The 131,787-nt window shown below is 40.5% G+C and overlaps 4 protein-coding genes across 6 annotated transcripts; 1 reads left to right on the top strand and 3 right to left on the bottom strand.

The window, feature by feature from the left end:
- Positions 1–20,399: 20,399 nt before the first annotated feature.
- CASP3 (caspase 3) lies at positions 20,400–31,436 on the bottom strand. Its single transcript, XM_062493584.1, has 8 exons — positions 31,402–31,436; positions 27,225–27,354; positions 26,102–26,194; positions 25,134–25,258; positions 24,507–24,635; positions 22,437–22,612; positions 21,836–21,953; positions 20,400–20,847 (listed from the first exon to the last, which is right to left on the bottom strand). The coding sequence occupies exons 3-8, from the start codon at positions 26,176–26,178 to the stop codon at positions 20,621–20,623; spliced, it is 852 nt and encodes a 283-aa protein (XP_062349568.1). The 5' UTR covers positions 26,179–26,194; positions 27,225–27,354; positions 31,402–31,436; the 3' UTR covers positions 20,400–20,620.
- A 2,635-nt stretch (positions 31,437–34,071) lies between these two features.
- Positions 34,072–47,350, top strand: PRIMPOL (primase and DNA directed polymerase). Its single transcript, XM_062493581.1, has 13 exons — positions 34,072–34,118; positions 35,299–35,483; positions 36,562–36,653; positions 37,582–37,723; positions 39,169–39,316; positions 40,601–40,885; positions 42,564–42,726; positions 43,921–44,018; positions 44,425–44,511; positions 44,594–44,702; positions 45,867–45,949; positions 46,027–46,073; positions 47,045–47,350. The coding sequence occupies exons 1-13, from the start codon at positions 34,100–34,102 to the stop codon at positions 47,348–47,350; spliced, it is 1,764 nt and encodes a 587-aa protein (XP_062349565.1). The 5' UTR covers positions 34,072–34,099.
- On the bottom strand, positions 47,305–59,904 carry CENPU (centromere protein U). 2 transcript variants are annotated; one of them, XM_062493582.1, is made up of 12 exons: positions 58,482–59,904; positions 58,288–58,356; positions 56,815–56,932; positions 55,553–55,682; positions 55,157–55,247; positions 54,065–54,110; positions 53,115–53,232; positions 52,659–52,737; positions 51,584–51,631; positions 50,186–50,247; positions 48,808–48,964; positions 47,305–47,440 (listed from the first exon to the last, which is right to left on the bottom strand). In XM_062493582.1, the coding sequence occupies exons 2-12, from the start codon at positions 58,336–58,338 to the stop codon at positions 47,312–47,314; spliced, it is 1,029 nt and encodes a 342-aa protein (XP_062349566.1). In that variant the 5' UTR covers positions 58,339–58,356; positions 58,482–59,904; the 3' UTR covers positions 47,305–47,311. The 2 variants fall into 2 exon arrangements, with proteins under 2 accessions (XP_062349566.1, XP_062349567.1); XM_062493583.1 differs by lacking the exon at positions 47,305–47,440 and adding an exon at positions 47,744–48,149 and having other exon boundaries at positions 54,065–54,137; positions 55,577–55,682.
- Positions 59,905–61,631: 1,727 nt separating this feature from the next.
- ACSL1 (acyl-CoA synthetase long chain family member 1) lies at positions 61,632–89,497 on the bottom strand. Of its 2 annotated transcripts, XM_062493579.1 has the most exons (20): positions 89,284–89,497; positions 83,105–83,219; positions 82,674–82,738; positions 81,356–81,457; positions 77,584–77,683; positions 77,240–77,418; positions 74,356–74,388; positions 74,137–74,188; positions 73,271–73,344; positions 72,418–72,495; positions 70,065–70,199; positions 68,360–68,494; positions 67,522–67,617; positions 66,443–66,515; positions 65,698–65,786; positions 63,265–63,381; positions 62,766–62,909; positions 62,138–62,239; positions 61,970–62,041; positions 61,632–61,772 (listed from the first exon to the last, which is right to left on the bottom strand). In XM_062493579.1, exons 1-20 carry the CDS (start codon positions 89,476–89,478, stop codon positions 61,632–61,634), a joined length of 2,097 nt encoding a protein of 698 aa, XP_062349563.1. In that variant the 5' UTR covers positions 89,479–89,497. The 2 variants fall into 2 exon arrangements, with proteins under 2 accessions (XP_062349563.1, XP_062349564.1); XM_062493580.1 differs by lacking the exon at positions 81,356–81,457.
- Positions 89,498–131,787: the final 42,290 nt, after the last annotated feature.

Genomic DNA, 131,787 nt, shown 5'->3' with positions numbered 1-131,787 from the left:
AGCGAAGGTCAAGCGGCGGGCTTACTTCAAGAGAGAATTCTTGGATTTCAACAGATTTTACAAACTGCCGTTAGTTATGGAGTCAATGTAGAGACCAAAGATTTCTACAAGATTTTGATAATCCCGATTAAAACTACAGCAAATAAAATTGACTGGGTTTGCAATGCACCATTCCTAGCCCTAGCCATAAACGATAAAGGAAAAGAGCACTTGGAGATTGGAGGAGATAAGAAATGTAGTCATTTCAAAAGGCTGTATATGGAGACAGACAAGTGTATGCATCTGTCTCACATGCACGTATATCTATACATGCGCTGTATGCACATACATGCGATGTGTTCAGGTAGCCAAGCGGTGCAGCTTCCTGTGTGGACACATGATGCACGGCCAGCAGTGGTGGGAAAGTGCCAGGACACCGAGGGTAGTGCAGGTAGTGGCACCGGGCTGTGGTTAAGGAGCTGTGTGCTCTCCAGCTGTACAGCAAGTGGAGAGGGACCTGTTCTCCAAGTGCTGTGTGCTCTGAGAATCCTTTGTGGCAGTATCCCTGGATGTGCAGAGGACACAGAGCTAGCAAAGAGATAGTCCACTCTTATGGGTGACAAGACCTCCTGTTGTGAAAAGGCTTTCCTTTCACTGAGAACATAATCACAAAACAATTTTGGTTGGCAGAGACCATGGATGTCAGCCATCTACCAACTCCCAAACCCCACTAAGTCCTTGAAGGTGGCTGTGGTCCACATGTGCACCAGTGAAATAGGAAAGGTCAAGGAAGAGGTTTGGGAAGCAAGGCATAGGGTGCCAGGTAGGACAGTAAAATCAAGCATCTCCTTCTAAACTTCTCTAAAAACATTCCCAGCAGTAAGTGGAGGTCCATACTCATGTGGAGGGACACAGGTTCCCAGAGCAGCTGCACAAGAGAAGTAAGGAAGGTCCTACTCACTTAGCTGATACTCCCAGATACTTCCAGAAGATACTGATTTCCATTAAGCCACAGCAGAATGAGAATGATTGATATGGGACACCTGGCTTCAAGTTAGCATGTTGACTGAAATGTGCAGGGAAAGGCAATAATCAGCAAGACATGGTAGTGATAGACCACAGCTTATGTAGGGAGGTCAGACTAGGCTGTGGCTGTAGCAAAAAGGGCTATGAATTCCATGACAAAAGAAGCAGCAAAATCAACAAACTCCAATAGCTAAAGCCAAATTTTCACAAACTTAAAGTCTAACTAGGATAACAGTAGTGTATTAGTGCCCTCTAACCAGTCTGGAGATGGTTACTATGGCCGGGTTGGATTAGAGAGGAGTAAACTGATTGAAAGTGAGAAATTTCTAACCAACTTGTTCCCACTCAGAAATAAGATCTAACACTTGCAAAAACTCATGGTAAAATTGGTTCAGCACTCAAAAACTGTCCCAAAGCTGGTGGAAGATGGCAGGATGAAATGCAAAGAACAGAATGGGGAGGGCTGCAACATGCCTCCTGACAATCACTCTGGCCCATGTGTAATAGAAACAGCAAAGATCCAGAGAAGAACAGCTAACATAAAGAAAAATATGGAGCCACCCTGATGTTAGATTGATTCAAGGATTTAATAGACCAGGATTATACAAAGCAGAGAAGTGATAAACAACAGAAAACAGTCAGACCAGAGAGAATAATGAGTAGAGAGGAGTAGGGGTGGATTATTTGCTTTCTATTTGGATACAAGAACTAGAGAGCATTGAGTGAAACTAGCAGGTGGCCTAGCAATTTAAAGCAAACAGAAGGAGGTGGATCTTCATGCCACAGGTAATTAAACAGTAGGACATCCTCCTTTGAGGTGCCAGTAGTTCACAGGGTATCCTAAAAACACACCTATACGCATTCACAGAAGGAAAAAACTCCATGAGGTCTATTAAATGTAAAGACACCAATTCTGCCTCAAGCAGCCCCCAAAGCCATAAATTTCTAGGGGCTAGAAGTTCTTTGGTACCCTTCAAAAAGTACTGAATAGAAACACATTCAAATGTTTCAGGGCAGGAATTCTACTCCAACACCTCCCTCCAAGCAAAGAGTAGAGTGATTTGCTCTGGCTTTTGTAATGCTCAGCAGCTGCTATTTTTTCTAGTATGTGCTTTTCATTTGTTTGCAGAATTATCCAGCTTCAAAAAATACTGTAGTTTATGCATCAGTAAATATTGTGTAGAAAAAATACCATCATTTTAATAATTTAATGTCTCATTCAGAAGACACTACTCACAAAGTGGCATTGCTATGAACTACGTTAGCTGGTTTTGGTCAAAGGAAACAGCTTCCCTGAGAAACATTAGCCAAGCTATTGGGCAGAATTTGCAGCTCACTCTTGCCATTTCCTCCTACCACCTTCACCTGATCTCAGTGGAGCATATTCAGGGATCTTCATGCACTCTGTGCATTGACAAAGGCCTTTCCCTCCATGTCTCCTAGCACCACAAAATCAGAAGTTATACCAGAAGTTAAATCTTCTGTTGTGATTCCTTTTTTTAATGCTGAAAGGTAATGGGAATGCACAGTTTTGTTTTCTAAACTTAACTTTTAGCAATGACTCATTCCCTTCAAAAAGAGACATTAAACTCTTGTGATTTTGCTGTTTCAGTAAGATGTGGCAGCTTTAAAATCAGAGAATTTAACCCAGAAGCATCACATATCTGCTGCCTTTCCTCTGCAGGACTGACAAAATTTGTGACTTAATCTTTTAACCACCTTCTTTAGGGATCACTGGTTACTGGAATCAGTTGCTTCCATTAGCATCCTGCCTTTCCTTCACAAATGAGTCTCTTTTCTATCCTGGAGTTAATTTCAATGAGAAAAAAACTTCAAACTGGAAATCCCTTAAGTTCCAGAAAGTAAATAAATACACAATATGCTAGTCATCTTTGTGGGTTTTTGTTGCTTTTTGTGGGGTTTTCTGGGAGGGGTTTGTTTGTTTGTTTGTTTGTTTGTTTGTTTAGGGGTTTTTTTGGGGGGTGGGATTTTTTTTTGTATTGTAAGTTTAATAATATTTTTGAAAAGTTAAATAACATTTATAACATCTTCCCTTCTTCCTGTTGTTGTTGTGGGTTTTTACCCTGTCTTAGTGTGGAGCTGATTATACCATCATTTTGGTTCTTAAAATCACTGTCACAGGCATTGGGACTATTCATACATAGAATTGGAGAAGGTGAATTTTCTCATGGAGCTAGGACTCAAACTTCCCTACTTACCTGCTATTGACAATAAAAGAGAGATGGGAACACTGAATGGTGATCAGAATCCGACTTTACTGAGCACTACATATGCTTATATACCATTTACAGGAAAGATGGTAATATTTTACTACAATCGTCTGGTTAAACATCACATAGACAAACTTTACATTTCTACTTAGTAAAATCTTTTTTCCCATAAGCCACACTTGATTCAATCCTCTTGCAGTCAGAGCTGTGTTTCCTCTTGCCATGGTACCCTTGTTATCAAGCTGCATATGCTGATTAAATCTACAGTACTATCAGTCTCATTTACCTTAACCTACAACTGACCTGTTTATTTTTCTGATACATTGAAGTAGGAAAGCTAATTTATGTTACAGGCCAATATCAAGAAAATAAATCAATTGCAAGAGTCTCAGAATTCTTACTTTAATAGTATTACCCACATCTTCCTAAGTGCCTGCGCCCACTTTTAAACATGACGCACAGTTAAATTTATTTTCGGTTTTAATTTGTTCTGTGGAAAACATTCTGATGCTGATGTAATCTTTTGCACTGATATTTTTAGATACTAGATACTAATGACACCTTTCTTATTAAAAAAGCAAAAAGAACCAAACAAAAAACCCAAGAGATTTTTAGGCTAAGAGTTTAAAGTATTTGCATATTATTGTAACGCAAATAATCACCTGAAGTAAAATGCAAAAGTGTTGACTAACCTTTTAAAAAGTTATAATTAATTTGTCCTCTGAAATCAGTTCCATTTGCTGGAGGGTTTTTATGTTTCATTTACTTTGCGTTTATACTGTTGTAACTAAAAGGAATGTCTGGGCTTTGGCGTTTCTGCAGTGTTCTAAAAGTATTTATGCTCATGTTAAAACTCATGGAAACACAAGCTTGTTGCTAGAACCCTGGAGATACAGCTGGCTCTCTTCTTCCTTACCCACCCTCTGGAGGGGAAAAAAAACAAAACCTCACTTAAGTCCCAGTTGAGAAAATAAGCCCTTAAATAAAAGGACATGAGCAGCTCCTCTAGCATAAGGGAGAGCCTCCATGCATCTGAAGTTAGTGGGCACACAGGAATGTGGATGGGGAGAGCCTCCCACCTCCTTTCTTTGCCTTGATTTAGTCCAGGTTCCTTAAATCAAACTTTTTGTGGTCTTTCCCCCCTTTTTTCTCCACTCTAATGTCTGCAGGGAAGTGTGTCAGTTGCTCTGGCTGCTCCTATGAGATGCATAAGAGTCTCTTGGGCCTTGCAGCAAAATTTAGGGAGGAAAGAAATCCTTTAAAAACACGTACAGCATCTTGACATTTCAGGGCTGGAGTGGAGTTTGGCAGAGAAAGCCTGGATGGGAGCCAGGCTACTTCAACAGATCACACCTGAAAGTGATCCTGCTTAGCCCTGCTTCAATAGACTATTTCACTGAAGTGGAAGCTTTTATGGTAATTTTCCCAGTGAAACTGAGGTAGAATATAAAGATAAGTGATATATTGCCTATTGACTTGACAAAGCAGAATGAATATGTTTCTTCAGGATATTAATCAGATATTAAGAGCTTTGCTTCAAATAATGTATAAACACATAATTTGATTTATTAATTCAAAACTTATTTAATGTTAAAAACAGCTCCATTCTCTTTGTAGAGGGAAAAGACACTTTTCCCACCTTCCTGTTTGTAGTGGATTTTCACATAAAAAGGAGACTTTCCAGGGATATCTGTTTCAGAAATATTCACCAGGCACATTGCCCCATCAGTCACTCTCCGAAGCAGATGATATTCTTCCTTAAATCCTGCCATGGTCCCATGGCTTTGAGGGGAGAAAAGTTCCACCTCATGATAGGGGTGTTTTCCTCTCATCCAAAAATGGAGGACAGAGGGGGCCCACCATGGCAAGAGGTGCTGGGATGTGGCCACCTCACTGACCTCTCGATGGTGAAGGAGGCATAGGAGTTCCAATACCGGGGGTCCTCCTCGGAGGTCTCCTGCTGACAAAACAGGAAATTCTCTGTGGCCCCCAGCTTGTCTGACCCTGCAGCAGCCTCTTATGTTACAACTTTGGGAGGCTATTTAAACACAGCTCCAACCTGTTTTCCTTGGTGCACTCTCCAGCTCATACTGCATCACCATCCAACGTCACCACAAAAAGAGAGAAAAAAAAGAGGGACAGAATTATAAATTTAAGGGTTTTCTATCTGAAGTTAAAATGGTCACTACAAGTTAAAAATCCATTTCCAACTCACCACTCTCTTTAAAGCTTTAGCTCTTTCACCTTTCCTAATCAGTGTTTAATTATTAACAAAAGAGTAATTCTTGGATAACAAGTCCTGTCTTCTGACTGCCTTCATGTATGTGGCCTGGCAACACTGATCTCCAGAGTGCTTCTCCATAACCTCTGTGTATCCAATTGACCATCCAATTGACCATCTTCTCAAAGCCAAAGCAGATTGTTCATCTTCTGGATTCACTGGACTAGCTGAAGCTGAACATCTCTGCTGCACCTTCAGTGCTAGCTTGTTGAGTCCAGCAAGTTAATTTTCTGAAAGGCAGCAGCTGGCCCTGCTGAGCTGTTTCTGGAGTGCAGCTCATCCATGACTCATGTCTCCTGCAGCCCATCTCACTGCGCTTCTTTTTTGACAAGTCATTTCTGTCACTCTGGCCGTTGCCCTGCTCTCAAGTTTGCTAAGCCCACATAACTGAGGCTTTCAGAAGTGAGTGGATAATCAGTGTCAGGGTCTGAACAAGAAACTTTTCATGGCACAGTAAAAGCTGTTGATTCTAAGTCATATATTTTAAGTCATCTATATTCCCAGAATCTTCCATTGCTACAGGTATCTTGATAGGATTACAGGGGTGTTATGTGGTATATTTTTAAGGAAACTGCCTTGAGTTCTCCAGAGAACTTCTGTAATGCAGCTGGCAAAATGTTGAGTTGATATCCGAGCATGGAGAGGGATGCTTTATCACTTTAAAAGAAGGAGGTTGTGGGAGGGTAGGGTGAAGAAAAACTCCTGGCTATTAATAGAGAACATGAGTAGGAGCTTTATTTTGAATGGCTTCTATAATTAGTGACATGCAATGCAGAAGCAAGGCTCGTGATGCACTCTACCTGCTGACTTACCAAGCACAGATCAGAGAGAGGCAGATGGATAAAAGACCATTGCTGTTCAGGGGAGTTTTGAATAGGCTGAGCTAAAATGCCCAAATTAAAAAAAGGAAATCAATCAACCTTGATCTTCAGAGTGACTGTCTCTTAAGGCAGGCTAGTGGAGTAAGTGCCAGCTCAGACTCAGGAAATTTAAGTTACCTTTCCAGTCTTACCTGCCTGCTGTGAGTTTTCCTCATTACTTTTATTTCTCTCAGACTATATGGATGTTAAGTTCCCAGAGATAGCAGCTGTCTCTTCTTACTCAGTATTGCAGTGTCTGGTACAAAAGTGTCTCCCTGCCTCAGGAACCCTGCACTTGTACAGTGCTTCAAGAAATATTGCTTTGTTTGGTGGTTCTTCAGTAGCGCAATTAATTTGTGCTTGTGTTTTTAGTATTTCAAATAAATCAACAACAATTAGAAGCAATAATTTAGGCAATTTAAAGCTAGGAGAAGGCTCGCTTCCTTAGCTCTGTAAGTCATGGCATGACACCTGGACCCATGAACCCAATTGGACTTCAGTAGTACATTACAATAGTGGGACTATTTTGAAAAACATTACTCAGGCCCCTGTCATCACTATTTGCACCTTGCTTTCAGTAATTACATGTGGGATGGCAAATCCTCCTTCTAATGAAAGGAGTACTCCACAGGTATGCATGTTATGATGTTTATAAGCGGTAACCAACCCTGCAGGAAAATTTTAGTATGCAGATACCAAAAGCAGAGGAAAGAGTAAACAGCTACCAGGCTGAGGCAGAGTTCCTTCTTTCCCAGTAAAATAGTTCCATGGGAATGCTGACTCACCCGCTCCCAGTGTAAGAGAGGTGGAGAAAAAACAATTATGTTTTATTTCACTATGTTTATTTTCCTCCCGTGCTGCCATTTCACTTGTGGAGTGGATCTGGCTGAAGAGTCAAGAGTTCTCTATATGGGAAAGCCTTGGTCTTGATACATAAAAGTCTGATAAGCAGGTGTTAATAGTTCCCAATCAGCTTCAAAGAAAGGGTAGTGTTTCACTGCTTGGCAAGCCAAATCTTAATGCACATAAATCTGTTGTAAATAGTTTGTGGAGCAGTTGCAGGGAACATTTACACAAAGGCTGCTAGCAGATCTGCTGGTAGTGTTTGTGCAGGTTTTCCCACTCTTTTCCAAATGAACTGTGTATTTAATATTTTCATCACATTCTCTCCCCTTTCTTCCCAAGCTGGGGAGTTTTCTTCTTCTTGAAAGAAGAACATTTCAGCTCATCTGCAAGTACTTGCTCATCCACTGGTGGGGGTCCATGACCAGTTGTCCAAAGCAATGTGACTGTTAGCAGCATTTCACTTCACCAGTTGAGAAGACACAGCCTGTCCAGTCAATGACTTCTCTCCCTTGGCCAGAGCCAAATACCAGTTCATTAAATGGTTTCATGTGCAAAAGGAAGCAGACATGGAAGATAGCTCTGAGAAGAGCTTTACTGCACGGCCTATCGTCACATCTGATTACTCATGTCAAGAACTTCAGCTATATTGTTGCTTTCCTGTCCCTCAACTTGACAGCACAGCTAAACTATAGTACCAACCAGAACTGATCAAGGTATACATTATTGTTTTTTCTGCTTAAGTCACAAAGTCTGGATTCATAGAATCAATAGAATGGCTTGGGGTGGAAGGGACCTTAAAGATTATCTAGTTCCAACACCCTTGCCATGGGCTGGGACACATTCTGCTAGACCAGATTGCTCAGAGCTCCATCCAGTCTGGCCTTGAACACTTCCAGGGATGGAGCATCCACAACTGCACAGAGCAACCTCTTCCAGTGCCTTACCACCCTCACTGTGAAGAATTTCTTCATACCATCTAGTCTAAACCTGCCTTCTTTCAGTTTGAAGCCATTCCCTCTTGTCCTGTCAGGACATGTTCTCGTAAAAAGTCCCTCTCCATCTGTCCTGTAGGTACCCTTCAGGAACTGGAAAGCCTCAGGTTACCCCAAAGCCTTCTTTTCTCCATGTTGAATAACCTAAATTCACTCAGCTTTTCCTCGCAGGAGAAGTGTTCCATCCCTCTAAACATCCTGGTGGCTCTCCTATAGATTCACTCTAACAGGTACTTGTCCCTCCTGTGCTGAGGACTCCAGAGCTGGACTCAATATGCCATGTGGAGTCTCACCAGAGTGGAATAGAGGGGCAGAGTGACTTCCCCTGTCCTGCTGGCCACACTGCTTTTGCTGCAGTAGTTGTGGTAGTCCTGATAATCTGAAGACATGAGGAAGGTGAAAAAAGACAAGTTGCTTAAAATGCCCCTTTGTCCCACTTCATTCATGGTTCTGGTGAAAACATGACCTCTCTCTAAAAGCCCAGTGCTCTTCAGATCTTCATCTCCCACTTTGTGCCACAACTTCAGTGTTGTTGCTTGCACACTAAGGGTGGGACAAGGCCAAGAGGGCTCATTGAGTGTCCATTATCATAGGACTGCTGTTCACCTGCCTTTGTTATTCCATGATTGTGGAGAACTGAGAATAGTGGATGCACGGCCCCCAGCCCACCTGATCTGATATGGCTGGGTTTTACCAGGCCAAAGACAGCTAATCCCTGCTGGAAGTTAAACTTCTGTAAGACAGCAGTGCTTGATGCACTGCCAGGTACCACAGCAGTCAGGGGGAGCAGGCAGGTAAGACCTCAGCTAAGGCCTCTCCTCAGTATGCCAATGAAGCTGGCAGGGCTGCCTGTGCCTTAAAATGCCTTTTCTCCCATCCCCCTCTTCCCCTCCCAGCTCCCACTCAGGATCTCACTTTATCTCATTAGATCTGAATTTCAGTTTCCCAATTCCCAACCAAAATCCCTGTGAGACCTCTGAGCTGAGCGGTGGGGTTTGGCTGTGGCTGTGCTACTGCCTCCCATATACGCCTCCAAGATGTGGAGTAAAATCAACCTGGAAATGGGCGGCGCCTGCAATGCTGTTGACTTATGCCTGCAATCAGTGTTTGGAGTGTTTTGCAATATTTTCAAGATGGCAAAACAAATGATCCTCTGTTTTATAAAGGAGGTAAATGGTGAACTCCACTACAGATACCTTATCTCTTACGGTTATGGAGTTATCAGGACACAGTTGAAAAAAGAAGCCTGAAGTAGAAGAAGCTTTCCTCTGTATTTTTGCACTTTTCCAGCTCTTATCATTGGGTTGCAGAGGTTCATGGCATTTACTCCAATATTTTGTGGTGCCCTTGACCAGATATATCTCGTTGCTCAATGCCACATCTATGTGTACATCCATGCTGGAATCTTGTTTCCCAGCTTAAGTATGATGCCGTTTTTTTTCCTCGCTATCACGATTCAACTGTATGTGTGATTCCAAGGGACATGGCTTAGAGCTGAAATCCAGAGTAAGGCCAATGAGTGAACTGGATACTAGCGAATCTCACCAGAGCTTCATACTTGTAACCTAAATGCAAGATAGTGGCTAGTTTAGTGGGGTAATTATCAGTCCTGTGATATATAGATTCTTTTAAAATCGATGTAAAGATGTGCCCAAAAATATGTATTCTATCACCATCTGTTGAAATCAGGTGGGGGAGTGATCCTTATCTCCGTGGGAGATATCTCTGCTAATGGGCCACCTGTTAGAAACCAGGCGGGGCATTGTTCTTTATCTTTTCCATGACCCATCCATCCTTCATCCAGGGGGGATATCTTCTGTTAATGGGCCATTGAGTCCCGCTGCATGATTGATAAAATTACATCATCCCACTGGGAGGTGCTCCATCCAGGAAGAGAAGCCAAACATTTCCTCCCTGGATAAAAAATGAGATTTGAAACAGCAAGGCAGCCCTTACCCACTGATTTCTTAGAGGACAAGATCTACTGGACCTCTCTACAAGATTACTACTATGACAAAACCACTTCATCTGGACTACTACCACCACCCTAACTAGCAGGGTGTCAGGTTATATTCTGACTCTGTCAGTGGTGTCCTTTTGTACTACTGCATGCATTTTATTTTCTTTCTTTTTTTCCCTATTAAACTGTATTTCTGACTTGGAGTCTGTCACTGGTTTGCTTTCAAACCGGTACACTGTAGAAGGTCACAGTGTCTTTGCATTGCTTTCATTCTGCTCAGCTGCACACAGGTTTCACACAGGTTAGTCTCTGGGCTGCTGTAGCAGCCTGTGATGCTCAGTGCAAGAACAAATCAGCCTCAGCAGCTGTCACTCACCATATCCCTGGTGAAGAAACATGCACACAAGTCACTTGACACAGCCACTGGCACCCAAAAACCCTGATGAGAGCTCACACCTTTGTATGTGTGGCATGAAAGTAACATAATCAGGAAGCATAAAGCCACAGGAAATTTGACAACCAAAGTTTCTCTGTTCATAGAATTTGGGGATTTTTTTCTTGTTCTATTGCTATGTCTTATGTCAGGAAAGAGTGTTTGCTTTCTCATTCTGTTTAGACCTTGAGTAAGAAACATATCCAAGGTATTATCCCTTGAGATTATGGATTGCTTTTTGTTCTGCCTACTGTAGTGTTACAACCCGGCAATACCAAGGTCTAATGAGTCACACCAGGGGATGCTGAAACTCAGCCATAGGGACACAGCTTAAGCCAGAACTTGGGAAGACTGTATCAATTGGAACAATGTATTGATTTTAATGGGTTTGTAGAGCTTGGTACCAGTGAATGTTGCTGCTGTCACTTGTGCAGGCACTCAGGGTTGGGAATATGACAGCCTTCAGTTGCAGTATGTGTTTCAGTTACTAGGACAAGGCTGATAACTATTATTATATTTTGAAATAAGGGGAAAAAATATATGTGCTTTGGTAGCGTCTCTCAAAGCACTCTTTTTAATCCTTCACAACACTTCTCTTTCTGCTTCTTTCAGCAAAATTGTCCAGTCTATGGATTTCACAGATTTTACTGTTTTATTCCCAAATACTCCAGCTTTCAGCAGTGGATGAGGAACACTCCATACTTTCCTCCTCCTTTTGTCTGGACTCACGTCTCCTCAAGGATCTCTTCATTCACAGACACAAACTCCATTCCATCCTGTGTACTGCTGATCCATTATCTTGTCGAACTGAAAAACAGGTTGTACTCACAGGCAGGACAGAGTGAAATCTGAAGCTTCCATGTCAGCTTCCATCCTGAATAACCTCTGTCGGTCCACCTGCACTGCGAGCTTGCAGGGGAACAGCACGGGGAGACCCCAGCACCTTTCCAAACGTGGAAGCAGCCTGTGATGGACACCAGCAGATCTCACCTTCCCTACACACTTGCCTGCAGAGGATCTGTGACTGGTGTTTGCCAGGCATCCTCACATCTACAACTCTTGCTCAAGAGCTCCACATCTTGGCTGCCGCCAGTGCCTTGCTGGGTTTCCCACAGGTGGTTTTCCCATGGACAGCTTCCTGGAGGTGGCTGTGCTGGTGGTTTTCCCAGCCCACCACTGATCATTGCTCTATTCCTCTTGCATCTCTCTGCTGCTTCACTGTTCTCTTCCAAACGTGTTTTTTTGACACAGCTTCCTTGTCTGTTTTCAAGACTTTTCCTAGATCCCATGCCCACCATAGCCATCCTTGCCCCACTGCCTGGCAAGTGCTCCTCCACTTTCTTCTCAGCTGTCACCCCCATTTGAAGGATCCTCTAGAGCAGAATCCTGCAAAGCTCCTGGCATCTCTCCACTTACTCCTTAAAATTCTTCTATACTAACTTTAGTAAAACCCACAGCAGGTCTCTTTCTACACTGCGTGGCATAATTTCCTTGCCTCCTTTTCTGTCCCACTGGTCCTGCCTGCTGTTTCTTTTGCTTGTGAAGTCACAGAATCACATGATCATTTAGGGTGGCACAGATTTTAAGACCATCAAGTCCAATTCTTGACTGATTACCATCTTGTCAACTAGATCATAGTACTAAACACCATGTTCAATCTTTTCTTGAACATCTCCAGGGATGATGACTGCAAAGTTGAGGAGTTTGAGCTGGATGACCCCAAAGTTTGAGGCTGCAAAGTTTGGGCCTTTCTGGGGAGCTTTCCTGGAGCTTTCCTCAGCTCTCTGAAACAGCACAGGTCTGGCAGCAGCTGCTGCTCAAACTGGTGGCTAACAGAATCAGCTGCTCCTGGGTACATTTTGTGCCCATCTCACAGGGCTAGGCACGACTCTCAGCTAAAGCAGGTGCCTCAAGCTGCTGGGTCAGTCACAGCTTGCACTTCTCCTTCTCTACCTCCTTTTCCCTCTGTTTCTGCCAGGCTTCATTAAATGCTGCCACCTGAACACAATTAGCACTGATGGTTTGCCTGAAGGTTTTTACTTTTGATATTTAGGGCTTTCCCTTACTTTTGGGCTTTGCTGATTTAGTCTTTTTTTTATTACAGGTTATTGTTCTGTTTTAACTCTGAGGTAAGCCTGGCCCATGCCTGGACTGGGATCCCTCACAGTGACTGTCCTCCCTCCTTCTTAATTTTCTCTGTTCCCTGGCCTTGTCCCTCACCCCCAGTTTTGTAAGCCAGGCTGCTTCCTCTTTTCCCTCATCCCTGAGACCATTTTTTGAGTATTTTTTTAGCACTTCCCTTTTTCAGACTTGCTGTGTAGCCGTAGATGACGGAGGTACAGCATCTTTAGTGGACACCAGAGTAACCCTCTGATTCCAAATGCCTGCAGCAGCACATTTAGTCTCATCAACAACTGCACAAACTATATATAATCAGCTCTCTGATTACATTCCTTAGGTCAACATCCAAGTCAAAAGACTCAGAGTAGCTGATGCACTGCTGCAAAACCTCCTCCCTCCCAGAGGTTTCCAGATTTGCTGGACAGTAGTTCAAGGCTGCAGTCAGAGGTACCACCTTCTGACTTTCTGCTCGAATCTCCCACTTCACTGCTGCCCTTCTTGCTTCCCCTGCCCTCCCACAATGGTATCTTTGGGAAAAGCTGATCAAATGTGCCTGTGTTGACATGGACCAGCAGGTAAAGCCTGCATTCCATATTCCCCAGCAGGGTCTCCCCAGCTCACCCAGCCTGTGTCTGGCCCTCAGGGAATGCAGCCCCTGCAGCACCCAGCTGGTGACACAGATTCCATTGCTTGCCCTGCTGCTGTCCCTCCCTGCTGTGCAGGCTGTTGTTCTGTCATCATCACGGAGCCAGGTCACTTTGAGGAGCTAAGGCGCCTGTTGTTTTTGAACTGATTTCAGTATGGCCCAAACCCCCATTCTTCTTTTGTGACTTAGTTACAAAGGTGAGTGCCACCCTTTGGGCTTCCCTAAAGATACCTGGAGTCCTGCAGGTCACCAAGCCCTGTACAGCAATGGCCCTTGGAGGTGGTCTAGGAGAAAGTCCCACAAGAGCAGGGTGCTGGCCGGGGATGCTTATACATCACACACAGGCATAAATTATGGGAACTAGTGAAAGGGGTGGAAGAATCTGGTTTTCATTTTTCCTTTGGATGTGGATTGGTCACCTCGGTGAAAGGAAGGCTGTGGGATGGCCTTACTGCAGCCATTTAATACCTGAGGGGTTCTAAAAAAGCTGAAGAGGGGCTTTTTACAAGGGCATGTAGTGATAGGATGAGGGAAAATAGCTTCAAACTGAAAGAGGATAAATTTAGATTAGATAAAAGGAAGAGATTCTGTAATGCCCAGAGAAGTTGTGAATGTGCCATCCCTGGAAGTATTCAAGGCCAGGTTGAATGGGGCTTTGAACAAAGGGTGAAAGCTGCTCAGGCCTGTGGCAGGGAGTGTTGAAACTAGATGGTCTCTAAGGTCCCTTCCAACCCAAAATATTCTGTGAGTCTATCCTTTTACCCAGCAGCAAGCAGAAGCTGCCAAACATAAGGCTGAACTCGTGTTGTGCTGCTGGAATTTAGTAAAGCTGGATTCTTCTGGTGCTTCTCCCATCTTCTATAGATCTCAGGAGACAATTTCATCATAATACTGCATGCATTCTTACATAGATCCCATCCAAGGAAAGAAATGGTTAATCAAGAATTATGGACTCTTGGCTTTAAATGTCAAACCTGAAGGGCAGAGAGATCAAAGCCTACTTGGGGTTATTTATTGGCTTCATGAGGTCTGAATAATGGGCAGGCTGAATGAAGAAAGCTACACCTGTGGGGTCACCAGTCTTACCAGCAGTCTAGGCAATGGGACCACATGTCAGGTGGGGAAGCCACAGTCTCCTGAGTGCATATCCAGGCACAGGACCTCCTGCAGTCACAGCATCCCTATCATCTAAAGGTCATACCTCATCCAGAAAGCTCACAGCCTCAACTGAGACAAGGTGGGTGGGAGTGTGCTGAGCACGAGGAACCAGATGAGGAAGAGGAGGCAAAGAAAAGTGAAGAGGCTCAGAAGTACAAGCACTCTATGCAGAGAAAGTTAGTCCTGCAATGCAAAAACCAGCCTTGCTGGGGGCTGTGCATTTGAGGAAGTGGCTTTTAGCTGAATGGAATAAAAGGGAACACAAAATGTTCTGTGCTCAGTATCAGAAGTAGACAGAAAGAGGAAATGCTTGTGTCTGTTAAGAAGGATCTTGCAAATTTAAATCACCCTGTTAGTGTTTACTATCTATCATGTTTTTATGCAGATGATGGTAAATCGCACAGTAATGGCTGTTTTCACTACTCTTTGTAAAGGTCTTGTGGTTGAATAACATTTTTAAATGGTCATGGAGTACTGTGGTTGGTACACCTTTGCATCAGATGCTCTCAGAGTACTCTGACAATTTTACTACTGCTTTATGCATATTCTGGAAAACTTGTTTCTGGTCATCTTTCAGAGGTAATGAGATCGATTTGCGTGGCACCTTTCTGAATACAATTTGAAACCAAGAGGACCTATTAGATCATCTAGGTTGGTCTTGTACACACCCCATCCTATGGAATTCATTAGGCAACTCCCTGTAAAGCTCGCCATGTTCAACTAGCCAGAAATATTCCAGTCTTGTGTTCAGCAGGCAAAGACAGAGCACCATGCAAGTCCTTTGACATTGGGGGCAGCAGCAGAGAGCTATTTAACCTGATGCCAAATCTTGCCTGCAAACACTAAGCAAAATCACTTTTGGAAAATGACTACTGTGCATCTTGTTTTCTTTTGAGACACTTTAATTGTGCAACTGTCTTCATGACAGAACATCCTGGTCTCTAGGAAGAAAATAACATAGTCATTTGTTAGGAGAAGACAGGTCCTAATTTTTTGATTGGTAATTATGCAGGAGAATCCAAACTTCAGAATTTGATTTGAAGACATAAAATTAAAATTAGGATCTTACAAGGCTTTTTTTCTCCGTGTTTCCACTAACTGACTGTCATGATGCAGGCAAAGCAAGCTATTGCACCAGTGTTTTGTTTGAAGGCCATCACCACAGATACGGCAGAAACCTGTTTTTGAGGGTGCTGTGGATTTTTTTTTATTAAACGTAACAGGACTATCAGCAGTATGACAAGAATCTGCTCCATAGTTGGAAGTATTCTCTGTGTAAGTCTAGGGTAGCAAAGACATCCCTTTTTGCTTCAAAATCAGCTGATTCGTGTTTACTTTGGTATGCAGGAAGACAGTGCTTTCCTAGGAAGCAGCAATACGACTTTCTCGCATATTTTGGGATGCAAGTCCCAGGATGTAATAAACACATGAGCTGACAGCAAACAACCACTGTCAGCTGTGAAAGCGTTGATTCATGTCAGCAGGCTTTTGTATTACATTTTGCAAGACTCATTTATGTGAGCTTTGGAGATTATTGTGCTATCTGCAGTGACACCCGGTGGTGATGAAGTGGTAATTTACCTCTGATCCTAGTCCCTCAGAAAGCGAGTTCCATTGCGACTGTTGTGCTGTCTGCAATCAAGAACAGGAGGAAATACACAGCTGAAAGGTAGTTTTTCCTGGCAACGAGCACCACTCCTTACAGAATATGATGTGGCCAGTCTTAATTTAGCTGTTATTATTCATGCTGCTAATATTTCTAATCACTAGATGTGATTTCATATGCATACTGCCTGGCTTTAGCAAAAAAATAACTGATATTATAACTGATATTAAAAATGTGAATTGTATGTGATTGTATAGTAACCCAGTGAATGTAGAGTAATGCAGTTTAAAATTTAAGGAGAAGCCACATAAACTTCCAAGAGCAATGCATCATGTATAGAGAGACCCAGTACCTGTTAACAACCATATCAACATAGAAGCAAAGAATGATTTGTGTTGGAAGTGACCTTTAAAAGCCATCTAGTCCACCCCTCCTGCAGCAAGCAGGGATACCTTCCACTAGACCAGGCTGCTCAGATCCTGTCCAATCTGACCTTCAGTATTTCCGGGGACAGGACATTTACCACCTCTCTGGGTAACTTGTTCTGGGTTTCCACCACCCTCATAACAAAATAACTCCTTTCTCAAATGGAGTTTGCATCTACCCTCTTCTAGTTTAAAACCATAATCCCTTGTCCTATTGCAACAGGCCCTGCTAAAAACTCTGTCACCAGCCCCCTTTAGATACTGATATGCTGCTCTAAGGTCTCCCTGGAGCCATCTCTTCCGCAGACTAAGGAACCCAAATTTGTATTTTGAGTAGGTTCCATGGGTTTTCTTATGGAGCAGAGTACTAAAAGTGTGGATTTTGTTCTCAAGGAAAGACTGTTGCCATGGTCCTTACCAGCATTAGTTTCTGACTTGCCTTTTTCTCTTCTAAAAAGCTCATTGTAAATGGATATTGTCACAGGCTGTTATAGGAAGAAGGCAGACTGACTGCATTCAAAATAAGGATTTGCTTAGCCAGAAGGGAGTATTCGACCTGCTGTAAACCAGACAGCATGAGGTGCCTCCCCAGTTTCAGCTTGGGTCTTTTATTTTCTTCCTCCTTCCATTGCTTAACATTAAATGTGGTTATTCAAAAAAGAAATTTGTGTTGGTTTTATTGGTTTGGTGGTTTTTTTTTGTTTTTGTTGTTGTTTTGTTTTACTAGAAAAGAGTAAAAATTGTTATGTATCTCATATGCCATCTTTTTTAACTTCCTAATTGATTTTTTAAAAGTTTGTGGTTCTGTCAGCTTTTCAAGTCAGCAAAATACTAATGTCAGACTTCTTAAAAACCTTCTGGACACGATTTAACTGATGATCGAGGTAGTCATAGAGCTTCAGGTGAAAACAGGTGCTTTCCAGCTCACCTTGGAAACTGCAGCCATACTTGGCATGAAAGGTCTCCCTTGTGGAAGTGATGAACTGCTCCCACCAGGGTATTCACTTTCACCTGACTTGGTTTGGAAAGGAGGTCTGGTGAGCTAGTGAGCTCATGGAGAATTAGGAAAATGTGATCCAGTAAAAAGGTTGAATTTGGGTAAGAGGCAGTAGGATGAAAGATTATTACAAATAAAGCGTTTAGGAAAGACCTGAGAAAAATAGGAGAGACAAGTAAGACATGAGGAAAAAAAGAGGATGCCATCACCTCTCCCTCTGCTTCCTCCAACAGGCTCTGTCTCTACAAGCATGTCCTACAGACTCTAACAACATCCCTCAGTTAGAACTATCTAGACACTTCCTTGGCATTGTGAAAGAATCTACTGACTTGGAGTGAAATGTGGCTCTTGTCCTGAAAGGACTTGATGGGAATACCTCATTTCCTAAGCCCTACCTCTACTAAATGATTGGTGCTTAGAGTATAGAAATTAAACAGAAAATAAATTTCCTTCCTTTCCAACTAGTCCTCAGAGATCAGAGGGACTAGTGGGGGCTGGGTATAATTTCTGATTATAACCAATTCAGCACTGTAAGTCTGGATGTGTTCAGTAAGATCTGATGCACAATGTGGGCTACACTCCAAGTCTAGTCTCATTCATGACCACACGTTAACAAATAGAGTAGTTTATTGGAGCAACAGGCAATCAAACGGATTCTTGTTAGATTGCCAGTGCTAAATTCTCTAGACCTACGTAATCTATGAGAGAGTACAGCTCTATGTATAAGTGTTTCCAAATATGCCCTGGTGCAGGTGGAAATCTCACTGGAGATGTTCGTGCTTTAGGGAGGAGAGAGGAACAAGCTTGTCAACTTGTCTGCATGGTGGTCACATTCTCATCCTCTGCCATCGAGGATTTCAAATACTTTTGGGAGAAGTGAAGGTGAGATCACAGTTAAGTATCTTGTTACTGTCATTATGAACAGTGTTGTGGTGCAGTCACTTTATACAGAAAATAAGGATCTGGAGAGAGTTACAGAGAGAGACTACAAAGGCTGTGGGTCATGCCCAGGGTGGAACACGTAGTATCACTCCCTCTTCCATCTGGCCAGTTGCAGAGCTAAGGTAAGATTAATGATTACCCTTTACCCTCATCACCAGGACATCATGCCTACTGTAATCCCTCCAGCAGGAAATCCCTTCACCCCACTTACCACAGTGTACTTCATGGCTGCAGGCCTCATTCATCCAACTGGCTACTCACTGTAGCCTAGCTTTGGTTTTGTTTAGTTCTATTTTAAGGACCATTGGAAAAGCTGTACAGTAATTTTCCTTTCAAGGACCAAGATGAAGTAAGACCAGAACTTATTAAATCTAAGGGAAGAGCAAACCCTGTGACAGGAGTTTTTCACAGCAAAATAACTAAGCGCTCAAGGAACATCCCTGTGCCCCATTACTCTGAAGCAGATTAAGAGAAGTCCTGTCAGTCATTTACAACATATAACCTTGCAAATGCTTGTAATTCACAACTTACAAGAAGAGGCCTACTTAATTTTTCAACAGGAGCATGGGCAAGAATCTGCCCAGAACTGAAATTTCAATGAGTTAAAACAGACCAACCCTCTTTCACAGAACATTTCTATAAGAGAGACAGGATTGCTCCTATCCAGCAGGCAGTCATTAGGAAACTCACCTACAATGTTTAAAACTGCCTCCTCTGCATCCCTTTTGAACCTGCATTTCCCAGCTCTCAGTCACTACCCTACCTACTACCTGGCTAAACAATGGCACACAATGCTTTAAAGTGGATTCTTTTCTATTTCAGGTGGTAAGCTCGACTGGGGAGAAAAATTGTAATTTCAGGTATATAATTAAAGTTAAAATTAATCTGTAAAAGTGATCAGATCCTAAACAAATAACACACAGAGAAAAGCATAATCCAATCTTGGAAACAGTATTTAATTAAAAAAAAAAAACAAGTACAAAACACCCCTGGAAGTGAACATCAATTTGCCAACACTGCTTTTGCTACACAATTTTAAGAGTTTCAAGTCTTGTTTCACAAGCACCTATAGTAATTTCATATTCTGTCTTCCACTCATCTTAAAAAGACTGCTGGAAGTTGAAATGTCAGCAAAAATGTTTTGCAATTTTGTAGAAGTCTGTTTCACAAAACTCAGACTCAAAGAGATATAAATGTACTATTTGTTAAAATATTTTAGCTGAAGTTTGTAATTAACTCGGTGGAATTAGCATTACAAAGTCAAAATTTCTCCAGTACCAATCTAGGTTGTCACACAGATCACATGTGGTATGCACAGAGCCAACCCATTCTTATTTAAGGCTAAAAAGAAGAAAGCAGACTTCCTTTTGCACTGGTTCTTATAGCCCCAAATATGCCCTAACAGCTCCACCCTTAGGAACCTGCAGAAAAACACATTTTGGAAGACTGGTCCCTTGGGCACTCATCTTCAAGGTCAGAATACAAAATTTATTTTGAAACAGCTACCATGTTGATATAAATTGTTTTATCTACTATTCCATACACAAAGTTATTAAATTATCAGGAATTACCTGGAAAAACTGACTGTTCTCTAAACATGCTTTATAATTGTATGCAAAAACATGAAATGGCTGTTTTCCACAGTTTATGCCCAGAAGTGTAGAAATAATTTAGGTTAGTTTATAACCTAAACTTTAAGAACTTGAGTTAACAAGAAATGTATGAAGACACTACTATCATATTACCATCACTGATATTCTGAATCTTCTTCGTAAGATATAAAACCAAATTTTACAAGAACTGTTTATTTTCTTTGCCCCTTCAGCAAAATGAAATGTAGCACCAAGCAGTTCCAAATAAACAAATCTGATTTTTTTCCAGGTCTCCCTAATTTTTTGCAATATACTCAAAGCATTACTTTCAAATCTGCTTCAGCTACTCAGTTTTGCATTTCTACACAGCCATACTATGTTCTAATTCTAACTAGAGGCACACATCTAACTTTGAGACACTTCATTGTGCCACACACAGCAGTGAACAGTTATTCAGATTTAAGTTATGTTTTGTACTTATGTTGCATATAAAATGCAGATAAAAACATGAACTGAAAAAATATTTTAGGAAGGGAAATAAAATTCTTTTGTGAGCATAGAGACAATACATGGAATCTGTTTCTTTGCATTAAAATCTTGTCGAGTTGAGCAGGACTCATACTCTGCAACTCTGCGATTCACACGAGTTAAAATCCGCATCAGTTCAAGATTCTTTGCATGTTCCTTCAGCATTTTACACAGTGACTGAATAAACCATGAGCCTTCAGCTGAATTCCTCCAGGAGTAATAGCCTGTGGAAGAGAGTAATGTCCAAGTGATCAGCCTTTGATACAAGACAGGTCAGCAGTTAGGAGAACAATGCATTGTTTCCAATAGCAATCAATGTTTTAAAATAAAAACTCAAAACCAGCAAGCAACAACATCTAGATTTTATAATCTCTACAAGTTCAAACTCAAAATTTTTTTCTAACCTGGACATCTTTTATAATCTAAGAAAACCCTAAGTAGGAAAAAAATCAAAAGGCAGAAAAATTACCTACTGCAGCTACCTTAGTCATTAATCACTTATTACTTTTCATGGGGTACATTAATAAAAAGGTGACAGAACTACTTCTGCTAAGTGTAAATGTAAAGGACATATGAAGGGCTCTGCCACTACCAATTTTGCTTAAGGATGCAATGTTAATGCATTATTTGTCAACAGACAAATAATATGCTTGTACTTACCATCCACTTCTGCATATCTGATTGTTTTGTATCTGAGAATAAAATCTTTTTCTCCTGCTGTAAATTATTTGCACAACTCCAATTAATCGAATTTCCAGCAGATGAACATTTGAGGGTTTGCTAGTGTGAAGGATATATTCAAGGTTTGGTAGGGCTTTTGTAGGAACTGAGAATAGCAACTACCTCAAAACGAAACCAAGTCAAAATTTAAGAAGTGATTGAGGGAAGTAAATATATATTTCCATGAAAGAAGATATCAGGTCTGGTTGAGCAGGAGTTCATTTTCCTACAACAGCCCTCACAGTGCTGTGCTCTGCATTGGCAGCTGGAAAGGTGTTGACAACGCCCCAGTGCTTGGCTACCTCCTCCCCAGCATTCCCCCCACCCAGGGGCTGGGACTGAGCAAGATCCTGTGAGGGGACACAACTAGGACAGCTGACCCAAACTGACCAAAGGGACATTCCATACAAAAGAAGTCACCCCCTGACTGGGTCCAACTCCAAGTTGTAATTTATAGCATGAGTAAAGGCTGACATGGATACAGTCCCTCACCTGGAGCTGTAGAGTAGGCATACAGGAAATCTGCCTCTACAGGTATTTTCTGACACATCGTTTCTTCTGGTCCACTGTCTGTCTCAATACCAGAATCTAATTCTGTCCCTCTACAAGCCTATTTGGTAGAAAGAAGAATGGAAAATAATATTAAAATAGAAAAATAAAGGCAGTGATCATTATAAAAATATTGTGCTCAAAATTATAATGTCATTATTAAAAAACTGCAAAAATAACAAGAATTTATGTGTCACATTTCCGTTAGACAGATTCAGAAGAAAAGTAGTAACTTCTATTTAAATCAATGACACAGTTTGGGTAAGATAGATATTCATTCAAAAGTGCACTCAGAAACACATTAAAATATTATCTAAGATGTTATTTAATACATAGAATTAATGCAATGTCAGCTGTTATAAATACAGCCTACCTAACAGGGAAAATTGTGCTACTTCAGACCTAAAGAGAATCTTACTTTGAAAATAATTACATTCAAATCTATTTTAGAAAGGATTAACTTTTTGCACCAGTAATTAGTGGGAAATGGTATTTTTTTAAACTATCTGGCTGATTTGATGATCATTGTTCAACTGTACATCACCTGAATGAAAAAGAGCTTGGGTTTTCCTGCTAAACTTCTGCACCTGTCACCTCTGAAAAGGCCTGTTAGTGTTTTCAGCTCAAGAGGCCCATCTGTACCATAGATCAATCCTTCGTCGCCATGGCTTAGCAACACACAAACAAAACTGCTTCGCTTGCTGTGATCTTCTTCAGAAACTTGAAAGGAAAAAGAGAATTAACTTACTGTACTCTCTAAAACTTTGGAACATTTGATCCTTCCTGTGTCACAGAAGTTCTTTAAGAACTAATTTGCATGTTTAGAAACCTCCAAAGAGTTTGCACTTCTGAACAGAAGAAGCCTGTCTACTTTGCTTCAGGACGTTGGGCACCAGAAACCCCAAATTAAGGGCCAACCCTTAACTGGACCCATTGCAAGACACGGTCACAGAGCTAGGCCAGGAATGCTCTAAGGAGACCAAAAGGGTATTCCCACAATGTCTCAAAGTCTGAATGATACACCTCATTCATGCAATAATGGTCAGTCTTATGATCTGGGATTGTACTGATGGAATATCCTGAGATTTGGGAAAGGATGGAGAAGTCCTACCTCTCTTTCCAATTGGGGTTGCTTCAACTACTTGGATTACATGGGAACTAAATGTAGCATGACAGTTGCTGCTGCTCCTGCAGGGACTTAGGCACTAGCAGTACACTTCTGTCTCTCACTTTTTACCTGTAGTGAGGTCTAGAAAGATTTCTGAATCCTCTAAATTTTGTACTTACAGTTACTTAAGCTTGATATAAAGTGTTTGTAGTTTTATACATTTTTTTTCATCTTGTGGTATACAAACAGCATGGAATTTATATTCTCCAACATCTTTTGTTGCCTGACACTGTGGGAAATGTACTTGAGGACCAAGATGATTTTTTCAAATTTATGAAAAGATACAAATAAGGTTAGAAAAAGGAATCGAAAAGAAATTGTGAGTGGTAACACAAAAAGATGCAAGAGTTTGTAGATGAAAAGTGAAAACAGTCCCTAAATCTGAAGTCTTACTGTTTAATGCTTACCAAAACACTAAATTCCTGTTCTGGAAAAAATTGTTTCAACTTTACTCAGGTGATGTACACTGAGGCATTTCTACAATTTATGGACAAGCACTGCATTTAGAAGAGTCACATTTTCAGCTACTGTCAACAGATCAGCTGCCACAATACTAATGAGTTAACCATGTCTGGGAATATTTTCTGGCATAAACATTAACTGGCACTAAGGAACCTACAGTGTTAGCAAATACTTTAGTTTAAAAAAAAACAACAAAAAAACAACCAAAAAACAATAAACCCAAACAAAATCAAACACAAAAACCAAAACCAGGATTGCTGCAGGCTAACTGCTGTTGGGAATAATCACTAATAAACACTTTCACTGTTTAAGTATGACCTGGAACAGTCTGGGAGAACACTAGTGGGGAAGAGCCCCTTCATGGCAGAGAACCTTCCAATAGTTGACTAGAATGGCCTGTGCTCCAGGGCTACTGAAATCTCCAGGCACCATTTAACGTACAGGTCTAGATGGAGCCAAGTCCAAACAAAGCAGGACTAACACAGTAGTATAAAGCTCTCACTTGAGAGAAGGGTGTTTTGTTTCAAAAGTTAAACAAAACCTGAGTTGTTTATCCAAAAGAAAATTCAGTCCACACACCAGCAGTTCTGGTCCCTCAGTGAGAACCCATCTTTGGGCCACACCATTAAGCATTAAGCAACAGAACCCCTCTACCCAATCTGGCAGTTTCTTTCCAACTCACAGAGCTTCAGTGATCCCAGGGTGAGAATATAAATCAGTCTGCATTTAAGTTTCAGCCTTTTTTCCATCCTTCTTTAGAAGATGAGAAAGGATACGGAGACAACAGTCATGGCACAAAAGATGGAGAGACAGCTAAGATGAATAAACATAGAAACTATGATGTACATGTCATCCTTAGCAATAAATCACCAGAAAGTGTGAAATATTATCTAAAAGAACCCAGAAAGAAGAGATGTGAGGGCCAGAGATGTATTTGGAAACAGTGGTTGACTTAATGCACACACTAAACATATAATAACTTACCATTCCTCAATAGTTCAAAAATGTCCTGACATGAAAGATCATTGTTGATCTTTATTTTATATCCCAACTTCATAAAAACTTCTCTGACACTTGCAGCATCTGCATCTGTACCTGAACGAGGTGACATCCCTAAACATAAGAGAAATGTGTTATTTTTCATATTATAAAGATGACATGGTCTGATTGAGCCAAATTATTTTCTTGTTTATAGCTGCATCAGTCTGAAATATTCCACTATTCCCAATCCACTCTAGCAGAGAGAACATTGCACTGTTACATGGGCACACCATCTCCCACGCTCTGTACCTGTATTGTAGATTAATCTGTATCTTATTTTTATATCTACTTGTCTATTTCAGGACATAAGAAGAATTTCATTTCCAAAATAGAAATCATGACTAAAAGGTAAGACAGACTTGTACTGCTGATCTATTTTCCTCCTCATTACTGCTATACCCTAATGTGTTCCCTCTATGTGTATTTGGAGGAATGGACTGCAATGAATCACATCCATGACTTAATTTTAGAGTGCAATAAAAACTGGTCTACATTTTTAATTTTGAAAAATAACACACAGCACTAATTTATCTAAATTAAAGAAAAAAGTAAAAAACTTGTGAGTGGTACCAGTATGTCTGTGGAAGTTCTTATTATTTATTATTACACATTCCCCCATCTCTGGATAATCCATTCTGTAACTGTAGTCTGGCAGAATTCCAGAGTCCATAGACTTGCTGGCAGGTAGGTTCTTTCTGTATAGAAACCAGATAAAATGTAAGTGTTAATTTCTGATCTCTCTTTTCAAAATAATGACAATAACAGGTTATTTTAGCAAACCCAACGAAACTGGTGAAGTTGCATTTGTAGTAACCTTCTGTGGAACTTGCAACAAGCTCGAAATTAGAAGAATCAAGGAAGAACTGTTTTTAAAATTGCAATGTCTCTGCACAGGAGAATACGCAAACTATGAAAACTTAGTTTAAGAATGCCAATTACTGTATCAACAAGAAATCAGTTGGGCTTTTTTTCTATAATCTTTTGAAATCTAGGTACCTGGATGAAAAGTTAGCTCTGAGAAAGCAAATCTCTTCTGAATTCTAACCAGAAGTTATTACAGTTGAATTTTCACAAGAAAACATTCAAAACTTAAAAAGATGTGGCAGATGTGTGCTCCTTTTTTGCTTAAGCAATAGGCACCAGCGTGATGGCTACATCTGGATGAAGCTGAACTTTGGGGAGACAGCTAACACAATAGCTAAGAGCCATAAATCTTCTTCAACATCTAAGGGCTAGCTGAGCATGCACCATCCCAAAATATGGCTTATATGCAAATATGACTGTAAGTCACTTGTCTTACTCACATGCAGCAAGCTGCACACCAGGATCTCCCCTGGAGCAGGGATGCCTCTCTCAGTTACTTCTCAAGGCTGAGAGATCCCTTGGCCACAGCTTCTTGGTAAGAAATTGACAGCATGCTAAACTTTAAAATCTGAGCTGAGTGATATTAAAGAATGATTGTGCACAGAGAAGCCTTTAGACATAAAGCTGTTGACCAGACTTAAATTGAAGACTTAAACCAAAAGTACTTCACTTACCCCTTAAAACCTGGAATAGATTTTGCATCTGTCAGATCCTGCCCCAAATGTGGTCCATCTCCTATGTCTGTCATCATTGCTTTCAACTATCAGCTTGAAAATGCAAGAAAATAGAAGTATTATGACAGTTCACAGAATAACTTTAGCCTAGGATACTAGTAGGAAAAAAAAGCATTTCTGAATAATCCCTACACATATTATATTTGAAAGAAGAACATTAAATCTTTTTCTAAATTATTGCCTTCTCTGGGAAAAAATCTACGGAGCCCTGTGAACAAATAATTGAAAAGACCTACAAAAAGCAAGATAAGAGACAAATAAATAGAAAACAATCAAACAAATAAAAAACAATTAAAATTTTGCAATGTCCTCACATGCATTAGAAATTAAGAACCAAAATCAAGCAACTCAAGTTATTAGATATGTGCAAAGACTAATACAATTAGAATTTGGGTCATAGTTAGAGAAATGAGTTATTTCTCCGCATTCCATTCCAACTGGTGTATGTGAAGGCAACTGCAATAGCAATAAAACTACAACAATGTAACTTTAAACAGTTGATGAAATGAACCCTATCTTGGAGCATTTTATGAGAACACAGGACAACAAATTATAATGGATACCAAATCAGAAATAAATTTAAAAGCATTAAACCTCCCCCACAGCTACTCTGTGCATACTCATGGAACATACTACCAAAAGTTACTTTGAATTCAAGTTTCAGAAAACAATTACGCATCATAAATTTAAATCACCAGATAGGACAAAGTAATAAATGCTTAGAAGTGCTGAGACCTCAAGAAGGTCAAACAAGGCAAGAATTTTACAAAAACTTACTTTAGTAGATATATTTATGATAAATAAGAAGGTATTAGTAACCAGACCAAATAGTAAGATTTGCTGGTCAGATATGATGAAGATTCAATTTAAGGCTTAAGTTCTCTGGGCAAACTATATTTGCCATCTTGCATCATGATATTATTAAGTCTCAACTTCGTATCTATACTCTTGTTAGTAGAACACAAAAACCCATTTTTGTGGCAACAATTACTGTTGCATCAGAAACGCTAATTTCTGATAAAACCTTATTTCTTAACTTGTCTCTAGGAAGACATTTACTTACATTTTAGTGACTTCAAAAGATCTTCACTGTTATTCTGAATATTATTTTAGAGCACTGATGTAATTAAATCTTCACCAAATTATTCCAGACTTGACAACTGTGTTACGTAATGCAGCAAACAGGAAATTTCCTGAAAACCAAATTACCAAAGTATTAAATAAGCTTGAAATAAAATGCCTAAAATACATTTTATCGTTATACTTTAGAAATTTACTTTAAAGCAGTATCATGGGGTAGGAACTAAATCTAAGGTGCTGAACTTGACTGCTTAGCATCTTGATCTGGATTCCTTCACCCAAACTTCGAAGTCTAATTCGTTAAAAGTACCCTGGGGGAAGAAAAAAAGCAAGCAACTCCAAAGGGCAATTCAGATATCTATGACCTGTGGCATGACAGTGATCCAACCCTATGCCCCAGGGAGCAAGGAACATTAGCACTGCCAGCAAAGTAAAGTCTACAGTGACAACTGGTTTGTGCACCCAGCTCTGACTGAGGAGCAGAGCTTCTGATCCCCAGCAATTAGAAAGAATGGCTTTCATTGACAAGGATGCTGTAAGTTCTCCTGCTCCAGCACAGCCCAGCTTCAGGAATTTCTATGGCTTTTTCAACCATCCCAACTACAACCATCCTTGGCTTTGGTTCTCAGCTTTTCTGATGTCTCAGCCTGAGCAAAATTTGTAGGAAAGCATCCAAGCAGACCAACCCACCATTCTGATGCAACTCATACTGTTCTTTCTCCTGGGGAAAAATTATGCACAAGAACACAAACAGCCTTCAGCACAAGAGCCTTCAGTGTGGCCGGGATTAATAAGAGAGACAGGGAAATGCTTAACTTCTTTCATCTGTTCTTTGTCTGACAACAGTAATAAAACAGCCACACCATATAAAAAAAAAGCACAGCATCATGTGCCAACTCTATTATCAAAACCAGCTAGCAGGTGTACTGACAGAAGTGCAGCCATGTCAGCACAGAAATCAACTTCTGCTAAATCCCAGGTGTTTATCCCAGCTGCTTGGCACTGTGAAGCTCTGCAGTGCTAGTGCTGCAAATCCATGGAGGAGAGAGTGTAAACTAGTAAATATGTACCTACACAAACTGTGGCCAGCTCCTGTCTACCAGATGAGCCATCTACCAACAGCTACCTGGAGAAAGACTCAGCCAAAGTGCAGGGAAAGCTAACGCTCTGGCCAACAGATGAGCCCTTGCAACCACGAGGGAGGGTAAGTGGCTCATTAGGGTGTTCTGGGTTCACATCAAACTGCTGAACAGCAGCAGGCTTAACTAAGCAAACTGCAAACCCAATTGGCTGCCAGCCCCGAATGCTTCTTACAACTCAAACGTTAAGGCAGGATGCAAACACTAGGAGAGATCTTCAATATTTAGGTGACCTTAAAGTAAGACTTATCTCCTTGACCCTTTTGCAACCTTAAAATTTAAAGCTCTAAAACTGCTGTCCTTGATCCAGGGCCAAAGAAACAATGAAATTGGAAGAAGTATCTAGCAAAACCTAAAATTACAGCAAACTGTATTAACTTCTTTCTGAAAAACATAAAACACAACTTTGTAATACCATATCATAAAAATATTTCTTACTAAGGCCTCTGCAAGGCTAGTTTCACAGCCCATAGTTTCAATTGTTCAATGAAGAGCTTCCTGAACTCTACTTCATCACAACTGCAGCTTGTCTGAAAGACTTGACAGAAGCTATAGGGATTGTCTAGAAAAACTGGTTACAACACGTTAAATTTGCATGGTTTACCTTCAGAACACAATCTGTAACTCACTTCTAATATCCATCAGTTCCTGAGCACCCTCAGGCACCAAGTCACCTGCACTTTTTTAAAGAACAAAAGACACCCAGGAAGAGATCCTTCTTTTGTTGCTAGGCACTCAAATACACATTTGAACCAGTAGGGTATTTTGTGCTCTAAAGCACCGATCAGGGTAACAGCAATGCTCTCCAGAGGATGCTACTGATTCTAATAGGCCACTAAGAACTGCCTCATCTTGCTTTAGGTCATGCAATGATGCCATGCATTTCCCTGTGGAGAATGATCTCATCCTGGTGGGGGGAAGGGAAGAAATCATGGCAGTGCTTTAAAAAATTATTACAAATCTTTATTCTGCTCTTTGATATTATTTTCTCCGAAAGCTGAGGTAAAATGAGGTTTCAACTGTAAAAAAAAATATAAAAAACAAGTTCCTGAAAAGAGCAACAGAATTTTTTTTAATCTAGCAAAAGACATTCTGTAGATTTTAGGAAGCTTATTTTATAACACTGTATCTGAAAAAATACAATTAAAAAAATATGAGACTAAGACAGCAAATATAAATATGATGGTACAACGATCTTTACATACACTTAGTAAGAAATAAAGTGGCTCAAAAAGATCCTCTGCAAGCTACCAAAAAATGACCAATGTCTCTCTGTACAGCAATAAAAGCAAAAATATTTTCCCGCCTGCATAAATGCAGCTGTTTTCCAATGCTTTCCTTTTGCTAAGAAAATAATAAATAAACCAATTTTTTACTCCATTCCAGCCTGGATTTACTTATTCTACGTGGATCTAATGAAAATAAATTCACATTATCACGTGTCACCACTGCCATAAGAACCACTAGGATTCTTTTTAAAGCAATATTTATTTGAAATGAGAACCAACAAAAGAAATGAATGGTATGGTGATAAAAATAATACCAAAGCTTCTCAGACAGGAGAAAGCAAGTAACTAAACTGTCTTTAGTTACCAACTGGATCCTGAAATATGCAAGCTACAGGAGACAACATGTCCAGTACATATCTGCTGCTACAAAGCAATGAGTGTAGCACTACTCAAACACATGTACAAAACAGACATCAGTATTGTAAAACATCTCCTTAAAGATTAGAAAAGGGCAGTTTTCCACCTCACATGACTTCAAGAGAAAATGTCAAGCATTCAAAGAAGGTATTTTCTGTACACGAACATATATACATGACATATCATGATACTAATGGAGACATGCAAATTAAAAATTTTCCACTCTACAACGTATAATGCTAAATAATAATTATCTGACTAATAACATAAGGAAAATATAGAAGCTGACTACATGAAAAAAAGAAAAACATTTGAAATATACCACTACATTTTTTGTGTGACACTATCTCCCTACTAAATACTGATGAGAGCAGGAATACTGAGACAGTTCTTCCCATCACTTCTGGTCTGGATGTAGCTGCTGGAAAGCCCTGACAGTGGGCCAGCATTCTGATTTTCCAAAAGCAAACAGACTGTCTGGTACTCAGCGTGAAGCAGTAAAATCAGCTGAAATTACTCCAAGGGTAGATGGGACCCCTGAGTTATTAATTCACCTGTAGTTATTGATCACCACTGCTACAAGCAACAGCCACATCAGGTTCCTTAACATTAAGGGCACGGTGTGTTAGTCTGAAACCTACCCCATGACCAGCAGATACCTGAAGGAGAGAACGATGAGTTCCAGGGTAAAAGACCACAGATGGCCAGCCCTATCCTTCAGCCCAGCAGGGAACAGACAGGACACAACACACCTCGCGCACGGCTTTTTTTACATGCTATCAAAAGTTAAATACAGTGCCTGCCAGGACTCCAAGCATGCTTTTCATCAGCACAGACGAGGTTTAACACTCTTTGTTTCAGAAGACTCAAATGCAGATTCTGACCCCGTGTTTCCGCTTCGTTAATTGCCTACGGAGAGGATCACCATAGAGCAGCTCAGAATTAAAGCGCACTTTTTTTTTTTTTTTTATCTTCTTTCTTTCTTTTTGCCCTCTGTTTCGGCACCTTCTCCACAAAGACAGGCTGAAAGGGCACAGACTAGCTACCATAAGCTTCTGGAAAGCTGATACCTGAGGCCCCGCGCTCTGGCCCCCGGGCAAGGCCGGGGCTCATCCGCGCCCACCCCGGACCGACGGCCGGGCCTGCGGGGCCGCGAGCACCGCGGGCAGCCGGGGCAGCGGCGTTCTCGGCAGGGCCCGCCCCGGGCGAAACGCGGCTCCCCTCCCGCTCCCCGCAGCCGCCTTCCTCCGGGAGAGATGCGGGCGACCACGCGGACCTGGAGAGCCACAGCTGGCCCACCCAAACCCCCCGCTTTGTTCGGCCCCGCCGCGCCCGCATCCCGGCACCGCCGCATCCCGGTACCACCGGCACCCACCGGCTCCGCCGCCTGCTCCTTCCGCCACCGCCGCGCCCGACTTGCGTTCACCGAGGCTGGCTCGGCTGAGCACCGCCCGGCGCGGAGAGAGCCCCGCCGCTGCCCGGCCCGGCCCGCCCGGCGCCCCGCTGGCCCCTCCCCGCTCGGGGCGGGCGTCTCGCCCCAATGGCGGCGGAGAGCGGGCGCGGGCGGTGAGTCGGTGCCGGCGGGAGTGGCGCGGGGAAGGCGGGCCCGGCCGTGAGGGCCGCTCCTGGCGCGGAGGGAGCCGAGTGAGGCCGGCCTGTGGAGGCTCGGGGTGGCTGCTGTCCTCTCCCTTTCCCTCGCCCTCTCCCTCGCCCTCTCCCTCTCCTCTCCTCTCCGGGCCCTATGGCGCCACACTGAACCGCCGTGCCCGGTGGGCTCTGAGCGCTGAGCCGGGTACGGCTGTCCTTGCTGCGCTTGGGTGTGAATGGTGTAACCCAGACTTTGTCAGTTTTGCGCCGTTGCTTGAGTTCCCCTGCCTGCTGAAATATATGTGCCATTCTGGTACGTTTACACTATGTTGGTGTGGCCTCATATTAAATGCTGTGTGCAGTTTTGGGAACCACAGTGTAAGAATTAGAGTGTGTCCAAAGAAGGGCCATAAGGATAATGAAGGGCCTTGAAGGCAATACCTATGAGGACCATCTGAAGTCACTTGGTCTGTTCAGCCTGGAGGAGACAGGGGACACCTCATTGTGGTCTCAACTTCCTCATGAGGGGAAGAGGAGGGGCAGGCACTGATCTCGTCCCTGTGGTGACAGTGACGGGGCCCAAGGGAAGCTGTGTCAGGGGAGGTTTAGGTTGGATGCTAGGAAAAGGTTCTTCACCTAGAGGGTGTTGGGTACAGGAACAGGCTCCCCACGGAAGAGGTCACAGCACCAAACCTGAAAGAGCTCAAGAAGTGTTTGGACAACATTCTCAGGTACACGGTGTGACTCTTGGAGATCAGGGCAGGGCTGGGAGTTGGATTAGATGATCTTTCCAACTCAGAATATTCTGTGATTCTGACACAATGATGGTTTGTAAAGGACCAGCTAGAGTAATCTGTGAAGACAATTACTGAACGAGCAGCCCCCCTCCTGACCTCAGCGAGTGAGATCCCCATGGGTGAGCTGGCCTGCACTGTGGCAAGACCTTCCCTTGGGCAGGGTTTTCAGCCACCTGCATGGTGACAGACAGACCTGCCTTGTGTAACAGCACTCTGATGCTGAGGGCTGATTTTGACTTCCTCATGGACTTTCAGGTCAGTTAGTTTATATTTGTACATTGACCTTCAGTAGCAGAAGTCAGATAACACTGGAAACTATGTATTCCAGCTTCTCATAACAGGCACTGACCTAGTTTTTGAGGTCTTATCACCAGGTGTGATGTAGTGAGTTTTGCAGTTGCAATCTTGAGGAACAGATTGCATACTGGAACAGGTTGTCCAGAGGGGTTGTGGTGTCCCCCCCACTGGAGATACTCAGGAAACGACTGGACACAATCCTGTGCCAAGTGCTCTAGGATGACTCTGCTTGAGCGGGGAGGTTGGACCAGGTGACCCACTGTGGTCCCTTCCAACCTGAGCCATTCTGTGATCCTGTAATTGTGGAGGCCACTTCCTCTACTAAGAGAGCAAGATGGAAATTTGTTGTGGTTGAGGGAAGATGAGTAGTGTTTGTTAATATGCCGCTCATCAGCTCAACGTAAGGATAGCTAAGCTAATTTTCACTAACGTTAAGGAATTTAATGTGTTCTTCTAAGGCTCACTTGGTAGCTGGGAGAAAGTCTCATGGATTTATTTGTGTCAAAGACCATGAATTGTGCCATAGAACTATGTTGCATGATACACACCAGCCAGGAAATAAGTGTAATGTTATTTTGAGTAGCAGTTAATTTGCATGTTTCAGCTTCAGTTATCAGCAGGTGAGGGTAATATGTTTTGTCGTTATCATGAGATGTAAATGGAGAAGTAGTCTTCCATAAAATAGAGAAAATGAAATAACCAGTTTTTTAAGTCATTGCTCAGGAGACATTTTTCCAGGCTCTCCATGCAATCATCCTGCTGAGTCAATAACACTGAAGTCTAAACATGTTGGTGACAAAATTTCTTTCAGTCAAGTCAAACAAAAACAAGTACTGTCCTTACTTCTGGTGGATCATAAGAGAGGAAGATAAAGTGAGAATTTCCCAGTGAACTCAGAAGGCTGGTCTGTAAGTGTTAATTACTCTATGTGTGTGGGCTCTAAATAGATGTGTTGTGTTATAGTTCACACAGGAATTGAAGTTGCCTTGAAAAAACTTGAGATGTTGGACTCCTGAGAGACTGAGTGTTTGGACTGCAAGATCCACGATACAGTTTAAAGTAAGGGTCATCAACCTTCTCCCAGGTTCAGATATCCTCCCAGCTGCGTTTCTGCAGAAATATGGCCTGATATAAGTAGAAAGTTTAAAATTAATAGAGAATTGAGGGCCTTCTCCTTTGCTTTTGTTTTTTAATGGTCACCTTGTGGAAAAGTGCTGGTGTAGGGATGTTTTTTTCACCCAGTTAATTTACAGCCAACAGCACCAAAATGAAACTGAATGTTTTGTTAGCACTTCTGAGAAATGCTGATTGCTCTCTATAATCAAACTTTTCATTCCCAGGGAAGTAACTAAGACCATAAAAAGGGAGTGAAGAAAATGCACAGGTCAGAAAATGGACAAGGTGGATAAAGGTAATATGTTTGACACCTGTTAGAGAAAAAACATTCTTTTACTTAGATTTGACATAGGCACTGACTAGCAAGACATTGGCAGGCTTAGAACAGTGGGCAGAAATGTAAGTGTCCAGGAACATTTACTGTGGAAAACTTGGAGGGGGAAATGAGACTATCTAAAATTTGGGCTTCAGGACCCCACAAGAATATTTAAATACTTAAATTTTCCTTGTGTATCCAGCTTGTTAAACGTTTGAATACTTTTGAGTACACTCAGTTTCATTTTTATCTTTCATTGCAACCCAGGGGCTGTTAGGAGAACCAAGTGGTTATGCTGGGCTGAACAAGAAGGTTCCCCCTTCATGTTTGTTACTTCTTGCCTCTCTTCCTCTGTTTCACAGCTTTTTTGCATTGCTTTTTACTGATTTGCAGGTGTTCCACTTGCAGATAACTGTACATATGTGTGTTTATGCTTTATTACATTACAAGATTTGGACTACTTTATGGAACTAGAAGCTTAAAGGTTGCAAGACAGCAAAAGTTACTGCATGGTTCTAGTTCTTGAAAAGAGATAAGATTGCTATTTTAAGGTTGTGAAAAGTACACGAGCTTTTAAAGCAGGTGAAAGTATTAGTGGTCAGTAGCAAAGGTTGGTAGTGGAGAACAAAGCCCTCAGTTTGGATTTCAGTTCTTTTACTTTGAGATACTCAGAGCTAAAGTCACTGAAGTCTTAAGTGCTCCTATGAATTCAAGTATTGTACTACCCATACAAATTAATTATCTCATTTGTCTCCCCAGCCATAAAGCAAAAATATACTTTTACTCTTAGTGGTTTTTTTACTCCTTACTAATGTTATGTGCCTAGTCAACAATTTGTATACTTTCTGAGGAGTGTAATACCATTCTGTAGACAAAATTGAAAATTCCTAGGCCCTCTTTAATTGTCTTTATTCTGTTGTGTTTATCTTTGATAGTGTTTATATGAAGCTCTTGTACTTCCAAAACAGTATAGTGACATTTCATATTAAAATGAGTATCATAGCAAGGTTGGGTGTTGATTTGGAATTTTGGCTACTCCCACTTAATTAATAAATTACATTCCACAAAACCAGAATCAAAACCAGTGAGGAATAAAGGATAAATTAAAATTGCCTTGCAAACAGATTGATACTGATTTGACTATTTGTAATTGCTTTAGGAGAAATGAAGAGAAAATGGCAAGAAAGAATGAAGAAAGTGGAAGAACTAGCATGTCACTATGAAAAAAATCCTCTTCCTCCAGTTTATAGACCAAGACTGTCCAAACCCTCTATGCCATCCTCTGTTTGGAAAATATTTTCTCGACAGGCTGAAGCTTTTAATTATGTAAAAACCTGCCAAGAGGTACAGTATGTGTTAGGCAAATGTCTCTACTCTTTATATACTTTCAAGATTGAACATCATTTAAAATTGCTGTTGGCAGTGAAGTCTTTATCAGTTTGCAAGATCTTTTTCTTCCCAGTCCTGAACCAGCAAGTTGTTGGGGTTTTTTGTCTTTGTAGGTCATGTTGCACTGGAGGTATCTCTAAGAAGTACTAATTCTGTTCTAACGTACAAGTTGGTATGTGGTGTTAACTTCAAACAGTAGAAGTGATTTTTGGGAACATTGTAGTGATAAATTTGTTCCTTCTCAAGATGGACAAACTGTCAAGGTGGGCAGGAGAATGGGAAGGTAGTGAGAATTGAGTAGGAAGAAAGAGGAGGAAAAGAAATGAGAAAGAAAAAGAGATAAAGAAGAGGCGGAGACTAAATAAAAACAGTACAACTCTCCAGTGACATCAGAGTAGCAAGTTCACATGATTAGAAGTGATTAGCCAAATTAATATTGTGTGAAAGATATCCTGTTTTCAGTTTAATACTTTTCAAATTGATTGCTATTTTTAAAGAAAGTATTGTGTTTTTCTCCACACTGTTTCAGGTACTTAAATAATACTGACAGCCTGTCTTCCAGAATGGGTTCTCATTGGCTTGGCAGTAGTTTGTTTCTGTTTTCTTCTCATATTTCCATTTTTGGATCTCAACAACATAAAGTCTGAAGAGTATTTGCCCATAAAGTTTATACTGCCATCATGTCCATGAGGTTGCTCCTTTCAGACATTGCTCCTCCTCCCTTTAGGGTATCCGTATGCCCTTGATACTGATCAGAAAAAACCAAGAGTTTGCAGAGAAAACAGTAGAAAACAGTTTACATTACTGCACAGCAAAGAAAAGCTTCAAAGTTTTACCCATGTAACTGAAATCAGAATGATGTTCTAAATTAAAACTAGATGCTACTGAGCGTGAAAAAGCATAAGTGATCTGTTTATAGTTCTGTAGCATTTACTAACCTTTAACTAATGCCAAGTAAGAACTTATGAAGATTTAAACTGGCTTTTTGAATAAAACTAACCAAAAAAAAAAATCAATGTTTTTATTTAAAAAGGATGTTCACGTGTTTGCTTTGGAAAAGAACACACAGAGTGGACGGAGGTTTTACCTTGTAACAACATATAAAGAGCTTTGGTTTTATTACACGTGAGTATTTGAGAAGGTACCCTGTATGTTACTAAAAGTTAGTGGTATACTAGATATCCTACCTAGTAAGAGGTATCACTGGATAGGTATTCCCAGGAGCCATCTGCTGCTCTGAGTAGCACAGAGCTGCCATAAGTTACCTGAGGTTTCATCTTGGCAATGGGAAAAATTTTCATGAAGACAGCACAATATATTCTGTAGTGGGTTTAAACTTTCTTCTGAGTAGCAGGTTGCCATTATTCCTAACAATAGATTTGCTTTGGCTGTCAGTTTTCCTCAGGGGATCATACCAATACATGACAAAAACATACTTCTCTGACTAGTCATAAAGCAGTTTCAGTGGGCGTTAATGCAGATGTCTGGAAGCTGATTTATGGGTTTGCATTTGCATGATGCAGTTCCAAGTATTGACAATTTGATCACGTGCTGAACTTTTCCTCCTGTTTGTTTCTTTTACAATAAAACATTTGGCTATGAAGTGAAAGAAATATGAGTCAATTTTTACACGTAAAGCCTGATTTTTTTCTCAAACTGACGATGAAATTATTTTTTAATTTAGTCAGAAAAAAACTGTATAATCTCTTTGTGCTAAAGACATATGAGTGGTAGGTTTTTTACTGTAGTTTTCATAGTTCCTTGAATTCTCAACATTTCTGTATGTGTTGTAAGACTGGGGGGGCATGGAGAGGAGAATACTTCACAAAATTAAATTCTAGGCCAGACAAATAACCTTTGTTGATATTTAATGCTGATGTTAGTTACAAATTTTCAAAGCGCTATAGGGCCACAACATTTTTTTTTAATATAGGTGGTTGATTGCAGAATAGAATATGTGGGATCCTGGTTTGCAGCGGATAAGCATGCTTATCATGCTTATAATGTTTATCATGAGAGGTTGTGATTTGTTTTTGTTTCTGTTTTTCCTTAGCAAAGGTTACAAAACAAGTCTTATGCATTGCTATGAAGTAATTCCTGAAAAAGATGCTTGCAAACTTTATTTTGATTTGGAATTTTACAAACCAGCAAATCCTGATGCAGATGGCAAGAGTATGGTCGTGAAGTTAATTGAGGTAAACTGGAGCAAAGTCATGCTGTGGATGAATATGAATTTGTTGTTAATTTAATATGAAACCAAAGTATTTACGACTCTGTTTTGGTTGTGCTATAGTAAAATGAAAAGAATTGCAGACCCAGTGATTATTTCTAATCAAGTAAAAATACTGTTTTAATTAAAGCAAGGGTTTAATCAAAGTGAGAGACAAAAATAAAGAACGATGGCTGTTGGACTGTTTGTATTCATGGTAGGCTTGGTGACATGGTAAGTTTACTTTTGAAGATTGTTTTATGTGCTCTGCCACTTCAAAGCTGTAAAACTGAAGGAATGTTTAGGTACTCTTTAAAGTAGCATCAATTAAAGTTCCATTCTTATATTCCTCAGTTCATTTCCTTTGCTAATGGTGCAGGTGTGTATCAAGGTTTAGATGAATCTCTCCTGGAAGTTTCTTTAGATGACAGTTCATTATAGTTCAGTGATGATGTAGAGAGCATCATGTGACTGCATTTACCAATTTAGTACCTAAAATTAAATATCTTTGCTAATTATCAATTTTATTAAGTTGTGCAGTTTCCATTTTATTGCAAATTTTTTTTGTGAATGAGCTCTCTGCAAGTTCAGTGTGGCATTCATATGTTTTTTAGAAGAATATCTTCTGTTTTAATAAAATCTCATCATGAGTGGATGTCTTTTTGTGAGACTTCTGTCACCTACAAGTCTCTAGTTAGAAGTGAACAAAAGTAAAAGATTATTAAGGTAATTCCTTCATAAAAGAACCCTTCATTGACACATAATCTGGAGGGGTTTTATCCACTGTGGATCAACTCTGAAATGTAGAGATTCCTCAGATTAAGAGGAGGCTTTCAAATTTGCTGGGTGGGGGATCTGAGCTGCTAAAACCCAAAGCTTCCAGATCTTTAGGTTCTGAATACTGTCCTAAACATGAGTAATCACTAGCTTGGTTTATAAAAGTCTTTTTTTAGAGCTAATTTAGAGTGAAATATGTTTTCCTCATAGTTACTATTGTTCATTGGGTCATACCAATGAATTAGCTAAATCATAGCAGTGAATTAGCTCACCAGTCCTTCATATCGTGACAGCCTCCATCTTCCACTCCTGGTGAGCCTGCATTACAAACATTGCCACTGCGGGTGTGAACTGCTTTGTGGCAGAGAGCAACCTGCAGGGTAAAGCCTCCCAACTGGACTTTGATCTGAGAAACTGGAAGTGTTCTCAGCTTATCGCTGTTAGTTAAGCGTCAGGTGACTTGGATATCTAAGGAAATGCAGTTATGTCAAAGTTGGTTAAAACTTGATATGGGTTAGTTTGAATTAAATTAATTGTATGCTCAAAATGAAGAGAAAAAAAGACCTTGGGAAAAAGATATAATCTGAATTTGTATTAGGTTTTATAGATACAACTACTAGAGTAAAGCAACATAAATAATGTTTATAATTTCAGCTTGTCAGCCAAAAATTAAAAGAACTTTATGATGTAAATTGTTCATCAAAAGATGTCTTGAACTTGGATTCTAGTACTGATGAGAAATTTAGTCGGCACTTAATATTTCTACCCCAAAAGACTGTATTTAAGGATAATACTCATATTGGTAAGTGTGTTCTTTTATAAAAGGTGAGGTTTTGACTTTATATAGTGCCATCTACCACATGAGTATTTATTTTAATGAAATTATATGTGGAAGTAAATATGTATTCCAGCATACACATAATTACTCTCTGTTTCATTAAGCCTTGTTTTTTCTCATCTTCTACTTTTTCCTATAATTAGCTGTGTGTTTGCAGAAATGTAACTTTTTTTGTGTCTTTATGTTTTATTTTAAAGATACAGATTTCTATGAAACTGGCAAGTCTACAACTCCTTCATTTTCAGATTAATGTCAGTTTTAACAAATAAAGGTGCTATTTTTTGCTCTACAGTTAATTTCTGCTCAACACATTGTTGAGCAGAACAAAGATGACTTCAAGCCACCTGTGCATAAACATGATTAACAGAAAGCTGAAAGCAATTTTAATTGTTTATGTAAGTTGGGATTTCTCAGGTGAGGCAGCTCCAACACAGAGAATTGCCAGTTTAGGATTGTTTTGACTCACTTGTGTGCCCCAGTAGTCCTGTACTGAATTATGAGGATGATGATGACTTTGATGCTTGATATGCCAAGTCATTCTGCTGATACGTAGCATGGGAGGAACAGTATTTTGTATTCATTCATGTTCCCCATGGAAGCTTCATCCAACAAGTGCAGAATAGTCCTTGCCAGTAATACTTCCATGTCATAGTTTTTTTCCCCACATCTGTATTTATTCTATTCTCTTTCTTTCTCCCTGGAACTAATTTGGCCATGGTTTTTATTTGTCTTTGGTTACCACCTAGCAGAGCCCGGAGATACAATGGGAGTTGAATTACAATACTGGGAGTTTGAAAAATCATTACAAAGCACTCTTGTAAGAGTGATTTGTTGTTTGAATAAGCTTTGGTCAAGGTCTCACATCAGTAAATACACTATGAAGCTGCAAGTAAACATTTCAATCATTCTGAAAGTGAAATTAGGGAAAGCAGTAGTGAGGGGGACGATCACAACCTTTTCAGAATCCTAAATCCGAGCTTGTTAATATTTTAGAGTTGTTTTTTTTTAAAGATGTTCAGTACAAATTCTTGCGAGGCATTGGTTTCTCAGTCACTGGTCAGAACCATTTTATACAGTGGGCTGGTCAAAAGATTTCTTTTTATAAATCCGGGAGGGCTAAAAAGACCCTGAACTTCAACCACTTCCATCTTGGCTGTTATGAAAAATGTTTGCACAGAAACTCTCTAAGTTCTTTCTTGACTCATAAATTACATCACCTGCTTCTGGCCTTTTTTGGTTGTTTTTAAGGTAACTTTGTGAGAACCATTTTGAAGCCTGCCATAAGATTAATGGAGAGTAGGACTGCTGTGATTCCAACAGAAGAAGCAGAGCATGTTTTCCAGTGTTCTGCAGGAGCTGGATTAGATGGTTCTCTTACAAACCTCACAGCTGGTGGAGATGGTTCCAAAGACTGGCCAGCCATTGCTTATGAAACAAAGGATATGGAAATGCCACACCAAGGAGAAAAATCGGATTTTTCCTTCCTAATAGTAAACAATAAAGAAGGCAACAAGCAGCTTTTTGTAGATCTAGGTAAGTGTAAGTATTGTATCTTTGGGATGCAACAAAGGTTAAGAATGAAATGTTCCTTAATCTTCAATTACAGAGAGTAAGAACAGTGGAGTTCTTACTGCTGTCCCTATGGTGAGACTTTAAATACATGCTGAAACTGTGATCATAAGTGCTGTACTGTAAAGGAACCTTAGATTCATGGTCTGTGGAACTTTTTATATTACTACGTGTAGTTATTTTGTTCTGAAGTTTTAAGGAATTCTTTGCACACAAGACTAATTTTTCCCCCTTAGGGGCTTAGTGCTTCCATTTAGATTGAAAAAGGATAGCATATGTTGCATTTTTGTTATTTCAGTTGAATTAGAAGCTGCTTAATAAAGGAACTGGTATTACAGGTATGGCTTTCTGTATTCTTCTACATGTATGAATTGAGCCTTCTTTCCCTGTTTGGAATGGCAGCTGTTAGCTTTCAGTAATAGAATAATAGAAATTTTGGGTTGGGCATTCCATGGTCCAGTTGGGCATAGCCTGTTCATGGTATTAAAATGTTCCAAATCTCCAACACCCATACCCAAACTAGAGTTTGGAAGTTCCACCCTTCTTTAACTCTGTATCTGTTTTGTTTTGGTTTTTTTTCCTTGTTTTTTTTTGTGTTTTTTTTTTCTTTTTGCCTTACCTCAGGGAAATGAAAATAGCTTAGCACACTATTTGCACAGCAATGTATTACACATTTCAGGACTTTACCTTGGGGTTTTCCTCAGACTCTTCTGATGAACCACCATTCCTTCAAATTCTTCCCATGGAATTCAGGACCACTTTTATTGTGGGCCTCTTCAGTATGCCTAATCTATTGAAATGTAGTCCCAAAGTTGGCTACAGTAGGTTTTTCTGTTACTGAGTCAAAAGGGTTACTTTCACCTACTGTTCAAAATTCTTTCAAGCATATTCATGAATAGAATTTAAATAAAAACATTTTTTCCTGTCTCACTTTTTAAGAATTTTATGCTAGTTTCCCAAAATTAACCATCTTCAATATTTATGTTATACATATTAGCTCAAAATTGGAAAGCTAAAGTCAAAATTGCTGAAATACTAAATTATACAATGAGGCTGCAGTGACAGAAAGCTTTGTGGTGTTCTTGTATGAGCTCTGTAAGTCCTTTTCTCTTCATGAAAATCAAATGCAACCTGCAAATAAAACTCACCTTCTCAGTCAATGATTAGATAGATTATGCAAAGTTAAGATACCTAATCATTGTTTTGTTGTTTGTTTTTGAGATTGGAATTAGCTTTCCTGATACATGCCTCAGAAAAGCTGTGAAGCAGTCCACAGAAAACAAGAAGTTTGATTAAGTTCTTTCTGGTTAAAACAAGTGTGCAGCTTTTTGAGCTTAGTTGTACTTTACAAAGTTATTGTGAAGAACCAATTTCTTGTACTGAAGGGAAACTTTTGACAATTATAATGTCAAAATTATTAAAATGCCTTCTTAGAGATGTTGAGCATTTGTTTTAATTATTCTGTAACATAGAAGTGTAAATGTGTGCATGATCCTGCTTTGTTGCAGTTCTTCCATGGGATGTGAGCTAGTCAGTAAGAGTTTTTGTCCATTCATTAGACTCTTAGCTGGGCCTAAGGAAAATTGTTTAATTTACAAGTGCTCAGTATCTTAAATCCTTAAAAATATCTGTTTTCCTGTAGGAGTTTATACAAAGAATAGAAATTTCCGGATGTATAAGTCATCAAAAGCAGGAAAAAATGTGATTCTGAAGATAGCAGAGGATAATAAGTTTATCCCCAACTGTGAAAAGGATGTTTCCCTGGAAGAAGCATATTTTCTTTCCTCTTTAATCTGCAACATTCGGTAATTACTTAATTCCAGTCAAATGTACAGTATTTTAAAATATGTATTCTAATGGCAATTCTCCTGTAGCAGTTACAAATAACGATTAGGAATAAGCAGTTATTCAGTTAAAATTGTTACATTGTAATTTAGGAGCTCCTAGTAGAATTTATTGGTTTTGAAGAAAAATATTTCTTGGGAGTCTTGTTAAAACTGCCTTCAAATGTGATACACCTTCTGAATTGTGCCTCATTTCCCTACACACACTCAAAATGCCAAAACATATAAATTATTAAGTTTGGTCAGATTCTGTGTAGTTCTGGAAGCAAAACTTACGGACTTCTAGTCAGTTAAATATGAGAAGTCTGAATATTTTTCAAGTAGTAGGATAAGAAATACAAAAGGTTTCTGTCCGTGTTTTTTTTTGAATACCAGATTTCCCATTTGGTACAGACCCCTCTGTAGGTTGGGTAGTCATATAGACAGTAATCAACTTTTCTATATCTAATCTAAACTTCAGATATGTCATACTTTAAGAAGATCCTAATCATTGCTGTAGCAGAAAGGTTAAAATAGTATTAATATTTTTACTGAAAACATATATTTGTTCTGACTTCAGGTTTTATATCCTGAAGTGTTCATTATCCTGAACAGATGCCAATAAACCACACAATGTATTCAAATCATAGGCATCAGCTGAATCCACCATAAATATGGATGAGAAATTCTGCTGCGTTGAATTTAGACTTGTGTGATCATCTGGCTTCCAGTTAGCAATATGGCAGGGAAAAGTAGTTCATTGTAGAGAGAAAAAAACCAAATGAATGGAAACCTTTCAAAGGGTATATCTGCATAAATACTTCATCTAGAGCACATCCTGCTGTAGGAGTGTGGAGCAGCAGTCCACAGGGTGGGTCCTGGGACTTTAGCCTGGAACCAAATATTGCTGTTGGAGAGGAGGAACCCCTGTCCTGTGGTGGGAGTCAGGGAAACTGCCAAGGCCAGAAGGGAAAGTGCTCCAGGGACAGGAAAAAGTACACAGCAAACCATGGGATGATCAAGGTTGGCAGGGACCTCTGGAGGTCTCCTGGCCCACCCCTGGGCCCAGGGCTGTGTCATGTTATGCCACCCTGTGGCATGTTAGAGTGAATCATATTGTACTATGTTGTGCTGTAAGAATCATACTCTTTTCTTTGTATTCTCTCCTTTCTTCAGAGTGAGTGATGACATAAAAGTTCTGTCATCTGGCTGCTCAGAGGAGGAGAGAAAAATGTCTGCTTTTTTAAACAGTAAAACTACCAGAAACAGCAGAGGTACCTCAAGCCTTTTCTACTGCATAGAAAAAAAATACTGATAACTTAGATGTTCTGTGACTTGTACACCTGGTAACTTCTAGGAGGGTCCTTCTTCAGCTGCATTTCTGCAGGAGCCAGAGTACATCTGCACTGAAGGATGCTCTGCAGCACCTGAATGCCACTGTCCCTCCCCTCCTGTACCCACAGCTGACTTGCTTTGTGCCAGCTCCCTCTGCACCTTGGGGATGGCACTTTAAAGATCTACAAGAAAGTAACAGTGGCTTTATCTCTGGTTTTATTTAGGAGTGTGATGTGATTCATGTACATTTTCTGCCTATGGTCTATATAAAGTGTAAGTGTTACAATGGCATACTACAGTGGCAAGCCCTCTAAGAGTGTGTGTTTGTGGCCTTTGGTTTAACAGATCCCATGGAAGGTTACCAGGGCTCGCCGTATCCAGAAATCGATAGTTTTGTTCGTTCTTTGGTTAATAAAGATGGGCTACAAGGAGGTAAAGAAACCACCTTACTATTTACAAATGAGTCTTCTGCAGCACTATTTCTAAATAATTTAAAGAATTTTTTTTTTCTCAGGGATACGACAATGGAGTTACTTCTCTCTCAAAGAATTACTTATTTATGATATTTCCGGTTACCGTTGGTGTGAAAATATTGGAAGAGCTCACAAAAGTAACAATATAATGTATGTTCTTTAACTATTCCATTTAAAACAGCTTTATTTATTTTCCTGTTCAAGTGTTCTTATCTAGAAAATGCTGAAAAAACTCTTATGGATAGAATCAGCAACCTCTAACCCTGTTACATTACTGCTGTCTTGCTCTGTGGGGATACAATGTTTTAATTACAAAAAAACCCCTCACAAAACCAAATAAACTATTTATCCAGCCCCCAAGTTTACTTTGTGACAACTGGACTTTTATTTCTAATAATTATATGAAGTAATCTTCATGGTATTTAAAATATGGGCCCAAAGATGCCAACATAAAAGTCAGAGTGTGTTAAAGCTATTAAACAGTACTATGTTTTGATACTTCCAAGCTAGGAAGCTGAAAAATAAGAAAGCAAGCAGACTGCTTTTGAATTAATTTACAGTGCATCTTAAATTACATTCTTATCTACATTGAGAATTGCCATTTTAGAATGGTAATTCCTGACACATGAGTCAAGGTAAGTTTTGCTAGTGACTCTACAAGGACTCAGACTTCTTATAGTTTTAGCAAAATAAATGATGGAAAGTCAGTTTTTTAGGTTATATTAAATTACAGTATATAATCTGTATAAATACTTTAACTTAAACATAACTTTATGTAACATTTAAAATCACTGAAACATAAGGAATATGTTTCTGAGAAAGCAAGGATATTCAAAAAACCTCACAGCTGGATGAATTTGCTGTTTCTCTAGTGAGTTGCTTGAAGTCTGGTGTTTCTAAAGCACAGTTGAAAAAGCTGGGTGGCCTAATCAGTTGACAGAAAATAGTGATTTTATGTGGCTTTTATAATGAAATTACCTGTAACAGCAGCAACATCAAAATCTTATCTTACAGTTAAGTCCCATATGCTAATCTTAATTTGATGACCTTTTCTTCCAAGCTTAATGTAATGAAGTTGACTAAATTTCACTTTCACATGTTAGTCTTAAAAATTTATTTATTTAAACTTAAGAAACCTGAAGTTTATTAAAAATCATACAAAACAAGTATGTAGTAAGTATGCCAAAAGTAAGAAAGCAATGGCCATAGCTGACGACAAACAAAACGTGTTCATCGAGCATTAGAATTTCCTACTGTATGAATTCACGTCATTTATGTACTGTTACTAAAGAAACTAAATAATTTCATTCTTAGGATTCTGGTAGATCTAAAGAATGAAGTCTGGTATCAAAAGTGTCACGATCCTGTCTGCAGAGAACAAAACTTCAAATCACAAAGTATGTAGCCTGTGATTCAATTATACTTGATACTTTTTAGAATGTCAACTTTAATTAATGTCTTATATTTGATTTAGGTTTTCCACTACCGCCTGGGATCTGCCTCCCATCCCTTTTCAAAGAGGTATGTTTTTGTCCTATTGAGATGCTCTAGTTCTTGTGAGGCTCTGGAAGTCATTGGATATTCCCACTAACATCCCAGTCTGCTGGGAGAAGTGAAATAGAAGAGGTCCCCAGAGCAGCTGTGCTGGTGTGGTAGCTCCATATATTAATTTTTAAGTTCTCCAGCAATGCTAAGTTACTGGAATTGTCTAACTTCATCTGGGACTAAAGACTTTTTCTGTTCTGATGTGAACAGCAGTTCCCAATGTCTAAGCCACAAGGCCACTCCATGTGCAGAACAGAAAAACTGCCCAAGTTTAGGTCTGCTGTGCGTGTCTGACTTCATGCAAGGTAAAACAGAACTGGTTTGGGAACACTTGAGTCAGTCAGAGTCAAATGTAAGTCAGCGACCCTCATTTCTGAAATCCATTTATCTCCATTGTAGTGTATTAAAGTAGCACGTCTCCCCAAACAGGCAGAATACTTAAACTGGCCTAATACTGCACCTGGACTCTATGCCCTGAACATACAAGTTTTTCCACTGCTTAGGCAATAAAAATGGTCATTTTTTCAACTTTTAAATTTAACTGTACAGCTTTAAATGTCATACAGCAGAATGGCATGTTAAGCTCTACTCGAGCAGCTCATCAATAGCTATTAGTGTTATTTCACAGAAAGTGTCATTAAATTGTATTTTCAGGTCCTGACAGTATCTTTGAACAGACACCTAAGTTAGTCTTAACCTTGTATTGTTTTATGAAGCTGTATTCAACCGGCTACTTGCAGGGTGCTAGAAAAACTGATAATTTCTACTCCTATTAAAATAGGCTTTCAGGTAAATGTGGCTATACATGAATATGCCAGAAAATATTGTGTTGGCCAGCTTTCTGCAGTATCCATTCTATGTGACAGCACAAACTTCAACCTTGCAGAGCAGTTAAAGGTATGAAGGGTATTTGCATATAGACTAAGTAGTGTTCTTGTTTCTCAAAGGAAGAAGAGTCTACCCTAACGGATGACAGGGGGCACACAGAAGAAAAAGTAAATCCACGTTCTAATGTGTCAGGCTTGTCAAAAAGCTCAGTATCTCCAGAGAACAGCTGGTCTCAAGACCTCCTGTTGTCAGACAGCGAGTGGGAAAACACAAGTGATGACGCCTGTTTCCTAGAAGCAGCTGAAGATGTGGAACTAGCTGAAGCTGCAGATGACAGTCTGAATTATGCCATGGATGAAATCCCAGATGAAGTTCTTTTGGCAGCTTTAAGGAAAGAAGACCTCTACACTAAAGAAGGTAGCTAAGCACAGGCCTGGCCAGCAATGAATGACACTTGTGTGTTGCACGGTGGAGTGAAAGGTCCTGTGGGGTGCCTCACAAGCACCACTCCAGAGCTGTAAAACAAAGAATGGAGCACCTGGGTGAACTTCAACAGGCAGGAGGAGATCATGGAAGATTATGTGGGGGCTGAAGGGAACTGGACTGAAAACCTCATTGTGAATGCTGCTCCAAGCTTAGCACTTTCCACACTCTTTGCTGTACAGTTTCTATGTTGTTAGTTGTTTGTCCAAGTTTTATTGAGAAGCCAACAGAACAGACTTCTTATTTCCATAAATGAGATTAAATAATTTATTTCAAATGCAAATTTAATAAAGAGATTTGTTTATTCATCGTTATCCAACCAGACTCTTGTGTTCTCTTTATGAATATATTCCTCTCAAGATTACTTTAATAGTGCAAGATTAACAGCCAACCTTGTTCAGAGTACAGACAAGTTTTAATAACTGTGGATCACTATTTCCTTTCATTGATATTCTGATACTATCTGACAATAAAAAGATACAATCTCTAAGTTGTTGACTTATTTTAAACACTGAAACAAAATAAGAGTAACAATGATTAAACAAGCTTTAAAGCACTGACAACACTGTTCCTACTGAATGTCTGAAAATCTTAGAAAGACACTTAATTTTTCTCTGCTCTCTGCTCTTTTTGTACAGCCAGAGCCTTTTTCAGTGTCTCATTGATACTCTCAAAGTGCCTTTCTGCTCCTAGAATTCTTCGGGACTCCACCAGAAGAGCAGGGAGGCTGGAAGTTCCATACTGCCGATAAGGAAATAAAATTACAAGGCAACATTTTAACTCATGTAAATGAAAGATCATTTACATATCAGTATTTATTTTTCCTCTGTCTAAAATGGCACAATATGACCTTTAAAAGTGAAGAGCAGCCAAAATCAGAGCGTCTTGTGAAATGTGAGGATTTCCCTTACATATGGCAGGTGTGTAAGCCTTTTCCACAGAAAATACCACACCAGGTCCTAGGTACAACAGGAATGGGTTCTAAGGCTACATGAGAAGTTATTCTGGTCATGAAATACCAGCACTATTCTCAGCATTAAATATCTTACATGGAAGTGCCAGAGCTTTCCCTACTTTTGAACAGTAACAACACAAAAAAAAAAAATTACTTCTGTTCCACTGTTATTCTTTACTTTCTATAAAAAAGCTACAACTAAGAAATGAAGCAGTTGTCCTATGTCCTCTGCATTCCTGGATACTGAGATCAAGGCAGCAGAATCTTCTCTGAAATACTGCTGCTTCTAACATGAGACCAAAAAAACAAATTAGATACCATAGTTCAACAGTGATTCTCAAGTTGCTTCTGCAAAAGACCATTAACAAAATACTTCTACTTAAGAAATGTTAATAAGTGAATTTCATAAATTAAAATAAAAACCCATGCAGAATATGTACTTACTACCACTTTTTCTTTTGGGTTTTCTTCTCTATAATCCAAACAGTCTTGCTGTAGCTCCTTTAAATCAGTAATTAATTCAACTGTTTGCCTCAAGGAAGATTTCCTTTCCTGTATCTCAGCATATTCTTTCTGAAGTTGCGTCAGTTGCGGTTCAGCTCTGAAAAAGATATCAAGACTTTGATGCTTACATCTGCATATTTATTGCATGAATAACTATGACCCTGTTTCCTCTGAAGGAATTCTTAAAACGTTGGTCAGAATATGAAATATAGGTTACTATGGAAGGGTGCTTAGGTAGAACAAGCATATTACTTAAACAGGGGCATGAGTCCAAATCCACCAAAAAGACCCAAGCCTCTTTTTTGAGTCTGACACCGTAGCCACTCTCTTAAGCATTTCAGTTTTTTAAGTGTAGTTTCTTAAATACAAGGTGTTCTGCTTCTGCACACCCCTGCCTGCAAGCTCAGTTGTTAAGTGCTTATGCTGCAGCATATTTAGGATCTACAAACTATCTACACCTCTGCTAAATAAACTGAAGTGGTCAATCCATTAAAGTAGCACTCCAAAACCTGAGCACCAACAGTGATTTTCATCCAACAGGGTTGCAGAAAAAAAGCTTTCTTAAAATGATCAAAGGATTAAAACACAACATATAAAAATGTGAAGACAGCTTTCAGGGGCTTCAAACAGTTCTCTGAGCAAAGTCTGTCCATAGTACTAGAACAAAAAACACCTCTTGTGGCCATAGAGAAAAGGTTTTTACCCTGTTTTTGTGGATCCAAGCCCATGATTTCTACAGAGTTACCTTACAGGGTGTATGTTAAATGCAGCTTTAGTATAAGGCTTGTAACTAGAAACCCAAGGGACTTGGGGAAGTCTAATAGTTCTTCCAGTCACATAATTCCTGTGTTGTGTATATAAATTACACTTAAGATTAATGCCAAGTTAGAGAAGAGGAATTGTGTGGCCACATGAGAAGGAAACAAACCATGTACTAAGAGCTAACCCCTGCTAACCTGTAGAGGTGAAATACAATCTCCCACCTCAAAAACAAAGACGTCCTCTATATTACCTTTGTAATTTATGATTCAGCACCTTTGCAATTCAAATCATAACACTGGTGTTCTTCCTATGAACATGTGGTGTGAACCCTCTCAGTAACTAGTTAGCTAAGAGAACTTGCAAGAATGACTGTCTAGGCAAATGAAATGTGTAAAGGAGAGGTTATCATGAGCTTTTGTAAAAACAAAAAGCAAGACAGTGGTAGTTTCATCAAAATAAAACGACAGAACAAAACAAGTTACATTCCCCTCTGAGTTACAAAATACCAGACTCCTTAAGTTCTTCAGGCTATTATTGTGCATTCTTAGAAACTCACCGAATTAGCTTTTCTCTGACTTTCATCAAGTGCTGCCTTTTCTTTCTGAGGTTTGTTATTGCCTGAAACAAAGAGTGAGCAAAGTTTGTAAAACAGTTTCTAAAACTTCAAAGGCAAAAAACTCAAATTTAATTGTCTTCTTTTTCTCTGAGGTTTTATGCTGATTGTCACTGTGGAAAATTCTAAGATACCAGACCTGATAAACTGCCATGTTTTACATCTGTATTTGAAACAACTTAAAGCTGTTTAAAATGTCAAACTCCAGACAGAATTTTTCTTAAATAACATTGGATTTACAAGCATACAAAAGGAGTTTGTGACATTTTGATTTCAGACATTATGAACTCTAGGAGGTTTTAGGTTTAAAAATGCCTATGAATGTATGTTCAGGATGATTGCCATAACTAAGTACGCTTTCTTTAATATAACATACAATTTAACAAGAAAAGTAACACCCAAAACTTGTAATAAGATTAAACTTAGCAACTAAAAATTTAATTTTAAACAAATATCTAAGAAGCAAACTAAGGATAAATCTAAGTGGCTGTGAATGCTAGGTGTGTATTAAGATTTTCATTTTACATGCAGAGCGGTTTACCATCTCACCTCAAGTCAACAAGACTTTAGCATATTAATGGCTACTTCCCAGGATAACCTTTGTGTTGACTTTATTTGTTAAAGCTATTTTACCACTGAAAATTTTGCAGATTATGTTAATTTGGGCAGAAATCCAGACAGTGCCTAAGCTTCTCTTAAATCTCTCTTCTGTAGGGCATTCACCTCTCCCTGATGAAACCATTGCAATATTTTTCTGCCCTTACACTAGTGCCTCCTTCTGTCAACATTCCCACTGCATTTTCGGTGAATTACTACTTCCTCTAAATGAAGAGAAGAACTGTCTTCCTCTGAACAAAAACTCTGCATCTATTTAGGGAATGCAGCTGCCTGAGACTTCCCTTCTTTAAATTAAGCAATTCAATTCCATCCTTACAGGTTGCTATCTTTGCTGCTCTCCTAGGTTTTATATTCATTTATGTTTCTTCAAGGTTAGCACTCATTATTTAACTTGCTCTCCAGAGGCCTCACCATTACTCATTAAAAAAAAAAAACAAACCAAAAAGCCAAAAGAGTAATTTACATGCATAGATCTTATCCATCCTAATGTGCGTTCATTCTTTTTACACCATACAGCAGTATACAACTCGAGTTTGCAATCCACCACATTTACTTAGATTTTTTCCAAAAAAACCTCTGGTGGTTCCCTAACCTCTGTTTGTGCAGTTGATTCTGAGTACAGTACACCTTTTTGTCAATTATTTTATCTCTTCCAGTCAAGTTCTTGACATTCTAGTGCCCACAACTGTATGCTGTACAATCTAGAGATATGTATGTATTTACCTTAGCATTTTTTTTCTTCATATTCTTTAATTCCTGGACTCCTGCTATCTACAGAGAAGAAGAATTACAGATTGAGTTCATCACTACCCTCCTAAAAACACAGTCACAAGAATTACTTTGGAATAATGTAAAAAGTTAGTTTTTAATTTAAAAAAGAAAAAAAACCAAACAGCCCTGGTTCAAAGGGACCTCACTGGTTGTGTATTGATTCTTTCCTCTCTCATGCCAGAGAAAAACTGTTGCACAAAAGGAGTTAATTCAAATAATACTCCTTGTACCAATTCCTGTAATACTACCTACCTTAATTTTTCCATATTGTTATGTAGATGTATACATCTGGTAATTCCAACACTTGTTACTTCTAATGAACCACTCAGAACTATGGCTTTAGTACTTAGCACAGCTCCTGCAAAGTTCTGTGTTCATTTTACTCATCATACTCACTTTAATCTTTCCAGCCAATAAATCACAGAATGGCTCATCAGGTTGGAAGTGACCACACTGGGTCTTCTGGTCCAACCTCCCCCTGCTGAAGCAGGGTCATCCTAGACCACATGGCACAGGATTGTGTCCAGATGGGTCTTGAATATCTTACACTTACAGTTATGTTCAAAATATTAATTAAAAAAGGATGATTTTCCTTGGACTATTTAGAGGCCATACTGAGAAGTCACTGAGACAGCACAAAAATCAACCTTTTAAAACTCTAGTCAATGAGCTTTTAAAACAGCGTTTGACATAGCTGTATACATGCTTAAATTATGCAGCTCACCAGTTTTACTACATAATGATTTAGATATGACAAACACTTTAGAATTATTGGATGCTTCCCTATTCTCAAAAGGTGACAATTTGGCAAAGTACTTGCACAACAGCAGTGCTGTATCTAGAGGCAATTCTTGTGAAAGCCTGCAGAGAGGCAGCCAGTCATAACCTGCACACAGCTGTGTTTTCATATTACTTACATTGACAAGAGATTGGAAACTTTCACAGCTTGTAAAATGAATGTGTAAAGGGCAATATAAAACCATAGGTATTTTGACCACCAAATTGATTTTATTTCTGGTGTACTTACAAGATCAGTCATTTGGTCCTTGAAAGCAGAAGCGAAGTTTTTGATAGCCTTTCTGCAAACATTTGATTCTATACTTTGTCTGGAGAAGTCGGAGGGACAAAACACATTCAGTTTAGTAAAGGGGAATCATCAAAAACCATTCCTCTGAGTAACAAATAAAACCCAAAGTTAAGCAGCTAGACAACTACAGATCTTTCATATACTATCAATAGCTTCTCTTCTGCATTGAAATACATCAGCTGAGACATGCTGTTCATGTTTGGAAAAATATCAAATCCCTGGAGACCATGTCAAGATCACATGTGAAGAAATGTTTGTATCATAGATAATTAATAATCATTAACATCAGAATGTAACCATGCAATACTGATTCCTTAAAGGAAACCCATTAGCAAAAATGCAGATATTTCTTTTTAAAACTTTGAATATCCAGTCATGGGAAAGCAGAATGTTTACCTGTAATTTGCTGCTATCTTCTCAACTTCATCCAGAACAACATCCAGCTCTGTAATATCTCTAGGAGATCTCTTCATGTCTTTGGGACACCACAAGTGAAAAGAATGTGGGCTATCCACTGGAAGAACAGAATGAACATAAGCACAATTGCACAATTCAGGTACACGTTGTAAAACAACAGGAAAACTCTTGTTTTTCAAAATAATCACCTAAAAGTTATGAGTATTTTAACATTAAATTTGAGAAGAGGAATATTCAAATTATCTTGCCTGTCTTTGCCTGAGCAACTGTGATAGATTTACCTGGAACTGGGATGATCAATGATATGCAACTTAATTCTTATTCTTTATTGATTTGAAAAAGCCCAGGAACACATCAGTAAACTAAGTAATAAACTACAGAGTGTACTGTAGACATGACTTTTTGTGTTAAAATCTATTGTTTTTTAACACTCCCAGGGCACATCTAGTACTAAAACATTATGGGATTCTGTTCAAAGGAAGCAAGATGACACAAGAGACAGTTTCTTCCTACTGAAAAATGCCAGTCTTGAAGCTCTCTGTCTCAAGGGTCTTTACACCAACAGCTGTGCCTGTGCTGCAGTTAGGGGCACTCCAACTTCTGCCCCACAGCTGCTGCTCCAGGCTCCCACACCAAGGAATGTACTGACACCTCCTACAGCCTCATAGCCATGGCTCCAGGCTTCCCTCCAAAGCAAACCAGGCTCACTTAGATGTTTAATGCACACCTATACTTTACCCCTTCAGAAGAGGAATAGGCAAGTCCAGGAATGCAAACCATGGGGATCAAATGGGGGGGTCTATACCAAAACTGAAACTCAAACTTCCCATTTCTAGAAGCACTGCTACATTCCAGAAATTAAAACTATTGAAAACCTTTGATCTTGAATGAAGAAAAGCTATATGGGAGTTCTGAAAAGTGTACTTTACCAGAAGGATCTGATGTGCTCTCCTCTGAAGGCTGCTTCCTTTTTGCCTGGAATTGAATAGTATTTACAGTCTTCTGTGACATGAAAAACAAAATAACTTCCGGAACAAACCCTAGGTTTACTCATCTAAACTCCTGAGAGATGACAATTAGGCAAAATGCAGAAAGCATTTCCTGACTGAAGCATCAGTAACATTTCCTTTGTGGCACTGGCCACCACCCCATCAGCCACTGGCCATGCAGCAGGGCTGGAGACATCCTAAGGAGCTTAAGGACCCTTGGTTCAGCATAGTCACTGCCCAGGATTAACATTTCTCTGATCAACAGTGCCTGCTCATCTTCCTTTTCTCCCACATTCTGTCCCAGTCCCTTCTCTACTTTGACTACTTTGTGACACCACACCAGCACTTGTACAAGAGTGCTGCATGCATCCAGCCTACTGATGAAAGACTAACACCCTGTACTGAGTGTACAATTCCAATAAATTTCAGCACATAAAAAACTCTTGTTCCATCTACTGCACAGCTGCTTTTACCATAGGTTACTTTCTTGAGCCTGCAGACAGTTGACTCCTGCTGTAAGTCTGGCAGCTAAGTGGGCCAAAAGTATTTTACACTAATTGTGGAGTAAGTGTTCAAAAGCACTCATTCAAAACTGAATGGCTTTTAATTCTAACACATATTCAAAATTCATTTCATCAATATTCATTTTCCCACAAATCTGTTTTGCTTCAGTACCAAACAAGTACAAAGGATTCATATCCCATCTAGTATGCCATTCCTTAAGAACACATACACTAGATACAAAGAAGATAATTGAAAAAATGAAAGAATATACTCCCAAATGAGCAAGAGAATAGGCCACAGGATCCAGGAACACCTGGCTATTATATTCCTTGTCAATGTGACATCTTACAGCTTTAAGCATTTCACTTGGCCACCTCACAGGAATATTCTGAGGACTGATTATTTTGGATACAATTAAGTACTAAGAAACAAATGGAAGGTCTTCCTCTCCCCCCATCCTCTAATGCAGGCATGGCATGAAATAAACTAAAATTAAATTGATTGATAATACTCAAACTTTTTCAGTACCACAGTCTCCTCAAGGGGTTCCTCTCCAGCATCATCTGTGTTGGATTTATGAACATCACCATCGGAGGGCTTTGAGTGACACGGTTTTTTACTGGGGAAACAAAAAACATACACTGCTACCCTCTGAGGAAGGATGATCTTCAACCATGTACACAAAACCTTGTGTTTTGGGGAATGTTTTATACAGCTATGTCTCATAAAAGTACTATTCAAGTTCTTGCTTGAATTAAATAGTAAGACAATTTCAAATTTAAACTAGATTTGATTTAACATATGAGAAATATACCAAAATTTCAATTTAAATATTTCTTAAATAATTTTGTTTGTTACATCTAAATTAACTGGAAGACTTTCCCCTTTAAATCTAAAAATCTAAAGATTAAATTAAATGCTGACAATTTTATTTGTTTTCCACCAGACCGTCTGCCTGTATTTTGCCTCCGTGGTGCCGAAACATGACCGAGTGCCTCGTTCCGTGAATGTTCCTCTCCATAGGCATCCACAGCAGTACTGTGCAAAGGGTGATCTATAAAGAGCAAAAGATAAACTGTATGAACACTGCTCCCACCTTTTAAGGTAAAGAGTACTGCCAGCCATTAAGCACTTAGTTAAAATATTTGTGGTTTGCTAACTAATAAAAAGGAAGTTCTTGCTACAAGTATTATTTGAGGATTATGAAAAAATATATAGTGAACTTCTGTACCCATCCAACTATTTCTTTATGAACCCAATCCTAAGGTAGCTCAGCATGTACACACTGCATAGAGCAAGCAGAATACTTGCTACAATTTGTTTCAAGTCTCTCTTTGCTATGGCATACATAAACCTCTTACACATTTAAACAATAACTTGTTTTTTAATATAGATTTTAAGCTGCTTTAGTGGATGCTATGAGAAGGCAAGTACTGCTGCTACAGAATATTTGTAAATGTAGAATTCTTGAAGGTAACTACCAAAATAGATTAGAACTCTTGAGAAATTTAGGTTTTAACATGCCTTCCACACTATAAATTTCTTTTTTCAAGCACACTGCCACAAAACTTCTGCATTAGTGTCAGTGAGCATCCTTTTTACAGTCTAAATACATACCACAGAAGTAAGGAAAGGAGCTTTTCATTTTGCAGCCTTGCCTTACAAACAACCCTTTTGCTAAATTGTATTTTATAGCTCATTGTCAATGCTGTTCCTAAGTCACATTTTTATTTCCATAATTTTCTCAGAGTAATAACTATTAAAATTGAGAAATAGCCCTTAACATTTTATCTACAGCTTCTAATTACACTGTTTTTAAAATATATATATATATATACATAGATAGATATAACAGAGGACTCCACAAAGAGTAGCATCTATGCTAAAAAGTTTGGTTTTTAACTGTAAGTTTTTACACAAATGCAGTATTATGATGTGCGAAATTCTACTGTTGAGACTATAAAGGTGGAACAGACAGTATTTTTTCCATTGACTTTCATCTACAGCATTACTCCTGTTACTTCCTAAATTATAGAAAATAACACAAAATCTCATCTGTCTCTCCTTTCCATTACTTTCTCTTGCAAAGAACCAAAACCTTTTCCTAAGTAAACACCTGAAGTATTTTGCCCATGTGGTTGGTTTGTGAAAATCATACATTAAACGACATTAAAGACAATACTAACCAAAGGAATCATCAAGCTCCTCAAGTTGATTTGTTTCAGCTACCTTCAATATCCTTGAGACATCTGGTTCCTCAAGCGGAACTGATTTCCAAGGAAGACTGTGTTTGGCTTTGTGCTCCTGGATGGGTATGAAATTAACAGCCAGTTTACCCAGCTTTTTGAGTGTACAGCAGATTAAATGTGACAATGAATTTCAAGAACATTTGGCTAGAAATACACTTAACCAGAACCATGTTAGACTCCTAAGTTATGGCACAAGGATTTAAAGCGTATTTTTATCACAAACTACGGGATTTTTCTCCTAAGACAAGTGATGGTGTAAAGCATGTATGTTCTGCTATTTGATGCTGTGTTCTACTGCAAGCTTTATCTTATTTCATAAAAGTGTACAAGCTTTGAAATCTTATAACACTCTAATACCTGACTTTATGATCTGAAGTCTTTTTCTTTTCAGGCATTAAAATATTTCTTCTTTCATCTCTATATCACATAAATTTCCACCTTTGTCCAATTTAATTACTTTCATCTTAAGAAAGTAAAGAGCTATACAGTAACTTCTTGTATAAAAAGTCAAATTTATAAATCAAGGATTACAGAAACACTTCTGTAAAGCAGAAGGGTAAGGGAGAATGACACTAGTTTATGAAACAGTTGTGGAAAGAGTTGTGTGCCCTTCACAAAAGGCACGAATGACTTTCCTCAATAATTTCTGTATGTACCTGTAGGGTGAATTATAACCAGAAAAGACCAACCTCCGGAGCTTTATAATTTTACCAGTGCTTAACACTGCCCCAGCATTTCTATTATAGTACCAAATATACACATCAACTACTTTCTCTTTAAACCTTCTTTTATGAGATTGTTTTTAGACTTTTGCCTATTTGAAAGTCAACGGTCCATTCTGTGCTACTCCCAAAAGGAAAGAGCCCCACAGCAGCGCCCCAAGCCCGTCCCAGCAGGGACCGCACAGCACTCCCAGTGCAAAGCAAGCCCTGCACTAACCTGTGCATCCACCTCCAAAGACCATGCCCCGACTGCACAGGAGCACAACACAGAACCACAGCATGTCCTGCCCTGCAAGGGACCCACAAGGCCCTGCACAGCACATCCCGACAGCCACACCATGTGCCTGAAAGCATTGTCCGAACACTCCTTGAGCTCTGTCAGCTCTGTCTGGTGCTGTGACCGCTTCCCTGGGGAGCCTGTTCCAGTGCCCAACCACCCTCCGGGTGAAAAGCTTCTAACATCCAACCTCAACCTTTCGGGCCACTGCCCTTGGTCGCCTCCCCGGCCACCAGAGAGAAGAGATCCGTCAGTGCCTGCCCCTGAAGCCCCCTTGTTGAGGAAGCTGAGCCCAGGATCAGGCGTCCCCTCACACGGCCTCCCCTCAAGGCCTTCATCGCGCCCTCCCCTGAACACCCTCCACGAAAACAAAACATTGATTGGAATTCCGCCCAGCCTAGTGAAACTTACCTGCAGCTTAGAGCTGGTATGATTTTTCTTCATTTTCTTCTTCGAGGACATTTCGCTGTTCACTATATGCTGCCGAACACAAAAATCGAGGACGAAGTTAATGAAAAATCGTCCTCGATACAAATCAGTTTTCCCTGTGTCCGCACTTGGGACAGAACGGGAAATCTTTGTTACTTCAAACTGTTCTTGGTTACCTGAAGTTATTATGCTCAGCTCAGCTCAAAAGCGGCAAAACTCACTTCCTTTGGCGCAGACCGACGTAGAGACGCACAGTTTTGTACATTTATGGATGGATGGATGGATGGAAGTATACAGGTCGGATGTATACAGCACGTATGGGTGAGCCGGGCATACGACAAAGATAAAGCGGGACGCTGCGGTTCACGCCGGTACCTTGACTCGGCTGCCGCAGCTCCCTTCCCGAAGGTACCGCAGGATCAGGATCAGGATCCCGCTCCCGCCGCCTTTGGAACCGCGCGCGCCCGGGCGGGAAGGAAGGGGCGGCGCGGGAGGAGCGGCCGGGCCGGAAGGGGAGCGGGACAGCCCCGCCCCGCCCGGGTCAAGTCAACGTTCCGAAGAGTTCACCGAACCGTCCCTCTCCTCCGTAGTTTTCCGTTAATTACTCTAATTAAATACAAAAAACAAACCACAAGAACTTCCCGTTTTCTTCTCCCCTCCCTCTCCCTGAACTGACGCTGGTGCATCTGGAAAAGCAAGCGCAAGAGATCGCTTCTGCCGAGATAAAGTGAAAGCTACTGCCAGGAACAGTTTAATTTAAACAGCATACAAATAGAGCTTGCTGTAACAGCGTGCCAATTAAAAAAAAAAAAAGAAAAAAGCTGTGGCTTGAAAACTTTAAATTCCATTTCTGGCAATTAAATTGTTAATTAATTGTTAAGAGACGCAGCAGTGTTTGCCAAGCCCAGTCGATTGGAGGCCACACCTCCTTACCCCCTGGCAGTGGTGACACTCACACTCCAACACACTTCAGCTTTAGCCAGACAAATAGGCTACAACAGTGAAAGAATCACTTTAGGCTTAAGAGGTGGCTATTTTGCTGGCTATAGCACCCAGCCCCCTGAGCCACAAATAAGACAGTACAAACTGGTTTCTGTAGTGATTGATAGCTTTTCCAGAAAGGTTTCAACAGAATGTTGTTAAGAATATAAGCCTTAGACCCAGTTCTAATCCATCATTCAGCTATCTCCCAGAGGAGAGGTGTGGTGACACTTCCCTCCCTTTCCAAGCAGCATGACTCAAATCTGAGTATGTTACTGAATAAGTGACAAATTTGGTTTTTGGTTTAGGTTTGCTTCAGCATGGAAGAAGGATGTATAAAGGAACATAAAGAATAAACTCTACAGTTGGCTTAGCATCTTGCACTGACATCTGTATTTACATGGAGCTTTAAATAGTGTCCAGGTGGTGGTGCTTCCTTTACCCTGGCCTGGTAACTTTGCCCCTGAAATCTCTCAAACCATAGCCCTGATTTAAGCCAAATGCATGGTGTGAAGGCAGGAATAAGGAAACCCACTACCACCCAGGCAGCAATTCAGAAAACTCAACCTTTCAGTTAAGTCATTTGAGGTGACTAGCAACACAACTGTCAGGAAAAAAAAAAAATTTACTTGTTTAGTAGTGTACTGAAAGAGCAAGTTACATACAACAGCATCCTTCTCTTACAATTACTGGCCAACACCTTAAACATAAAAAGTCACTTTCCAAAAGTAAAAGTGTAAACAACCAGCCTTTATACTGTATTTAGTATGGCTGTAGCAGTGGAGGTTTACAGCTTGGCAGTTAGAATAGCACCTGGGCTTGTTAGTCAGCAGCATTTTTCCTTGATAAACAAACACATCACAGCACTGAAATGCAGAAATATTTATTTTGGTTTCCTTCATTGGTTTTGAAAATTGTTTTGGTTTTATAAAACATAGAAATAGCCAACACTAAGCAAACATTTGAATTTCAATGTAACAAACTACTGCTCTAACAGTTGACTTGGATTTGTGTACCTGAATTGCATACACATATGAAATTATGCTACAGAGTAGTGCATTACAATCACACACAAATCTTAGTGCAAACCTTGTTGTGCTTTTATTTTACATATATCCATGTTTTCAAAAAAAGCCATGAATGTTAATGCAAAACCAACTCTGTTAAGGATAGCAAAAGACTTATGCTGTAATAAGGCTTATTTCTGCTGATTTTTCAAACAAAAGATAAACTGCAAAATAATAACTAGTTATCTGGGAATTAGGTTTTTATCCCTGAACAAATACCTATCCTGGGCCAACACACAGTTCTGTTGGCATGTATAAATAATTCCAATTGCTGCAAAGCATCAGGCAAAAACATTCTACCTGACCTATTTTGCTGTTCAGTGAAGAGTACTCAGTGGCTCATTCATAAAGCACAGGAAACAGAGGTTATGTCAGAAGTTCTTCCACTTACAGAGGGCCTGGCACATTTTTATAAAATGCATTTTAAATGCAAGTTAATGACAGGGAAACAAGCATCTGGTACAGGTGCAATGTTTACCCTGACTGTTAGCACAGCCCAGCCTCCTGATTTGGTTTTTAGGTCTCTAGTACTCTTGCCAGAGTTGGGATCTGCTCATTTGCAGGGCTGGCACCACTCCAGATTCACACTAATGTAGCAGAGGCTACACGTGCTGAATGAACTGCATCCACACAGTGCAGAACCACCATATGCAGGCTTTGAGGAACTCCTATTCATCAGTCTTCTTTGTGTGGAGTGCTGACTTCTACCTTACAGAAGCACATCCCATAACCGGCTGCAGATGACAGCTCAGATGCCTTGCCCCAGTTAATACCTGGACTAACAAAAGATGTGATATCAGCTATGCAAACAGTAAGGGTTTGGGGTTTTTGGTGGTTGGGTGATGGGGTTTTTTTTTTTGAACAGCTTAAGTAATTTTTCTGAGAATGCAAGATACTTAGAGGCATTTTCAAAGCTGCCAAATCCTTTGTGGAATTGACAACTGCAAAACACACTGCAGACAGCAAACATGCTGGCAATAAAACCTTAGCTCCTTGGTGAGTCCCATTTTTGACCAAGGAAATATTAAATAACTTACATATAGTTATAATTTATAGTTAAGGCTCTTTTTGGAAATTGTAGGTCACCATAAAAACAGTATGCAACACAACTTGACAGTAAGGCAGTGTTCCATTTCTCCAATGTTCCTATGGCAAGTACCCATTTTTGTACAAGTTAATGATTGCACAGTTTCCTTCCCTATTTTTGCTGCAGTCAAAATACAGATATGAAGGCCAACAGTAGACAGACATGTGCCACTTTTCCCATTCCATTCACAGTTACATTTTGGCATTAGCATAGAGTTCATCTATCTGTGACTGGAAGTATTTTCGCAATTCTGGTCTCTTCGCCTTCAGTGTTGGTGTCAACAGGCCGTTTTCAATAGAAAACATTTCACTGTGCAGGACAATGTCTTTCACCTGGAATATATAAAGTTACTAGTCAAATTGCATTCCTTGAAATAGACAAGTCTATTAAAAATTTTCCCAGACATCATAACAAAGCCCATCACTTGAGAAGTTTTCCAAACACAAAATTAGAAGTTTCTGGAGAATCAGATCATATTGGTGTTGAGAAGTTTAAGGAGTTAGGTATTTCGTTCTCATAAGCATCATACCTGTTCAAATGACTTCAAACCAGACTCTTTCCCAATCCTCACCATGTCCTCCAGAATGCATTTTTTTACATCCTGTGGATACAGAGATACATTATATAGCTTCATGCCTCCATAAGCATTGAAAAAGTTGATGCAGAACAGCTAACTGTCCAATTAAATATGCCTTACCTTGTTTCTGCATAGCTCTTGATAGGAGCCTTCAAATCCCTTTTTCTTGGCCCAGTTGTGCAGAGTATCAGGATCAGGTACCACAACACCTACTAAGAAGGCCTAAAAAATGGAAAAAAAGCTTGACAAAAATTCCTAAGCAAGCCCTTTATTTCCTACACATTTCTTGGGCGAGCATTTCTGATCCTGCTGTAATGTCAGCAGCTTTCTGCTACCTGAACACAGGAAATTCAGATGAGAAGCTGAACTGAAAGAATTAAGACCCACATTTCTCTAAACTTGAAAGCCCGCACGATATCCAGGTTCTTTCTTGGTGTGCGTGGGTTTTTCTGTTTTGGTTTTTTCTTTTTGTTTTTTTTGGGGGTTTTCCCACTGCACACTGTTAGCAATTTATATACAGTCATTAATATGCAAATTAGTTCAGCTCCACCACCTGGTGTGAAACTAAATCCAGAAACATGCTATGTAACTGCTGGAATCCAATCAGAATCCAAAATGCATAACAATAAAAGTTAATAAAAAATTTAAGTTTCAGTCCCAAAACTTGGCGTGGGGTGAAGGAAGAAAGGAAGACTTCTGTGCAGTCTCCTTTTGCATTAATTTTTAAAATTACCTGAAAAATGCTTACCTGCAAACTCTCTCCATGGACAAATGCCTGTGCAACAGCTTCACATCTCAGATACACATTCTCTATTTTCTCTGGTGCTATGTACTCTCCCTGGGCTAGTTTAAATATGTGTTTTTTCCGGTCAATGATCTTCAATGTACCATTCTGTTGACAGAATTAACTTTCACTCAGAGGATGCACTTCAAGTGAAAAACCAATCTACACACCTTAGACATGGCATACTGGCACCGTAAAATTGAGCTAGAGCCAGAAAACTGTCAAACTAAGAAAGTTAGAAGAAAATAGCTAATGTAGCCATCTAATCTAAACTGGGGAAAACCTCAGGACTGGCACTGTCAATACTTTTTTAGGCCCAGGCACACAGATTCAGCTACAACAGTGATTATCCACAAATTCCTGTCTTTCACCTAACCAATTCTGTTCAATGTTTTCTAATATATTCATTAAATTTCTGCTAATAACTATAAAAGTACCATTCCAGCTATCTAAGTTTACTTACTGGTAGCCATTTCCCAATATCTCCTGTGTGAAGCCAGCCATCTTTGTCCAGAGCCTCCGCCGTTTTTTCTGGATCTTTCAAATAGCCACGAAATACATTCACCCCTTTAATACACACCTGAAAAGCACATATTTGTTAATATATGCTACAATGAAGGAAAGTTAGCATTTGTTGATAGGAGTGATTGCTTTCTCCATTGGTTCTTAATCCCCATTAAAAAGGAAGGTAAGAGGAAGGTTGTGTTTGTACAGGAACTTCTCAGGAACTCATGGTTTTTGGAGATGTAACATTTTTCCACTGGTATGAAATACAAGAAGCAACTGGAAGGATCCATTCTCTTCCAGTCTAGCAGCAGTGTTCCTACCCACTATTTGAAAAATTGGTACATATCAGAAGAAATTTGATTTTATTTATTTAATATGAAAAATTCTGCTAGATCCAGAAATACTCTTAGCCTGCTAACATGTTCATTTTAGCTTTGGTAAACAGCAGGGCCATTGTGCTAAAACTAGTGGAGAAAAAAAAAGTTGTGCATCAAGCAAATGGCACATTTGTTGTCCAAAAATTAGGCTAGAAGGAATTACTAATGTAGTTCAGCAACTGATTCTTGAAAAACTTGCAGTACCCACCCAGCATGCTGGTGAACTACAAGACAATGAACATGAGATGTTGTCAATAGGAGGGAGATCAGGGTATTAGTGAGGGTTCTGATGACCTTATGGAGACAGTACCAAATCTGGGACAAAACTAAAGTCACATTTCACAAAGCAAATAATTACTGTTCTGAAACAGACCTTATCTGGAAGAATATGAATAAAAGACCTCTCTATATGTCCCAGTCAAGTCAAAGACTGACTAATCAAATGTTAATTTTTCACAGCTCCTAAGACCACAGAAGGCACTAAGTGACAGCTTTTCCCAGTAGAGACAGCCAACCATTTATCTGTGTCCTGCTAGCTGGCACTGAGACCTCATCTGCATATGCTCATATATAATTTGAGTCACAAATTTATTCTTCTTGACTGGCACAAGTGAAAAGCAAGGCTGACATAGCAAAGAATACTGCAAGCTTACTCTCAGAGAAGGGAGTAGAAATATTTAACCCAGATGAAAAGCAGAAAATAAGGAAGACTATTTATTTTAGGCAAATGGATAAAGAGGGCTAATTTCATAGCCATGGGCTTTGAGTTCTATGAAGCAAGCTACAGTACTTTTTTGTTATGTTTAGAATAGTTTATACTGAGAAAGTTAGGCCTGAAAGACTAAGACGGCACCTGATATATAAAGGGGCTATCATTTTTATTAAAGTTCAAAGTAACCCCTAATACAGCAAATTTTCACGTTAAGCACAAGCAAAACACTTTCAGCAGTTTCTTTTTAAGCTATGTAACTATTTCTTATTATAAGAATTTATACGCTGTTCCTCTAGTGGACCAAGATTTAAGAACATACTGAAAGTGAAGCAGAAATTGCTGATGAAGACTAAATATGGAGTCATATGCAAGACAGAAGAATTTTGACATCATTCTTCACCTGCAAGCAGTTTTCCACCACCAAGACCAAGTAAATCCTTGAACATTTCTGGGAGTTAAAGCCCAGTGATTTAGTCTCATACAGATTACAAGCAAAACAAAGATTATAAATTTGTAAGCACAAATTAGCTACTTGCTTAAACTACTTTTAATTTCTCGCTCCCCCAGCTGCCCCCACAGCCTCTTGAAAGCATATGAAAGACACCACAGTTAATCTGCTTTTAAGGCCTGGGGAAAATAAATTACTACATGAACATCTGTTTGAAGTATATACAAAGTTAAATCTGTATATACTTTAATTTGAAAAAATATTTTTAAAAACAGCATATAGCATCACATAAAGCTGAGTCCTCAAAACGGAATTTGTAAAAACATACATATTCAATTTGTGCAGACTGCATAAAAATAGTTCACAAAAACATGCATGCAGGCATCACAAAACATCAGCAACCTTCATGGCACTTGATCTCCATTTTTCTTAGAAGTCTCCAGCCACTTTAAATTGCCTCAGCTCACACATTACAAGCTGGGTAATTGGCTATATGCATCAGCTGTTCTCTGACTCTTGGAAGTAGAGTGGGAGATCAAGCCCACCTCCCAGCTATTCCACAGCTGGAAGCTGTTGCCTTGGTCATACAACCTGATGTATGGTCATATAACCATCTGTTAGGTTATATGTGGGATAACACATTACTTTGTAAGCGCTTCCTTCTACCCTCCCATATACTACTTCCTGATTTGCTTTGGTGAATCATTAACTGGTATTGCATGCAGGCATCTTAGATTTTAGGTAGCAGGCCAAGTTTAGCATTTTTACTAAACTCAGTTATTTCAGGAACAAAAAAACAACAATTTCCAAAATTTCCCAAGAGGCTCATATTGACTTTCTGAAATTACTTACCTCACCCTCTCCTTTGGCAGCCAAGTAATTCATTTCTTGTACATCAACAAGCTTGATGATATTGCATGGCATCGGTGCTCCAACATGACCTATTAAATAGAGTAACACTTCAATACCCTGATGATTTTTAGTCAGATTCTGAAAAAAAATAAGCTGCTTACACACTAATGAAAAATGGAAAACTGATTTCAGGTAGCTTAAATCTGCCAGGACTGAAACATTAAATTCTCAGATATCCCTAAGCATGTTACAAGCTGAACCATGTACTCAGGTTTACTTTTTCTTATAATCAGGATCCTCACTGTACAGACATTTAAGTAGCAGAAGTCCCACTATAATTTCCATTAGCAGTATTATTTCAATTAGGGAGCTAGAGATGTAACAGCTGAGGGAAGTGCAAACTCTTGATTCCAACACCAAAAAATGCCATTCGTACTTCCATCGTTGCCTTTATGCACAAAAGATTTGTGTTTGATAGAAACTACAAGGGTTAATACTATAACCTCCCTTCTCCAAAAGCTACTTCAACTTACAAGAACAAATCCTATTAGAAGTCTGAATTACGGAACATTCATAGCTATTTAGGTGTAGAAATGTCAAGGGATCCCTTAAAAACTTTTATTTCATTTGAAGAAAACTAGTCTTATTCTTCAGGACAGATGTTACTGAAGATTAAATAAAGTGATCAGGCACCTCCAAAAATGTCAATAATACTAAAATTTAGGTAGACAGCTGAACATCATACCTGCTGTCCAGTCACCAGGCAACGACAGGGAGCATCCAGCTGTGCATTCAGTCTGTCCATAACCTTCATAGAACTAGAAGGTGAAATCAAAATATAATCTAAGACCATTACTTTTCCACACAAAGTTTCTTCATTAAAATACTAGTTTTTTCTTTTATTCTAATTATTTAAATTTGAGTGTACCAAAACGCTCAGCACCTTCTAAAAAAAAAAAAAACAACAAAAAAACACCCCTAAAGTATTAGTTTGATCATAATACACAATTTTTAAGTGCTAATATTCCACCTCCAGTTCCAATATTTACTCAAAAGTTTCACATAGTATGTGACACCTGTTTAAATTAAAACACAAAACAGCAGAGGAAGCGAGAAAGAAATGAGGAACCATAGCCTTAGCAGACTTCATTCACATAATTTAAAAATAGCTTTGTCTGAGACAGCTAGAAATGGAATCCCTATGCTCCATCACAGCTCTGTGATTGCTATACACAAGACAGGCTTCTGTTGCACCAGCACACCACTATAAAACTTCAGGAAATTATGGAAGCCTAATATTTTAGAGTATTTTTTCTATCCTTGAAATGTATTTAATTTCAACACATTTGTTCTATTCTATGCCATTGTTGTTCAAATTTTACCTCCAAAAGCATATACTTTGAAGAGGCTCTGAAGAAAAATGCTATGTGTGCAATTTGATTCACCCTAGCATCATCTTCAAAACAGAAACACAACAGTATTACCACATTGTTTATTAGATCTTCTACAGTAGTTGCAAGTACTTATTGTAAGTAAGCAAAGCAAACTCCAGAAACTTAAAGTAGGTAATTTATTGCTTACTGCAGCCCGTGACAAAAATCTTGCCTCTAAGACAGGTCAGCTGGTCACTTCAGTTAAGACTTTGGGATGAATACAGAAATTTCAGGGGACTGAGAGACACTCAGGAAAAGAGCATGCACTTGTATAGTCTCCAAGAATATGAGAAAAAGTTATCCATATAATCAGAACACTAGAAAATCTCTAACAAAGCTGGAGCCAGGTGTTAAAATATTTAGGGCTTAGGACTAAGGCCAAGCAACTCACCTGACAGCCAAGAGCAGTTCTCAGGAAGGTCAGTACACTTGCAGACACAGGTGCTGCTCCTGTAACCATCAGCTTTACTCTTCCTCCCAAACTTGCCTACAACAGACACAACATACTGCAGACACCAAAAGCATTTTAGAAATTTCCAGCATTTCTAGGGTCATTTTCTATGACACTCTTAGCCACTGTTCACCTACAGTGCCACCCACAAATGTTAGAGAGTAAAAGTTTAGTCTGCTATGGCAAGCTGTCTTTCTTGCAGCGTTTTTAGTCTCATTAATGGCTGGAAGATATGGAATCTCAAACATAGTGTATCTGTACATGGTGTCACTGCAATACAGACTCTGCAAAAAAGAGCTTAAGCCATGGCCTTACAGCGATGGCTTTATTTTTCACTGCCTTGTATCAGTTTCTCATACATCCTGAATGCTATAAAAAGCAGCCACATGGGCATGTTGTACAGCCAAGGTTAAGGCCATAGCAAGTGAGTATCAGATACAATAGCAGGCATGACTTACTAGTGACCAACAGGGAGAAGACAGTGGGGGCTACAGGTGGCACTGTCATACTTATCATTCTTCCTTCAGAAGGACAATGTTTGATTTCAAAGTGGTAAGAGAAGCACCAGACTGTTTCAGACTGACTTCCTTAATACAGTTAGCTGATACTATGAGAACTAAGGGAATTGAAAAAATGAGGTTGAAAATAAAAAGACAGCTCTGATTTTTGCTCTGAGTAGCCAGGTAGTCTTAACTCAGTGAAAAAGCCATACCAGATTATAACTATTCGCATGCAATTCAACAATTGTAAAGTTTAACTTGGAGGCTTTCAAGCATACCTGTATTTTACGGAAGATGACTTTATCCCAGAAACTGTTATTTCTAACTATACCACTTCTAAGTTCTGCTTCTTTCCTCTTGGAAGCAAACTCCAGCAGCCACCTCTTTAATGAAGTATCTGCCTGCCCAAAAATCTATTAAGAAAGAAACTATAGTTAGAATCTTCATAGATTACCATTCCCTTTTTCTTACATATGCATTCATAGAGACTCTTAACAGTGAAAACCAAGTAAATTAAAACAACCTTTATTGATAGGCATCTTAATTCTAGTAAGAAATACTTGTGCATTTTTATTTTGACCTCAGTTCAAGAGGTGAAATCAGCACTTAACTAAATCTTAATATACATCAAACTCTCTCGTTTCAATGCACAATTTCTTAATTAAAATGTATGAATGAAAATGGATGATTTACTTCTCTAGTCTAATATAATCAAAATTCAAATTGACCATAATCCTCAGCATTTTCTGAAAAGAATCCTATAATAATACATAATGTAACAGGGTGTTGTGATGAGATGCAGGTCACTTCAGAAACACCAAATGAAGATCTGTCTTGCATATATAAATTTGCATTTTAGATCACTTTTCAAAGGCTCTTTCTAGTTGTTCTCAGGAAGCCAGAGAGCAGAATCAACAGCAGCCCCCACATTAGTAGATTAATTTGGAAAGAAGACTCAGCATTATGACTGAAAGCATGCAGACTGCAGCATTACACCCCCCGCCACACCAATTCCCCAGCCTGCTGGTTTCACATGCTACGTTACTGCAAGGGTGGGTGAGGTTGAAATGTTGGAAGCCTCAGGGCACCAGACTAAACAAGCAAGCGGAAATCATGAGAACAAAGTCCCAAGCTTTGACTTTGCTTCTCAAATTCCAGTAGAGAATGTGTGAGCAGAATAAGGAACTACATTTTAAGTACTAAAATCTGGTCTCAGGATTTACTCCCCTCCAAATGGATTCTAGTTACACCATTCGCTCCTTAGCGAAACAGAACCTTCTGTTACTTGGTGTTCCTCTAGTCTCATGATCAGAGAAATGTCCTGGCTAAGACAGCATAGACAGTTCTGCCATTTCTTTAGCAGTCATAGGATTTATTATAACCTGTAGCTCCTCTGACTGTATGCTAAAAGGCCAATTAAAAACTGAAGTTCAAGAAAGAATCTACTTTGAAATTCAGATCCCAGATGACCCTGAGCAGGCAAGAAGCACACATAGGAGAGTGGGGCTACAGACACACCTTCTTCCCAGCACTCCCAGCTGGCTGGTTTACAGTTCTCCCAGCTAGGACACACTGGCTGTCGTGTAGGAAATTTGTATGTGTCCATGCAAACATAGGCAAGCACCTGACCTTGCTTTGTAAATTCCACTCCATGAGTCAGTTGCTAAAAGCGTGGCATGCAGATGCCAAGCCTCATTTTTGTGTTGTAGACTAGACTTAAATAACTTGCTCAGGGCAAAGCACTAAGTCATTAATCAAGACAGAGAGAATCAAGTCCCCTGGTCAGACTTTTCAACACTAGTATTTGCTGCCTGAAAGTGTTTTAATGCAACCAGTACTATTTCCTGCACTTTCATCTCTCTTTTAGAGATACACACATTTGTTAGCATGCCAATTTAATATTCCAGGGCACAGTAGTTACTCTTACTCTGGCAGCTCTTTATGGAGTCTCTTAAAAGCCTGCACTCATGCCTATAGACTTACCTTGTCAAACATTCTGTTCAACAGTCTTGGTACTACAGGAAATACAGTTGGCTGCAGTGTTTTTAGGTCATCCATGAGTAGTCTGATATCCCCTTGAAAGAATCCTATCCGGGCTCCATGGCACAGAACCACACACTGTTAGAAAAAAGTAAACACTGAAAACACAGGAGGTACAAAGCGTTCCAGCTCTATATGTATGACAGTCCTTTGCAGAGTAGATTGACCTTAAATCATGCTCTCAACTTCTGGACCAGTTTTGCAGCATTCTCACACTCTAAGATGGCACTAGAAAGACCAAATAGCAAGACAAATCTGGTGCACGCAAACCAGACGTTCAAGCTTAGCACAAAAGCCTCTATTCACAAGGGTAGTTGGTCAAATAAGGCAATGCCAGGGACTCAAGAGGTAGCAAAAGACTGAAAAGAACTTCTCCATTTGAAGTATTTAGCAGGCTTATTTTAAAATATTAGACCTGTTTGTCCCCTGCTTTATACCTAGAAATTCTGTATTTATAGTCAGCACATGCATAAGGCAGAAATTCTCATTGGCCTAGTAAATAGCTACTTCATTTCCACTCCTTGCACTCTGGTTTTCCTTCTCATTTCACAGGACTGATGTGAGCAGAAGAAAGTGATCAAGATGCTCTTCAGAAGACTGTAGCAGAGCCAGACTTTATTTCTGCATCACTTCAGACCTACACAAAGGTAGGCAGACTTAAACCTGTTGTGTTCTGTATTTTCTGTCTAGAAGCTAGAAGTCAATAAGCTTCACCACCTACCTTACACCCCTCCCTTTATTTTCCTATTTTCTTTACTTTTTAGCATCTCTCCTCTCCTTGTGTTTATATCTACCTACTTTTATTTCTTCTGCTTCCTCTGTAACACCTACTCCCTCATTCCCTACTATCCATCCTCTTATTTGCTGCATGAGACATACTAAAGTGTCACCTTCCCCCTCCACGTATATCTTGCCACCATCTGCTAAAAGCAGCAAATATATCAGTCCATACAGACTGAGCAACAACTGCCCTCACTAGATGGGAACATATTTCTGAAGTCAAGTTCATTGACCCACTAACTTCCATATGATGTCAAAACCAAGGAAACATCAACTTTAAACAGAACTGTAAAGACTGGTTCTCACAGAGTCTATGTTCATATCTACCCCAAACAGCAAGAAATCCTTCCTCCTTTCTATCAATAATGTCTTGGTTAATTTCCTTGTACAGCTATACCACCTATTTTGTACAGGCCTCAACCAGCAGCGGAATACTGCAATCCAAACACTCTTCATTCTTTCTTTTAAAATCCAAGTTCCTATCCTGTTTCTATGGCATAATCAAGAGCAGAGCTGTTTAGATACAGAGCTTGTATGTTCTGGTGCAACGCAGGGGAGTAAAGCAGACACTGACATATAGCTGATATCAAAGTGACCAGGAAGAAAACGTGCTGAATACCCAGCGGCACCTGTAGAACTCAGATGTGTACTATTTCAAATCTTTCAAGACTTAGGATTCCTAACAGAAGTCATGCAATTTCTGCTTGCCTTCATATGCCTTTTAATGCTTGCATGGATGCTCCCTCTATAAACCTTCAACATATGTATTTGCAATCTCACCCGAGGAAGAGTTGTTAATTCAACTTCAGTAAATGCAGTAATTAATACATGAATTTCTTACCTACTGTAGAGGCACAAGGGAATTGCATCCATTCAAAAATGCATAGCACCCAAAACAGGCCCAGAGGTCTTCAAGACTGCCAGCACTAAGACAACTGCAGCCCTTTCATTCTCAAAAATTAAGCCTCAGATTTTGCTATATGGTAAAACAAGTGATCCAAGAAAACTTCAAAGTTTGTCATTGAAATGGCTTTAAAAGCCACTTCCATTTCCTGGAAGAAAATTCCACTGAAATAAAATCCCTTCCTCTTTACTGAAATTTTCTTGGAAGCAATGGTAAGTTTAGCTTGAAATTAGTTTTGTGTAAGCAAGCAGGATGCCACCTTATAAAATAAATTTTTGAGGTTTGCAGACTAAAGAATGGCATGAATTTTTAATAATGCAGTAATTACAATGGAGGGAATTTCTAGGCAGTGTATATGTCCTAAGGGATTGCCTCATGTTCTAGTAAACCAGTTTCTTATTAACCCTAGCTCTAAGATTAATGTTTCTATTTTGGCATGAAAACCAATTGTCTAGTGCTCACTACGTATTGTTTATGGGACACTACTTTCCTGAACCTTATTTCAAGCTTTCACACACATTTACAAGAGTGAAGAAGGAAGAGCATATTTTACTCAGACTCATTCTGTAAGAAAAGTAAGCTTCTCGGTAATTTGGTAAAACAGATGCTTACCTCAACAATTCTCTCAAACATATGAGCCAGGGGCAGGAACGATATCAGAACATCATCAGTGGAAGGCACAAATGATTTCTGAAAGTGTTACAAAAAGTTTAATTCTCACTGAGTCTCTATTTTGCCCAAGTTAAATGCAACAGTAAAATCTAGCATCTAAACTCTAGAGCACAGCCCCTGCTTTAGTTCTGTTGGTAATGAAGCTGCATTGTCTATCTTGTATTAAAAAGGTTACAGCAACGACTTTGTAGCATGAGTGAAGACACACAGCAGAAACAATCTTTTAGAGCTGAGTACAGTTGAGAGACCAGATTATTACAATTTATCATTCATATAATTCTGGAGAGAAATAAATTCTGATCGAAACCACAGAGCTCCATTACATATTTTGGAAGCGTAGAAGGACAGTAGAGGTTAAAATACTATTGGGTTAAAAAAATTACACTTTCATCTTAGATTATGATTTTTGTTTATCCAGTTTACCCTAAGGTTAATATCAAAAGTACCTTACGTGGGCTAATTGCCTAATTTAAAAACTTAGTTTCACTTTAAAAACTCCTTGCACTAATGAGAAACACTATAAACCCATGGCAGAATGTAATGCACATTCATATCAGGATCATTATAATACTTTGCTTACATCAGAACAGATTGTAAATCTGTCAGGTTCTTGATCATGACAGAATAACCAGTAAACATTGACTTCTGACTAGTGGGCACAGAGCGCTATAAAGTTACATCTTCACTCGGATCTTACTAAAGCTTAAGACCAAAGTTAGGTATTTCAACATTTGTTTTACTCATGAGATTATTTCCCTTCAGGCAAGTCCACAATGTTTATCTTTTCAGTTACCTCTGTACTTTTCACAAAAGCTGAAGCATTGCTGACTATGTTTTGATGGGTGATCATAGCTCCTTTAGGGTTTCCTAAGGAAGAAGGACATCAGGATTCAGCAGTGGAATTTAGATCCTTAACGTAGCAGTAGTAATGTCACAGCATTCTTTGATATTAATACATTTCTTTGTGTATGAATTAAACACAACACTGTCAAGAACAGCTGGCAACAGTTAAGTAATCAGTTTGTGATGAAGTCTTACAACTTTTTAAGGAGCCCAAAGCCTTGAGAAACTACCATGTTTTTGGATATATTTCTTATTCAAAATTCAACTCATTTGTGAAGATGCAGCTACGAAATGCAGATTAATTTTTGTTCTCACATCTGTTTTAAAGATGTAGCTTGCTGCTGTATTCTTTCTTTATGCTCCCATGCCAGTCAGTGGGTATGAACCTCACAAATGTCAAGCGAGTGACATTTAGACAGTCTGTTTTGGTCTTGCAGCAAGGTTGCTTAGACCTATGGAACATTTTTGCTGATAAAGTACAAAAAAAAAACTATGGAAGAACTGGTAGTCTAAAGTCTGATACAGAGCCTTTATTATTATGCAAACACAAATTCATTATTTATTTCCAAGCCTAAAAACATGACACCTCCCCCCCCCACCCCACCAATACTGCAACTCTGTATTAATAAATGGGAAAAAAAAAATTAAAATACAAGGGAACTTTACTGTAACACTACCCCAGCTACTAGTTGCTACAAAGGTGCAGCAGCAAAGGGAAATCTTGGCGTGGCGGGGGGATGGAAGGCAAGGAGGAGGGGTTCTAAACTAATTTTGCACATACAGAATAATAAATTCTACATAATGTAATGAGTGTACCTGTTGTTCCACTGGTGAAACAGATGACTGCTAGATCTTCTGGCTTTGGAGGCTATGAGAGTTAAGAAAGTATTAGTGTGGTTAAGATAACAAGGAAAAATATTTTCCTAGACAAAACATCAGGATACTAGTGTTATTTCTGAACTATGGGAGATTTGCTAGTTTGATCTAAAAAGTGCTAACAACTTACATTGTCATTTATACCAATTTCACACTTACCATAGGTTTTTGCCTGTGAGCTCTTCCTAGCTCCTACAGAAAGGAAAAGAGAGAGAAAATGTAGACATAAGCATGTAGCTTTCTTGATTTAAGTTTATCCAACATTACTAAACACCATAATATTTTGCTATTTAGACTCTCTGTTAAGACATCTTAACTTGTTTAGGAACCCAGTGCAACAATCCCTGCCCATGGCTGGAAGGTGGATGGGAACCAGATCTTTAAGGGTCCTTCCAACCCAAACTAGTCTGTGATTCTCTGGTTCATGTAAGAATAAGAAAAGCTTTAAAGGACATTTCAAAAATACATATAATAACTACAATGTTCTACAAATACAAAAGTGATAACTTATCTAAAACTCACTGGGCTTTTCTCCAGCTAATAAACCAGAAGTCACTCACTAGGGAAGCTCAAGGTTATGGTAAGACAACAATCAATCAATCCTATACCTTATGCAGAAGATGTACCAACAACAATTATTGAATAAATGAAGGAAGATTCATCTCAGCAAGCACCTCCAAGGAAGACTGAGTTTCACTGCTGGTTTGAACTCCTTTTACACTGAAGAAACTCATCCAGAACCCTTCTTCCTCCTTAGTTGCTCAGACCTGACCACTAATGTTAGGGTTCTTTAGGCAGAAGGGAAAGGATACCAAAACAATCCTTTTATCACCGAGAATATAGCAAGAGAAAATATTTGCAATCCAGTGTTCAGTATCTATGAGCTTTAAAGTTTCAAAGGAAGACTTACTATTGTCATGCCTATTTAAAACTAGAGACAACACTAGCTTAAGGGCTTATGCAAGTTAAAGAGAGACCTTCTGTTAAGGGTGTCTTTGGAAGCACCCTTGGAGGACAGACATCAATTTCACCATTGCCTTTACATTCCAACTACACAATAATAGCACATGCATTCCTTTGAGCCCTAGACTTCTTTAGTATCATGTACCTCTTAGATTTACCCAAGGAGATTTAAGACAAAGGGAATGTCTGGAAACACAGTTAACATTACCATAGCTGTAGGCTTGCTTTTTGAAAGGGTACCTTATGCAAAGATTTACCACTATGGCAACACAGCTGTCTGCTCAAAACAGCACCTCCATTTCAAGTACCACCACAAGCTCAGTACCTCCCTACAACCTGGTTTGAGTAAAACCTGGGATTTACTGAATATACAGCCAAGATCTCCAGACACTTGTTTGGATCTCTTAGAGCAAAATTCCACCATCTCTTCCTGTTAAAGAGCCATTTATTCACAGTTACTCAGCTACAAGTAACCACATGATACATACAGAGACTGGGAATCAGAAACTAAGCTGATGGCTTCCAGGGGATACACAGAGGGACAGTTCATATAACCCATGCACAGCTGGCCAACAAGCTCAAGCCAGAAATCCAGAAAATTACTCAAAGTTAGAAACTGCCATTCTAGTCTAATCTAAGATACCTAAGTTCCTAAGTAGCTCATAATCACCTTTCAGGAGACACTGTAAGTCTCCATATCCTTAAAAAAAAAAAAAAAAAAAAAAAAAAAAAAAAAAAAAAAACAACAAGTGACAAAATTCTAATACTCCTTCAGTGAACAGGAAAGTTAAGTTTACTGCTAACTTCTCTTCAGAGATTTAAACACAAGGATCTTGGAACACCTATTACTTAACACTTGATGTTTGCATTAATGAGATAAGAGCTATATAGTACTACTTCAGCATACAAACATCTTATGTAAAGATAACATTTACCCTCAGTTTTGTTTTTCCATAGCTAGAAGAACCAGTGGAAAGCATCTTCCTCTGTCAAAAACTGCAGTTCAACTCAAGGAAAGAATCTCATTTTAGTCTAACAACTTAAACTTAGAAAAAGTGGCCCAACTGTAAGTTTAAAGTTCCCTTCAACCAGTGAACTGTAAGTCACTTAACTCTAGCCCCATTTCATGTTTTGAGCCCCATTTCAACCTGTCACTCTTACTGAGGCCAGTTTGCCAGTCAACCTTCTGAAAGGCGTGCTGACATTTTTGTATCTTCACCAGAAGGTGGCCCTATTAACATAGCTGTCTTAACTGCTATGAAAAGTTGAATGAGGCATTCAACTCAGTGAATGAGGCATTTCACACCAGTAAGACACCTGCACAAGACAAGCACATTTATCTGGAGATACTCAAAAGTCTAGTGAGCCAAGCCTTCATTAGAACTACAGCTGAAACCAGGCTAAACTCTGTTTCATAATCTCACAACAAAGATGTGCTCCATGCAATTTGATCCTGGGAGAGGGTTCTCCAAATAAGTGAAGTTATGAAATAAACTTGCTTAAGAGATCTATGCAGACAAAAAACTACAAGCAAAACCAAGACTTGACATCAAGCCTTGACTTCTACTTCCAAAACCTGGAAGCTCATTCCCCTGTATTACCATAACCTTATCCTGTAAGAAGTTGACTGACATTTTCCCTCTCCCCCAGAAAACATCTTGTAAATTCAGTGTACAGGGAAAAACGCCATTTTTTGCAAGACCAAAACCTACACAGGCTCTTCTTGAAACAACAATCTCTGAAATATTAATCACAGTACATAATTATCACATTATGCTCTACATAGGCAAGCCTTAACACTCAGATCTAGTATTCAGTCTTGGACTATGTTAATAAGCTTTCATTCTGTCATCTTTGAGTATTCATGTATTTTATATAAATATACTTTTATACTTTGAGCATACCAAAGTATACCTTGAGTATACTTTCATACTTTGAGCATTGTGAAATAACATTAGCAAGTTGTTTTCCTCCTTTTATTTTTCATATTTTTGTGTAAACTTCAATCCAAGAAATAGTTAAGTATTTTGAAACAAATCCATGGCAAGTAAATGGGATGAAAGCAGTTAAGCATTCTTACCTCTATTTCTCTCATGCTGAAGACTTCAACACCACACTTTTTGCCACGTTCCACAAGATCCAGACCAAAAGAATCCATGATAACAATGGTGTTGAGTATTGGGGTTTCTCCCTTTTCCACACTGGTTAGCAAAACTTTGGCCTTGTCAGGTTTGTCACAGAAAACCAATGACAAGTCAGCTGATGAAAAAGAACTATATTATCAACATGACAAGTTCAGTTTACACTAGATCCACACATACTTCAGTATGTCACGATGGAAGGCTTTTGGAGAAGGCTACAGTTCTGCCCTCACTCAGCTCTGTCATCATATATTCAGTTGCTGAGCTACTGAAAGTCTCCTACCTTTGTTCACAATGTAGGTAATAGCTTCAGCTCCCAGTGTATCATAGAGTGGCACCACCACCATGGAGAATGCATAGCATGCCTGTTCAATGATGACCCACTGCACAAAGAGAAGAGATGAAAGTCACTGTGTTTCGCTTATTGTAACAGACCTCCAAGAAAGATTCATATTTAAAATATAACAAGGAAGCTAAGCTTCCTTGACACAGCTCATGTGGACAAGTCTTTCCAAAAAGTAAAGTGGCAGTTTGTATTGCTTTTTCACTTTGAAGACCTACTCAATTTTTTTCTACGAAAGAAGGAAAAAAAAAATCCCTAAATTGTAAGGAACTATAGGAAAGAATCCAATTCAATAAAATTCAAATTCAATCCCTAAAAGTAATATTAAGTACTTTTGAGAAAAGCAGTTAACATTAACTAATCTCCTTAGTTTACCTACTAACAGGATGACTTTGCACAAGAGTACAGTATTTATTTATTCTATGGAGGTAGGTAAAGTTTTCAATATTCCATATTACTGTGCATGAATCAGTGAAGGATTCACTGAAGGCTTGACCACACATTAAATCTATATAAACACAGTATTCTTATACCTACATTACATGCATCTCATTTAACGGTCAGACATGCAATTGAAGTAAAAGTTCTTTGGAGAGTCAGCCCCAGAAAGTTTCTCAGCACCTCCCAAGACTAACCACTCTTCTTTATAGGAAGCTAATATGAAGATTTCTATTAAAAAAATGCAATTACATCTCCGCAAGCTGCAGTAAGAAGGATTTACCGGCTAACAAATGCAGTACTCAAACATAATGAATACTGCAGCCTTATAAAGTGTTATGAGCTATACTTTACAGCCAAACTATTTTCATCCAAAGTACCACTGAGGTAAGACAGTAATGCAATTCTTTTTTTCTGATAGTAATTCTTGGGTGTAGTTTGTAACCAGCTAGCTGCACCAAAATATAGAATAGCATGCAACACCTCATATAGGAGCCTCCAGACACATGAAGAAGCCCATGGAACTAGGACATTTCTCATTTTCCCATTGAAGACTGACAAAAATTCTCTGTATCCTTAGTCAGTCCCAATGACAGGAACAAACCAGCATGCATCTTTACAACTTACCAGAACCTACAATTCAACAAGACTTGCAATAACAGGGGAGTTTCCCTTCCCCTCCTCCAAACTGTTATACTTCCTAGTGTTTTTGCAGAACTAGCCAGCTACCTCATCCCAACATGATGACAAGTTTAAACATGATTCAGCTGATTATTCCACAAAATATCTAATAGAGACTACATTAAAGTTGCCAAATCTCAGTCTTACAAACTGTTTATTAGGGGCCAGCTTCATAAAATACTATTGATTCAGACAGCCTTAAATACAGGAAATTTTTCTGACAGCATTCATGCAATGGGCGACTTCCACACCTCTTGTCCAAAAAGACTTCTTATAAAACTAGTACAAGGCCAGCTAACAGGTAACTAGATTTTCAGTAAGATATTACGTGTACTGGTAAGTCTAAGTTGGCACATTTATAATAGTCATGACAGGGTCCACTGATTAGCTCTTGCTAAACTGGCATCCTCCAGGACATGTAACAAGGGGGCAGCTGTGCTGCTGTTCAGCAGCCAGAAGTTTCAAAGTTATTTTAATAGGGTAGGGGTCTATTACAAAAAGACTTCAGAAGCTGCACACAGCAATAAAAGCTTCCTGTTGCAGCCTCCAACAACTCTTGCACATCATCATTCTCAATGACAAAACCAGCATCTTTATTTTCTGGGCTACCAAGACACTTTTTTCCATTTTGCTTCTAAAATTATGAGTAAATATAAATATCAAACCCTGACACTCAAGTTCTCTCAAAGCCCAAGCAAGCAACTAGTACTATATATAGACAACAGTCTATTTCTTTTTTGATATGGCTTTGATCTTCTGATAGGGAAAAAAAAGGAAATAGTTAAAAAAAAAAAAAAAAAATCACACTTCATTGCTGTATTTTTTCTCAATCTAAAACCCAACCTCCCCACTTCCAGAAGAGATGACTGTTTTCCAGGAATTCAAATAGAAAGTAATACTTTCATTTACAAATGCAAGTTTTGGTTTTTCTAGGATTCTCCCCATTAGGGGATTTCCCCAGCAGTTGTACCCTGAAGTAGCAAATGGGAATCATTTCACACACACAAAAAAATTGACATATTCTCCTGTCTGGATTAGTTATTATGGTTGGGATGTCACAATATCCATCCAGTAATTCTGAGCAGGGAAAATCCCAGATTTAAAATTGCTGGTTTAAACAAATCTGTTCAACTCATTCCTGACACAACTCAAAACAATGCAACTTAAGCATTTTTTCCTCTGTGATCCAAGAGCAAAACTCCATGCTCTCCTCCAGAAACTCACTAGCCCAGCAGAGAGCTTGCACACAGATCTATAGAGAAACAATTCAAATTAGCACAACAAAAAATATGTCTCCCTTTTTTACTCCTGGTTCATCATGTCATATGCAAAGGAAACTGAACTGTAGAGTCTGTAGCTCCATGTTATTTAAGAGCTTCCTAACTGAATATATTCCAGCCTTCTTTATTACAGAAATAAATCTACAGCTGTTAGAAATAGAATTCCATCAGGAAAACCCAAGAGCTCAGATGTTTCTTGGGGTGTACGCTGAAAGAGAAAGAAGGAACCCAAATAGAACTTCTACCCCTGTCAGAACTGTGGATGTCCTTTCATAATGGAAAACACAAATGGAAGTGTTTAATCAAAAGGGACAGCACCCTTCTGCTGAAGGGTAAGAAGCAGTCTCCTGTCTTAACATTGGTTTACACTGAACTAGCTTAATGCAGCAAGCACTAGCTCAAACTACGAAACACAAAACTAGGTTAGAGAAATTCAGTCCTATTAAAACAGATTTGATAAACAAGTCTAGAGAATATATATTTACTAAATACTTTTAATACTTCATGATGTTTTTAGAAAGAAGCAATCTAGAACCACTTCTGGGTTAAAATGGATAGGTACTATCAGCCTGAATATCCCCATGATTGTCTCAGGTGATCTGTAATTGTGCCACTTTCAGTCTTTCTACCCATTTTTATTAAATTAATCTCAAATTTTTCTACTACAACTTTTCAAACTACTTCAGCAGTAATTTTCCCTTCCCAGAATCTTTGTGTCCAGGGCCTCAGACAGAAACAGAATTATCACCTTAACACATTTTTGTCCAAATATTTAATCCCTAAGTGTTCCCTTGTGTTTTAAAAGTTTAAACAGCCTCCTTGTGACTTGCTGTCACTTTCAACCACCTAGGTTTTCCAGTGTTACTTTTTTAAGAGAAACCAAGTAGTGTTTACATTCATTAAAAGCTGCATTTGCTTCCTATTAAACCCACTCTAAAACCTGGAAACAGAAGATAATTAGTAAAGTTCTTCTGAATTCCCAGAGGTTTTTTCTGCTCTCTAGCCTTCTGCAGTTAGCCCTGGGGGGCAGAAAACAAAAACAAACAAACAAAAAAACCACAAACAAACAACAACAAAACCACCAAAACAAACAAAGCACAACATAAGACAATAACCATTGTGTCAACTACCAGTTTTGGATGTTAGCTAAAAAGGTGCCATGTCTATGGCTCATGGGTCTACAATGTCAGTCTAGGCTTTTCCTGATACCAAATGTCAGGGTCTCAGTAGGGCAGTACACTGCCAGGAGATAAAGGAGTAGGCCATTTTAGTAACGGCCAGACCACAAATACACCAAATGTTCATTAAATTACCTCAGGTCTGTTTTGTGAAAAGATGCCTATATACTGAACGTGAGATGGTTTGAAGCCTCGGTGGAGTAATGCAGAGCCCACACACTCAGCTCTGTCTGAAACCTGGAGAGGCAAAAAAAGAGGGAGGACAGAGAAAGTAAGAGCAAACTCATAATTGCAAACTCTCCTCAACAATTATTAATTGGTATGAATGAGAGAGTTTTTTAGGCTATTTTGGATGCCTCGGTGACTTTGATAACCTAAACATAGCAGTGCCATTACCTTGCACTGACTGCAATTATTACACTTGCACTCTACATGCAGCAGAAGAAACACCTGATCCAGTCAGACTTGAAAGTGTTAAGTATAAGTTTAGGAGGTCAGCACACATGCACAGAAAAGGCTGTTTTGCTGTATATGTGTTAAACCCAAGAAGTGACCCTAGAATGATTAAACATAATATTTTGGTTTAATCACAGGCATTACATAAACCATCCTTTTACCTAATTCAGTGACTATGGGGATAGCAATATCTCCCTTCAAAAAGCAGAACAAGGAGGCAAAACCCACTTAGTTATAGTAACAAAGCTTGGGAAGGCAATTTACTAAATTCTTTCTGTATAGCACATGACTTGCAACCATGTTAGTCACATGACCCCAAAAGCAAAAGAGGTTGCACCTAACAAATTCCCAGCAAAGTCACCTTGGGGAAAAAAGTGAGGTCTGTTACACACAGAAGGTGTTTAATGACCTTAACAGTATGCAATAGGCAAGGTTTATGCAAATTTGAAAACCAAGTGATTAAATCAGGAACAACCTAAGTGTGCACAGCTCTTAATGGAGACTTGCATACAGATATTTTCAGGGACCAAGAAGCAGCATGCTGCCAGTTAGAAGCAGTTCTGTTAGTGCCCTATACAACCATCATTCAGACTGTGGAGACAAGGTTTCAGGAAGCCCAAACAATACCTGTAGATAGATCTTTTCCTAATGTAAAGTGAACCTCTTGGAAGCAAGTACAGTCTGAGCCTCTGAACACTACTTCAAAGTTCCTGTGCCCAAGTTCTAAACAATACAGCACTGAGATGCCAAGATAACAGTTATTTTAGAATTTTTTGGGATTCACAAACCAAGCACAGGAGATGCTCTTTTTTCTCTCCCCAGCACAAATTTAAGGCTGTTCCTTTAAGATACTGCAATTGGAACTAGAACCTTACTGCAATATTCTGCTACTACTTTAGAACACGAATAATTCAGATTTGTTATATCACATTACTGGATGTTGTATCAATGGTCTCAGCAAGCTAAAGCAAGTCCAGCACTAAGAAAGACTACTTACCTCTTTATAGGAGATCCATTCATATGGCTGGTTTGGTTTCCTAAACCCGAGACATGGACCATTATCTAAAAAAAAACAAGATAAAAGTTATTCAAAATTTAACCCAAACTCCTCTGTCCTGACATCACTCTTGGTGTTAACCCACTAGATTCTCAGCAGACAAACGGGGTTTTTTCAGGGGTGCAGGGAAGGAAGCTGAGAAAGGACAGAGGCAACAAAGTTAATTTAGGCAAAGGAATACAGCACCAATTTTACTCACAGAACTCTGTTTCACAAAGTATCAGTTTAATTTGCCCTCAAGAAAATTCACATCTAATACATTAATCATATTGCTAGACAGAGATCCCCTATGCCCAGCTGCATTTCAAAAAAAGAGTTCAAATATGTAGTTCTTGATGTGTTTAAAATATTATCTTTAATTTTAGACTTACTTGATACTTGTAAACCCCTTTGGAAAACATCATAAACTGTTCTCACATCATCATAGTAGTACATCAACAGCTCATCACTCTTTAGAAGAGAGGACCTTCGAGCATGCTCATCGCCCTAAGAAAAACAATTTGAAAGGTTAAACACCTGTGTTGGCTATAAATGAATGGAAATTGTTTGAAAGAATATTCTTCTTGAGAGACTTTGAGAACTATGCAAGGTTTTCCAGGACATTTTTTCAATAGTCAAACTGCTACCTACATTATCAAAAACCTGCCAGGCAAAATCTTACTCCTCAGCTACCTATAATAGCAAAGAACAAATCAGAACAGTTAAGACTAACAAAAGGCATTTTGTCAAAAACACCTTTTCCTTAAGAAATATTTTACTCTATTAGTGTAGTATAGACCATAAATAATTTCATCAAGCTTTCTAAATGCAGTCTCAGAGCTGTCTAGGCAGAATATTAACAGTGCAACCCCAATCTATTTTACTAAGTAAGATTACAGAACATAATCACACTTCAATATGTGGTTTCAAACCCTAAATGATTTTAAGCACGGTCACCAACACCCTAAACAAGTGTCCTCATAAGCAAAACATTCTGTTCCATACATAGTCCTTTAATCCAATTAAAAGTTACATCTTACAAAAAAGGGTTTCCTCCTGGTTTACTTAAATGCAGTCAAGACAATAGTATCTTGACAATTAAAATCATCATTTTTCAGCTGTTGAGCACTTAAATAAGCTAAACCTGGAAGACATCACAAGAATTTAATAGTTCAGTTTTAACACTGCCTTTTTTTAGAGTGACTGATTAAATCATCTCATTTTATAGAGAACAATCAAGTTTCACAAACTACAGTTATGCAATTACTATTAGCCCACAGTTGTTAATTAGTCCTGTTATGATGACAGACACCTACAAGCAAGTTCTTATCAGGAACAGCCCAGCTGGTTAAACAGAGGATCTTGAGTAAACACTGCATATGATTTTGTCTATCAGCATAATCAATTTCTGGCTCTTTCAGAAAGTCAAACCCTAGACAATTCAGCCACAGATTTAGTTAGTCTATCATCCACAACTAAAATCTGTTCATATGTAGTCATAGGTTCTTCTCCTATTTTGAAAGTGTCCTGGAGGACCGGACATCATCACCTGTTCCATGTATAAGCTACATAAATATAGGTTTATGTGCAGATGTCATATTACCCACATCTACAGAAATCAGCTAGCACATTAAAGGCACAGAGAGGAAAAAATATTTTTACATTAAAACAAGCCAAACTTGTTTTAGCAAAACAGAATGAGTAATGCAGTGCTTGCCACTCCTTGGACAGTAAGCAGAAACATACACTGTGAACACGACCCAGAACAAGTTAATGAGTGGCTTACCTCTAAAAATTCATAACATTAGAAATTCAAGAGAATACTTGTTCTCAGACCAACATCTACTCTACAGGAAATTAACAGAACACTAGTACATGTCTCTGCCTGGAAAGAACAGCAAGACTGCTTGCTTTCTTTCATTGGTTTCTCAAATCTTGGATAATCAAGGCAATCTTACAGATTTTCCCACTGTTGCCACTCTAGAGACAATCTAAGAAAGATCACACAATGTAGTTTGTTACCATGGCCACAGGCAATATAAGCAAGTGCAATGTATCACATGTACCATGTCTGATGTGCTATAATTCCTACACCAGGTGAAATACAATATCCTAAGCCATTCCTCAGCAGAGTCAAGAAGTATTTGTTTCTCCTCATGTGGGCTACTACTGTTTTGTTTACATGTCCTATTACAAAGCACCACAAAAGTAATTTTTTCAGGGCCTGAGGCACTAACCAAATTTGAAGATGAGTTATCACACAGTACACTGCTTAGATGCAAGGCTGATAGCACTATTCTGAAAAAAAAGAAACTCTAACAGACTACTGTTGAAAAGTTCCCATCAGTTCTTATGGGTTTTCAGTAAGGGAAACAACTTTCAGTTTTGCTTACTTTGTTTTTTTTCCCATAATACAGTAGAATTAATTGGACTTTCAGTAGTCTTAAATAAAAGGGTTTTTTTTTTTAAAAAAAAAAAAACACCCAGCTCCTTGTGTGAAGGCCATAAGGAGTTCAATGTTTTTGATGCAGTGAAATACTCTCAGGTATGCAAAAGGTCAAACAGGGAGCATAAGGCAAGGTATAAACTTACTCATCTACTAAGCAATAGAACTAATCTACATTTTTCTTGAAAGCAGCAAGAACAACTACTTTAACACCTAGTTCAAATGGTCCTTATCCAGAATGTCTGTGCAATATCAGGGAAAAGTTCTGTTTGCTGCAAACTTGTTTAAAAATCACTGTTGTTACCACCAGATATCTGAATCCCACAACTCAAATGTTTGGCTGACTTCACACAGGTTAGTTGAATGGAATCTAATAGATCTGTCCAGTAAAAGAATAAGCAGTTTAAAGGGTAGTCAGTTTTAATAAGTGTTCTTAAAGTAGCCAGGTAATAAAATCTGATTAATGCAGGAACAGATTCTAGTTACTTGTATAGACCAGCTCTTACAGCAGCTCATGGTCTTGCAAGAAATTAACCTACTGTGCTAGTAGTGCTAGTCATTAACTAAAACCTTGGCATTGGTTAAAAATAGCAGCATCTGAAGGAAACAGATTTATTCTGTAACAGAGCGTATATTACTCTATCAGGGCCTATTCAGGTCATACAAAGTAACTGCTTTTGTTCAAGCCACAGGCTTGCTTCTTGTTGACCCAGGCTTCTTAGGATCAGAAGTAATGTCAAAACACACTGTAGGCTCCACTATGCCTCAGAGAAAATAGAAATTCACCTGAGAGGGAAAGTATATCAGCAAGTGGAGCTTAAGTCACCAACATACTCATTTTGAGCAGCAAGTAGTACAAACCAGAGCTTTCAAACCAACCATATAATTTTAAGTGTGCTACTCCCTAGGTAAGCATACAGCTTACTCCCTTGGTAAGCATAGAGCACCTAAAACTGATCATTCATACAGAGATAAGCACATATATAATCAAGTGATTCTTGAAAGACAGGCATGCTAGAATTGTGATAATGTGTCAGAAGAACTAAAGACTTAAAAAGTTTTCAAGAGTTAAGATACTCAAATATGGAGAGAAGTATTCAAGGGAACAAAAAAGCCAGTCAAATCCAATCTCACTCCTAGAAAATACTGATATCTTAATATTTATTTCTTTCCTATTCTTCTACATAGCATAAGTTGAGAAAAATATGTTTTTAAAGCAAGACTTAATATATTTGACAGCCACACACCTGCACACAAAATCAACAGCCAGAGTTATTCAGCTGTCACCCACCAGTGGAAAGAAAGAGCAATCTACAGGCAGACAGATCCAGATGTGGATGACATGTCCCTGGAAGTGTTCAAGGCCAGGCTGATAGGAGCTCTGGGTGCCCTGGTCTAGTGCAGTGTATCCCTGCTACTTCAGTACTCTTTGCACTCATTTTCAACTACATGTGCAATCTCTATGCTCATCCAGGAATGGTTAAAATGGGTCACTGAGTGCTGGCCTACCAAATCAAAACTTCTGAGAGCTGGGAAGTGACCTGGAACAACAGTAAATAGGAGCTTCTTTCTCCCATATGAAGTTACGAAAATACATTATCAGAACATGTAGAAACCCTACTCCAGTCAATGACCTCACTTAGCTCCTTGGTGTCTAAAAGTTAAGTCACAAGTGAGAATTATGTAGACACTTATTTCTAGTTCAAATTTCTTACTGTAAATGAACAGGTAGATTATATAGTAAAATGGTAGCCAAGAGCATTGCTTTCTACCATGTCTTTTCTTGGAGCAACTGCTCAGGGCTTTTAATATCATATTGTTTAGGAAGAAAAAAATATTAAGACAGAATTTCAGAGCAGTCTTTGATTTTCTTCCCCTGTGGAAGTGACAACCCATCTTAACATATACATAGGAAAATGGAGTATATGAAGTTAAATTTTAAGCAAAATGTAGTGAGAACCTGAATCCTGAACACTGTATTAAAGTCTTGTCACTGTTATAGATGTAGCAGTTCCAATAGACACTTGAAACTTGATTCAAAACATCCATTCTTATATGATTACCATTTTAAATGTATTAATAGTTCAGATATGGCCCTCATGAAAACAAAATTGGACAGATCTTACTAATTTCAAGATGTTTCTAAGTCTGAGCTCTTATCATTGCAACATGCAAACACATTCAGGTGTTTTTCATCTAAGTCTTACTACTATTCAGCCTAAAGAGGCATTGAAAAATAATGCTGTTACACCTATCCTGCTCTCATCAGAGAGCCAATTAGTGTAATTGGATCAATGATGCATTAAGTTGCTTAGTGAAGTCTCATACCACCAAACAATGATTTCAATCTCAGAATCCAGCACTGACAAGTAATTTAATTCAAGGAAGTAAAGGAACTCAACTGAGACAGCTGTCAAGAATCTCAAGCAAATAAGCATTTGTCATGAGATTCATGGACAGCTAAAAGCTACTGGATTACTATCTTATAATGCAATGCCCCCAAAACATCTGCTGAAGGCTACACTGCCTAATAAGGCACTCCACAGCTGGAAAACTTGCACTGGTAGCTCATTCCATCAACCAAGATGTGCTGGTTTACAAAACTATTCTACCCGTTGTCTACATGTCTGCTATCAGAATTGGAAAAGGTCACCAAGAGAAGTGAGATCTAACTTCTAGATCCTTACTCTATACGTGTTGCTTGAACATAGGTGTTTTTTTTTTGGCAATTACCACATTATGAGTGCATATTTCTGTTTCATCTTTTGTGTACTCCTAGAAGCAGGCCATTATTTCCTACATTAACATGATGTGTTATTAAGCTTGCTGCACACCCCACTGAGAAGATTAGGAAATAAACTGTGAATGGAAAGGCCAACTAATGTGTCATTCTTCAATCTCAATAGTATGAAACACTGAAAAAGGGCCCAATTTGAAGTAATGGCAGAATTTTGCTAAAGTTCATTAAGTTGACCTATAGTAAATGTCAAACTCTGCCACATTTGTTTGCATCAGTTTGTAACCACATCTGCTCTTAGGCACAAGAGTTGTGTTAATTCATTTGATACAGGACAACTAGACGCAGTCTATCCATGCAGTAGAATTTAGTGTAAAGGAAGACTTCAGTTCCAAGTGTTTGTGTGTGTGTGTATATATATATATATGTATATGTATAAAATCTATAGTGGTAGTTTCTGACTATCATGAGTAAGGCAAGATGCTGTCAGCTTTTCAATTCTACATTTTCTAAGTACCTCCCTTAAAGATCACAACCTTCCAAAACTCTCCTTCCTTCAAAAGGAGAAAACACCTTGTCTATCCTGAAGAAAGAGAACTCTTGAAAGAAAAAGTATTTGACTCCATAGTGAGCAGGAGAATCAATACAACCACAACTCCCAGAAACACCAGCCTTGCAATCAATAGTTGTCTATATTTGCTTACAAAGCAACAGTTTCTCCCAGTCAGACTCTTTCTGTATTTGACTTCGCTTCTAAAAAGCCACCACCTAAAACTAACTCTGCTTCTAAAAAGTGTATGACAAAAGCTAAGCTAACATATCCAGAGTTCAGAAGGTGGCTGGTTTAATTTCAGCTTATTCTATGACTGGGATCTCTTGCCAGACTAATATTTCTTTCCACAGATCATCTGAGGACAATTAGTATCCTCTTCATGCTTGTAACACAATATAAAGTCTCATGTGTCAGCTATTATAAACTAAAAATAACAGAAGAGTTATTAGCCTAATCAGCATATATATATAATCAGTATATACCAACACACACACTCTGACCCCAAGACCTAATTTAATAGGTCATCATATGGCCAGGAACTGAAACCTACACTGTGCCAGCTCTAACATGAACAAGTTTTGTCACTAGTGAGATCAGAAGCTCGGTTGTCTCAGCAGAGTCTTTTCCTCCTGCAATAGTCATTTCCTCAGCCCTCAGGTTGGTTTTCAAATTCAGAAAGCCAAAATAATGAGTTCAAGCCACACTTCAGAAACATATTCTCCCCACACTACAGGTTTAGAAACACCCTAACGTAAGTCAAGTGTTTGGTCTCTCTCAGTGCTGCATTTAGGGTTCAAACTTCATTAAGCTACAGCATCCATCAAGTGGCACTTACCTCCACTTCCACAGACTGCATCGCTAAATCACATGGTGGTTTTAGTGCTTTTGGTCTTGTTGCATACCAGTAGGTCGTGAGAGCTGCAAAAGCACCAAAGCCCATCAGCGTATTTGTCGGAAGGGTGCGCACGTACTGTCTGACATCTCCAAGTTCTGGCATTCGTAGGTATCTAAACAACTCATGTGCTTGCATTGCAGTTCAGTGCAGTTGTTCCAATGCTAGAATCTGTTGGTATGAAAAAAAGTTGCACAAAAAAAAACATCTGAAATCCGTCTTTGATTCACTGTTGCTGTAAGGTATGCTCCGTCCTACTGGTTTCCCACTATCAAAATAATTTGATCTGCCACTAGGCAGGCAATATCTTTAGCTATCTGTGCTGCAATTAAGTAAGGAAGCAATTATGAGTTCCTACTCTAGAAAAAAGTGAGGCTGAGAAGAGAGAATTTCTTCAGGGTTTTAGTATTGCTTTCAACAGAGACTGCACTCAAGTTTAAAAAAAAAAGTATGACCTTTCATTAAAGAAGAGACTTTCACAAATGTAAAATAATTATTTGTAGAGTAGATGTACTGTAAGGTTGTTTAAACCATCAAGCAGGCAAGTCAGGCAAGTGAAGGGCAGTGACACACGTTATCTTGCCTGCATATAACAGAGAGCATCCCAATCCCATAGGAGCATAGCGGGAACACATTTTTTTCCTTTCCTTTCCAGTAAAAGGAATTCTTTTCTACTCTCTCTTCAGACATGCACAGAAAGGTCAGTACTGCAAGCTCTTTTCAAAGCCAATATCCTCCCATAGCTCCTCCACAGTACTTCAGCATTTCTCCCAGCACCACACCAGTAATTTATCTTTGGTCATGAGGCAGACTAAAGCAGTAGCAAATGAGGCTCAAGGCAGCAGCACGCAGCAATATAATCAAGCACAGGAAGCACATTTGATTTGTCACGTTCACACAGAAGAAGAGCTGGAAGAGGCTGCTCCCTGCCAGCACTCACTGACACGGATATTCCACAGCAAGAACCAGCTGCAGAAAAAAAAAAAAAAAAGGGGGGGGGGGGGGAATTGCAGTCGGCTCAGCTGGTGCTCTCCTCTCCAGCCAAGGTCTCCCGGGACGTCTGTCACATGCCAGCCCCCCCGGCCGATGCCCACTGGGTGAGAGGTGAGCGGGAGCAGCCGGCCCGCCGGGGCCAATGGCAGGCGGCGGCGCTCGGCCCGCAGCGCTCACCCCACCGCGCTCAAGGGCGCCCGCGGGCCCGGACACCGGCACGGCCGCCCGACACCCAGCCACGGCTGCCAACGCCGTCCCGCTCGCTCCAAGAACAAAGACAAGTATTTACTTAGGTAATTTAGGTCCCAGCCATTTCCTGTGGGCAACACAATTAAACGAAGGTCCTAGAGAATGTCAAAGGAGGTAGCTAACAGCTCAAACGTGCTGTGTAAGGAGGTGGTGCTGAAGGATGGTGGCATATGAGACGCTAAAACCCAAACGAGCAGAATTAAGTTTGTAAGTTTTAAGACCAACTATACCCAGTTAACATTTCGTATTTCTACAGGAAAGTCTCTGGTTTATGGTCTGACCTTGAAATCTTTACTGCTGCAATCAGTTATTCAGCCAGACAACAGAAACGTGGTCTAGGTCACAAAGTCTAACCAGTATTTGGAGAAGATCTGCTAGAGACAGCAAAATAGTAATAAAATTAGTTCAAAGGGCCCATGCTTTCACAATGTTAACAGGACAGGCTAAAGCAAGGTCATGGATGGGGGCAGTGTCAGGATGGAATCAAGTTCCATCTCTGGAACAATCCTGGACCCATGGAATAATCCCCAGCCAACAGGCACTGCTCTCTTCCCCCACTTTTTCTGGCATAGCCTTAGGGCACTGGGCTGCATCACCTCGGCAGGCAGTGCAGGGACACTACAGAAATGCCTTTTTGTTATTTGCACAGTGATATGCAGCAGACTATAATCAAAATCCACAACACATCAGGCTGTAGTAATAGAAGGCAGAGATGAACTGAATATATAAACAAGCTCTTAATCTTCCTTTTTAAAAAAAGGACTCAGTTACTGACTTAACAGTTAGGATCACCATGCAGATGCTTTTTATGCACCTAATCTTGTTAATTAGCATTACAAGTATGTAAAACACTTCTTAAGTTTTACTATACAGAGCTGAACAGTAAGAATAAAAAAAACCTCATACACCAACAACAAAGTCTGGACTTAAAAGTTAATTTCACATTTATCATAGACACCATGTTATGAAACTAGACAAGGGGGTCTATGATGTGTGTAATGGCTAAGGGCAAGCCTAGCTCTTTCCTCAAGCCCCACAGTGAGCACCTTCGATTTTTAAAGCTGCTTTCCTGTCTGCATTAGTCATTAAGCGTCCTGAACACACACTATGATTCAGGAATGCAATGTAATTTGAATTACTCAAAAGGCTGTGATGCCTTTACAGGTAACAGGAACTGAAGTAAACATCATAATTTAATTCACACAACAGTCCCCTAGTAGTCAAGGTTCAGCTATGATTTCAGCCTGGGTGAAGAGAAGAGATGCACACCTCTGCTTTTCATTTCCTTGACTACTTGTTTCTAGAGAAGCCTGCAACACAGAATTTAACTTGTGATATAACTGCTCAAGATATCAGGTATACAATGAGACATTTTGCTGCTTATGTTTATATTGAGGTAATATCTTCTTATAATACCTTCTGCCTCATCCACACAAAAAACAAGAGACAGTTTTCTGCGAGCCTAAGAAATTCCAAGCTTTAACACTGTTAACGTCATATGAGCTCTTGTCTTCTGCATTTAGGGCAAAGCCAGGTGTAACCAAGACAAATTCACATTCTTAGTATGTGCATCCAAATATACCCCAGCAAGAAAAGAGGCTTCAATGCCTTCCAGCCTTCAAGTCATCTCAGTATTTACTTGGCTCATGCTCTAACATCAGACATCCTGGGCTTTTATCACAAGGAGAATGGTTTAGAACCTCCACACTAAGATACAAAGATCTTCACAGGAGCATGCATCTGGCTTTCAGTTGTTTTCTCAAGAAAGGGCCCAGCTAAATTTGCTCATGCTCCCTTCACACATTCTAGTCCTGCAATTCCTTCTTACCAAGCAGGATCTGGAACACAAGGAACAAGATTCAAACTAAGCCCCAGTGTGAGACACAGCTGAAGACCGAAAGGAAGCAGATGCCAAATGAAAAGTACCAGTCTGTAATACTCAGATTGCTACATGTGGGGGGGAAAGAGCAGAACTGACATTTGAGGTCAAAAGCACTTTTTTCTCTATGCAATCAGTAGATCTTGGTCTTTTTCCTAAAAGACCAGAGGGAAAGTAGTTTGGGTAATGAGGCAAAACTGCTTCAGAGACAGCTATCTGTCTTTACCACCTCCAGAGAAACAGTTCTCCCAGTGCAGCCCAAAAAGGCACCCCTCTGAGCTGACCGTATCAATTTGGCTAAGGAGCTCTCTAAGTTTCAGACAAAGCCAGCTCTCTCTGCTCACACACACACACCCTGAAGCACCCAAGACTCATTCTTTACAGCACAGCCAGTATCTCAAGGCAATGACCCAAGTTGGCAGGCTCTGCCGTTCTTTGCTGCTCCTACTCTCAGCATACAATGGTCTATTTACAGTGGGCAGCAGCCTGCCTATTGTCTATCCATATCCAGACATCGTTCGAGCGCAACGGAAGAGAACAGGAGAGCAGCCGTCAGCTTCTGTATGGCAAAGAAAACAACCCCAAGAACCAATGGCCTTTCTTTCTCTCTATTCTAATATTTAGATGAATGATGTGCTAGCACTGCCACAAAGGCAGGTCCATCACATAGTGTAAAAGAACAGGCTGTGTTATTTCTACAGCCTCTTGCAGGGAGGAGAAATCTACAGGACAAGTTGCCTATCTCTTACTAGGAGCAATACAGCACTAAGATATTCTCATTATGATATGCTGAAACAGGGAACCAGCCACTCACACACTTTTGAGCTGTCCTGACGGCTACCTGTTGCACTCTAGCCACACTGCACTGCAGTCTGGTGTTGTCTTACTCTTACAGGTTACACTGCACAGCTCCCATGGATCTCATTTTTCCCTTAAGCCTTTCTCCACTCAGCCTTTGAAATAACAAGTGCAGAATCCTGTTCTAGCCCCTTTATTCAGCATTTTTTAACAAGTAGAACAAATATCTTTGGGTATTAACCTGAGAAATCCTTTTGTCTGAACAGAACGCATAATCCTAATCTCAGAGTGCATTTACAATCACCTTAAATTTGAGCCAGTCCAACCTGTCCCAGATACATGCTCCTCCACACTGGCCAAGCAGTCACAAAGGAGGTGATCTGGCAAACACCATCTTCTCTATATTGTTTATGATGCTAGTTCTCAACTAGATCAACTCTCATCTCAATGACCAGAGAGCCATTAGCTCCCAGAAGGAAACACAACAGCACAGCTGGGGAAGAGGGTGGGCTACTGTAATGCTACCCATGAAGCACAAAACTAAGCACTACATGCAAGTCCTCCCAGGATTTTCTGCCTGTCCTGAAGTCAGAGGGGAATCTGACTGATGTCTTCCAAACATCTGCAACATAGCCAAACTAACCAGCAAGCAAACCACAACCCCCTTCAAGGTACAGCAAATAAGCTTTGGTATTTGAGACCTAAAGGAGAAATCCCAGTTTAAATCCAGTATAGAAAACAGGACAGCAAGATGCCTACTGTGACTGGTGCAGCCTGTCATGTCATACGAGGAGTTACATATGATTTGTCAGCCAGGGAAGACTTGTCTGAACAAACCAAATACACTGAACTGTCTAATCCACTACTATGACCTCCTCTGCCTCACCGCTGGCCCCTCCCCAACTTCAAAAAAAAAATAAATTCTCTTACCCAGAAATCACCTAGTCCACCCAGCCAAGCATGAGAGCTATAAATGATTCTTTTAAAGCAGTAACTGACACACTTACCTTCCTGCAAGAGTAAGCAGGAAAGAACTAGAGAACTGTTAATAAGGAACACATCCCAGGCAGGAAGAACTACCAGGTCCTTAATATTCACACCTCACATCCAACTCCTCTTCAGCTCCCTCAGACAGACTCTCAGCAACCATGGGGCATCATGCACTGGGGTGTAGGGTTCCTCTACTGGTTCAATCTCTGTTCTTGCATTTGGGACAAGGTAGAACTGAAAGAAAACAACCTACAGGCTGGATTCAGACCCGTAAGTTAGGCCACAGTGACTTACTTCATAAACTGCAATCAAAGTTAAGATTCCTTCTGCCACCTTTAAAGAGCACTAAATCTGAAACTGGTGTGTCAAGGTTCTGTTCACATCAACAAGGAAAGTCACAGGCCTGTCCTCCGACATCTGGCCTCAGTCCCCTTCCAATCAAGTGGAACTCCACCTGGATTCTTGCCTCTCAGTGATGTCCAGTAAGTAACTTGAGTGCACACTGGTGAGGTCACTGGAGTTTATTCAAGTTCAGGAGTTGAAACATGTGACAAGAATCTGCTCAATGCCTTTTGTGCAATTACAGTCCTCCAACAACATCTGGTAACCCTGTGTATGAAGGAAAACCAACATTTACCACTAAAACCTTTCAGAGAATGATCGATTTAATTTACCTTTAATCCATGCCTATACATACACAACATGGCACTAAGCAGCATTAGCAGTTTTTCATCTCTGAAAACCAGGAAAGATGCCTACAAATAGCTACTTTTCAGCCTGCGCTGCTATCCATTAGAACTGCATCCCAGCAACTCGGATTTGAAACTCTCTCATGGCACTACTCTAGTGTTATCTAGTGTAATTCCAAGCACCATTTAGATGAAAACCACCCTACTGAACTCAACAGATTTCTTGTGCTATGATCTACTCAGCTTGAGTAGATCATACCAATTTATTCATTCTACTCCTCCTAGGAAAAGGCTACTCTTTAGAAAGCCCAGTATGCAGTATCAAGCTAACACATGGTTTAAGCACTCGCTTGAGACTGTGAGAAGGAGTTTCTCACTCGTACTTCTGATACCTGAACTCCTGCAGAAGGCAACCTGGGCGAGGCACACTAAGCCCCACTGCATTGCACTAAACAGTATTTACATCCAGCAAGTTGTTACAGAAAACATAACCCTTAACACTCTAAGACTGGAAGATCAGTAAGTACTTATGAGAAACTGGTTCACTGAGTGACCTCCCAACACCAGCAGCCCAAAAATAGTACGACAAACAGAGCAACCTTCTGACCTCAGGTATTAAAGTATGCCTGCATCTACTCCAAGTCAGTGATAGTAAGCATTTTCTTCTTCCTGTCCTAGGAAACAAATTCAACCTCACCAGGCTGTTACTGCAAGCCAATTGCAGAAGCCAAATTTCCAAAACATGGCACATGCAATATCAAACCAATCAAACTAAAAAGCTTAAGAGTTCTGGATCCAAGAACAGTAATTCATAAAATAAGGGGAGAATCCTCTTCTGGAAATAGGACATCATGCACTTCTGCTATAGCAGTTAAATGGTTCAACTACAAAAGCAAAATCAATTTTTCCTCTACATTTCCATTAAATCACACAAGCTGTTTTCAATCATTTTTGAGCAAACTACCAGTACAAGTAACATTCAAATCCTAGCCAAAAAAGAAGTACTTTACTATCATAGAATGGTTTGGGTTGAAAAAGACCTTAAAGATTACCTAGTTCCAAACTCCCAGCCAGGGGCGGGGAATAATCTTTTACCCTGTGTAGATGAGTGACTCCCAACATGAAAGGGAGCAAGAAAGTAGAAGCCTTATGCTATCAAGTGTCCTTGTTTCAGGAGTCAGGTGGGATCTGCAGAAAAGCAAGCCCCACATCCACAGACAGGGTTCAGCCCACATCCTGAAAGGTCAACACCATACAGCAGAGCTTCCCTGAGCCACACAGCATTGTAAACTCCCCCACAAAACCATTCACCAACAAATAAACCAACACCCCTCTTAACTGTGAGGATTTCTAAGGAGTTACCACTGGTTATATTTAACATAGTGAAATATTTAACATATCTACACTTGTAATTTAGCATAGCAGGGAAGCAGATTATGGCAGGCAGTCTGTTCACAAGACCACTAGAAGCCCTATTTATCAAGCAACATATCCCTCGGGTCAGAATATGTCTCTTGTCTCTGCTGCACATTCAAAAAATTTCATGCCATTAGTTTTCTTCAGTCTACCCAATTCCATCAGCTATATTGTCAAGAAAAACAAAACACAAAAAAACATTATTACCTTCTGTTGTTCACATTAGTAAAAGTGTTTCCTTGGAGGGATAGGAAAGAGAAATCTTTTACTCTGTCCTATTGGAGAGCAACACACCCAAAAATAGGGAAGGTACAACCCACCTTTGACTTCTCCCAAAAATCCCATGAAGTATTCCTTTCTAGTGAAGCAAAGACATAGGAGAACCAGCTACACAGACTTAGCTCAAGAAACAGGCAAGTCACTTACCCACAAGAGTATTTCAAGGTTGTCTTTCTTTCCACTTTAAATTGCTGGTTTTGTTTTTCTACCAATACCAACCGCGTACTTGTCCCTGAAGCAAAAGGCTACTTGGGGGTTTCCTTCTCAAAAACTGAAGGCTTACTTCCAACCTCAAGTTGGCCGAGTTGCAATTGTAAAACAACATCTACCAAATTTAGAAGCTACCTCTGTAAATTCATTGTAATCATGCAGTCCTCAGACCAGGCTAAAGCTGTTTGCTCAAGACCTTGAATTGACAACACTACACACAGCACCTACTTGTAATGACAAGCTTTAGATTTTTCCCATCAGGTATCTTTCAAACATTTCCCCATTCCAAGTAAGCTACATATCCTTACAACTTAAGAAGGTACTAACAGCAAGGGTCTGTGAGGAACTCTATATATTAGATTTTGCATTATTAAGACTGCTGTTGTTGCAAGAGGAAGAGAAAGGTATTTTTCCGTAAAACTCAATGGCCTCTTATAATCAATTTCTTGATCCAAATCCTGGGGCCGAAACATCTCAGCTTGTGGGTTTCAGAGCACGTTCCAAAGCAAAAAGGCACTAACAAACTCCCCTGATCAGGCTCAGGCTTCCCTGTAAAGCAATGCAGATGAAAAAGGAAATAATCTATCCACATGGACCAGGTCTGTTCTTTCCTATCACAGGACCTGACCATCATATCTCAGATGCTAAGCCAAGTGAGGCATATGTTTAGATTACATAGTCCAAGAGGGTGTCCGTAATACTCCAGACAGCTCACAGACATGCCCTTTAGAAATTCAGAAGGCTTCAAATGTTGCAATTCCTGTTCAACAGGAAGAAGAAATGTATGCATCCTAGAACAAAAGCATCGTGTAACCAGGCTAAATCTCTGTGCTGTAGCACTGCAAGTCCTACCTAGCAGCAGAGGAGGCCTGCAAAGTCAAAGCTACTCAACCTTCCATTTTAGGCCAGTCTGGCTCACGCTGCATTTCCATACGCACTTTAAACTGCTTTAAAAAGAAGAAAAAATAGCTGCACCAAGTACATGCTGCATTCATGCCCGAAAGAACAACCTACTTGAAGGCGAAATCCGGCAGCTAAACGAACGTGAAGCCGCGGGATCAGCAGGCAGCACCGCGCTGCCCAGCCCGCTACCTGCTGCTCGGCCCGAGCGACCCGCTCACCCCGCGCCAGGCCGAGCCGAGCCGAGCTGGAGGGCAGCGCCGGCGCCGAACAATGCCCGGCCAGACCGAGCTGCCGCAGCGCCGGGGGGAGGCCGGAGACAGACAGCTACGCTTTCCTGAAGGCTTTCGTGCGAGGGGAAGCCGAGCCGGCTCCAGGACACGCCGATCCCACTGCGGGGCGGGAAGGAAAGCCCCGCGGCCCCGCACATACAGCCTACAGGAATCGGCGGCAAGATGGGACGGGACCGCCCGGCCCCGCGGTGACAGCGGCCGCGCAGACCGCCCCAGCCCGGCCCGGCGGCGGCCGTTCCCGCAGGCCCGGCCGCCTCCCTCGGCAGCGCGTCCCTGACGATCCCCGGCCCCGACGGCAGCGGTGCCCCCGAATCCCGCTCACCTCCCGGCAGCAGCAGCGACCACGGCTGTGCGCGCCTCCCCGGCGCCGCCCTATTTAAGCCGAGCACGGCGGGAGCGGCGTGTGCGTGTGCCGAGCCCGCCTCCTCCTCCGCCTGTGGCCGTCCGCGCCGCCCGGCGGGCGCTGGGACTCGGCCTTCTCCGCGCCTGCCTGCTGTCCCTCCCCCTTTCTTTGCCCGTGTCCCTGCCCGCAGTAACTCGTACAAACCCGCGGGGCGAGCGGTGGAAATTCTGTACTGTGCGGGCACAAAAGACAGAGATGCACAGAGCGCCGAGAAGAGCACTGGGACTACTGCCCCTTGACACCTTCCAGGTCTGAGGCGACAGCTTGCAAAGGAAGGGCTTTCTTACGGCTTCCGAAAGGGCACCTGCATCCGGTATAAGTATGCTAAAAGAACATACGTTGCAGTATGAAACTGTTGGAAGAGGACATCGACCTTGTTGCAATGTATCGCTGACCTCTGCCAAAGTTTTTTTTGTGAGGTGCTGTGAATTTGAGGGGCGTGTTGAGGCGGCTGGGGCTTTATCAGGACCCTTGCAGTTACCACAGAGTCATAGAATGGTTTGGGTCAGAAGGAATCTTAGTGATCATCTAGTTACAATGCTTCTGCCATGGGCCAGGACACCATGCACTACGCCAGGTTGCTCAAAGCCTCATCCAGCCTGGCCTTGAACATTTCCAGGGACATGGAGCCCACAGCTCCACCAGGTGACCTGTTCTGGTGTCTCACAACTCTCACAGCAAAGAATTTCTTGTTCAGATCTAATCTATACCCACCCTCTTTCATTTTAAAATCCGTAACTTCTTTCCCCATCACTCAATGCCCTTGTAAAAAGTCCTTCTCCAGTCGTCCTGCAGACCCCACACGTGCCTCCTTTCAGATACTGCAAGGCTGCTGTACTGTTTCTCCAGAGCCTTCTCTAGGCTAAACAACCCAAGCTCCTTCAGCCTGTCTTCACAGGGGAGGTGTTCTTGATCGTCTTCATGGCCCTCCTCTGGACCTCCTGCTTGAGGAGGTCCATGTCCTTCTTGTGCTGGGGACCCCAGAGCTGGATTTAGTATTGCAGATGGTGTCTCACAAGAGCAGTGCAGGAGCAGAATCTTGCCCCATGCCCTGCTGGCCATGCTCCTTTTGATGCAGCCCAGGACACCTTTGGCTTTCTAGGCTGCAAGTGCACATTTGCCAGCTCGTGTCCAGCCTCTCATCCATCAACACACCCAAGTCTTTCTCACCAGGCCTACACCTCAATCTGTTCTCTGCCCAGCCTGCATTCATGCTTGGGATTGCCCCAACCCAGGTGCAGGACCTTGCACTTGGCTTTATTGAGCTCTATGGGGTTCATGGTTCCACCTCTCAAGTCTGTCCAGGGCCCTCTGGTTGGCAGTCAAGTTACTTCAACTGTTTTTGGTTTGGCTGTGTGCTGTGTCAGTCTGTTAGACATGTAAATCATCAACTCACATGTCAAAGTCCCACTATGTGCAAATGTTGCACATTCTGCATTGCCATAATTTCCCTATGTTTCCTGGGTATTATTTATTTTAAATGTGTGTAGGAGTGTTAGGGCTGTACACTTTCGTATATGTATATGTGTATGTATATGTGTATGTGTATGCATATGTGTATGATACTATAAATAGTATTCTAAAATTACTGGAGGTATTTTTATTTTACATAAAGGCAACTACTGTCTCCTAATGCTTCAGTTTATACTGGTAGTATACTACAGTTTACCCTGGAGTGTACCAGGCAAAGGACTTCCTCCAGAACAGGATTTTAAGAAAGGAAGGAGCCTACATTCACTTTTTAGCACAAAGGAGGAGGGAAATTGTGAAGCTGCTGATAGTCCCCACATAACTACACTTGGTTCACACTATGGACTGGATCAGAAATGCAAAATAAATTCCTTTCTTAGGAAAGGAAATGGAAGCATATAGTCCAGGAGTGCATCTCACTGACTGGTGCTGCTAATGGGCACAGAGTCTCTAGCACCACACTAAAGCTACTTGAGTAAAGCCCCAGAGCACAAGCAGCATGGACATCAGCTGCTCTGCCATGGGTGGGCTGTCCTGTTTTGCTCCTATTGCACCACACTTCGTGCTCATGTAGACACAGCTGGACTCTGCCAAATGTTTTTTGCATTTTGTTCAGGATTTTGGATGAAAGAAACAAGTAAGGTAGAATTGCATACACCATCTCAAGCATTAGCAATTTCATGCTTTGTCCTGACTGTATTTATGTTCCATCTGCCAAACACCAAAGCTTATTATTATTTTATAATAATACTATGCTAAATAATCCTTTATTAGCACATGTTTCTCCACTTCTGGGTTTCTAAAGCCCATAAACCACACTTTAGTGTTTCCTCCAAGAAAGTTTAGTGAACTGGTTTTCTCTTGTCTTTCACTGGAGAGTCTCTAAAAAATCTCTGTCTCATTTTGCCAGCTGATCGGAAAAGATAGGGACCCAGTCTCAACCAAACTGTGTAGGGAAACATACACAGGCAACATGGAAGTAGGAGCACAAACAAAATCTACGGTGAAAATATTGGACTGTCTTACACAGAGGAACAAAGGAACCCGGTGTTCTTTTGGATCAGGAAGGGTCTAGAACCCTTTACCAACTACATACATGTTTTAACTATATTTGAGGTTTCACCAGCTCTTTTTATTGATGTACAGGGCATACAGGCTCTAAACCCATTTCATTAAGGAAATCTGCTCATTAAGTACATCAGATAAACCAAATAAGTAAATAAAGACATCCAAAAGGAGATTCTGGGTTTCTTGTTGAAGGGAGTTCTCTATATTCTAGTCTGTGTCCACAGCCTCTTGGCCTTTCATTGAGAAAGGTCTGCCTCCATCTTTCCCTGCACAATCGGTATTTGCACACTGGCAAGATCCTCCCCTAGCCCCCAGTTTTCCTTTCTTGAGGCTTAGCCTCACCTCATATGACAAGAACTCCAGTCCCTTTACCATATTAATGGCCCTTCACTGGACTCTTTCCAGTATGTCCATGTTTCTTTTGTATGGAGGCGATCAGAGCATACACAGTGCTCTAGCTGTGGCCTCCCCAGTCATCTCTGCTTGACTGCATATGGGGATACACCACTCTTGAGCTTGGAGAAGATGATCCTTAAAAAATCAATCCATTTTCTTGGACCCCTCCTCTCTCCAGGACCATCATGTTAACAGGGCAATTACCCCACAAAGAGATTACCCAAAACAAAGGACTTTTATTTCAGCATATGAACATTGTAGAATTTTCAGCTTGGTATTTTCCCTGTAATATTGATATCAGAGTAGTGCTCCTATATATATGTAATGGTTGTCATTGCTGTTTTTATTTAATTGTGCTCTTTTTATTTTTCTTTACAGGATATGCACATTACTCTACTGAATCAGGTAATCTTAAGTGTGTAATCTCAGAACCATCCCAAATGTATAATTTTTACACAAAACAGACTATTTAGCCTTCTACCATACTGTATCTGCATCTGCTAACACTTGTGTGAAATCTCAAGAGAAGAAAAACAAAGAAATGTTATGTAAATAAGCACTTCAAAATGTCTAACCTATATAGCAATTAAAACCCTTGAGCTACTGGGTCCATGGAGCAGGAATAGTTACTTATGTCCTGACGACCTTCTTCCTAGTGAGAAATGAAATAATGTTCATTTTGCACTTGTAAATGTTAAGCACTTGAGCAATGCAATGTCAGTACTGACAGGAAGCACCAGGAAGCAGGAAGGGGGGGTGGGGGTCCCTCTAGAGTTGAGAACCAGCAGGACCTGAGGACAACTCCAGCAGAAGTGATGCTTTTCCCCAGGAGCTCTGCTGTCCCCCAGGGCACCCAGACAGGTGATACCAAGCAGTTTAACCAACAGCCTTGGGCAATTTGAGGTGACAAGTCAGGTCTGGGTCCATGCAGAAGCCCAGTGGGCAACAGCAGGAGCCAGCACTAGGACCGAGGACAAGGCTAGGACATATGTTACCTCCCTTGCTGGCCACTCTTCTTTTGATGCAGCCTAGGATGTGGTCAGCTTTCTGGGCTGCAAGTGCACGTATTTGTGCCACGTATCAAAAGACAATGGTGACATGGGGACCTAAGTTTGAGGTTATATGACAGTTACATAATGGTTGGATTTAACCTCAGAGGTCTTTTCCAAACTAAATGATTCTGTGATTCTACGAAAACTAGATCTGTGATAAAAAAGTAGTGTGTGAAGAAGATACTAGAATAAGATACAGTAGGCTTGCAACAGATGAACTGGTTTGTGGAGGACAGCTGAATCTGGTTTTCTCTATGCCTTTTTTTTTTCCCCTGATCTATGCCATCATCATACAAGTGCATTTTCATCTAAGAAACAACGCATCATATTGGGCACTACAGCAAACATCCCAAAGGTAAGAGAGGTTCAGAAGTAAGAAACTCTGTCCTGGGTCAGAGATGAAAAATATATGAAGAGGAATTCCTGCAGACTACAGTCATCTGCCTTCCTTTCACATGGATGAAAACAAACTTGGACAAACTGAGTTAATGAATGAGCTGTATGGCAGGGCTCTAGATAAAGGTCTGCACAGAGCCAGCCTAAAGCTTGCTTCAGTCATCCTCAGTATGTTGCCTTAAATAGTTCTTCATCTTAGAACGGCAGAAGTACAGAAGTCATGAGTGTATTGAGTTCCATGAAATACAGGTCTTCTGAACATTGAGATAACTAACCAGGAAAATAAAATGTTTACAGAATCCTCTGTGTGAAGGCACAGATTAAAAAATTGTGACATTTCTATGGCACACCAGAAATTATTATATATACATACAGATACATACATACAAAAAGGTATCTAGAGAGGTTTTTCAGAATAAAAAGGAAAAAAAACTATAAGGCAAATTCAAATAGCAACTCCATGTTTTTAAGCATGTAATTACTCTGTTGGGTTTTTAGGATTTTGTGGCTTTTTAAATACAGGAAGGATTTTTCAACTATGTTTACTACTCCTTCCACTTTCTATTACTGTCTCTGTTTATCAAATATTTCTTCTCTTGCTCCCTACCCCCTATAAGATAAATGTTATCTTATGGTTAGGGATCTTCTGAGAACTTCTGGATGAACTGGAAAACATCTGTTTAGTTCACACTTAGCATACAGGAACTGTCCGTTGCATAGCATTTAGGTGTCAGTTGGAATCCAGAAGATATGAAAGAGACAGAGGAGTCCTACGGAAACAGCATTCTGTCCAATAAAAACAAGACGATCTGGTCATAGCTGATTCAGTTTGCTTATGTCAGGCTAACAAAAATGTTGTTTCCTCAAATGACAAGTTTCCTATGTAATGACACAGGACTGGAAAAGTCAGCCTAAACCAGCAACAGACTAAATTGTGACAGTTCATGTACTGCCAGTCCTTCTTTCTCTGAGCTTTGGTTCACAGGCTACATTTACATCCCTTTCTTCCTCTAAGCTGTAAACATGTTTACTAGCAAGTTTACTACTTCATCAAAATTATCAACATAAAGCTTTTCAAATTTGAAAGTTATTTACGTGAAACAACAAACATTACAAGAATGTTCTGCTGGTTGTTCCTGCCAATGCAATATGAACAAGTCAACTGGTTCACTTTTTCTGATGTAAAATTTTCCCCAATCACTATTCCTCTGTATATCAATCTTTTTGAGGGTTAAAGGCATCACACAAAAGAGATAAAGTTTAGGTTCTTTACTTCTAACCACTACGTGAGAACAGACACTGAAATGTATAAAGCTATATTGCTGATATAGATGAAGCAACGATAATGTTCCATCTGCTTAACTGAATAGCAAGTAAAATATTACACAGAAATAATCAGAGCAAGAAAGCTCAGAAGTTAAATATTTATTATGTTTAGACTCCAACTAAGAAACAAAGTGAAGAATAAATGAAAAAATAAAATACCATCTCTTCTGCTGAAACATATCCTGATCAGTCTTTTCTGGCTGATAAAAGGAGTAAGTTGTTCTATTCAGTAGAATTTACAGTTCACTGACACATGTTTAGACCAAAACCAAACAGAAGAACCCAGATAGTGCCAGACTACAGTATATGGAATAGCTCTCACCAGCAATGACCTCTAAATACACAACATGTTCTCACATTCTTCACATACCCATATCTCCTTGCAACTACATCTAATTAGAATTGATGCACAAGCCATGTTCAGCCCCAGAAGGCCAGGTGTCATGGCAAGGAAGATCTCCTTTTCAAGGATATCTCAGTCTGAGTGTGCTCACCTCCCCAAAGCTGTCAGCTAAAAAGCATGCTCCACCATTGCAAAGATTCATTTGGGTTCCTCCAACTCAATGCTAGTGTCTACAAGAGTTAGAAAGGGAAAACAGAAAGAATTAATGAGCACCAAGCTTTCTCCCAAAGCCAACGAGCTTGTATATAGTGTTTTTGAGGCTCTGATTTTAAATTAGTGTCTAGCATTCCAGAAAGCCTCTTATTTCTTACAAAACACATCTGCAGACTGGAACATGTACATTAATCCTGTCAGTTGCGTTTTCATATAACACCTATGTCACAACACTTAAACCATGTGTGCAAACAGAGCTCTGCTTTTGAAAGGTTGGCACCACATCTCATCTGCCCCAGGCCATCAAATGCCAAACAAGTCAAGCTTGCAGGTGCCAGACCAAAACAATGGACAAGCAGGCGTTGGAAGTTATCAGTTGCCTACCTTAAACAAATGGAGAAGATCCACAGGAGCCACCCTTGTAAGCACAAACAGATGCCAAAGCACAGGCTTCTGGAAAAAACTTAGTTCCCATGTGTGGCAAGCCCCATTCCAGTGCTTAGATTCTGTGGGAACAAGGGACTAAGTGTAGGAAGCTCAGGTTAGGAGTTGGAGTACCACAGGTATTAGTTAATGCTTCTTCTTACCTACAAAACTGAGGTTGCACACTCCTTCCTGCTTCAGTGCAAAGCAGTGTTTAGACAAGGAGAGAGATAAAGCCAAGTCACAAGTTAATGTTGTGGTGAAGAGTCCTGGGAATACTTTTAATAAGAGGCTTGAAGGATATGGATAAGATCATCATACAGCCCATGAAAATATTCCACAGCAAGGTACATCAGTAAACTACATCTTCATTTGGGATAAAGGCCAATTCAGGGATTAACTGAACAACCTGTCAAGGCCCTTCATCATCAATAATCTGCATTGTCTCTGAAAATGTGTGGAAACAATTCCACCCTCCTTCCTCCACTGCAATGGGGTGATTCACAGAGTTGCTGCACAGAAAAAAAAATAGGTCTGGCTCGTGAATAGCAAACCTGTCTATGCAAACTTGAATTTATGGGAAATAGACATGAAAAACAGGTTAAATATGCCTCTCCTTGATAAAACATTGATTGTAAGAGGAAAAGAAGCATTTTTCACCATGTCTATATTATAAGGAACCACCATTAATCAAGTTATCTGTAGCACATGTATCCAGTTGTCTACACAAAATAGGTACCAGGTATTGGCACTGTTTCCCTGCAGGTGAGTGCTGGCTAGCATGAACTCTACTGTCATGCGTGGACCCACGATGCTTTTAGAGCTGGTACACCAAGTAGTTCTTGGAAATGAGGCTTCCCTATCCCATTCCTGAACAGCATGAGGTGTTCAGGCCATCACTTCTGCTTCCCCAGCACATCCCACTTATAACACCTACCACTCCAATTTCCTACTGGAGAGCTCCCATCATATCCCTGATCTTTCCTTGTTCCAGCCATGGCCTGCCATCCATGCCACCCTCCATTGCCTCATGTAACACCACAGCCCAGCTGGAGCAGAGTTTGTTCTCTATTTGTCTTCTTATATTTTAAGAAGAAAACTCCTTGAGTGATGAGAAAGCATTTATTTATCTTTGAAAAGATACCTTTTATTATACATCCTGGTAATGAAATTCCCATTTCTTTATATAAAGATGGGCCTGTAGGAATATTCAACTACTACTTCTTGTAACAAACCACTTGATGGTATTAAAATTATTATTTGAAGTGCTTTGCTATATTTGTATGTAACATTAATGGACACCTACATATTGGTACTTTAGAAAACTGATTTTTCAAAATCTCTGTCTAGAAATGTCTAGAAGAAACAAAAATTTACTAGACAGAAAATCCTCAAACTCTATATGTCTCAGAAATTAATACATCAAGTTTCTTCCTTATATTTTCTTCTATGAAATAGTGACAGATCCTATTTCAAGGTTGTTTAACCTCTGTGTGATAATGTGCATTTTATCTGACTAGGTCTTGTATGTATTTCTGAGCTTTGAATCACTGCCAGCCTGAATGCTGATACATAGGCAGAAAACCCAGCAGTTAAGTCACTATTTAGATAATGACTCTTTTTCTCCACAAGGCAAAGGCAGCATACATGCATGCAGGAGAGCTGTAAACAGAGTTAGAAGCTAAGAAATTAATAGGTGAATATGATGAATGAAGAGAGCAAAGTTTTTAAGTTCAGCCTTAAAGTTTAATTTTAAATAAAAATTATTTAAGTTGATCTAGCCAAACTTTAGTTTAGCTAAACTAAATGCAGTTATTTTACTTCATGTTATATAAACATTTTATGGTTTCTTTTCCTATTTGATCCTCCATTCATTATTTGTTTTTTGAAGTTAATTGATATTACAAAGATGCTTAAAGAGAAATCATACACTCAATCATTTTGAAAGAGCAATTTTGACCGGGGCTCCCTGCAGCAGCAGCCAGCAGTGCCTGGTGTATCGGGCCATGGTAATGGCAGTACCAGGTGCTGGCAGTGCCAGCAGGCAGGAGCAGTGCTGGCAGCATGTGAGGCCTGGGGCTCTTGTCCCACTCACAAGCGTTTCACGTGCTCCAAACCAGACTGTTCTGCCAAGCTGCTTCACTGCCCTCCTGAGCTGTGCTTGCTTCTCCCCAAAGAGGTCAGTGCTTGCTCTTGCTGGCTGGCACAGGCTACTTTTGTATAAAAAGGGCAACAGGTGGCAAGGCTCACCCCAAGGTCATGGAGAAGCCTGTGCGTTCCAGCTGCCTAGGAAGGAAAACTGCCTTCACATTGCCAGTTCACCTGCATGGCAGCAGGTACTGCTGTAGTTACACATGCAGTTTCCATTACATAAGCATTTGCTGACAGAACTTAAAAATCCCACACATTTAGGGCAGGGTTTGTTTGTTTGTTTGTTTGTTTTTAATTTTAATTTCCTGATGTGACTATGGAGAATGATGACCCAGGGATATTAGTTTCGAGCACTAAGTACATTTAAAAAAAACCCAGCAAGACCCAAAGTAAGATTAAAACATACTTCTAGGTGAAATTACTAAGGGTTGAAACACATGATTTGGCAAAAAAATATTGAAGATTGCATCAGATACCAGTTTGGCTTGACAGAGTTAATGACAAGCTTAAAATTATTTCATAAGCCCATACAAGGAAGCCTTTGTGTACCTCTTTTTGTTCTTAGGTTGTTAACTGTATGTCTACAAGGTTAAATACAGCCCAGGGTGTCCTAGAGTGAAATCACAAACTCCAGAATTCCTCAGCAAATCTCAGATGTGGAAATAGGTTCCATATCCCATAACTTGCAGCTTGCATAGGCTCTTTCCCATTTCAAGAGGGTAAATGCAAACTTCCCTCTGCTCTCTTTGGCTAACACACCTGAACCAGCAAACCTAAAGCAGAGGTAATTTTCCATAACAATTTAGAGATTAGCTGATAAAAATTAGAGAAATTAGAAATTTAAAATTAACTGTAAAAAAAACCCCCAACAAACAAAGCAAGCAAAAAAAAAAAAAACAAAAACATTTCCAGTAGCTAATAACCTTTCCAGAAAGTGGGATAATATTTTCACCTCCATGGCAAGTGCTTTATCATCCATAATGGCACTGCTCTGGCCTGTGGCCTCCTCAGACAAGGCTGCAGGGTGCATGATCCCTATATTCTGTCCCTTCAGAAAGAAAGCAAAGAAAGGAACATTACACCAGGTGTGTCCAGTAGCATGTCTTTCTTAATAAGCACAGACTAATCTTGGATCATTGATAGTAAGTGATGGAGCTGAAAGTAGCTTTTAGCTTTGTAAAAATACAGGTTCATTCAGTTGCCTTCAATACATTCAATATTTTCTTTTTGCCTTCAAGTACTTGTTGAATGCAACTTCCTCTCAACTGTTATCTACCCCACTAAGCACAGAAAAAGAACTTGCAAAGCTCACACCATAAGCCCTAGAGTCCTGACCACAGTCCTGAACTATGCTGAGTTATCAAAGATCTTGCTTTTGCAGGGATGAAAGGACCTTCATATTCCCAGAAAGCAGTGGAGGGCATGGCTTTGCCCCATGCAGAAGGAGTTATCCCTCCCATGAGAAGGTGGTCTGAGCTTGCCTGGAATGCCATGATGGTATGTTGGTGTCTAGCTGGGTGGTGCAATCCTTCAGAACACAGAGTGAAAGCCATATAATCCTAAACTTCAGGAAAAGCTGCCCAACTGAAGTACATCAACACATGTTTCCTGACATATCACCTAATGTAGCATGGGGTGGCAAACCACAGAGACATTTCTAAAAGGTTAATTAAATAAGAACTGTGAAATAGAAATACAAAGGGAGCAGGAGGAATGCAGAGATAATTTTCAATCTTTTTTCCACCACTCCAAATAGGCCATATATAGTAATGGTCTCTTCCCTATCACTATAGTAACTAATAAGGCAGCACTGAATTTTTTAAAGTCCTTTAGCAAGATCACACGTGCCCATGAACACTGTGGTCAGCTTATAACCTTATTTAACTTTTGGAGTTGATGAAAATCTTTTCCCTAGCTTCAGCAGAATCCAGATTAGGATATTAATTATACACAGTGTACTGCCTAGAAGATCTATTGCTGCTTAGCAAGCTTTTATCTATAGTAAACTGCCACTGGTTTTGCACAGTTTTATTTACCCTTTGGGGTACAGTCAGATTTTAAATGCACATATAATTTAAGAATTTGTATGTCTTACAGTGCAAGTTCACCAGCAAGTAGAAAATTCCCTTGAGCATCCACAAAGGATTCCTGAAGAGTGTTCCAGTCCTAGTGTAAATGGCTTTGACTAAAGTGTCTCTGAAAATTTAAAACCTTTTAGTATCTAAACTCTTCATGGTATGAAAAGTATTTCTGAAGAAAGAACCTTTACTGAGCTTTTCCACTGATAGGGCATGTGGCATGTTGACAGAGCAGGAGGACCCTCCCACCAAGCAGAGCTTTCCTCAGGACATGAAAATATGGATGGGCCTCCTTACAAAACTGCAGTTGCGTAGATGCACAACCACAGATTCTGGCTTGAAAAAGAGCAGTCTAAATTTGCAGCAACAGAACTCAAGGTGTCTTTTTTTTGGAGGCAGTATCTTTTTTTAGTCTTTTGAGACAACAACAGTAAAAGCAATTTGTTCATTATCCTTAAGAAATGAAAACATGAAACAACTTCAAAGTGGAATGTCAAAAATACTATTTTCCTTAATAAGAAGCTACTAGTGTCTTTCAGATAATAGTCCAGTTTAAAGATTTATGTGATTATTTTTGTGCATCAAAATTCTTGCAAAAAACTCCCAGTCCAAGAAAAACAAGTTACCATTGATGCTGAGGGACTTTCTCAGTCCTACTTCCACTGAAATCTAGGACAAGATTCCCCTGGCTTTTCACATGGTATGGTCTGGTAAAAAGAAGGTCATCACCAATTTGCCCAATGTTTCCTCTTTAAATCAGCAGCTGCAAATTCACACCTAAATCTCTAATAAAATATATGTAAAAAGAGTTTGTTCTTCCTCAGAAATTCTTGCTCAGCTCAGTGTACACTTGCTTTTTCAACCTTCTGGCATAAAAGTGTTTCAGCTTCTCAGGGAAAGTATGAGGATTCTTTTAAAAAAACTTGTATTATGACCTGGGGTTTTTTTTCCTTGCTAAACAGGAAGAAGATTAAGAGTGAGGATATGTGATCAGTGGGAAGAACCAAAGGGATTTCACCTCTGGATAAATTTCCCTTTCTTCCCCAGGAGCCACATTTCTGTCCTGCTTCCTTCCATGCAGAACAATTGATTCTTTTACAAAGCAAGAAAAACACAACTGATTATATTTAAGTTCTTTAGGTCATAGAAAAGCACATGCCTGGGGACATGAAGTCAAGATTAGTTATTCTCTTTCCTGTTTGCAGGAAACCAGCATCACTGGGCTACTTAGAACCATCCATACACTTTGCTTCTCTCTGTGCAGAAAGCTACTATCACATCTGGACTGGGAATCAGCCCCACTTTGGCTTTCAGGAGTATGACTGTGTGACAGATAAATCAGGAATTAAAACCTTCACAAGCAGCTGATGGGTTAAGCATGGTTTCAAGGAAAGAAAACCAGATGCTTTTCTCAAGCTAAGGGAAAATCATCATTCTCATGATGAAGCCTCCACCCCACACCTTGGGTGCAAAACCCCAGTGCAGTGAAGGCTTCCAGAACCCTTCCCTTCAGTTCACCCAGGCCCTGCAGGCAGCTCATGTGCATCTTCACACAGCACAGCAAAATAATGGAAGCATAGGTATAAAGGGTATAAAGGGAATAAACACCACCCAAATGATTAAGTGCTCCAGAGACATCTCCACACTTGTGCTCTCAGGGGTACAAGATGATTAAACAATTTGCAAGATTAGCCTGGAGCTGACACTCTACTTAGACAAATGAGTCCAAATGCTTTGAATAGCTCAAAGCTCATTATCCATCATGGTTGCATAGGGCAAGCAGAACCTGAGAAGTACAACAAACACAGCTCCCTCTCTGCAGTCACTAGGGGTTAGAGAGGCTCAGCCTTCAGTGGACATTCATCTCATTGTTGCAGCAGAAAACAGGGCAGTGCAACTCTTCTTACAGGCCCTGTGCCCCAGTCTGTGCTTTAGTTTTATTCTCCTCCATTACAGAAGATCCAAGACTCCTCATAGCAGGCTGCACAAAACTCAGTGTGGACCATTTTCAAGGAACAATGACAGCAACAAAAGGAACACTTTGAGTTCCATGCCAGTGCCACAGTAGAGCCATAGAGGGCTGCTCATTATCTTCCATGGCCATTAGAAGATGAGAAGTTGGTTACCCTCCTGTCCTGCAGGAAGGGAAAAGCAGAAGTGTTTCTAATTCCAGGAAATGCTTTGAACTCTGTCTGCCCTCTGCAGCATCCCACACCTTGCAGTGACTTCAGGAGTAATCAAATGCCAAATACCTTATGTCAATGCATTTGACTCCTCCACAATTCCTTCAAGAATGCACACCATTTTCTCCTTAAAAAGCTTCATTTATGTGAAGACAGACTAAACGTCTCCTTTAACCTTTAAGTTCTAGAAGAAATTACGATCAATAATTGTTCTTTCGAGCAACCCTCTCTTCTGTGTAATGAGCTGCACCCAAAGCCAAGCTTAATTACCTCCAGGCTTCCAAAGACATATGGAATCACACTGAGCCTTTGCTGTAACAGGCTACTCTGCTCTAGCCCCCTACCCAGCTTCACTGACACAGCAACTTAATTTTGAACCCTCATACATGCACAAGTATACTGTGCTGCTTGCACCCATCACCTGTTGAAAGACCAAGTGTCTGAGTGTTATTTTGGTGAAAGTCCTGCAATAGTAGCTTACCTGAATATTTTTATTTTGTTACCTTGTGTTCTTCACATCTCCAGTGAAATGTCATGTTCATTTGCACATCCGAAACCACATCAGCTTCTATTACACAGTGATAGACTCAACAATCCTGGACTCAGGAGGATTGCTGCCAATCTTCCTTGTTTCTTTTCAACCATTTTCCAGGAGTTGCACTTCATTTTCATTAGGAAATAACTAGTACAAAGTATGTACAGATAGGTTGATTGATGAATTCTGAGTACAATATTGATATCCATATCTCACATATCTATGGTCTTTTACCATCAGAGCTATTTACAAGCATCAGTAAGAAGCCCTCAATGAGACAGGAGTGGGTAATACAGTGCTTGGCTGTACCTGAACAAAGATGGTGCCAGAAACTTCTGACTGATAAGAAGTTTCTGATCTGGGCTGGCAGTGTTATATTTAAGTAAACCATTAACAATCTTAACTGTTCTTTAGGACCTCCTTTCCATGGTAGGTCAAAATGCAAACCTGGATTTTGTTATGAAAGCTTTATCACTTTAAGCAAAACAAGCCAAAAATCCCCAGTGCACAGGAAGAAGGGCACTTGAGGCTTGGGTGAGATGGATAAAATAAAAAGCAAGACTGATTTTCCAGCCAGCTGTGGCACTTCAACAGTGGCAGAGTGCTTGATCATTACCCCTTGAGGGGCACAGCACTACAAACGCATAAAAACAGAGAGAATACCCACAAAGAGATGGAAAGAAATGTTTGAAGATCCGTGACATAGCCCACCAAACACAATTAGTCAGGCCACAACAGGAGAGGAGCACAACAGTGAAGACAGTCATAACTACATCTCTAAGCAAGCCATGGGTCTCCACAGGTAGTAAGCACAGCTCTGACTTACCTCCTCACATAGTACATGGTAGTCTGTCTCTCACCTTTTGACTAGCTCAGCTAGGAGCAAAAACTCCCTGACAAACCCAAACACAATCTTAGCTATAGCAATATCTTCAAAGAAGGTATGCAGATAGCTCCTGCTCCCCTGGATTAACTTTATCCTCAGTGTGGACTGTTAGTTCTTCATTAGTATGGTTACCCACTCACATCCACACTGCGCAGGTGTGGTGTCCACGGACAGCAGAGTTGGGAACTTGCAAAGCTTACAAAGTAATTTAAAGATGAGGGATGGGCTGGAAATTATTTTCTATTTCTAACTGCAAACTCTCTGATAAGTACATACTTCTTGCTTCCTTTCTCCTTAACACAGGTGCACGTGGTGGAAGGAGCACTACAGATCACTGCCATCAAAACTAGATAATTTTCCACATTAATCCAACAACAGTGGTAAAAATCCACTAATCCCTTGGTACCTGCCCTCACTTAAAAAAAAGGTTAAAATCTACCCTAGGGTCAGTTGGAGGATTTTATATGTTAATAAGTTGGGAAGGGAAAAGTTCTTAGGGTTAATTTGTTTCCAGGTGGGTTATTCCCTGCTTTTCCTGTCTGGAGATAGGAAATTAGCACTGAAATGTTCACTTTTAGAGCTCACACCTCTTCAGAAGGGATGGAGCAGCTGAGTTATGAATTCACCACCTCTCTCTGCAGTGGTTTTATAGCTTTGCTGCTTTACAGCCATACCGCTGGGGAGCACTTTATGCCAGAATAGTCTGATACAGTGAGTGCTTGAGCCACACATTCATCCATGCTCCCTATGAAAGTCCAAGAAAAATAGTATTTATTCAAGTTTATACACTCACTGGCATATTTGTTCAAGGATGTGTTAAAGAAACAAGAAATCCTGAGCTGTCCTCTGTGACACAAAGATATCCTAACACTGCAGCTGCCTTTAAGGAGGAACTTATTTTGCTTCAGAGAGCTCTTGTGGTGCAAGGTGGGGGGAACTAGAGGATTAATCAGTGGATTAAGTGGAGCTACTGAAATCCTGAGCCCAAACCACTCTGCCTATGCTTCAAGCACTCTGATAAGCACAGCTAATATACATGAGTGGGGCAGAAAGGGAAAAAGCTTCCAATATCATCAGGGAAGGATGAACAGAATAAGAAGCAAAAGACATTTATGCGCTACAGTAAGGTCAGAAAAGTTTGGACACATGTGAAAAACAATTGCACAGACTCTCTTTCTTAAAGTATTGATCATAGTTTTGAAACAGGAACAGAAATAACTCCCGATGCAGAAATCAGGAATTTGGGAAATAGAGTAGTATTGACCCTTGCAAAGATCTAGGCTATAAAACTTGGTGCTGATTTAAATATTATTTGTTCTAAATATTTAGTTTGGCCAATGGTCAGATAGCAGCAGAGAAATAGTCTGGCCTTCCCCTGAGCCCCATCGTGCCTGTGAGCACAAACCAACTGACTGTGGAGCCTGCACACATTTTTCCAATCCAGCTCTTTGCCAACAGAGAGCTTTTTGCTCCCTTACTCCAAGGTGCTATGATTGATCAGTGATCATTGTTTCTACAGTAAGGGCTCCCTGCTCCAATCTCCTCTCTTGGTAAGTATTCCCACTTCCTTGTCATTTATCCCAAGGCATACACTTCCTCTCCTGGAAGTAGTTTTCTTGCTTGCTCTTCCTCAGAAATGGCAGTCAGCCCACCCCAGCACATACCCCAGCCTTCCTTCCCACACCCAGCTCTTCTTATAGGCACATCATCAGCATGATCAACAGCCCCCAGCTTCAAGAAGACAACCCACAAACGTTTTTCCCCTGCTCTAAGCAGAAGTGCAAACACAGAGAGGGGAATAGTAACACCCAGAAAAAAAGACCCCTAGTTCCCTTCCTGCTCCAGATCAGCAGAGAGGTGCAACACAGGAGTATCTCTGGGACTAACTTCCAGAGACAGATCTGCAACAGCCACTTCCAGGAAAGACACTTGCTCCCACTGCATGGTGCAATGGATCATCAGCCTCTTACACATGTGACACAGTCAGAGAGAAGAGGAAGCCCTGACCCATTTCGTGTCAGCACAAGTTTCTGGTATGTTAGGAAACTTCCTTGGGGGTGAGCAGCCAGACAGCTGTGATTAATGGGATCCTGCCAATCCTAATGGTGTAAAATTGAAAGGTGACCATTTACCACTACGATTTTACTTTTTGTATGCATCAGTTCTCTGATGGCTCCTTCCTACCCCAAACACCACTCAGAGAGGGATAAGAGTATACCAGCTACACCAGCCAGCAGCAATGCAGCAAAAGCTCTGGCACAGAGTCATTGCAGAACCTGCATGAGGAATGGAGAGCCAGAAACAAAGACTTGTGAGGACACCAGTCCCCAGCACTCCAATCAGTGTTCTTTGGGATTCTACTTTTTAGGTAACATGTCCAATTAGATCATCAAGTCTCCTCTGTAGAGATTTTGGGTGATCTCGTTTTGCTGCTAGGGTAGTTTTGAAAAAAACCCAACCAAAGAACAAAGTACATTTGGCATTATAACCTGGAGTAATTCTGTTCCCTTCAAAGCAGAGAGGAACAAGAGCAATGAGAACAAGAGCTTACAGTGTGGCAGAAAGACAATTTCCCACAGTGCAGGCACTGCCTGCCATTTTCTCTCTGAGCATATCATCCAAACCTTAAATAGGAGGTGGTGAGACTATAAATTAACCATGGACACTTTACAGGGCTGCCTAGAGGGCAAGCTGGAGTGTGACTGAGGAGAGGTAGCTATAACTAATGGAGCCTGCCTTTCAAGAAGTCTCTTTGGAATATAACATACCTTATTTCCAATCATAAAAGGGAACAGTCAATTCCTGCTATCCTATAGGAGAGAGGGTAATTATCTCCCAGCGCTCCAGTCAACATATTTTTTCTTTTACAACTACATTTCCTAATTTCCTTTCAGACCTACAGTTACCACAGAAGCAACCACAAGACACTTACATCTTTGATTATACCAAAAGCACTTCTCCTTCAACAGTGCACATCTTTCCTTGCATTCCACAGCATTATCATCACTAGTAGAAAAGTCACAGTTTCAGTCTTACCCTCCTGAGGTCAATTTTTCTGCTGACACATACCTAGACTAAACCAGGACTGTTCCCAACTAAGTCACAGTGATGCTGATTCCTTCAGGTTTCTGAAACTGCTCTGGGATTTAGACCACAGTGGCACTGCCTAGCCATCTCAAATCTCAGAGCAGAAGTGTCTCCACTTCACAGATTGAGAAAGAAGGGCAAAGAGAAGTGCACTGATTTGCCCACACAGCAAAATGAATATCAAGAATTAGAGCTAACCCCCAAAATGTTTCTCCCTCTATGCCTACTACTAAGACTTCAATGAAAATTGGCAAGATAAAAGTACGTTTGTTCAGTGTTACTCTACTGTGTACTCATTAGAGAATAAACCTGAAAAAGCAAAGATCTTTACTTCTATTTTGAATTAAACAGGTCAGATATAAGTTGCAAAACTACTCTGATGTAATTCAGGGGAAGGTGGCAAAAGATAAAATCCCATATCAACACAGTTTGGTAAGGGCCCCTGGTGACAACGCAATGACTCTAAAGAACTGGCCTGGTTTATTTCATCCAGAAAAATAGGGAGTCTTGCCATGTCTGCCCTGGTTAATAAGTGCCCTGGCAATACACTCTGCCAGATTTGGCTGTGCTGCTCCACATAGGATGGGACTGCTGCAGCTGAAGTTTTCGTAACTCCATTTAATGCTAAATTCACTTCTTGAGCAGTAACTAAAAAAAATTTAAAAAATAAAGAAAAGAAAATCCCACCCATTCAATGTATGTTCTCTTTTACACATTTCTCAATAGCAAGTATTTTTCTTAAAGAACATCAAAAGTGATAAAACATTTTTCAAAGCAGAATTTCAGTACTCTAGTTTACTTAGTAATTGTCAGTTTTGAGCTTTTAAATTGTATAGAATGTATTCAGTACCTAAGGTGATTGCAATAGGAATCAGTAAAAACTAGTTCTTTCTGTTCCAACCACAGCACTCACTTTTTTTAGGCTCTTCTTGCTTACAGCTTGGCAAATTCCTGAATTTCTCTTCCTGCAGACATCCTCAGAAATTATGCAGGGACACTACAACTTGAATCACACTGTTGACAGCATCAAAGCTGGCAGATCTCACATTCAAGTGCACAGTAACATCATGAACTTAACCCTTGAGTTTTCCCTACTTTAGTAAGTAGAGAAATAAATCAGCATTGGGACCACATTATTTCCATCTTATTTCTAAAATTATTTTTGATGCTTTGTGCCCTCTGTAATCTTCCAGGATTGCCACAGTATATCTGGAGTCAGAGCACAACACATACTCATTCACCTCTGTATGATGATCATAACAAAGGGGGAAAAAAAAGAGATTCATTCTTCTACTGTCAAGAAAAAGGTCTACAATATTGCTGCTCAGACAAAAGCTATGGTACAACAGAAATTTATTCTCTGGGTACAGTTGGCTACTTCAAGCATAATTATGTGTTGAAGCTGATGTTTTATAGTATTTTTATCCATTGAAAAACCTTCCATAACAATAAAACTTCTGAAGAAATCAGGCTGAGGCTGAATGTAGAGTGGCAATTGTCATCAGTGATGACCTAATAAGTGACTAAGCTTTGACTTACATTGGACTGTCATGAAAAGTTCTTCTGTGTCATCTTCCTCTTGAAGCTCCCCAACAGCTTTTGGCAGGACTTGCCCTTCCCAAGATTAGCCCAAATTGGGTCAGAGTTTATCTGAGGAGGGGTGAAACTCTCTTTTCTGCTTTCTGCATGCACACTGCTAGGGAAGAAAAGATCAGGGATTCCTTCAAGTTGTTAAAAATTAGAGCTAGTTTTAGGATCTGTCAGATTCACTGGCATAAGTACGGAAAAGCTCTCCAGAAGTAATGAAAATGGAGTGATGAGATGCACATTTTCATACTCAGATTATCCCTTGTGACTACAAACCTCCTTGGATAATAGCACTAAACTCCAAGAAATATGATTTCTTCAAACTGATGAACAGAAATCTGGATGAATTGCCATGTATTTTTGTCTTTCCATAAACTACTTCTATGGTAAATCCAGGGATGTCACTTGTGCAGATTTATTTTTTAAGGAATTTAAGGTCCTTTGAATACCTTCAGATATATTGCAAACTTATTCAAATTAGTCTCTTCCTAGAGTAAAGCCTCCGTCCTACACTGATCCATTGTGGACAAACCTCTTGGTCAGCATGAAGACTTTCTGGAGTTTGAGGGAGAGTAAATTACAGAAGGAGTCAGAGTTAAATAAGCAGTGTGATTTTCCTTCAGTGATCCACTAAAAGCAACAGAGTGCTTCAAGAAGATGTAGTGGAGTCCATATAAAGCCAAGATGAAAACAGTAGTAAAAGGACTCACAGATGCAATATTTGGGTAAGAACTCAGGTATCACTGGAATGATAAGAGGTTCTCCAGATCTTGCATGACATTCCCTGTTCAGCTACTTTGTTGAGGATGCCTTAACAGTAGGAACAGGCCTGAGACTTTACTGAGCTGCACACTATAGGAACAGCAGAGATTATCAGTGGAACAACAAGATCCTGGGAAAAATGTGTCAGATTTGAGATTTACCTGAAAAACACAGGGGGAGGATGGGCAAGAAAATGAGAAGGAAACCAAACAGAGCCCACAGGATTTGAAGTAAAAGTAAACTTAGTTTATACACATAGTGATGCTTCCTGAGCCAGTTTTCTCACTAGCAGAATAGGAATCGTGTTTAGTTAGAAGTATTATTTTTCTAAAAACATAGAAACCTTCTGATGAATAAAAAGATCAGGAACTGAAAACCTCTATTCTTTGGACGTGGTAAAAATTCCCCCAAGTTACTACAATGCTACTGTTGGCATTTCTCACATACTTGATATTCACTGTTTACAAAAATCTGTGAAGTAACTGCAGTGCTAAAATGTAAGCACTGAAATGTCACCCTGTTAAGTGTGTGCAGTGGAAACCTTGCTGTTTTTGGAAAGCCAGCAGTCCTCTTTTGAATGCGACACAGTTGTGGCCAGATGAGGAAAAAAGTAAAAATAAAGAAAAAAGCTGTACCTTCCAAATGTCCAATCAGAAAGCATTCCAATCCATCAGAAAGCATTAGTGCAAGCATACAATTTTCCAATTTTTTTCCAATTTTATAAAAAAAGATAGCCCAAAGTAATTTTGGACATAAACAAAATTCAGTTTTACTGCTTTGCAAAAAAACATAGCCACCTAATGGAAGGCAATGTAGTCTCCCGATAGCCAGTCATTCAAAAATGACAGAAACTATGTAGGGATTTATACAATAAACTAGTTGTCAAAATGTAGATGTCTGTAATAAAGATCGTTCCAACTGCTGAATTACTGTTGCTTTCTGCAACATTGTTGAGGGTTAGTTCTCTCCCTTTTCCCTCTGTGGAATTTTCCCCATTGTCATGCTAAGATACCTGTTGACTGGGCCCTGGTGACAAGGGGGAGGGGACGGGAGGGAAGAGGGAAACCCCACGAGATTCAAACAGCCAGAAGAGGAAGCGGAAGGCTGGGTCTCGGCCCATTTCCCCCGCAGAGTTCGGACAAGAAGGACGATCGCCGTCTGTGTCCCATCCCAGCGTCGGGAAACCACCATCGGACCTGCCCGGCTGCCTTCTCGCTGTGAACTACCACCATCCAGCACTCTGCTGAGCACCAGGACCCACACCGTGAGCTGAGGGCTCTCTCTCCATCTCTCTCTCTCCCTGGGACAGCGCTGCCATCACCCCCAGCCCTCCTGCGGCTCTGCGGGACCCGCCCGCCCCCAGCACCGGGAACTGCAGCTCAGGGAAAAGGTGCCTGCAGCCAAAAAACACTGGGACTGAGTTACTGTTCTGTTTGTGGGTAATTTCATAGCTGTTGTTGTTCTTGTTTGTCGTGTTAGATACACTAGTAAAGAACTGTTATTCCTACCCCCATATCTTTGCCTGAGAGCTCTCTTAATTCCAAAATTATAATACTTGGAAGAATCACATTTTCTTTCAGTCCAAAGGGAAGCTTCTGCTTTCCTTGGCAAACACCTGTCTTTCAAACCAGGACAGATTTTGGCCACCCAACGTGGGGCCCGAGGGCATTCAGAGAAAAGGGTGAAAAAGGAATAACAGTTCTTGAGTTACCTCAGTTTTGTGTTAGGTGGCATCATGTTGTCCAGCTTACCGTGGTTTGGGCTCCATGTGGCCACAGCTTTATCTCTCCCATTTGCAATCCCTTACTTGAACATGGGTCCTATAACTCAGGCTGCTGTAACTATTATCCAGTTCCTTTTGTGGGCTGATAACGTGAGAAATTCATGGATTTTTAACTTCCTCTGGAAGGTGGGCACATGGATTCAGAGCTATCACACTCTAACTGTATGTTTTTGGGGTTACTTTAATAATGGTACATACTGTGAGGATATGACACCAGGGAAAATTTTGTCCCAACCCCTTACACAGTTTTTTGGGTCTGCTCCACCAGCTTTTGAGGGGTTCAAATCTCTTCTAAGCAGTAATGATATCATACAGTGGCTGACATTGCTAATAGGCCTTGTAAACCTGTTCTATTTAACATTCCGAGATGAGGGGAGATTGACTTGGATGACAACCCTGATACATCCTCCAAGGAATAGGGATCCTGCCCCAGAGCCTGGCCCTGCCCCAGAGCCTGGCTCTGCCCCAGAGACTAAGGACTCTGCCACAGAGCCTGACCCTGCCCCTGCCCCAGAGACTAAGGATTGTGCCCTAGAGACTAAGGATTCTGCCCCAGAGGCTAAGGGTGTTGCCCCTGAGCCTGATTCTGCCCCAGAGCTCACCTCAGAAAGGAACCATCCAGAGTGGGTGGGGTTTCTAGAGAAGGAGATGGGCCAAATGCTGAAGGAGTACCTTTCCCCAGCTCTTGAGAAACTCTCCCTCTGCCTTAAAGAGAGAGAACCTGATGGTGCAGCAGTGGAACCCACAAATGTTACATCTCTCCAGGCTCCAGCTGAACTGCAAGGGCACTCACAGCCAGCAGCAGTTGCCCCCGTGGAAACTAGAAAATCTAAGGTGAAAACAAAGCACCTAGATAATAATGATCAGAAAGCAGGGCCCTCACAACCAGCAGGGGAGCCAGAGGTTGAGATCGTCACAGAGTCCCTGTCATACGAGAGTCTCCGTAATCTGCGTAAAGATGTTGTACGAAGGGGCCGTGAGGCTTTTACAACGTGGTTACTGCGGGTCTGGGACCTTATGGGTACAGGTGTGCAGCTGGATGGTACTGAGGCAAGGAATTTGGGAACCCTGACCCAGGACTCAAGTGTGGATCACATATTTGTAAGGGAACCAGGCCCCCTTTCCCTCTGGAAGTGGCTTTTAATGAGTGTAAGAGAGAGGTTTGTCCACAGAGAGAGAATGCAGGAGCACCACCATAGAATGCGCTGGAAGACCGCTGAGGAGAGGATCCAACAGCTGAGAGAAGTGGCAGTACTGGAGGTACTCTTTAGGAGGGGTGGACAACATGACAATGACCCTGACAAGGTCAGGTGCACAGGGCAGATGTTGTGGAATCTGGCACACCTGGGGCCATCTCAATACACCACATTCATTGCAGCCATTAATGCTGACACCAACCACGAGACAGTGGGTTCTGTTGCCAATAAGCTCAGAAATTTTGAGAGTATAATGAATGGCCCAATGCAGGCTCAGGTCTCTGCCGTGATTAGGGAACTCAGAGAGGAGTTCAACGAGGAGATAAGAGGGGTGAGGGAGGAGATGAAGAAGGTCAATGCAGCACCAGTGCGAGTCACAGATCCCAGAGTTAGAGCCCAACGTCCCCCAGCTAGGGAGAGAGGATACACCCCACGAGCTGACCTGTGGTTCTTTCTGTGTGACCATGGGGAAGACATGAGGAGGTGGGATGGGAAACCCACTTCTGCCCTGGCAGTGCGGGTGCGTCAACTCAGGGAGGGAAACACTAACCAAAGGAGCTCCACTAAAGTGAAGGTAGCCTCAACTTCCCATAACCAAGATGCAGGGTATTACAAAAGGGAGGATGATTTGTCAGATCCCCTTGAGGGAACCTCCAACATGTATGCCCAGGAAGGAAATAATAACAAGTGCTAGAGGGGCCCTGCCTCTAGCCAGGGAGAGGCACGGGAAAACCGGGTCTTTTGGACGGTGTGGATCTGATGGCCTGGCACATCAGAGCCACAAGAACATAGGGCATTAGTTGATACTGGTTCACAGTGCACCCTAATACCATCAGAACATGTGGGGGAAGAGCCTGTTTCTATTGCTGGGGTGACAGGGGGATCACAGGAATTGACTTTGCTGGAGGCTGAGGTGAGCCTGACTGGGAAGGAGTAGCAGAAGCATCCAATTGTGACTGGCCCAGAGGCACCGTGTATTCTAGGCATAGACTTCCTCAGGAATGGCTATTACAAAGACCCAAAGGGACTCAGGTGGGCTTTTGGAATAGCTGCTGTAGAGGCAGAAAACATTAAGCAATTGAACACCTTGCTTGGACTGTCAGAGAACCCATCTGTAGTGGGACTCCTGAAGGTGAAGGAGCAGCAAGTGCCAATTGCCACCTCGACAGTGCACCACAGGCAGTACAGGACAAATCGAGATGCCGTGATCCCCATCCACAAGATGATCCATGAGCTGGAGGGCCAAGGGGTGGTCAGCAAAACCCACTCACCCTTCAACAGCCCCATCTGGCCTGTGTGCAAGTCTGATGGAGAATGGAGATTGACTGTGGACTATCATGCATTGAATGAAGTGACTCCACCGCTGAGCGCTGCCGTGCTGGACATGCTGGAACTCCAGTACGAGCTGGAGTCCAAGGCAGCAAAGTGGTACGCCACCATTGACATTGCCAATGCATTTTTCTCCATTCCTCTGGCAGCAGAGTGCAGGCCTCAGTTTGCTTTCACCTGGAGGGGTGTGCAGTACACCTGGAACCGACTGCCCCAGGGGTGGAAACACAGCCCCACCATCCGCCATGGACTGATCCAGGCTGCACTAGAAAAGGGTGAAGCTCCAGAACATCTGCAATACATCGATGACATCATTGTGTGGGGGAACACGGCAATGGAAGTATTTGAGAAAAGAGAAAAGATCATCCAGATTCTGCTGGGAGCCGGTTTTGCCATCAAGAGGAGCAAAGTCAAAGGTCCTGCCCGAGAGATCCAGTTCCTGAGAGTAAAGTGGCAAGACGGGCGGCGCCAAATCCCCACTGAGGTCATCAATAAGATCACCGCGATGTCTCCACCAACCAACAAGAAGGAAACACAAGCTTTCCTAGGTGCCATAGGCTTTTGGAGAATGCACATTCCTGAGTACAGCCAGATCGTGAGCCCTCTCTACCTGGTCACCCGGAAGAAGAACAAATTCCACTGGGGCCCTGAGCAGCAGCAAGCCTTTGCCCAGATCAAGCAGGAGATCGCTCATGCTGTAGCCCTCGGCCCAGTCAGGACGGGACCAGAGGTGAAGAATGTGCTCTACTCTGCAGCCGGGAACAAGGGCTTGTCCTGGAGCCTTTGGCAGAAAGTACCTGGTGAGACCCGAGGCCGACCTCTGGGATTCTGGAGCCGAAGTTACAGAGGGTCTGAAGCCAACTACACCCCAACAGAGAAGGAGATCTTGGCTGCTTATGAAGGAGTTCAAGCTGCCTCAGAGGCGATTGGCACAGAAGCACAGCTCCTCCTGGCACCCCGACTACCAGTGCTGGGGTGGATGTTTAAAGGGAAGGTCCCCTCTACCCACCATGCCACCGATGCCACATGGAGCAAGTGGATTGCCCTCATCACACAGCGCGCCCGTATCGGAAACCCAAATCACCCTGGGATTTTGGAAATAATTACAAACTGGCCAGAAGGTGAAAATTTTGGTCTTGCCGATGAAGAGGAGCAAGAACAAGTGACCCGGGCTGATGAAGCCCTGCCATACAACCAACTGCCAGCAGATGAAACTCGCTACGCTCTTTTCACTGACGGTTCCTGTCGCATCGTGGGGGTGAACCGGAAGTGGAAAGCAGCCGTATGGAGCCCCACACGACAGGTTGCACAAGCTACTGAAAGAGAAGGTGGATCAGGTCAACTTGCTGAACTCAAAGCCGTTCAGCTGGCCCTGGACATTGCTGAAAGACAGAAGTGGCCAAAGCTTTACCTTTACACTGATTCATGGATGGTAGCCAATGCTCTGTGGGGCTGGATGAAAAGATGGAAAAAAGCTAACTGGCAACGTAGGGGAAAACCAATCTGGGCTGCTGATGAGTAGAAAGACATTGCCAGTCGGGTAGAGAAGCTACCCGTAAAGGTCCGTCATGTAGATGCCCATGTCCCCAAGAGTCGGGCTAATGAGGAGCACCAACACAATGAGCAAGTAGATCAGGCTGCAAGGATAGAGGTGTCACAGATAGACTTAGACTGGCAACACAAGGGAGAGTTGTTCCTGGCTCGATGGGCCCACGATGCCTCAGGTCATCAAGGCAGAGATGCTACCTATAAGTGGGCACGAGACCGAGGGGTGGATCTCACCATGGACAGCATTTCCCAGGTTATCCATGACTGTGAGACGTGTGCTGCCATCAAGCAAGCCAAGCGAGTGAAGCCCCTCTGGTATGGGGGGCGGTGATCCAAATATACGTATGGGGAGGCCTGGCAGATTGACTACATCACACTGCCTCAGACACGCCAAGGCAAGCGCTACGTGCTGACCATGGTGGAAGCCACCACTGGATGGTTGGAGACCTACCCTGTGCCTCACGCCACTGCCCGCAACACCATCCTGGGTCTGGAAAAACAAGTCCTTTGGAGACATGGTACCCCTGAGAGAATTGAGTCAGACAATGGGACTCATTTCAAGAACAGCCTCATAAACACCTGGGCCAGAGAACACGGCATCGAGTGGGTGTACCACATTCCTTATCACGCACCAGCGGCTGGGAAAGTGGAACGGTGCAATGGGCTGCTTAAAACCACCTTGAAGGCTCTGGGTGGGGGGACTTTCAAAAACTGGGAGATTAATCTACCAAAGGCCACATGGTTAGTGAACACCCGAGGTTCCACTAATCGAGCAGGCCCTGCCCAGTCTGAGCCCTTGAAAACACCAGATGGGGACAAGGTTCCAGTGGTGCATATGAGAGGTATGCTAGGAAAAACTGTTTGGGTGAACCCTGCCTCCAGCAAAGACAATCCAATTCGTGGGGTGGTTTTTGCTCAAGGGCCAGGTTGTACCTGGTGGGTGATGCAAAGGGATGGAAAGACCCAATGCATACCCCAAGGAGATCTTGTTTTAGGGTGAACTACCAACAATACTGTGCCTGTATCTGTAACTGTATGGATGTCTATAATTTGAAGATTTTAATTTGATTTGGCATGATGGTAGGGGAAAATTCGGGGTGGATAATGTTGAGGGTTAGTTCTCTCCCTTTTCCCTCTGTGGAATTTTCCCCATTGTCATGCTAAGATACCTGTTGACTGGGCCCTGGTGACAAGGGGGAGGGGACGGGAGGGAAGAGGGAAACCCCACGAGATTCAAACAGCCAGAAGAGGAAGCGGAAGGCTGGGTCTCGGCCCATTTCCCCTGCAGAGTTCGGACAAGAAGGACGATCGCCGTCTGTGTCCCATCCCAGCATCGGGAAACCACCATCGGACCCTGCCCTGCTGCCTTCTCGCTGTAACCTGCCACCATCCAGCACTCTGCTGAGCACCAGGACCCACACCGTGAGCTGAGGGCTCTCTCTCCATCTCTCTCTCCCCCTGGGACAGCTCTGCCATCACCCCCAGCCCTCCTGCGGCTCTGCAGGACCCGCCCGCCCCCAGCACCGGGAACTGCAGCTCAGGGAAAAGGTGCCTGCAGCCAAAAAACACTGGGACTGAGTTACTGTTCTGTTTGTGGGTAATTTCATAGCTGTTGTTGTTCTTGTTTGTCGTGTTAGATACACTAGTAAAGAACTGTTATTCCTACCCCCATATCTTTGCCTGAGAGCTCTCTTAATTCCAAAATTATAATAGTCGGAAGAATCGCTTTTTTTTTTTTTTTTTTTTTTTTTTCAGTCCAAAGGGAAGCTTCTGCTTTCCTTAGCAAACACCTGTCTTTCAAACCAGGACAAACATGCATTGACAACCAAAGCCCAAGGCCTTGCAAAATAACCAGTGAGCAAAACAGACACAAAAGCTCACAGAGATTCTGAGCAGTGTAGTTGAAGGGGGTGAAATCCACACCCAGAATAACACATGCATCAAGTGATTTCAAATTCTTTTATACTATTGTTTGTTTTAATGACATGAGCTTCCCTCCTGCCATCACCCATCAAAAAAAAAAAAAAAAAAGGAAAAAGATCGGAAATGCTATGTTTTCACTGCAAGCATCTAACATTAGGCCAGCGCTGTCAGGGTGGTCCAAGCTCATACAGTCTATAGGCACAGCCCCCAGCACTCCCCCTGCCAGCCTGTGCTCATCATGTTGTCTCCTCCCTGGCTTTTAATGATGAAGAACAAGGGAACTGAGCTCAATGAATCAAAAACCAAATTAAGAAGACCTGCATAACTTCAAAATTTACTCTCCAATACATTACCATTCAACTAATCTGCTGTAATTTCAGGATATGTGCATCATGCCCTTGCAGGTAATACAGTTTATGAGGAGCAATCCTGTTGCTTGAAATCAGGTTTCTTTTTGTGAATAAAGGCTTCAGGATCTTGTCCTTAAACAGATAGCAATTCAAGACTCATGTAGTCTGAATTAAAGTTAAGTATTGACAGTACAATTTGCAACTTCATTTCACATAGTTTGTCATCAGATGACTTTTCTTTCCACAAACCCACATTTGCATTACCTACAATGAAGGCACATAATAATCAATGATTTAATCAAGAAGATTTTTTAAAAAACAAGGAAGAGTCTCCCTACCCACTGCCTACAGAAATTTATGTAAATATCAGTCACCCGCTATTTTTAGGCAGAACTTATTATCAATTTGTTAAACTCATATTAAGAGTCATATGTAAATATAGTCACTATATATAAAAAATCAGAATTGTGTTTCTGTAATATCCCAGATTCACTGAGGCCAAATACTACTTTTCCTACAAAACTGCTTCCTAATTGGTAAGTAATTTCAGATGGTAAAGCTGAACCGGGTATTATCTTTATATAGCAAGATCTTGGCAGCATGACAGAAAAAATTAAAGGAGCCTGCTGATCAGTTAAAATACTACAGCTGCAAGTATGTTTGGATGACAGCCAAAGTCTTGGAATTGTTTTGCCATGAAATCTGCTTTAAGACAGGAAGAACAAGAAAGTTTTCAGTCTGGAAGAGGCTTCATGATGAAAAGCCTGTAAATCAAGCCCATTATTCACATCCAATCAAGCCTACCCCTCCCTGCTCCTTGTTGTCCTCTCCATCCCCAGCACAGGAATGTCCATACATACAAGTGCACTCCACACACCACATGCACTCCACATCTCTTACATGCTCTTGGACTTTATTTTTAATAAAATTGCTCAATATTTAATTCAAAATTATACTTTGCCATTTGAGTGAATTATGATTCTTTCACGTACTACAGGTCACAGAGTACTGCCATTTATGTTATTTGCCAATATTAGATAAAATTTAAACTTCCCGGCTCCTAAAGACAGAGTAAGTTCAGGGGTAACAAAGAGGCTCTACCTGCTTTTTCCTCTGCCTGCCTGCACTGCAGCCTTTCAATCATCACATACTCTTATCTGACTCCTAGGTTTCTATATAGTCAGTGCAGCACAGATACCTATTTAAAGTCCAGAACGTGTAGAACTCTACTGCTCCTGTGGCTGTAGCACAGGGAGATCTCCAGGGCTGCTGCTCTTGGTGAATTACTGTGGTCGTGCTCTCACCGAAGTCAGCAATAACACAGTCCAGAGTCTAGTACTGCAAATCACAGGCAATTAAAAAGCAGAACCTGCACAGCTATAAAACACTCTCTGAAGAATATTTAGCCATCTTGGTTCCTGTGACATACAAAGAGAGCCCTTCATTCCTACACATGCCCTACATTCCATGATGCCCTGCATGTAGCTGGGCATCTGCCGTTTGTGCCCAGCAAGACTGGAGAAGCAGCGCCAGCACCTGCAAGAACACTTGCTGTGCACTGATCCCATATTTGTTTCCATAGAGTATTCAAAAGGTTTTCAAAAGACCAGCTTGTCACCACCCTAGATATTAGACTGTATAGATATTGTAGTGGTTTCACAACAATAAACAGAGTTTCACAACTCCTGCTAGTCAATTAAAAATTATCTCGTATCAGATGGTAGAAGCGTCAAGTTTGCTAACTCAAATTTCTCTGAGAAATTGTGAGAATTTAACACTGCTGGCAGGTTTTGGGCTAGCTCAGGTAACCTCTGTCACACTGGCCTTAGAACACAGCTGTCATGGACTCCATGTCAACTGCTCCAGTGCACTGGATGAAAATGCCAATGTCTGTCCTCAGCTGATCCGCGCTCTGCTGTTCCTGGCACAGCAGCTTTAGTCTGCCTGAACCACATTGAACTGGTGTGCACACATTCCCCATAGCCTCTGAAAAGCCATGGTCACTGACACAGGGTGCTGCCACCAGGGCTGTTATCTGATTTGAATACAAATCTGATCAAGCCTGTCTCACACACACCCTTTCCCTTTCTCCCTCCCACAGAGTCACCAACAATTTGAACTGAATCTTAAGTCTGAATTTCAAGTAAGCCACTCTTTCCCCAACTCCTCACAAGTATTCTAATACCCATTTATTCTAGAAAATGTACTTAATTGAAAGATTTCTTAGTGTAATTTAAATGGCCAAAATACAGCTTTCAGACCAACAGGTATAAAGCAAATCATTTAAAGCATTTAAATCAACATGGAGAGACCATTTGCCTTTAAGTTATGCTTGTTCCAAACTTGGAGGCTCTCAAAATTGGTAGGGAACATGGCAGTTTCATTCACTGAAGCTTAAACATGACTGGGAGATATTTATGCATTGCGTTGAAGCCTTTTGCCTGTGCCACTCTGTACTTAGCAACTTGTAGGCAACTTCATAATTACAGTTTTACCCAGCCATCTCTTGGATCACTTGCAGCTACTGTAGAAATACTGAAGTGATCATGTGGGCCCTCATGGCTTTTGGGTACTGAAGAGAGTCCATTACAACCCCAAATGTAGTTACTTCACAGCAACTGAGCATCTGCTTGTCAAGCCATGGCAGTCAAAGTCTGACAACCTTGGCTCACAGAAGCTGTTCACAGCTGTCAACTCTTGGTTCTCACCTTGTCCCCTCAGCCATCAAGAAGAAGAGAATCTACAGAAAGGACAAGGGCTGGATGAGGAACAAGTTATGCCTCCAAGACCTGAAGCCCATCAGTGATCCTTCTCCTGCTGCCCATACAGGATACTCTTACCTACAGCTAGCCCTGATCTCAGAGAGTTATCTTACAGGCTTTGAGGAGATGTCTTGATGGAACTCCTCCAGCACACTTTCTGTTTGGCTATGTGTTTTATCTATAAGCCATTTTCTCTTGTTATAGAATCATCAGAATCCATGGATCTTATGCATATATATCCTATACTCCATCCAGATCATGAAATCCACTGTGTAGATTTTTCAAATTCTTCTGCCTTCAGCCCCAGGAAAGGAGTGAAAAGGGTGGGGTGGCCCCACCACTCTGTTGTCTAGCAGAGCTCAGATACCATGGGATACCTGACTCTCCTGATCCACCTTGCATTAGGGTGGCACAGATTTATCAATGGATGGCAGTGATCAACTAATGGTAGATATAATGAAGCATGGACCACTTCCAAAGACATAGACTTTTTCATCCTGAGCACACTGTTATAACATTCACAGAGAAGTAGATGAAATTGCTTCTATTCCTGATCTATTGCTGTCATGGAATTTGTTTACATTTGTCCTAAAATCTGTTTGGATTGAGAGGGATTCTTTTTGTTGCAAAAAGAATGCTGCATTTCTGAAGATGATTGAAAACCTCTGTTACACAGGGTGATATGTTTTAATACGTTGCATAACTCTTAAAAATATTTTGTTTATGAAGATATTTTACTGCTTCATGACTTCTTTTTGATCCTGAATATCTTCAGAAAACAAATATTTCATCTAAATGCTTTGACTGTCTTTTGAAACCTGCAGATTAAGGCATTGCAAACATTCTCAAATGCAATGCCTCTCAAAGCATGGTTTCATTCCTCTAAGCTCTGCTAAATTTGTAATGGATTTTCTGCCAGCTTAGGTTTGTAGTCTATTACACCAAAGTAACAGTGCTGAAGTCCACTGTTGCAAGTCCAAAGGTTTATGTTTCCTTCTATGTAGCCAGAGATTTGACTTTGCTCTGGCAGCCCCATTGTACCAATCGCACGGGGTCAGATCTGCATGCTCAGCACTTCTCAGCAGTCTAGGCAAAGTTGACCCATGCTTTGCTCCAAGGATAAAGCAGAATGGCAAACTTTGCTCTTGCCTTTGGAGAAGTCAAAATTCAACTGAACAGTAGTGTCAAAAGGGCTTGGACAGACATGACTGCCTCAGAGAAGCTCCTAGTGCTAGAGCTAAGTGAGCTCCCTGATTGCAGAAAAGGAGGCCACAGTCTAGTTCAGCCCTTTGCATACATAAATACCCGCAGTATTCAGCTCTGATTTTTTGCTCTGCTCACCATCACCTTCAAAATACATACATAGGGTACTGCTGACCTGGAGAGAAGAGGAAAGTGGAAAAACTACTGACACTTGTTACTTCCATCCCAACTCCTTTGTCAGGACATCATTTTTCCACTCATATGTGTCTACTCCTGTGCAACTGTCAACTTTGCTTGCATCTAATGCCAGATTTAGGTGCTACCAAGTAGTCTAACATGCTATGAAGACAGAAATTTGGGTACGACCTTGAGACCCAGGGTCATCTCAGAACTCCTGACTGATTCAGGTTTCCCCTACTCTAAATTCAAGTACAAGCAAGTTCTCCTTTGCAGGCTACTATGCTCGTACTACGTAATAGAGATGAGGTAGTCTCTTAAACTGGAATCAGAGTCCATGGAAGTACCCTGTATTTTGTCTGACCTTCAAAAGGGATCATGTTCCCTGATTCATTGATTTGCTTTGTAGTTGATTAGTTGTGACATTAATTTCATGCTTAAATGTATTTGTACTCACCACTCTCAGAGCATTTTGACAGAGTATGGTACAGACATGTCACTGCATGAAACCTGAGTTTGTCTGCACTAAGAATTCAAATTAATTAGACTACAATAGTTTTCTAATTGGTTTCATTTGACAGATCTGTACAACCTTCCTGTGAGGATATTGCTAAAAGTTTAAGGACACTTAGGGTGGCATCACATACAACAACAGCAGAGTATTTGCTCAGAGGAAGAGCTGTTGTTGAGCTGCTATCTATTTGCAGATACTATTTTATTAAATCAGATTTAATCTCAAGAGAAATTGGGTAAGAGAACAGCAAGGGAGTGCTGGCTATTATCATTCTCTACATCTTTTTTGCATTGTTAAGTTAGTTTATGGAATGGTTATATGGGTATTCTTGTAAAACTAATTCTAATTCACTGTATGATCTTATTTATTTCAGTTCCAAAGGAAGCTGAGCGTAACATACCAGTATATGTGTTCTCAACACTAGGGCTCTCTTACATGTCACCACAGATATGCTTTATCTCACAGCTAGCATCTAGATTCTTATTTTATTCCCCAATCACAAGAGAATGGTTTCAGACAGACTAAGAGAAAACATCTGTTCTGTTTATGATTCAAAAGTCCACAGGAAAAACTTAAGGGTAAGTAAAACTATCCTATGAATTGTGAG

Source organism: Cinclus cinclus, chromosome 5 (genome assembly GCF_963662255.1).
Source record: "Cinclus cinclus chromosome 5, bCinCin1.1, whole genome shotgun sequence".
Taxonomy (NCBI): domain Eukaryota; kingdom Metazoa; phylum Chordata; class Aves; order Passeriformes; family Cinclidae; genus Cinclus; species Cinclus cinclus.
The sequence above is the reverse complement of the archived record's forward strand: the minus strand, read 5'-3'. Positions and strand labels throughout refer to the sequence as shown.

Coding starts and splice junctions, on each gene's coding strand:
- CASP3 (XM_062493584.1), bottom strand. CDS start 26,178: ATGATGACAGACATAGGAGATGGACCACATTTGGGGCAGGATCTGACA. Junction 22,613..24,506: donor TTTTGAACTATTGAGGAATG/GTAAGTTATTAT, acceptor TTTCCTTTCAAG/TTTCTGAAGAAGATCACAGC. Junction 21,954..22,436: donor CCAAGCTCTTTTTCATTCAG/GTGATGTACAGT, acceptor TCTACCAAATAG/GCTTGTAGAGGGACAGAATT.
- PRIMPOL (XM_062493581.1), top strand. Junction 44,512..44,593: donor TAAAGATGGGCTACAAGGAG/GTAAAGAAACCA, acceptor TTTTTTTCTCAG/GGATACGACAATGGAGTTAC. Junction 46,074..47,044: donor TCCCATCCCTTTTCAAAGAG/GTATGTTTTTGT, acceptor TGTTTCTCAAAG/GAAGAAGAGTCTACCCTAAC.
- CENPU (XM_062493583.1), bottom strand. CDS start 58,338: ATGTCCTCGAAGAAGAAAATGAAGAAAAATCATACCAGCTCTAAGCTG. Junction 55,248..55,576: donor AGGCAAAATACAGGCAGACG/GTCTGGTGGAAA, acceptor TTGTTTCCCCAG/TAAAAAACCGTGTCACTCAA. Junction 54,138..55,156: donor AACCCCTTGAGGAGACTGTG/GTACTGAAAAAG, acceptor TTCATGTCACAG/AAGACTGTAAATACTATTCA.
- ACSL1 (XM_062493579.1), bottom strand. CDS start 89,478: ATGCAAGCACATGAGTTGTTTAGATACCTACGAATGCCAGAACTTGGA. Junction 83,220..89,283: donor TGCAGTCTGTGGAAGTGGAG/GTAAGTGCCACT, acceptor TGTTTTTCTTAG/GGCGATGAGCATGCTCGAAG. Junction 74,389..77,239: donor TCAGCATGAGAGAAATAGAG/GTAAGAATGCTT, acceptor TCCTTTCTGTAG/GAGCTAGGAAGAGCTCACAG.